This window comes from Engystomops pustulosus, chromosome 5 (genome assembly GCF_040894005.1).
Source record: "Engystomops pustulosus chromosome 5, aEngPut4.maternal, whole genome shotgun sequence".
NCBI classification, from domain to species: Eukaryota; Metazoa; Chordata; class Amphibia; order Anura; family Leptodactylidae; genus Engystomops; species Engystomops pustulosus.
Window position 1 is genome coordinate 32,835,666 of NC_092415.1, and position 135,765 is coordinate 32,971,430.

The following is a 135,765-nucleotide window of genomic DNA, read 5'->3' on the forward strand; positions in this document are numbered from 1 at the left end:
GAAGGGTTACCACCAACCTCAACACCGACCCACATCTTATCCTCCTGCCCTCCTACCTCTTGGGCCTAGAGAGTACGGAGTAACTCAGGCGTGGTTTTAGGCTCCCAAAACAAAACAAGTGGCCATAAAACAACGCAATTTGTAATGTGCCAAGGACTGCCCAGGGAAGCGTCTGGAAAATGTACCACATTTTTGGAAGAATGTTTATCCTCAGTGATTCATTCTTTCCATTCAGGATAGGGGGAGCCTGCCCGATGAGCAGAAATCTTTCTCCATGGCACTGAGTACTAGGATATAGTTAAAGGACATCTAACACCAGAATGAAGGACTGTAAACCATGCACACTGACATACTGGTGTGTGCCCCCTGTGGCAGAATCTGCTATTATTTTAGCTTCTTTTGGCCTGGTTTTAACAAAAAAAGTCTTGTATAATTATGCAAATGAACCTCAGGGGCTCCAGGCTCTGTAGGTGTTAATGGGGCTTGGAGCCCCTCCGACTCATTTGCATAATTTGTTAAAGCTTTTTTTCTTAAAAACAAGGGCTGAGAAGATAAAAGAAGATTGTGGGTTCTGCCAGAAGGGGCACACACCAGTATGTCAGAGTTATTGGTTTACAATTAGAGATGAGCGAACACTAAAATGCTCGGGTACTCGTTATTCGAGACGAACTTTTCCCGATGCTCGAGTGCTCGTCTCGAATAACGAACCCCATTGAAGTCAATGGGAGACTCGAGCATTTTTCAAGGGGACCAAGGCTCTGCACAGGGAAGCTTGGCCAAACACCTGGGAACCTCAGAAAAGGATGGAAACACCACGGAAATGGACAGGAAACAGCAGGGGCAGCATGCATGGATGCCTCTGAGGCTGCCTAATCGCACCATTATGCCAAAATTATGGGCAACAGCATGGCCATGACAGAGTGACAGAATGAAGCTAGATAGCATCTAAAACATCCAATAATTGACCCTGACACTATAGGGGACGGCATGCAGAGGCAGCGGCAGCAGCGGCAGGCTAGAGAGTGGCATGGCGACATACCCTAAATGGACTCAGGCTTCAAACCAATGGGTGGCAGAGAGGAACCAAAGGAGGTGAGCAAGAAGCGCTCAAATAATATCGGTACATGATAAAAGTTTGCCAGTATATTTTGTGGATTACACAGCAGGGTGGCGACAAAGTTAACATGGAAGCCATGAAAACAACCCAAAATTCTGCCTGACACAGCTCGTTTGATAAGGGGACCATGTATGGAGGCAGTGAACTAGTAGTAGATTAAAGGTGCTGCAGTTAAAACTATGTTAGTTGGATCCTGGCATGGAGCTGGCGCTCCGCTGCCAGGCGAGCTTTCGCCAATCCAAGCCCCTGTCTATAGGCTACTCCCCAAACAGCACTTCTAAGAACCTTTTGTATAAGATCAAGTGTAGTAGCGTTCTTATAAGTTTAGGATATGGCGGGTGAGGGGAATGTAAACAGATGCGCAAGAAGCGCTGAAATAATATCCCTAAATGGTAAAAGTTTGCAAGTATATTTTGTGGATTACACAGCAGGGTGGCGACAAAGTTAACAACTTTGATGTGGAATGCCCTGTAATAGCTCTTGGGCGGTGTGCCTTTTATCGCCTAGGCTCAGCAGTTTCAGCACCGCCTGCTGTCGCTTAGCGACGGCACTGCTGCTGTGCCTAGAGCTACCGACTGATGGCGCCATGCCCACGGATGGTAATTCGGAGGAGGAGGAGGTGGAGGAGGGGTGGGAGGAGGTATAGTAGGCCTTTGAGACCTGGACCGAGGTAGGCCCCGCAATTCTCTGCGTCGGCAGTATATGACCAGCCCCAGGGTCAGACTCGGTCCCAGCCTGCACCAAGTTAAGTGTAGTAGCGTTCTTATAAGTTTGGGATATGGCGGGTGAGGGGAATGTAAACAGATGCGCAAGAAGCGCATGATGCGCATGGAGCTGGCGTTCCGCTGCCAGGCGAGCTTTCGCCAATCCAAGCCCCTGTCTCTAGGCTACTCCCCAAACAGCACTTCTAAGAACCTTTTGTATAAGATCAAGTGTAGTAGCGTTCTTATAAGTTTAGGATATGCCGGGTGAGGGGAATGTAAACAGATGCGCAAGAAGCGCTGAAATAATATCCCTAAATGGTAAAAGTTTGCCAGTATATTTTGTGGATAACACAGCAGGGTGGCGACAAAGTTAACAACTTTGATGTGGAATCCATGAAAACAACCCAAATTTCTGCCTGACACACCTCGTTTGATAAAGGGACGATGTATGGAGGCAGCTATATGGACGACTTTTGGAGGTAGCAATGGAGACAACGTGTGGAGGCTGCTATGGAGACAATTTAATTTGGATAGTGCCTGTATGTGGCAGTCCCAAACATTTTTCAAACCAGAGGAGCAGGTAGGTGGCCCTCCAGTAAAATGGGATAGATTGAGTGCCTGTATGTGGCAGTCCCAAAAATGTTTCAAACCAGAGGAGCAGGTAGGTGGCCCTCCAGTAAAATGGAATAGATTGAGTGCCTGTATGTGGCAGTCCCAAAAATTCTTCAAACCAGAGGAGCAGGTAGGTGGCCCTGCAGTAAAATGGAATAGATTGAGTGCCTGTATGTGGCAGTCCCAAAAATTGTTCAAACCAGAGGAGCAGGTAGGTGGCCCTGCAGTAAAATGGAATAGATTGAGTGCCTGTATGTGGCAGTCCCAAAAATGTTTCAAACCAGAGGAGCAGGTAGGTGGCCCTCCAGTAAAATGGAATAGATTGAGTGCCTGTATGTGGCAGTCCCAAAAATTGTTCAAACCAGAGGAGCAGGTAGGTGGCCCTGCAGTAAAATGGAATAGATTGAGTGCCTGTATGTGGCAGTCCCAAAAATGTTTCAAACCAGAGGACCGGGTAGGTGGCCCTCCAGTAAAATGGAATAGATTGAGTGCCTGTATGTGGCAGTCCCAAAAATTGTTCAAACCAGAGGAGCAGGTAGGTGGCCCTGCAGTAAAATGGAATAGATTGAGTGCCTGTATGTGGCAGTCCCAAAAATGTTTCAAACCAGAGGAGCAGGTAGGTGGCCCTCCAGTAAAATGGAATAGATTGAGTGCCTGTATGTGGCAGTCCCAAAAATTGTTCAAACCAGAGGAGCAGGTAGGTGGCCCTCCAGTAAAATGGAATAGATTGAGTGCCTGTATGTGGCAGTCCCAAAAATTCTTCAAACCAGAGGAGCAGGTAGGTGGCCCTGCAGTAAAATGGAATAGATTGAGTGCCTGTATGTGGCAGTCCCAAAAATTGTTCAAACCAGAGGAGCAGGTAGGTGGCCCTGCAGTAAAATGGAATAGATTGAGTGCCTGTATGTGGCAGTCCCAAAAATTGTTCAAACCAGAGGAGCAGGTAGGTGGCCCTGCAGTAAAATGGAATAGATTGAGTGCCTGTATGTGGCAGTCCCAAAAATGTTTCAAACCAGAGGAGCAGGTAGGTGGCCCTCCAGTAAAATGGAATAGATTGAGTGCCTGTATGTGGCAGTCCCAAAAATTGTTCAAACCAGAGGAGCAGGTAGGTGGCCCTGCAGTAAAATGGAATAGATTGAGTGCCTGTATGTGGCAGTCCCAAAAATGTTTCAAACCAGAGGAGCAGGTAGGTGGCCCTCCAGTAAAATGGAATAGATTGAGTGCCTGTATGTGGCAGTCCCAAAAATTGTTCAAACCAGAGGAGCAGGTAGGTGGCCCTGCAGTAAAATGGAATAGATTGAGTGCCTGTATGTGGCAGTCCCAAAAATGTTTCAAACCAGAGGAGCAGGTAGGTGGCCCTCCAGTAAAATGGAATAGATTGAGTGCCTGTATGTGGCAGTCCCAAAAATTTTTTAAAACAGAGGACCGGGTAGGTGGCCCTCCAGAAAAATGGAATAGATTGAGTGCCTGTATGTGGCACTCACAAAAATTGTTTCAAACAGAGGACCGGGTAGGTGGCCCTCCAGAAAAATTAAATGCATGAAGTACTATAGCAAGAGCCAGTGGGCCCTGTCAAAAAATAGCCATTTTCCTCTGCTTTACTGTACAAAGAGGAGGAGAAGGAGGAAAATGAGGAGGAGGAGGAGGAGTGGATCAATTATTCAGGTTGAGCTTCCTTCACCTGGTGGAGATTGGAAATTCTGAGAAATCCAGCCTTTATTCATTTTAATAAGCGTCAGCCTGTCAGCGCTGTCAGTCGACAGGCGTGTACGCTTATCGGTGATGATGCCACCAGCTGCACTGAAAACCCGCTCGGACAAGACGCTAGCGGCAGGGCAGGCAAGAACCTCCAAGGCGTACAGCGCCAGTTCGTGCCACATGTCCAGCTTTGAAACCCAGTAGTTGTAGGGAGCTGTGTGATCATTTAGGACGATGGTATGGTCAGCTACGTACTCCCTCACCATCTTTCTGTAAAGATCAGCCCTACTCTGCCGAGACTGGGGACAGGTGACAGTGTCTTGCTGGGGTGACATAAAGCTGGCAAAAGCCTTGTAAAGCGTACCCTTGCCAGTGCTGGACAAGCTGCCTGCTCTACTTGTCCCGCAGAACTACGCACTCTGCCGCTAGCGCTGTCAGAAGGGAAATACTGTTTCAGCTTGTGCACCAGGGCCTGCTGGTATTCATGCATTCTCACACTCCTTTCCTCTCCAGGGATGAGAGTGGGAAGATTTTGCTTGTACCGTGGGTCCAGGAGAGTGAACACCCAGTAATCGGTGCTGGAATAAATTCTTTGAACGCGAGGGTCACGGGATAGGCAGCCTAGCATGAAATCTGCCATATGCGCCAGAGTACCAACGCGTAAGAATTCACTCCCCTCACTGGCCTGACTGTCCATTTCCTCCTCCTCCAACTCCTCCAACTCCTCTTCTTCTGCCCATACACGCTGAACAGTGAAGGACTCAACAATGGTCCCCTCTTGTGTCTCGCCAACATTCTCCTCCTCTTCCTCCTCATCCTCCTCCACCTCCACCTCCTCCGATATGCGCTGAGAAACAGACCTCAGGGTGCTTTGGCTATCAACAAGGGAATATTCTTCCCCCGTCTCTTGTGACGAGCGCAAAGCTTCCGACTTCATGCTGACCAGAGAGTTTTTCAACAGGCCAAGCAGCGGGATGGTGATGCTGATGATGGCGGCATCGCCACTGACCATCTGTGTTGACTCCTCAAAGTTACTCAGCACCTGACAGATATCAGACATCCACGTCCACTCCTCATTGTAGACTTGAGGAAGCTGACTGACCTGACTACCAGTTCTGGTGGAAGTTGACATCTGGCAGTCTACAATCGCTCTGCGCTGCTGGTAAACTCTGGATAACATGGTCAGTGTTGAATTCCACCTCGTGGGCACGTCGCACAACAGTCGGTGAGCGGGCAGTTGGAGGCGGCGCTGCGCTGCCCTGAGAGTGGCAGCATCTGGGCTGGACTTCCTGAAATGCGCACAGATGCGGCGCACCTTCGTGAGCAAATCAGACAGATTGGGGTATGTCTTGAGGAAACGCTGCACTATCAGATTTAACACATGGGCCAGGCATGGCACATGTGTCAGTCTGCCGAGTTGCAGAGCCGCCACCAGGTTACGGCCGTTGTCACACACAACCATTCCCGGCTTGAGGTTCAGCGGTGCCAGCCACAGATCAGTCTGCGCCGTGATGCCCTGTAATAGCTCTTGGGCGGTGTGCCTTTTGTCGCCTAGGCTCAGCAGTTTGAGCACCGCCTGCTGTCGCTTAGCGACGGCACTGCTGCTGTGCCTAGAGCTACCGACTGATGGCGCCGTGCCCACGGATGGTAGTTCGGAGGAGGAGGTGGAGGAGGGGTGGGAGGAGGAGGAGGCATAGTAGGCCTGAAACACCTGGACCGAGGTAGGCCCCGCAATCCTCGGCGTCGGCAGTATATGAGCAGCCCCAGGGTCAGACTCGGTCCCAGCCTCCACCAAGTTAACCCAATGTGCCGTCAGCGATATATAGTGGCCCTGCCCGGCAGCACTCGTCCACGTGTCCGTGGTCAGGTGGACCTTGTCAGAAACGGCGTTGGTCAGGGCACGGATGATGTTGTCTGACACGTGCTGGTGCAGGGCTGGGACGGCACATCGGGAAAAGTAGTGGCGGCTGGGGACCGAATACCGAGGGGCGGCCGCCGCCATGAGGTTGCGAAAGGCCTCGGTCTCTACTAGCCTATAGGGCAGCATCTCCAGGCTAAGCAATCTGGAGATGTGCACATTAAGGGCTTGGGCGTGCGGGTGGGTTGCACTATATTTGCGTTTCCGCTCCAGCGTCTGGGGTATGGAGAGCTGAACGCTGGTGGATGCTGTGGAGGATCGTGGAGGCGACGATGGGGTTTTTGTGCCAGGGTCCTGGGCAGGGGGCTGACTAGCAGCTGACACAGGGGAAGGAGCAGTGGTGTGCACGGCCGGAGGTGAACGGGCTTGTTGCCACTGAGTGGGGTGCTTAGCATTCATATGCCTGCGCATACTGGTGGTAGTTAAGCTAGTAGTGGTGGAACCCCTGCTGAGCCTGGTTTGGCAAATGTTGCACACCACAGTCCGTCGGTCATCCGGTGTTTCCTTAAAGAACCTCCACACTTCTGAAGATCTAGCCCTCGCCGCAAGAGCCCTCACCACGGGAGCTTCACTAGTTGACAGTGGCGCTGATGCACCAGCTCTGGCCCTGCCTCTCCGTCTGGCCCCACCACTGCCTCTTCCAACCTGTTCAGGTCGAGGACTCTCCTCCGTCTCAGAAGCACTGTGTTCACCCGGCCTCTCAACCCAGCTTGGGTCTGTCACCTCATCATCCTCCGATCCCTCAGTCTGCTCCCCCCTCGGACTTCCTGCCCTGACAACAACTTCCCCACTGTCTGACAACCGTGTCTCCTCATCGTCGGACACCTCTTTACACACTTCCACTACGTCAAGAAGGTCATCATCACCCACAGACTGTGACTGGTGGAAAACCTGGGCATCGGAAAATTGCTCAGCAGCAACCGGACAAGTGGTTTGTGACTGTGGGAAGGGTCCAGAAAACAGTTCCTCAGAGTATGCCGGTTCAAATGCCAAATTTTCCTGGGAGGGGGCAGACTGGGGGGGAGGAGGCTGAGGTGCAGGAGCTGGAGGAGTGGGGATTTCGGTGACATGGGTGGACTGCGTGGAAGACTGACTGGTGGTGGACAAATTGCTCGAAGCATTGTCAGCAATCCACGACATCACCTGTTCGCACTGTTCTGGCCTCAACAGTGCTCTACCACGAGTCCCAGTAACTTCAGACATGAACCTAGGGAGTGTAGCTCTGCGGCGTTCCCCTGCTCCCTCATCAGCAGGTGGTGTCTCACCCCGCCCAGGACCACGGCCTCTGACCCCTGCAGTAGTTGGACGCCCACGTCCCCGCCCTCGTCCTCTACCCCTAGCCCTCGGGTTAAACATTTTTAAAATGAGAGTTATAACTTTTTTTTTTTTTTTTACTTCTTTTTTTTTTTTTTTGTGTTTTTTTGTGTTTTTTTTTTTTTTTTGTGTTTTTTGTTTTTTTTTGAGTTTTTAAAACCAAACAATCCTATCCTATTGCTATGGCTATTTTCTAGCCAAGTATCAAAGGAAGCACACTACTATGCCAGATGAGATGACACTGAGTTATTGCCTAATAGAAATCCAACCCCTACTGAATTTTGCCACTTCGGCCTTTGCTATGGATATGTGCGCCACTAAGCGCAGAACACAGCGGTCGCAAGTCTCACTACAAATTGCTCAGAATTGGCAAGTACATGCACTGCAGAAACTACAGCCACCAGCAGATCAACCAGAAATCAAATATATAGAACGCTACTGTAGGCTTCAAGAAGCTGTTTGTATTCTCCTATGGCTATTTTCTAGCCAAGTATCAAAGGAAGCACACTACTATGCCAGATGAGATGACACTGAGTTATTGCCTAATAGAAATCCAACCCCTACTGAATTTTGCCACTTCGGCCTTTGCTATGGATATGTGCGCCACTAAGCGCAGAACACAGCGGTCGCAAGTCTCACTACAAATTGCTCAGAATTGGCAAGTACATGCACTGCAGAAACTACAGCCACCAGCAGATCAACCAGAAATCAAATATATAGAACGCTACTGTAGGCTTCAAGAAGCTGTTTGTATTCTCCTATGGCTATTTTCTAGCCAAGTATCAAAGGAAGCACACTACTATGCCAGATGAGATGACACTGAGTTATTGCCTAATAGAAATCCAACCCCTACTGAATTTTCCCACTTCGGTCTTTGCTATGGATATGTGTGCCACTAAGAGCTAAACACAACGGTAGCAAGTCCCCCTGCTAATTCCTCACAAAATGGTAAAAGATGCAAATTAAAATAAAAAAAGTAGAACGTTATTGTAGCCCTAAGAAGGGCTGTTGGGTTCTTTGAGAATCACTCCTGCCTAACAGTAAGCTAATAGAACACCCTAACGCTTTCCCTGACCAGCAGCAGCTCTCTCCCTAGCGGCATCCAGAGACAGAATGATCCGAGCAGCGCGGCCAGCGGCTAGTCTATCCCAGGGTCACCTGATCTGGCCAGCCAACCACTGCTATCGACGTGTAAGGGTACCACGTCATGCTGGGTGGAGTGCAGAGTCTCCTGGCTTGTGATTGGCTCTGTTTCTGGCCGCCAAAAAGCAAAACGGCGGGAGCTGCCATTTTCTCGAGCGGGCGAAGTATTCGTCCGAGTAACGAGCAGTTTCGAGTACCCTAATGCTCGACCGAGCATCAAGCTCGGACGAGCATGTTCGCTCATCTCTATTTACAATCCTTGATCCTGGTGATAGATGTGCTTTAAGATTGTACACCATAGATGAAAGCAGGGAGGAAAATACCCAGATATTTCATGAACCACTTGCACTACTTAAAAGGCAGGGTTTCCAACAAGTCGTCTACCATACGGTCAGGGAGATTGATGTTAAGTAAATTAGAAACCAAAGAATATAACTCTAGTACCCTCAAAACCGACAGCAGCCTATTCTCGGGATTTGTGACGTATAATAATAGATTATCGTCAAAAACCAAGATTTTTTGAGCAGAACCACACAAATCAAACCCTGCGACTCGCTGGCATTAGACAAGGATTCCTTGACCAGGATGTACAAACAACTTTGCCTATTATCTTTGTTACCTACACCCAGCAGTTTCTTTGCTATGCCCAGGAGTTCCCAGAAGAGCTGGCTAATCACTGACTCTCGATCCTGAGGCGGAATATCCTCAGACAACCCCTTGATAGGCAGATTATTTTATCTGGGACAGTTTTAAATGCCCTCCAAATGAGGTTGAATATCAAGAAGCTGGGAAATGTACCCTTGGAGCACTAGCTGGTGCTCATCCATATGGGCAGATGCAGATTCGGCAGTGTTCTCCATCATCCACCATGCCTATTATGTGTGCCACATCATGCCTCACATCCTCCAGTACCTTCCTATTATAGTCCTCGAAGCATTGCAGGAGACCGTGGGGATGGCTAGTAGATGCTCCTTTCAATCTGAGGCTAAATCCGCAGAAGCAGCACCAAGAAAGATTGGGCAGGCAGACAGCAAAGCATTGGTGGTGTAGACTTGCTGATGAGGCAGGTGGCAAGATCGGGCTCTGGCTGATGGAAGGAGATGCCATGGCAACACAATGATGCTCTGAAAGCTGGAGAGAGATGCAGCTTGGGAACTGCAGAGGAACATCTTGACACCGGAGGAATCGGGTTCCCGTTGTCTCTTTTTCTTGGTCTCATATAGTCAGATAAGCAGGTAGAGCGGAAAAACAGGCAGAAAGCCCTGCGGTTAATGCAAGAGTTCGTTTTGCGAGCGTCATACTACACCATACGCTGGCTACACCCCCATCTTCACTTTTTTTGAAAGATTTTAAATGTTTTTTTTGATAAATAAAAATATCTAAATAGTAATATTGTCAAAAACAACTAAAAACTGTCCATTGTGGTTCATAATACTTTTTCCAAACATTGGGCATGGTCTCCACCTTGCTCAAGAGAATGGTACATATTTTAATAAAAATCTAAGCCTCTCATAATAAGAGTAGATATCCCTGAGGTTTCATGCACATGCCCATATAAAGAGACCCGTGATCCAGCCACACAAACTGCGGACTGCTCACGGCCCCATAGCCTTCTATTGTGTGCATTCAATGTGTGGTGCACGCAATGTACCTAACTGCACCGCGAATGTGTGGACTGGCCGAACTCTCAATTAAGGAGAGGATTGGGGAGAGGATTGGGCAATGCTTACACCGCCCATGTGAACCGGGGCCATATGCCAGCAACAGAGAAAAAGTGAAGCATAGCCCTCATTAAAATTTCCTTATCCAATCTGGGTTTTATGTCACCGGTCACATGACTACAGGGGGCCTCTTTCAGTTATGTGACTATGCTTATATGAGACTGTGACTATTAAACTCCACATATACTCCACAATTCCTGGTAGTATGTCAGTACAGTCCCAGATTAATTCCCCATACTTCTAATATTATATATAGGGGGAGAAGGGTCACGACTTCTGTAGTCTCTATGACGGTTGGACGTAGAGGGGGCTGTGGTGGACCGTGGAGTGGGGCGGTGTGGGGTGCCTGAACCTTTAGCTCTGCCTATAGCCTGTTCCTGGGTCAGACCTGGTGTGGAAGTGTCCAGGCGGTTCAGTATCATAGTATCATAGTATCATAGTATATAAGGCTGGAAAAAGACACAAGTCCATCAAGTCCAACCTTTAAGAATTAAATAAATGTTTTATCCCCATAACCCTTGATATTTTTTCTCTCCAGAAAGGCATCCAGGCCTCTCTTGAATATGTACATAGAGTCCGCCATAACAACCTCCTGCGGCAGAGAGTTCCATAGTCTCACTGCTCGTACAGTAAAGAACCTTTGTCTATGGTGATGGTAGAATCGCCTCTCCTCTAGGCGTAGAGGATGCCCCCTTGTCCTGGTCACAGGCCTAGGTATAAAAAGATCTTTGGAGAGATCCTTGTACTGTCCGTTCAGGTATTTGTACATTGTAATGAGGTCTCCCCTCAGTCCTCTTTTTTTTAAACTGAATAATCCCAAATTTTGTAATCTGTCAGTGTATTCTAGTCCCCCCATTCCTCTAATAATCCTGGTTGCTCTCCTCTGCACCCGTTCCAGCTCTACTATATCCCTTTTATACACTGGTGCCCAAAACTGTACACAATATTCCATGTGTGGTCTGACCAGAGATTTGTATAAGGGCAAAACTATGTCTTTATCATGAGAATCTATTCCTCTCTTGATACATCAGATAATTTTATTTGCTTTAGCAGCAGCCGCCTGGCTCTGGTCACTAAAATTAAGTTTACCATCCACCAATACCCCCAAGTCCTTTTCAGCCTCAGTTTTACTAAGTAATTGACCGTTTAGAACATAATTATACTTTTTGTTTCCATGGCCCAAGTGCATAACTTTACATTTATCTACGTTAAACCTCATCAACCATTTCTCTGCCCACTCCTCAAGCTTACACAAATCCCTCTGTAATGCTAAACTATCGACCTCAGTATTTATTACTTTACACAGCTTAGTATCATCTGCAAATATTGAAACTTGACTGTGTAAACCCACTACAAGGTCATTAATAAAAATATTAAAAAGAAGTGGCCCCAATACTGACCCCTGTGGCATTCCACTAGTAACCTCAACCCAATCTGAGAATGTGCCATTAATGACGACCCTCTGTTTTCTATTACTAAGCCAATTACTTACCCAAATACACAGATTTTCTCCTATTCCCAGCAGTCTCATTTTATATACCATCCTTTTATGTGGTATAGCATTGCGGGATTTATCAGGAGGTTGCAGCCTCCTTATAGATCTGGGGCATGGGGACATAATCATACGATGGCACACTTAGTGCCAATGTATGTTAAACATGCCCCATAGAATATCCCTTAGCAGCAAAATATCCCAGGAAAGTCTTGTCTTCAAAAAATGACCACCCCTTGACACACTAGAGATGTCAATTCTAGAGAAAAGCTATGGAAGGACATATCTGTACTGCACAATTGGCTATAACTGGAAAGTAAAATAATGGAGAAGATCCTGAATCATTATAAAATATTTTATTAAAGCTAAAAACTTTTGTTTTAAATACGAATATTGCCACATTCAGCTTAAAATATTAAGTAAAAAAGAAAAAAACAAGTAAAAAGACTTACGATATAACAATATTCAGTATTTCATGTTCTTTGGAAAGTTCCAAGTGCAATTGCTGTAGGGTCCCACTAACTCAAACTAGTCAGAACGTTCCGTTGAAATTATACATTAAGCAAATTAACCAAATACTCAATTTCAGCGCTTTTATTCAAAAATGTTTCACTGAATGTATTCCCTGCCCTCCGGCTGTGGCCATGAGATGCTGTGTCCGCTCTGTGATCTGTCAGTTATGTATCAGGAATACTTTATGTCTACCCTAACCTATACATGGAAGTCTGAAAACTCAACGCCTACAGACGTGACTTTACCGGTTCATTACTGTTACCCATGAGTCTATGCCGTGTTCCAATATATTCCACCAAAAACCATTCTAAACTTATGTTAACTGTTTGGTGGCTGCAATGTCATCCTTTGCCTCCATGAATCACACAAGGAATGGACCCCGGCCATTGGAGGGACTCCCCTCTAATATTTAGTAGGTGACGACAGATGTTTTACATATTTGGTACATATAAATAAACAAATCCAACTTTCTTATGGAAATGGCTGAAGGCCGTTTTGCCTGTTGTCCTTTAGTTTTTGCACAATAATCCTGGCAAAATGTTCTCCTATTAACTCGCAGGTGTCAATAAGTTTCCTGACTCTTTCACTCCTCGTACACTGGGACCTTATCAGTTCATAATCTTCCTGTAAAATCATCAGGTTTGATATGAGAGCGTCCAGGCACTGGTTCAGACAGGCGTCCGTCATCTGTTTTACAATCTGGTCCCGCTTCCTCTGGACCCACATTAGTGTTGTAGAGGAGGACTCTTGTTCAGGATCTAGAAGGAACAAGGGAAATAGGCTAGGAACTAAGAGTGGAATGTACCATAACCCGCATTTCAATGCAGGGTATTTTGGCCTACACCGGCAGCAGAAAGTCTTGAAAGTTGTGACCTATTTGGTTATAAATTTGGAGACTTTTTGCAGATTTGTGGCACAAATTCCAAGTAAGCATGGTTAGTCAGTAACTTCAAAACATATAGAAGGAAAAAGTTGGCACTCACCACCTCTTGTAAAACTCTTTCCTTATTAGTCCATTAAAAACTTGGCGTACATAACAGGGGAGGGTGACTGGAAAAGATGCGTTCTAGTACAGGGACGAATCGTTTCGCGCTTAACCTAGGTTAAGCGCGAAACGATTCGTCCCTGTACTAGAACGCATCTTTTCCAGTCACCCTCCCCTGTTGTGTACGCCAAGTTTTTAATGGACTAATAAAGAAAGAGTTTTACGCTTCATCTTGCCTAGTCTAAGCGCGAAACGATTCGTCCCTGTACTAGAACGCATCTTTTCCAGTCACCCTCCCCTGTTGTGTACGCCAAGTTTTTAATGGACTAATAAAGAAAGAGTTTTACAAGAGGTGGGGAGTGCCAACTTTTTCCTTCTATATGTTTTGAAGTTATCGCATATGACTTGCTGCTATAGTTTTAGCACCACACTGAAGACCACAGACAATATAGTTACTGTCTCCTAAGGGCTTATACACTTTGCCCACTCCATACCAGCTGCACGAAAGACCCTTAATAGTGCCCCCCTGTACCCTTCCTTCCTCATTTCAATGGTTAGTCAGTAAGGCTCACTGACACGTGAATACAGGTATAGGGCAAAAGGGAAAAAGCAATGAGTGTCTATGTATAATTAAAACTTCACTTTTATTAGTTAAAAAATAAAAGTTATTACTGTGTTTACAAAGAACAAAAGTTCTGTCAGCACAAATTAACCCACTGACAGAACTTAGATGATGAGATACTGTAATAGCAGGGAGTCTGAGGAGGGGGTCCACCAATGAAATGTGCTGAGGCAAGAGGCTTTCCAGCCCTGGCAATGGAAGGAAAGGCTTAATTAAGTGACTCAATGCAGAAAAGTGCAGTAAATAGTAGGTTAACTGCTACCTGATGCCTGTAGCACACCACGCTGCCACCTGCACTCCACTCACATAAGCTGGGGAGGGAACGGGTGCAAGCACGTGGCTAAGGATAAGACTCACAGCTGATCTGAGCAGACAAAAAGAAGCCATAACTTCAAGACAGAGGCCGGCCCTGCATAGCTCTGACCCTGAGGGAACTTTGGAGGTCGCATTAATGCCTGTACAATCATCATAGAGGCTTGTACAGGCAGTTTTACTCCTCTTCATGTCCCTTCACTGCTGCAGCTCAATCCCCCGATAGAAATTCAAGTTCATCACATGAACTTCTACAATAGCTGGAGCTGCGGTGTTGAGGAGTTCTGCCCATCCCCATGGCACTGTGTGCTCCTGCATACAGTGCCATCGGCAGGATCAGGCTGTCAAACTGAGAATCCCGATCTGGTACTGGAACACATCATCATCCCTCTTTCACAGCAGCTCCCAAATACATAGTTCATTTACCAAAATCAATAAATCATAATATAATTTTAGTAAATACTTGATTTCCACATTTTAAAACATTTGTGTAGCATCTGCTCTTCTGACTCTGTTTTGACATTTCCACTAGCGTTTTATAAGTCACTTCACATCTTTGTTGCTGAGGTCTTACAACTTTTAACTTTGAAATAATATCCTTTCTTTAAACAATTAAGATGATTTGTTTTTAAATATAATTTGGCATCATTTAATATAACTTGACATCCACTTACATATGTAACTGTGAGTGCATCCTATTTCTTTTGCGACTTTACATTCCTCACTTTGTTCCCAGCTGACACTTTCTATATCTACAACATGAAAACAATGGAAAATAAGTTCATAAAAAAAATATTTGTTGCAATGTATTTTTCCTATAGATAGGTCTGCTTTGTCTGGATGTCAGTGAACTGGTCCTATCTTGTACATCTCATCTCATCATTTCCTGTGTTTGCTATAATTCTTCTTTGGTAATTCCTAGTATTTATCTTGATTTCTGTATTTTGGCTTTATTGACTCTTTGCCTGTATTCTGACTATCTGCTTTGCAGATCAATTCTCTACTGCATTGTCCTATTGGTTCTGACCCATATATATAGAATTATTCTTCTATGTTTGGAGACACTACAAGCTCTTAGTCTTACTTGCCAGTTTTTAAAGAATATACCACAATTTTATAACTAGAACAATCATCATAAAATACTACTATTTCACCCATATAAAAATATAATACTGTATATACTCAAGTATAAGCCGCAATGTACTGGGGAAAACTTATTGACTGGAGTATAAGCCTAGGGTGGAAAAAGCATTGGTCACACCATCCCAGTGTTATGATATGCCCAGTGCGGCCCTCTCTCAATAAAGAAATGCTCAACAGCTTCTCCCAACTAATGAAATACCAAGCAGCCTCCCCTCAATAACAAAATGCCCAGCAGCCTCCCTCACTAATTAAATGCCCAGCTGCCTCCCTCACTAATGAAATGTCAAGCAGCCTCCCTCACTAATGAAATGCCCAGCAGCCTTCCCTTAACAACAAAGGGGCAAATTTACTTACCCGGCCCATTCGCGATCCAGCGGCGCGTTCTCTGCTCTGGATTCGGGTCCGGCCGGGATTTAATAAGGTAGTTCCTCCGCCGTCCACCAGGTGGCGCTGCTGCGCTGAAAGTCATCTCATCGCGCCGGAATGCACCACCTCGGACCAGGTGAAGGTAAGCGCTCCCCAAGCGACACTTTTTCGGTTTTTAAATGCGGCGGTTTTTCCGAATACGTCGGGTTTTCGTTCGGCCACGCCCCCCGATTTCCGCCGCGCGCATGCCGGCGCCGATGCGCCACAATCCGATCGCGTGCGCCACAATCCCGGGGCAATTCAGGTACAATTGGCGCAAATCGGAAATATTCGGGTAACACGTCGGGAAAACGCGAATCGGGCCCTTAGTAAATGACCCCCAAAATGTCTTGTAGCCTCTGCTCATTAACAAATGCCCAGCAGCCTCCCTCACTAATTAAATGCCCAGCAGCCTGCCCTCAATAATGAAATGCCCAGCAGACTGCCCCAGTAATGACATGGCCCAAGTAGTAGCCCCCCATTTTTTGTGCTGAAAAACTTGGCTCATACATGGTACTTATCCCGGATATAACTAGTGCACAGTAAGGTAAAATCAGTGGCCTGAGAGGAAAATGTAGCTGCCCAGTCATATAAAAACATGGTGATCAAGATGTAAATTACAGATCATTTCATAAAAAGTATTTATCTATCACATACATACCATGTGGAGAATATGGTGGTAGGGAGACAATGCTAGGATAACCTGGGCAGGACGCCTAACACAAACAAAAGATTGAAGCAAAAATGTGTTATTAATGAAATACCAAAGTTCTATAGTTACAGTACATTACATTAAAATCTTCAAAAATTACAAAAAATTCTCTGTTTTGTGTATACTGAAATCCTTAATTTTCCAATCTGCAGGGTAATTCTTCATGGGACAAACTGACATTTTTACTCCTGCACATCATTTTCCATTAACGTTTATTCAAATTGTTATGGGTGGCAAAAAAAAATTGCACATTTTGGGTATCATTTCTGTCACCACCCTCAAATATTTTTATATTTTGATACATTAGACATTTTGGGATCTGGAAAAACCTAAAGAGGCGGGGATTCAAATTTTTTTTCATTTCCTTTTGCAATTTGTTTAGGCCTTATATGGTGTTTGACCCTTTTGGGGGTCTGATCTCTCACATAATATACTGCAATTCAGCTATATTACACTATATTGCCAATATAGCATTTGACTGTGACTAATCTGTATTAAACTGTGACCTTAGGAGACCCTGTTGCAGGAAGAAACCTCCATGCTTCCACTTCACAGGATTTTACACTGTGCAAGAGCACTTACCCCTCCCAATATCTGCCGAAACTTCCTCTACTGCAGTGAGATTACGACAGGCAGAGGGAGGGGGGAAGTTCTGAGGGAGCAGAAAGGGAGGTGGAGATGGTGAAACATCCTGTGAAGCTGCAGCATGGAGGGGTTCTCATTTTAATTTTAATGGCTGATATTGGAAGGAAGGAGGCCATGGATAACAAATATAATACTATTGTCAATCTATGGGTAAGTGCCCCTGGACTACCATGGTTATTTTGATGGTATATTTCCTTTAAAGCAGCTGATCAGTGGTAGTTCCGGCGGACCTGATTGGGGAAGTGACACATGCAGGATATCAGGCGTACGATCTTCATGAATCGCGGCAGAGTTCATCCTCGTCGGACAGACCGGATCGGGGATCGCACAGGGACGGGTAAGTAAATGTGCCCCATTGTCTCTGATGGTGTCCTTTTCGTTCCATCCACAGTGACGTACAGACATGTATGAAAAGTTGTTGCCTCTTCTTCACATTTTTTGTTTATACGTTGCCCAATCGTGACTATTATTAGATCTCTTAGTGTGATGCAACTCGGCATGACTGTTGTTGTGTAATTCTGAGTCACGACTTTCATGACAAATTTTAAAAAGTAAAACTTTTTTTTTGTGTTTCTGTGTCTATAGAGAATTCTTTGCAGGAAGTGATACAAAGTAGAAGTAACTCTGCTCTCTCCCTCTATGGAGATTACACAGTGAATATTCTAAATGGAACTGATCCAAAAGAATTCACGTTTTTTGGTTTTATGTGTTTCTTTTGGTTTATTTGTTTCTTTTGGTTTATGTGTGTTTCTTTTTTTTTTTTCCAAATATGTAATAACTCTCTTCACCTTTAATAAAAGTCACTGTTAGGATGCTTATAACCATTTTGTATCAGCCTGTTGAGTCTAAACTTATATAAGCTCTGTCTGTGCTGAAAGTTTGTTTAGTAGCAATCTCTCCCAACTCACTAATATACACAATTGGCAGCAGACAGTGGAATCTTAGATTTCCCTATCTTTTTTGCCCCTAAATATGAGAAATATAGGGGATGAAATATCCATTCTAGCATTCCTTATTTCACATTTTCCTCAGAGATCAATAAAACTTTATTGTATTATTTGAGTTACTAGGGGCTGTAAATTGAGCATCACTTTAGATGCCCACATAATTTTGGTATCATATTAAAAGTAAGAATTTCATCTTTAAAATCGCATCAAGCTTATTGTTCCGTGAGCTACAGAAGTTTAATATGATAGCATTATCATGGATCTAGGTACTACCGTGTTTCCCTGAAAATAAGACAATGGGCACATTTACTTACAGGGTCCCCGGAGTTCACTGTCTTCTGATAAGTTATCAGATGTATACAAACATCTGCAATCTATTCTTCACTGTTCCGCGCGTATATTATCTCCCGACAAGTTAGCAGATGTGAAGAACAGTGAAGAATAGAATAAAAACAGTGACCACAGGATCATTTAAGTGAAAAACACAGTGAAGAATAGATTGCAGATGTTCGGCACATCTGCTTACTTGTTGGGAGATTTGATGTCCCGGGATCCGCTGCTCTTCTTTCACTGAAGTCTCCCCGATCTCCGTTCGGCACCCCTATGTCTCCGTTCTGCTGCTCCCCGATGTCTCCGTTCTGCTGCTCCCCTATGTCTCCGTTCTGCTGCTCCCCGATGTCTCCGTTCTGCCGCCCCATGTCTCCGTTCTGCTGCTCCCCTATGTCTCCGTTCTGCTGCTCCCCCATGTCTCCGTTCTGCTGCTCCCCTATGTCTCCGTTCTGCTGCTCCCCGATGTCTCCGTTCTGCTGCTCCCCGATGTCTCCGTTCTGCTGCTCCCCTATGTCTCCGTTCTGCCGCCCCATGTCTCCGTTTTGCTGCTCCCCTATGTCTCCGTTCTGCTGCTCCCCTATGTCTCCGTTCTGCCGCCCCATGTCTCCGTTCTGCTGCTCCCCTATGCCTCCGTTCTGCTGCTCCCCGATGTCTCCGTTCTGCTGCTCCCCTATGTCTCCGTTCTGCTGCTCCCCGATGTCTCCGTTCTGCCGCCCCATGTCTCCGTTCTGCTGCTCCCCGATGTCTCCGTTCTGCTGCTCCCCGATGTCTCCGTTCTGCCGCCCCATGTCTCCGTTCTGCTGCTCCCCGATGTCTCCGTTCTGCTGCTCCCCTATGTCTCCGTTCTGCTGCTCCCCTATGTCTCCGTTCTGCTGCTCCCCTATGTCTCCGTTCTGCTGCTCCCCGATGTCTCCGTTCTGCCGCCCCATGTCTCCGTTCTGCTGCTCCCCGATGTCTCCGTTCTGCTGCTCCCCGATGTCTCCGTTCTGCCGCCCCATGTCTCCGTTCTGCTGCTCCCCGATGTCTCCGTTCTGCTGCTCCCCTATGTCTCCGTTCTGCTGCTCCCCGATGTCTCCGTTCTGCCGCCCCATGTCTCCGTTCTGCTGCTCCCCGATGTCTCCGTTCTGCTGCTCCCCGATGTCTCCGTTCTGCTGCTCCCCGATGTCTCCGTTCTGCTGCTCCCCGATGTCTCTGTGCTGCTCACCGTGTTCTTCAATGTGTTCTTCACACATATATATTGTTCTTCACATACTATTTTGTTTGCACCGTTCCGCGCGTATCTTCCGACAAGTAAGCAGATGTGCCGAACATCTGTAATCTATTCTTCACTGTGTTTTTCACAGTGTTTTCACTTAAATGATCCTGTGTTCACTGTGTTCACTGTTTTTATTCTATTCTTCATTGTTCTTCACTGTGTTTTTTTAATTAAATGCTCGATCTCGAGCAGGAGAAATACTCGTCCGAGCAACGAGCCGTTTCGAGTACCTTAATACTCGAACGAGCATCAAGCTCGGACGAGTATACTCGCTCATCTCTACTTGGGATACAATTTAAAAATTAAAAGAAACCTTCCATTTGATTTGATGCATTATGAAGCAAACATACCTTGAGAATGCTGTAGCTACACTGATGCAGGATCATATCTTGGTTAATCCCTGTGCTGAGTGGTTTTGCTGATAAAACAGATATAACATTATGATAATTAAGCTCTGTCACTTCTATGGCTCCTTCAGCGCTTCTCCTAGCTCGAGTTTTTCTCTGCAGGAGAGTATGATACAATCTCTGTTCTCCCTGCCAGACAAAATAATCAGTTGCTGCACCATGCCCCAGCTGCTGTGTATCAGTGATCCATCTCAGGTTGATTAGTCATGCTTCACTAACCTCCATTTGTAATTACAAGCTCAGTGTCTAATGTATTGATTGAGGCAGCCATGCTGACCCAGCTTTCCCAAGGTCCTGAATGTTATAATAGTTTTTTCAGCAAAACCACTCAGCTCAGGTATTAAAGAAGATATGATCCTGCATCAGTGTAGCTACAGCATTGTCAAGGTATGTTTGTTTCATAATGCATGAAATCAAATGGTAGGTTTCCTTTAAATACGGCGCTCAGTAGGAATCAGTCATTCCGTCTGGCGACACGCCCCCTAATTTGTTTCACATGGCCGCCTCAAAAAGGGTTGCATGCGCCACAATCCCTGTGCACACACTTCTTAAATACCTGCCCAAGGACAATCATTCCCTACTTTTGGGTTCTGGCAGTTTAGTGGTGTTAAATGTGGTGGCAGATTCCCTTTAATGACAGACATTGGGGCAGATTTATCAAGCTGCCTAAGAGTAAGAATGTGCTTAGTTGCCAATGGCAACCAATTACAGCTGCCCTTTAAAATATTCATGAGCACTGGTAAAATGAAAGCTGAGCCGTAATTGGTTGACATGGGCAGCTAAGCACATTCTTACTCTTAGGCGGCTTGATAAATCTGCGCCATTATGCGTTACTGATCAGTTTTCGCACGTTGAGAGTGATTTGTTACAAAGTAATGTCCATGTCTTCTGAAATGTTTAAGTTTTAAAAGTATAGTACATCTGTGAGAATCAGCACTATAGTGCTATGGGTCAGGCTGCAAACCTTCTCCAGCAAAGTAATAAAAGGGGCTGTGATATAATAGATAATTAATACGGTGTAATTTTTGGGAGTCCAACTGCTGAGAATCAGATAAACGGGGAACCGAAGAGTCCATTGAAGTGCCCCATACAGAATATAATGCAGGGGCACATACTCAACTTCATTTCATTTTTTTCATTTTTTGGGGGGCTTACAGGATGGGTTTCTTACACAGCGTGTTCCCACTTGATGTCAAAAAGAATTTTACCGTCACCGATTATATAATTTTGATTACATTATTGCTATCACTTACTGGGATAGTGCTCGGAGCAGGCACCAGTGGAGATATAGATTCCTGCATGGGCTGGCTTGGCGTTGAGATACAGGTGATATTGTTTCTTGCCTGGAAAAACAAGATAAATTAAACTTAGCGGCAAGTTTTTATAACTTGTAGGACATTTTATGTTAACTGATTATTTTGTAGCTATTGTTGATAGCATAAAATGATGAAGTAGTTTCTCAAATACCAGAATTTTAAGTATGAGACAAAAAGGGTTCAAGATGACCAGCAACTACAACTGTCCCTACTAAAGCAGGCCTTGCTTTTTTAACAACCCTGCTGATGCATAGGGTGGGTAGTTGTTGTTGCGAATAGCGCCCTCTCCATGTTACGAGCTGCCTAGGGAGACTGATGTTCACACTATGAGGTGGGAAAACTTTGTAATTGCACTGCTTTGGAGTGCAAACGTTAACATATCCATTGTCTATAACCAATGATATGCTGTGCTCTTATTGTAAGGCAAGCTGGGAGCTGATTGGAGAGTGCTGCCACCTCACAAGGGGAGTATAAAAAGCCCTGGTGGGTGGGAGCATAGGGTCTTGGCCCTGCAGAAGTCTAAGCAGAAGCAGAGGAGAGTGCAGCACTTGCCTGTGCTGCAGGAGCCAGTGTCACACTACCAGTAAGTAGAGGTGTCTCTGGCCAGCTGTCTGACACCTATAGCCAGTCAGGAGACTAAGCCACAGAGCAGAGGTCCACTGTCTAGACTCGGCTCCATCTTACCCAGCCCAGCCTGAAGTTACTACCAGGCTTTGAGCAACCCTTCCTGCGGACCAGATATCTCCTACCAGCTTTCCAGCCTGCTGCACCTGCTGTTGATGTTAGGCCGTTTCCTGCAATTTAAGTTACAATAAAGAACTGCGAGCTGATTTGCACAACGTGCCTCCGTGTGATCCCTGGATCAGGCTGCTTCACCACCACAGGCTCCCCATCCTTGATCATGCCCGAGGGAAAAAACTCTTTCATCAGCCTCTCCCTTCATATTTCTTGCACGCACCACCTGCTGGAGACAGGTCGCAGGCCCATTCTCCGATCCCAATACCAAGCACTGTGACCATAGTGTGCCCAAGAACACATTAGCCAGCCACTCCGGTATTCTGGGCTCCGGCTTTCTACAGCCACAGAAGAAAGGCCTGGCCACGGGGGGGGGGTACTTTGATTATGTCAAATTTTATCATTAGATCATTGGCCTCAGTAGTGAAGGGCTATCATTGTAAGCAGCATTACTGAGGACTGTGCATACAGGAGGGGATTTAATGCTGCATACGGAGGATTGATAATTTCCCTAATTTTTGCTGACAATCTTTTTAGAATTCTGGGTTACCTCTTTAATTTCACATAAACTATACATGGGTGAAGCAATGATCCACAATATCCAAAGCTGGAGTATACTTGTTACTAGAAGCTAGAAGGAGCTTGGCGCCAGATCTTAGCATCTGAAGGTCTAGTAAATAGGTACTAAATACTGTATATAGGGAACAGCATAAATATATACACTGACAGATGAGATATATGTCACGGCAGAACATCCTTACAACGCAGAAAGTGGTATCTTACCTTTTTTATTTCCAATATCCCTTCCAGCATTGAGATATCATCATATTTTCTAATCACCGGCTCTAGTTCTAATAGACATTCTGAAATGCAGGGCAACAAAAGTTTAAAAAAAATAGTAGTCAGAAAACACAAACACCTAAAAGTGGCCCATAGTGACTGCTCATACAGAAGACAGAGGCGTCTTATCAGTAGTGGATTATAATATAGGTGACTTGGGCGGCAGTCAGGGGCCCAAGTTTTGTAAGGGGCCCTTGGCCACCCTAACCACTCAGCAAATTTTGTACTGAGTAGAGCCTTCACAGGAGCCATTGCTGGCTTTTTAAAGGTTCTGAAAGGTCTGCATTAATAGAATGTCAGAAAGGACCCTTCATCAATCTCCAAGAATATGCATTCATCACATGGCAGTATTAATCCTCCCCTGCATCTAAAACAGTAACTAAATATATCATTCAAACAGCAGATCTGTTTTAATAAGGTCCACTTGTATATTAAAACAGTGGCCTTTGGTCATATTTCACAGACTCACCACCGTGTACTCACAGACTCACCACATCATAGTCACCTAAAATATTTTAAGTCACTCACTCACAGGGCCATATATAGTTATGATGCTGCCATAGGCAGTTACAGCTCTTACATCCCCTATTGGTGGCTTCAGGATAATGGGGCACATTTACTAAGGGCCTGAATCGGGTTTTTCCGCCAGGTCTTCCGAATTTTTCCTTTTTGGGTCGAATTGCCCCGGATTGTGTCGCATTGGTGCTGGCTTGCATGCAGCAAAAAAAGGGGTGGGGGGTGGGGAGGGGTCCGTTGGGAAACCCGACGGATTCTGAAAAATTGTGCTATTTAAAAAAAAAAGTGTCGCTTGACCCACACTTACATGCACCAGGAAGAGGATGGTGAACTCCGGTGGACTTCGGCGGACCTCGGCACAGCAGCGACACCTGGTGGATATCGGGCGCATGACCTTAGTGAATCGCCGGGAGACCCAAATCCTCGTTGGAGAACAAACCGCTGGATCGCGATTGGACTGGGTAAGTAAATGTGCCCCATTGCCTCTGCCCATAACCCCCAGAATTTTACTATAACAGAGAGAATCGCTGAACCTTACCTGTCCAATCATTTTCTTTTTCGTGCTTTCTAAAAGATTAACATTAGATGATAAAAAGGCCCAAACTTCCCCTTTTCTACTACCCCTGTAAAAGTGAGTAACATGCTATCCATTGATTATCAAGTATGGGGACAGCTGCATGCTGCTATTATTGGGCTGGTAAAGCCCAGAAACTGTGGGCTCTCTCACCCCCGTAATGCCAGGCTACTGCTGCTTTATTGTATCTGGCTGCTCATAGAAAAAAATTCAAATTCTTACAAATACAGTCAAAGTGGAAACACTGTGACTGTTGAAACTGATGTAAAAGTTATCTTCTTCCAATAGGACAGTCATTTAGTCATTTTACTCACTTAGAAAAGCAGGTCTGTCATTGGGATCACTGGCCCATCCGCTTTGCATTATGGACACAAATAAGTCCCTATGGGGGATATCGGAGGGCAGACTTTCCTCACTGGTGTCTGGTCTGTTGCCTTTTGCCACACTGAACATGATTTGCATTGGATTTGTGGCACCTGTGGAAATGGTCACATAAAATGCATTAATAACATCATGACATATCATTTATATTTCATGTAAATATTCCTAATGTAGGACACACAGAACACTGAAATAGTAATTATTTGATTTGGTTTCCCACCATACACATTTATCCCCTACTGACTTATGCGATAAGCAGGGCTGGATTAAGGGTGGTGGGGGCCCCTGGGCGCAAACTGGTGGGGGCCCTTCCAAATATGTTTTTGGAGGTATATAGCCTGCCAGCCCCCTGTAGTATGCAACCTGCCAGCCCCCTGTAGTATGCAGCCTGCCAGCCCCCTGTAGTATGCAGCCTGCCAGCCCCCTGTAGTATGCAGCCTGCCAGTCCCTGTAGTATGCAGCCTGCCAGCCCCCTGTAGTATGCAGCCTGTCAGCCCCCTGTAGTATACAGCCACCAGCCACCTGTAAACTTTAGCCGCCAGTCCTCTGTAGAAAATGGCGACTTTGGCGATCTCCCCCAGCGAAGGCAGCTGTGTCTCACTGACCCTAGACCCCTATGTGTTGCGGGTGGCCATGGGCCGCTGCGCATTGCACACAGAGACAGTCAGCGACAGTCCCTTAAAAAGTGAAAGTGGTGGGGGCCCTGGGGCTCGAGCCCCATGAGCCCCTCCTTTAATCTGGCCCTGGCGATAAGCATGTGTTTGCTGTGGGGCTGAGCGCTAGGACTCCCAGAAATCATGATAATGGGAACCTGTATATGTTCTTGGGTCATTATGATAATGTAAGTGTTGGTGGATATTCTTGACCGGGCTGTGAGTGAGGACCCTCCTAGGAATCCTATACAATTCCCATAGAAGTGAATGGATTGCTGAGCATGTGCCACAGAGCTTTATTCATGTGCATTACTTGGGGGAATGCGAGGGTTGCACACAGTCCTCCTGAACACAGTCCCCATATTTTGATTACAATAATTATTTCAGATTCCACTAAGTCAGGTTTGTTAGCGTGTATATATATCTACCTTAATAATGGTGATGACCAAAAGATTGTGCCCATTACTAAGCCCGGGGCTTATGTAAGCCGGTTAAGAGGGCAACACGAACCCCCTAACCATGACCCCAGTACCCCACCATCCATAGATGGAAAAACACTGGGGTGGCTGCAGGCTGGTATTATTGGGCTGTGGAAGTCCAAACACTGTGGGATCTCCCACCCCAGCAATGTCAGGCTGCTGTTACTTTATTGTATCTGGCCTAATATCTATAAATGAAGGACAATTTTGTACATATCCTCCAAACAAAGGATTTTAAGTTTTTCCTGTAATTCTAAAACATCTTCCTTCTATACTTCAACCTTACTTGGAATTCTATACATAAAACACTACATACATAAGTACATTAAACCAAAAGATTAGCACCAAATATTGAAAAGACATTTGTCCATATATTCTTTTGTACGAACCCACTCCATCTCTAACTAAGCAAAACCTTAAAGAACACATGAGTGATATCCGGTCCACATAAACTAGATTACGCCATTTAAAATTAAAAACTTCTTTTAATAATCAATATCATTTAAAAACATCAATGTAACAGTATGACTGCAGTATATTGTCCTCGGGATTCAACTATTGCATCCACGCAACACAAATCAGCAATTTAAGCACTATAAAACCAGGCATCTTAATGTATATAAATTGATGGAAAAATCTTATAAAGTGCCTGTGCAAAGGAAGTTATTAGTGATCCAACCTAACATGGAGTTGTAAAGTTATGGTAAAGTGCTAAGTGCTTATTCTAACAAGATGATGGCAGGATCGGCTTACCCATGCTGTGTGTGTCCCCGCCACACACAGCATGGGTAAGCCGATCCTGCCATCATCTTGTTAGAATAAGCACTTAGCACTTTACCATAACTTTACAACTCCATGTTAGGTTGGATCACTAATAACTTCCTTTGCACAGGCACTTTATAAGATTTTTCCATCAATTTATATACATTAAGATGCCTGGTTTTATAGTGCTTAAATTGCTGATTTGTGTTGCGTGGATGCAATAGTTGAATCCCGAGGACAATATACTGCAGTCATACTGTTACATTGATGTTTTTAAATGATATTGATTATTAAAAGAAGTTTTTAATTTTAAATGGCGTAATCTAGTTTATGTGGACCGGATATCACTCATGTGTTCTTTAAGGTTTTGCATACATAAGTACATACAGGCAGCTGTGCATTAGTATTACATACTACATAAAATGATCCACTCCTTACCTTCATATGGCTGTTTTCTTGAGAGAACTTCCCACATAATAATAGCATAACTAGAATAGAAAACAGGACAGATGTACAGAGGTTGTAACGTATAACCGACTGCACTGATCAGTCATTCTCTAAAACATGTTCTCTTTCCTGCATCTGGCAATCACATAAGATGTCTCATAGTTATTTCAGTATTTCAGTTATTTCCATATATCAATATTGTACATGAGTGGTAACACTATTTCTGGTCATAATGTAGTTATAAAACTTTTTATAGCAGCTGTCATCTTGACAGGTTCTGTCTATAAGTTGCAGTCCACTAGGTAGAGACCTAGCTGCTGTGACTCTCTACCCCTCTCCAATCTCTGTAGTATTTCTATGTAATCTGTCCCCTCATTGAGCTTCTGTGCCAGGTATTGGATTTCCACCATTAAGACATTAACAGTTGTCTAAGTTAAAGCCTATATTGTGAAAGTTATATCCCCAGTTATAAGGCTTAGCTATTGTTTTGGGTTCAGGTTGGTGTTCTCTCTGTGAGAAGCAGTTTACACCTGTCAATAAAGATGCTATGGTAGAATTATTTTCTGTCTTTATTTTTATATTCATTTCCTTATGTTTATGTCCTTCTATAGGATCTGTTCCTCTTTACTGTCCAGTATGAATAGTAATTGTATGAATCAAATATATAGCAATGTATATGTGTCCCACCCCCTAATGAAAGTATATAGACTCTTCCTCTATGATTCAGTTCATACCTGTACATATCATGCTTTACACTTCCTCTGCTGTTTTTTTCTGGATCATACAACTCCGGGGGCATATAAATAATTGTTCCTCCTGGTGGATTGTGGTCACTTAATGATTGGGATAACATTCGCCATTTGGAAAGACCAAAGTCAGCAATCTAAAATAAGAGAAAGAAAGAGCTTGGTTTGTGATATGTAAAAATCCTTTATTAATTTGACTATTATCTTAAAAATATCTTTAAAATAGAGCCACTATTTCCACTCCAATGTATCTAATAGGCCTTATTACAATATTCAAGCATTCAAGTATTCTGTACCTCCGGTATGGTGCTGGAAACCCATTTGTGTGCCTCCATGATAACAGCTTTCCATCAGCGTTCTCCACCTGTTCCACCCATGTTTGAACATTTGAAAAAGTATTTTTTTATACCACCAATTAACATGATTTTTTGTTTAGCTATCATTAATGAAAATGAAGCCATGCCCCTTTCCGGCAGGTTACACCTCTTGCTTAGCTCCTCCTTTCAGGTCAAAGTGAAAACTGTGTATAAAACACAGAACACATGTTTTGTGTGGGTTAATATAAGTAGCAGGTTCCCTCGAATATGTGCCAAATCCCATGTTGTGTAACCAACATGGGTTTTGGCACATATTCGAGGGAACCTGCCACTAAAATTAACCCACGCAAAATAAATACTTCTTAAAAAAAACTATGATTACAAAGCTTACCCCTAAATGTCTCCTCTCCATGGCAGAAATGTTAAAAAAAATCAGTTTGTAAACTTATATGCAACTCAATTGAGGTGATTCCAATGATATTAATGGTTTCCTGCATATTTAAGGAGTATTCCGGGAATATGAACGTCTGATACAAAAACCCATAATGCTATAAATAAATGAATATAACAAAACTTAATGGGGGTCATTTACTAAGGGCCCGATTCGCGTTTTCCCGACGTGTTACCCGAATATTTCCGATTTGTGCCGATTTCCCCTGAATTGCCCCGGGATTTTGGCGCACGCGATCGGATTGTGGCGCATTGGCGCCGGCATGCAAGCGACGGAAATCGGGGGGCGTGACCGAACAAAAACCCGACGGATTCGGAAAAACCACCGCATTTTTTAAAAAAATGTGTTGCGAAAATTGCACTTACCTTCACTCAGCCCGGCTCGGTGTGTTCCAGTGCATTCCGATGCTCTTCAGCCCAGCAGCGCCACCTGGTGGACGGCGGAGGAACTGCCTTAATAAATCTCGGCCGGACCCGAATCCAGTGCAGAGAACGCGCCGCTGGATTGCGAATGGGCCGGGTAAGTAAATCTGCCCCAATGTCTTTAGTCACAAAATGGAGCTTAAATAGTTTGATTTTATGGTTTACAAAATTTTATGGCCTCTCTAAAGTTATCACCAAGATGGCCGCCACTGTAAACTACAAGTCCCATGATCCTTTAGTTCTAAGTAACTCCTCCTCCCTCTTATGCTCTGCTCCCAGTGATGATCTAACAGGTTTTCTTGCTCTGTTACCATAGTAATGATGTGTAACTGCCATCACAACAACACTGGCCATACTGGATGCACTGCAACCAACCGACTACAGCCAAACCTAGTGGTGATCACATGACCTGCCCAGGCAGATGCAAGACATGTGATGTGGACATGTGACCAGCGGCCATCTTCTGTCCTGTGTATGCTCTGCAACGGACCGCGCGGAGGAAATTAACGGACTGATTAAAGGGCCAGTAGCATTTTAATTCTTCATTACAGTCTATGTCATCAGCATATTTCTGCTAAGGGGAGCAAAATTTTAATTAACAACTAATTACATATTAGCTTATATTTTAAGGAAACCATTTGTATATGAATTATGCTGATTGTTCCTGATTGACAGGTCTCACTGCTAGGACACGCTGCTCTGTAGCTAGTACCTTGGGACCATCTGCCAATATTCTACAATCATATACAGATCTGTTTACTTATTATTAGAGGTAGGGAAAGCTGTGTCAAATGTTTTAGATGGTGCCCTGCTGGAACGAGAGAGAGAGAGAGAGAGAGAGAGAGGATTACATTACAGTCAATAGGGATCAGAAGGTGAACAGAGACATCTGTTCTTACTTTCTGTTAGAGAGTGTGAGAGAAACCCCTACACAGGTGTGAACTGAGCCTAATTTGAGTGCCATACAATCCCATAAATTGGTGCAAATGCTTAGAAAAACTTTAAGCTTCACTAAAAAAAAAAAAAAATTGCAAATCACTACAAAATTCTGTCAGAAAGTCCATGATACATGCTTTGTTGTGTTCTAGGCATCCACTATTACATTATGTTCCATGTGAAACTATGAGTAATAGAGAAAATAAAATATGTAAAATCGGCACTAACTTTTTCTGAGAAAAAAAAATCTTTTTGGGATATAGGGAAGTAACATGTAGCAGCCACTCTCATTACCGGTTACACTTGTAGACCTTTAGGCTGTTCCTCAGATAGTGCAGTTTACGCTGAGATTTCTTTGTATATATAATTATATACACTCACCGGCCACTTTATTAGGTACACCATGCTAGTAACGGGTTGGACCCCCTTTTGCCTTCAGAACTGCCTCAATTCTTCGTGGCATAGCTTCAACAAGGTGCTGGAAGCATTCCTCAGAGATTTTGGTCCATATTGACATGATGGCATCACACAGTTGCCGCAGATTTGTCGGCTGCACATCCATGATGCGAATCTCCCGTTCCACCACATCCCAAAGATGCTCTATTGGATTGAGATCTGGTGACTGTGGAGGCCATTTGAGTCCAGTGACCTCATTGTCATGTTCAAGAAACCAGTCTGAGATGATTCCAGCTTTATGACATGGCGCATTATCCTGCTGAAAGTAGCCATCAGATGTTGGGTACATTGTGGTCATAAAGGGATGGACATGGTCAGCAACAATACTCAGGTAGGCTGTGGCATTGCAACGATGCTCAATTGGTACCAAGGGGCCCAAAGAGTGCCAAGAAAATATTCCCCTCACCATGACACCACCACCACCAGCCTGAACCGTTGATACAAGGCAGGATGGATCCATGCTTACATGTTGTTGACGACAAATTCTGACCCTACCATCCGAATGTCGCAGCAGAAATTGAGACTCATCAGGCCAGGCAACATTTTTCCAATTTTCTACTGTCCAATTTCGATGAGCTTGTGCAAATTGTAGCCTCAGTTTCCTGTTCTTAGCTGAAAGGAGTGGCACCCGGTGTGGTCTTCTGCTGCTGTAGCCAATCTGCCTCAAAGTTCGACGTACTGTGCATTCAGAGATGCTCTTCTGCCTACCTTGGTTGTAACGGGTGGCGATTTGAGTCACTGTTGCCTTTCTATCAGCTCGAACCAGTCTGCCCATTCTCCTCTGACCTATGGCATCAACAAGGCATTTCCGCCCACAGAACTGCCGCTCACTGGATGTTTTTTCTTTTTCGGACCATTCTCTGTAAACCCTAGAGATGGTTGTGTGTGAAAATCCCAGTAGATCAGCAGTTTCTGAAATACTCAGACCAGCCCTTCTGGCACCAACAACCATGCCACGTTCAAAGGCCACAAATCACCTTTCTTCCCCATACTGATGCTCGGTTTGAACTGCAGGAGATTGTCTTGACCATGTCTACATGCCTAAATGCACTGAGTTGCCGCCATGTGATTGGCTGATTAGAAATTAAGTGTTAACGAGCAGTTCGACAGGTGTACCTAATAAAGTGGCCGGTGAGGGGAGATTGTATGGTCCTCCTTCTACTTCTGTGGTTTTTTTGTATTTTTTACTTGCATTTGTTCTCACATTAATGTAATGTATGTGATCCCCTATAAATTATAATAATAAAAATATAAATTTATGATTACCATAAGGGTTTTGAAGGTCCTCATAAACTAATGAATTGTTAAAGGGATTGTCTGGGATCAGGACCTCTCTGGTGCTCCAGCTTCTATGTGGCACCTTGGTGACATTGGGGCTCATTTACTAAGGGTCCGAACGCTGCACTTTCATTGAGTTTCCCAAATATTTCCGATTTGCGCTGAATTGCGCCGGGATTTTGGCGCACGTGATCGGATTGTGTCGCATCGGTGCGGGCTTTCACGTGACAGAAATCGGGGGGCATGGTCGTCGGACAACCCGACTGATTCGGAAAAACTGCAGAATTTTAAAAAGAATTTGTGTCGCAAGATCAGCACTCACATGCACCGGGACGAAGAAGGTGAACTCCGGCAGACCTCGGCGCAGCAGCGACACCTATGGCCTCTAGCTGCTACTTTGTATGGGGTGCAGTTGGTCTGCATCACTTTTTAATTGGTTTTATATTTGTCCATGTGATGTTGCTTGTCTTTGTGTGTATATTTTTCATTAATAAAAATTAGATTTGGTTTTTGCTACATGACATGTGTTTTTTTGCTCATTTTTTCATGATTTTTTCATGTGTGTGGCGTTATTGTAATTTTTTGATGGGACAGGATTCCAATTTCTCCTTTTATATGCTACTATTAACCACGTGTCCCAGCTGAGTGACAAGTGACACATGTGACAGGCGGTGCCACTCTGATCAAGAGCGCTGCACACTGTGGAATATATCACATATGTTATTTTTAGACCCATCAGGCACTTTATTTAAAAACCCCTGATCCTGGAACCCCTTTAAGACAACTTTTCTCACTGTATAATTTGTATAATATAGTCACGGGTTCTCATCTGTGCCAGACATTTTAGTTCCACTCTTCTGTTATAGAAGAGCATAGCAGATGCAAAGTATGGAAGGCTCAGTCCCCATCCTTCTGCCATTCCCCACTTTTTCATTATTTCCATCATCATTCACTATTTAACCAATTACTGCATTTCAACATTCCTGAACGTCCTCATGCAGTATGGGGAGTATGAAGAACCCTCTTCATACTCACCAGGTGTTTGCTGCATATTCCAGCAAACACCTGTGCTGGAACTGATCGTGGGTGTTAACCATTTAAATTCTGCCAGCACATTTGAATGTCGGCGCCACATGGGCACTGCCATCTTCATTCTTATCGGCACAGGAATGAATAGGCCTGTCCTAAGGCAGCATAATAATAAGAATTATTTATATAGCGCCTACAAATTACGCAGCGCTGCACAAAGCCGAATTGGGCATTTGCAACAGTCTGTGGCTTACATACTGATACAAATGCACTGCAAAAATCCCTATCTACTATTGTAGTATATGGTGGGAGTGATCAGACACTCTAGGGTTCATGTACCCTAGGCTGTCTTAAAATACAGTAAAAAATTTTTTTTTCAAAAATTAGACGTTAAAATCAACCCCCCTTTCCCTACAACTGATAAAAAATAAATAAAAAAGTTAAATCATAAACACATTAGGCAGTGATACAAATGTTAGAATCGCCACTTTTTTGCTATTTTGCATCATATAACATTTTGAATAAAAAGTTATCAAAAAGTCGTAGAGTCTCCAGACTGGTGGCGATAAAAACAACATCAAAGTATGAAAAAGTTCTTAGCGTCAGAATTGGGCAGAATCAAGATTATTTTAGTTGTACAAAAGATTTTCATTTTTTAAAAATCTATTAAAACATAATCAAGAACTATATATTGTATACACTCGAGTATAAGCCGAGTTTTCCAGCCCAAAAAATGTACTGAAAAACCCTAACTCTGCTTATACTCGAGTCTATGAAAAAAAAAAACCTCTGTAAACACCTTTCCGACGCCCTCTTCATGGTGTATGCAACAGCGCCACGCAGGGAGCCGAAGACAGAGATGGAGCTGAAGATAGAAGAGGACCTGCGGGGTGTGGGAAAGGTGAGTACAGAGTTTTTGGGGTTCATTTATTCTGCATTTTCCCACAAGAAAATGCCCCAAAGTTCCTTTTAACCAACTTCACCAGCATTCCAGTGCAGTGAATGGAATAACAAATACTGTCACTAGGAAGGACAATTTGTTGCCTCGAAAAAAAAAGAAAACTAACGTGAAAGGTCAGCAGCGTTAAGGGGTTAAAGCAGAAAAAATTATGTGGAATTCCGCACTCTTTTTTCAGCTGTAAACAGAAGGACATAACGGAAGGTACTCAATGCTGAATTTCCTTTTTTTCTTTCACTTTGGAATTTGCCATTTTTAAATGAGACAAAGATTTATTATTTTTATGGTTTTTGGCCTTTCCCTCACACATGGCAGTTACTGTAAGTCTCAGCTCTACACAGGCCCAGAGTAGTGCTTCTTTTTGCGTGGAAGGTTATAGAGAGAGGGCAGAAAGCTCAAGTTTCAGAAACCTTTATTCCGCATGATATAGGGCGACCACTGTACAAAAGATGCATAATTAAAATTTGACAGAACCGGAAAATTTGAAGTTTCATTATTTTACTTTTTAAGCTTCATATTCATCCATTTTCCATTTCATTGACAAGGCAATTTTTTTAAAAAATTTTTACTTAATCAAATTGTTAGGATCAAGTGACAGAAGGGATTTTTGGCCTCCTTACGCATGAGGGTCCAGTTGTAACAGCTACATGTGACTCCAATGATAGGCTATACTGTGTGCAGCCTCGGCTGGGAAGCTGGAGCTTCTGCGCATGCGCAACGAGTGTACGCAGCTGCATGGGAACCACACTGGAGATGTAACTGTAGGCAGCATGGACTCAAGATACTGGGGCTTAGAGTAGCCTTTTCTCTCGTTCCATGGCGAGGTTACTCCACAGACCAGTAGCATCTGCTGCTAAATTGCATAATACTAAGATAAAGTTTTTAACAAATTTTACTGAATTAATTGATTATACAGATCTACTATAGAGAATAGGATTTGAGATTCAACCTACCATCAGATCTACTCTATTAGGTGGATACGTGATGGTAGGTTTCCTTATGAAGAAAAAAAAAAATTAAAACAGGCAAGAACAATCCAATTAATTGAGTATTGAATTTATTTACCTAAAAAGTGATAAAAAAGTGATAAATTGAACTTACCTTCGCATGGAATTCACTATCCAGCAATATATTTGGTGTCTTTAAATCATGGTGCAGCAGTGGAGGGGACATATTATGCAGAAAATTTACTCCTAATGCAATCTCGTAGAGTATGCGAATTCTTAAGGGCCACGAAATCTCTGGAAAGGGGTTGTCCTAAAACAACAACAATTATTCGCAATGAGGACTAAAAGACTAAACATAAACCGTCCCGACCAAGTATCCTCACATTTCCATCAACCCAACATTAAAAATGACCACAAGGCAATAATAGCAGTAGTGATCTGAGCCGCAGTTACCAAGACAAGTTGCACCTGACCAAAGCCACGGAACAGCGACTGCTGCAATAGCACTTTGTTATAATACCAATATGGGTACATACACAGAAGAATTGTGTGTCATCATATCTACAGTAAATGTAGTTCAGATCAAGATAGTATACAAGATTTTTCCTTAAAGGACATCTACCAACAGGATGAAGGATTGTAAACCAAGCATACTGACATACTGGTGTGCACCCCCTCTGGCAGGATCTACTCTTCTTGTAGCTTCATATGCCTTTGTTTTAAAGAAAAAGAGGTTTTAAAAATCATGCAGATGAGCCTTCGGGGCTCCAAGCTCAATTGACAGCTATAGAGCCTGGAGCCCCTGAGGCTCATTTGCATAATTTGTGAGACCTTTTTATTGCAAAAACAAGGTCCTAAGAAGCTAAAATTAAAGCAGAACCTACCAGAGGGGGTACTCACCAGTATGTCAGTGTAGTTGATTTACAATTCTTTATCCTGGTGGTAGATTTCCTTTAAAATGTGTTCTATAAGTTGTGTCTGTTATAGCAGCTCAGTCCTGTTTATTGGAATGTAGTAGACTCGCAATGCTAGAAATAGCACAGACAGGCCAGACCTGAAGTGGTCTGCTCTGATGACTTTGTTATTCTAGCTCTGAACTATAACATAAATCAGTTGCTCCCGAGCATTTTAGGTCTGTAGCTGTCTGTACAGTTCAGGCATCTGCTTGACTATTTCTTGGCATGCAGAGGAATGCTGCTGATGAGAGATGTAAATTATCTGTCCAGGGGTCATGTCTGGAGAGAAAATACTTCTTTATCCTATTACCCTTTGCCCCATTATGACAGCCTCTGGCCCCAGTCTCTGTTAGAGATAAGAAAGAAACCCATCCACACACCAGGCAACATGGTATTACAGTATAAGGTGTGTGAAAAATGATACATCATTGTGTAATGCATATACATATATGTGTAAAGGTAAATGTAGATGTAGAATAATGCTGCTATAAATGTCATCTATTGGTTGCCTGTGTGGAAGTTGAAAATCCACAGCATGAAAATCCTGCTTCAGATTATTTTATGTGGATATCAACCCTCATGTAATACATCCACATTCCCCAAGTACTTCATCTAGGTTTTGCTGGGGATACACATAGGATTTTACTTCTCCTATTGAGAGACATCCAGCAGATACAAAGAAGGAAAATGCCAAGCCACAGGACATGATATGCTCTTGCATGCACAGCAGAGGACCGCATTTGTATGTAGGGGTTGTTTGCACCTCAGATCACTTTTACTGCGCTTCTACACTCACCGGCCACTTTATTAGGTACACCTGTCCAACTGCTCGTTAACACTTAATTTCTAATCAGCCAATCACATGGCGGCAACTCCATGCATTTAGGCATGTAGACATGGTCAAGACAATCTCCTGCAGTTCAAACCGAGCATCAGTATGGGGAAGAAAGGTGATTTGAGCGGCTTTGAACGTGGCATGGTTGTTGGTGCCAGAAGGGCTGGTCTGAGTATTTCAGAAACTGCTGATCTACTGGGATTTTCACGCACAACCATCTCTAGGGTTTACAGAGAATGGTCCGAAAAAGAAAAAACATCCAGTGAGCTGCAGTTCTGTGGGCGGAAATGCCTTGTTGATGCCAGAGGTCAGAGGAGAATGGGCAGACTGGTTCGAGCTTGGTACCCCTTGGTACCAATTGAGCATCGTTGCAACGCCACAGCCTACCTGAGTATTGTTGCTGACCATGTCCATCCCTTTATGACCACAATGTACCCAACATCTGATGGCTACTTTCAGCAGGGTAATGCGCCATGTCATAAAGCTGGAATCATCTCAGACTGGTTTCTTGAACATGACAATGAGGTCACTGTACTCAAATGGCCTCCACAGTCACCAGATCTCAATCCAATAAAATATCTTTGGGATGTGGTGGAACGGGAGATTCGCATCATGGATGTGCAGCCGACAAATCTGCGGCAACTATGTGATGCCATCATGTCAATATGGACCAAAATCTCTGAGGAGCTTCCAGCACCTTGTTAAATCTATGCCACGAAGAATTGAGGCAGTTCTGAAGGCAAAAGGGGGTCCAACCCGTTACTAGCATGGTGTACCTAATAAAGTGGCCCTTGAGTGTATGTGCATGAAGAATAACAAGCCGCTGGTAACTAAGGACTCATTTGGGCCATATGTGCAGCTAGTTCTCCTTCATGCGCAGGGAAGCGATGTACAAGCTGCTGGTATTATGCCACCTCTTCCATATTGATACCAGCGGCTTGTTCTTCTTGATGCGCATTGAAGTTATAGTGATGGAGGTACCTAAGGACGCTTCACCTGATGCCACCAGCTTGTTCTTCATGCACATGGAAGCTTGGTACAAGCCACTAGTATCACGCGACCGCGTCCTTAGTGATACCAGCGGCTTGTTCTTCTCCATGGAAGCGCTGTACGAGTCAATGGAGTCATGGAAACATGTCCCTAGTGGTACCAGCAGAGGGTAAAGGTAAACCAACTTATAAGAATTGTCAACACTTGCCTACAGTCCTACTGCCTACTGTCAACAGTTGCCTACGTTCTAAAAGAAGTATCTGGAGTTATTATAAATTTATAAAATATACCAGATCCAACTTAAACCGGGGACTGCCTGTACTATGCTGTTTTGGTTGTACTGCACTGTTCTGACCTTACTGTGCTTTTATGTTTGCACTTTGAATTTTTGGTCATACTGTGTTGTTATGTTTGCTCTCTGCTGTTTTGGCCCTACTATGTTGTCACCTTTGCTTTGTTCCATACTGTGCTGTTACAGGAGCTGTGCAGGAACACCAAGGTGGGGGCTGAGAGCTGAGCAGCACAGACAAGTCACATGTTTTCTTTCTAATCCAAACCAAAACAAAACTGGGTCTCAGAAAAGGATTCTGTCAGGGTTCAAGGTAAGTTAAAAAACACTGTGCGTATGAATTATTTTGAAAGTGTATTTATACAAGATATATTGAACCTTTATTGTAAATTTGCTCTAAAATGTTTGTGTACCATCATGTGGATATCTGACCCCACTGAACCACCGCAAACGATGACGTAAGCCGACACCTGGGAGCGGATTCTAAGTGGCATCCGATTTTCACCAGAGCCCACTGCAAAGCGGGTTGCACTTGCTGCGGCAAGGTACCACCAGGTTGATCCACAGGCGCGTCTTTGCTCGCGGCGGTGGCCAAGGTGAGGTACAGAATCGAGTCACGGACAAAGCAGAAGGTCAGGGCTGGCAGCAGAGAATCAAAGTCAGGAACAGAATCAAGGTCACAACGGATAATCAGAATAACTTCAGGAATGCTTTTTCAGAGGCACGAGGCACAAATATCCGGTAGGGGACACTGGGAGGGGCCGGGAATTTAACAGGGAAGGTGGCTAATGATTGGTGCTGGCCCTTGAAATCTTAGAAAGGCAGAGCTCGTGCCCTAGGAGGTGGGGAAGCACATGCAAGAGCGATGGGATCGGCACTGGAGCCAGGAAAGGTAAGAGCAGGCGCTGTTGGCGTGGAGGGGCACAAGGAGGATCATGTGACCCGAGACATGGTTCGCAGGGGCACCCGTGACACGAAAATTGGTTCTAATTGTACAATAGATACAGTTAGACTACATATACACCTTTACTCTCTCTTGATAATAGTATGTTACAAACCCTCTTGCCTATTGCTACACTCTACCTGTCGGGATAGATATTAGATAACCAATCCTAACTGCAGTTTGGGGTAAATTATAGCAGGTGCCTAGTACATTTAAAATCAGTATAGTAGCCCCCAAACAAGTTTCAGTAATGATGTGACGTCATCAGGGGAGATTGGGGCCATAATTCACTTGGGCCTCAGGATTAATTTCCTTTATTAATGAACAAAAAATCCATTCCGGGTTAAAAATTCAGGAATCTCCCTCCCATGGTTGTAATTTCATCTTGGATAGGCTTGTACACATACTTGAAATGAAGACCACTATCAGCCCATAACAAAAAAAGGGCTGTGCGCCAGTTTTCTGTCAGACTTTGCACGTCCTTTAAGGGGAAAACTGCTTGCACAGGTATTTAAGAAGTGTCTGCACCACATTTGTGTCGCATGCGGCCCTTTTGTGGGGCAACTGCACCGTTCTTCATGGTACACATATTAGGGGGTGATCCGGTGATTAGTCGAACCGTGCACCAAATTTATCATGCAAAGTCTGACAGAAGTGTGTCGCACGCCCCATGTTAAAGGTGCACCAAAAGTTGGTGCACTCTGTCGGAGCAGTGCAGGGGGCGCAAGATTCAATTAGAATGCCAGAAATCCTGAATCCAGAGCAACCTGTACACTACACAGGCAACTGCATTTAGTAAATGTGGGGCTAATTCATTTATACGCATGCGCGGTGTGATGAAATATGATCAGTAATCTCTGTCAGCTTCATAGAGATGAATGGAGCAGAACGGACATACACGGCCCCCTGCTCGCGGTCTGCGGGGGTCCCATTACAGAGGCCCCCCCCCCGATCAGCAAGTTAGGCCCTATCCTGTAGATAGGACCTACCTGGTTTGGTGGGAATACCCCTTTAATCAAATGAATGTCTGTTAAATAAAGATTATGTGGGGGCCATATTTCATGCCATGGAGCAGAACTCCAAGAATCAAAGTTATTACAAGTTCCTCCATCCCTGTGGGACTACAATTCCATTTTGTAATGTTTTCTATAGAAAGTCACTTCTACAGTCCCTTCCGGACTGGTGATATTAAATAGATATAATACAGTATGAATGTCCTGAAAATATACACCTACCTCATGTAAGAGCTGGTTTAGTGAGCCATTCGGCATGTACTCGGTAACAATCCCAATGTTTTCTTCTTCATTACAAATTCCTAAGATTGGAAGTATATAGCTGAATCTGGCTTTGTGTAAAATTTCAGCTTCTTTTAGTATTTTATCTCTTTCTCTGCAGAAAAACAAAGAAACAAAAAAAATGAGGTTTCATTCACAGACAAGTGAAATGTTTCAGTATTATATCGGTTTTTATTCTGTGCTGTGTTCTGAGTTGTAATTTTGAATCCCTTTTCATATGTTACTATGTGACATATAGAGATGTAGGAAAAATAAGTCGGGATGCGCTGCTCGTTGGTTCAAATAATATGTTTTCAGATATAATTTATATTACTTATAACCAGCATCTTGAAACTGAAACATATCGAGACATGTTAAAGGAAATCTACCATTTATCATTATGAGAATGAGAATTGAGAATGCAGTAGCTACCCAGATGCAGAAACATATCTTGTTTAATCCCTGAGTTGAGTGGTTTTGCTGAAAAAACAATTATAAAATTATCATAATGAGGCTTTGTTACTCCTGTTGCTGCTCAGTGCTTCTACTCTTCCCTTAATTATGCACTGCTTCAGAGAATGCTGTATTTACTGTGTTGTCCCTGACAGGCAGAAGTAATCAATTGCTGATTAGTCCTGTCTGGACAGTTCAGGAAGCTCAGTGTAATGTAGGCAACCTGTATGTAACCCAGTTTTCCCAAGGTCCTGAATTTTATAATTGTTTTTTGAGGAAAACCACCCAGTTCAGGGATTAAACAAGACATGTTTCTGCATCAGTGTCACTACAGCATTCTCAAGGTATGTTTGGTTCACAATGTATGAAGACAAATCATAGATGATCTTTCATTTTTTCAAGTCGCTTTTATGGACGCCCGAAGTCTTAACGCAGTCATCCTAATTTGGACCTGAAGAAGAGAGCAGTACGCTCCCGGAAATGTCTTGTTCTTTGCATCATTTCTGAAAAGAAATTATTTGATGCAAGGAGAAGCGCATCCAAGTTTATTTTTCCTGCAACCCTATACGTCTTCATTCCAGTACTACTACCAGGTCCGGTAATTGGGTATTTTTGGCTTCAGCTCATGCTTCATATCCAGTAACAGCACCATGTTATATTGACCTTGTACGTTTTATATGTCATACATGTTTTTGTATTATCAATTTGTGCTGTGTAAATAATGGGGCACATTTACTTACCCGTCCAGTCACGATCACCGAGGTGCGTTATCCGACGAAGATTCGGAGCTGCCGTGATTCACTAAGATTGTGCGTCCAATTTCCTGCATGTGTCGCTTCCCATGCTGAGGTCCGCTCGATATCCACCAGGTGTCGCTGCTGCGCCGAGGTCTGCCGGATTTCACCTTCTTCTACCCGATGCATGTAAGTGCATGTCTTGCGACACAATTTGAATGTTAAATCCCGCGCTTAGTCCGAATCAGTCGAGTTGTCCGACGGCCACGTCCCCGATTTTTGCACCAAAATCCGACCACATGTGCCAAAAACTCCAGTTAAATGCGGCGCAAAACGGAAAAAAATTAGGAAACCCGGCAAAAATGTGGTACACGGACCTTTAGTAAATGTGCCCCATTATTTTTCTGAATTTATTACTTTTGCTATTTGAAACATTGTAAAAATATTGTTAAGCTCAGAAGTTCTACACTCGGACTGGTTAATCCAGAAAATACATGGAGTGTGCTTGTCCATCCAAATTCGCTCATGTACAACGGCTCAAGGCAGTGTCTGGTGCCTGCAGCATGATGTCTTTCCTTGCACAGAGAATGGGTTCCCATTAAGAGTAAAAGAAATGTTGCATGTAAACCTGTTTGGCAGTCTTTGTCATACATACGTTTCCATGGTATGTATGGAATGAGCCAACACACTGAGAACGTTCAGATTGTCATGAAACCTTTGTGTTGACCACAAAGAACCTTCTGCACACTAAGGATTATGTTTGACCTTCCGGCTGATTGTGCCACATCTCGTTGGTTCCTCCCCTATCATCAACCACAGTAGCTCATGCTTTTATCAAGAAACTGCTTACTGTACTCACGTATGTGATGACATCACGCAAAAAGACTTCATAGCTTACAGCGAGGGAAGATATCATATGACGGCAATGAATCACACTAAAAGCTAAAGGATTGTATGACATGATAGATAAGGTGACATATTTATCATCAATTTCCAAACGTGTTTTCCCGACGTGTTACCCGAATATTTCCGATTTGCGCCGATTTCCCCTGTATTGCCCCGGGATTTTGGCGCATCGGCGCCGGTATGTGCGCAAAGGAAATCGGGGGGGGCGTGGCCGAACGATAACCCGACGTATTCGGAAAAACCGCCGCATTTAAAAAGCGAAAATGTGTCGCTTGGGATGCGCTTACCTTCACTTGGTCCGGGTCGGTGAATTTCAGGGCATCCGGATGCTTTTCAGCGCAGCAGCGCCACCTGGTGGACGGCGGAGGAACTACCTTAGTGAATCCCGGCCGGACCCGAATCCACCGCAGAGAAGGCGCCGCTGGATCGCGAATGGGCCGGGTAAGTAAATCTGCCCCATTGGGTAGGTTTTGCAAGGGGAAGCTGCTGGAGTCTGCTTGAGGAGGCCATGCCCCCTCGACTCACTCTAGATCTGGCTATATGCAAGGCAAGATTACAAAGTGAATTTTATTGGGATGTGATGGAAACAATCTTTAGCTAAAATAAGAATGTCATTTAGTTAATAAGGCTCTATGGGAATCTGGCTGTATTTTTGAAAAATGTGATGACAGGTTCCCTTTAACAGTGCATCACCTCTGCGTATTGAAAAGTCATCAGTATAAGAAGTGACAATAACAAAAGTTGTGTTTAAGTGGGGGTCCAGTAATAGGGGCTTTATTAGTAGAAATGGCAACATAAAAGGGGCAAAAGTGTGAGGATTACAGAAAGGGTTAAAGTAAGTGGCTAAAGGAAGGAAGGAAGGGGGTACTAATTGTTGAGTCCCACTAGTGGGCATTATATAGTGTGGGGTGCACAGCAAGGGGTGTCACAGGAAGGGTTAAACAGAGGGGTATTATACAAGGGGGTGAGGTTAGGAGGTAAAAAATATTTAGGACATTAGTTTAGGACATTCCCTCGAGTGCGTGTGCTGTGCCACAACTTCTGTCCCTCTTTTAGCGCTCTCAGCTATTTTCTGTAGAATGTATGATGATATTCCAGGTGATTAGATGTAAGACACTACACAAACAATTAACCTATAACCGGAGGAGCTGGAATAACAGGCTCTTCCGGGCACAACTTCAGCTTAGTGTCAGTGTGTCTCTATTACATAACACCGTTATTAAAAAGATATTCTACATGTGAGGTAACCTCTGCAGTTCTACACTAAAGCTCTGTACACACTAATAAATAAACTCTGGTTTTTATTCATCTTCTATCTTAGAGAATTGAGGTGAATTGAGCTGTATATACTTTAAGCTTGGAGATTTATCAGTGTCTGAGGTAAAAATGTTCTGGAAACCAATCAGCGCTCAGCTTTAATTTTATAAACAGCTGTTGGAAAATGAAAGGCAAGCCCTGATTGGTTGCCATGAGCAACCAGAACATTTCTGTTGATAAATCTAGCTATTAGGCCGTGATACTGGAGTTTAGTTACTTGGATTTACCAAGAAAGACCACAACTGTCCAGTAGCAATATAATACAGTATAATTGGGAAGGCAGCTCCAGACCCAAGGTCTCTAGGGGTCCATGACAACCCAAACCACTCTCCAAGTTTGATACTGCCTGTAGAAGTCTGCCTGTAACCCTGAAATCCTCATACATGTATGCCGGCTATCAATATACATGTATAAAAGAGCTTGTCCAGGGCCTTTTAAGGTCCTCAAAATTATGATTGTCTACATTTTGACATGTTATACAATTTTCCAATAAAACTTCCTGCATACATTTGGGGTTTTCTAGATCTCTGCTTGCTGTCCTTCAACAGGATACTTCAAGCAGAGATCTAGAAAACCGTGTGGAATTGATACAGAAAGTATATTGGAAAATTGTAAAACTTTTCATTACACAAACAATATCAATTATTTGCTAAAAGTGAACAACCCCTGTTATGATAGGTGCCACGTGCACACATTTCTATGGATGTTTCCATTGAATAGCACACACAGTAATGCCATAACACTGCGGTAATGAAGAAAACAGATACATAACCAAGCCATATATCACTATTTCACTGCTCAAAACTTTTTATTGCTTTATTGTTGCGGCTTATAAGGTACCTATGTTTATTATATATATTGCGAGGTTTGTATAAGATGAATCTACGGAATGTGGTTTCTGGACTGGCGGGATGTGATAATGTATCATGACAGCAAGCAAGAGCAGGTTCTGAGCCCCTCCTTCTGTCTTTACAGGAGAAGGGGGACCCACTATCTGTAAAGACCTACCTAAACAGTGATGTGGGTAGGTGTGTAGGGGCCGAAGGCCGGCGACAACTTGAGGAGCCATATTTCTCCTGTGAGGACTCTTGTGGCCTGAGCAAAGTCAGTAAATCAGGAAAAGGTCCGGCTCTATAATTTCCAGCTTGGGCTGTCGGCTTCTGCCACATTATGGGTATGTGTATGAGCCCATAGAAATACATGGGAATATGTGTTAGCTATTCAAACAATGGGGGTCATTTACTATGGGCCTGATTCGCGTTTTCCCGACGTGTTACCCGAATATTTCCGATTTGTGACGATTTTCCCTGTATTGCCCCGGGATTTTGGCGCACGCGATCGGATTGTGGCACATCGGTGCTGACATGCACATGACGGAAATCAGGGGGCGTGGCCGAACGAAAACCCGACGGATTCGAAAAAAACGCCGCATTTTTTAAAAAAAAGGGTCGCAGCGCTTGCACTTACCTTCACTAGGAATAGGCCGGTGAACTTGAGTGTGTTCCGATGCTCTTCAGCGCAGCAGCGCCACCTGGTGGACGTCGGAGGAACTGCCTTAATGAATCCCAGCCGGACCCGAATCCACCGAAGAGAACGCGCCACTGGATCGCGAATGGACCGGGTAAGTAAATCTGCCCCATGTGTAAAGTGGTTGACCAAGAGTTACTACTGGCCTCAGGATAGCCCAGAAACACTGACAATGTCTAGCCAACAGCTCAAAATGATGTTTATGTGAATGTAGGCCTTAAAGGAAACCTATTGCCAGGATCCAGCATTGTAAACCAAGCACACATACATGCTGGTGTGTGCCCCCTCTGGATATGTTCTTCATTTAGCTTCTTATGCCCTTTTTTTTTTACAAAAAAAGGCTTTAAATATGCAAATGAGCCTGAGGGGCTCTGGGTTCCATTAACAGCTATGGCACCTGGAGCCCCTCTAATTTGCATAATTGTAAAGCCTTTTTTTTGTAACAAGGGCATCAGCTAAAAGAAGAACTTATCCTGCCAGAGGGGGTGCACACCAGTATATCAGTGTGCTTTTACAATGCTGGATCCTGGTGGTAGAAATCCTTTAATGTGTTGGACAACCATTGTGAGGAAACTGTGGAAACTGGACAACCCCTTTAACTAATTTAGCCTGACATTGTCTTTTTAATAAAAGGGGAAACACTTTAATACTCCGGTCACACTGTACAGTAGGTGTATACTGTGCAGATGTCTTTTAAAAGCTGTGGGCTCTGAATGTAGGACTGAGCACCTAATTGTGCCAACAAATAACAAAAGAGGGGGCACTGAAGGAGGTACACCTTGGCTCTGATAGTAATATGATTCTATTACATGTATAAAGTAGATAACAATAGAGGAAGTCAGTGATTGCTGAAAATAGAAGGCATCAAAACATGTAGTAAGTAATAGCATATCCTAGACTTTCCACTCTCCCTTAATCAATAACCTGATCACAAAGTGCTCTCTTATTAGGATCTCCAACAGTTCGCTGTGATCTGCAGAAAAAACGGGTGTTCAATTTTTCTACAGCGCCACCACAGGGAAAACTGAGCATTACAAAGTACTAAAAAAAAACCTGTGGAATGCTTGAATAAACAGAGCGGATTGTTTCACCAGCTTTATTGACAACTCCTGGCATTGTTCCATTAATTCTGCTTTTGGAATTTTTATAAAAACTCCTCAGCTTCCCTGAGTAATCAATGTCTCATTATTGTTTGATCTCTACTATCAGACTGTCTGCTCCAGCTCAGGACCCCCCCCATCTGAGGAATGTCTCATTAGCATATTCCCAGCGCCATATATGCTAAATAGGCCCCTCTGTTGTCGGATGGGTGGTCCTGGGCTGATTTGACATCTGACAGTAAACATCCAAAATAATGACAATGATAACTAAGGAAGAGTCAGGTCTAGAGAATCAATTCCAACTATGCCAGAATTGGGAAATTGGGATGCAAAGAGATGAAATATGATGATGGTGGAGAAGGCGGGGGCGTAACTTGAGGGGGTGCAGAGGTTGTGGTCTCACCAGGGCCCAAGCGGTTTAGGGGGCTCTTATGGTGTCACTTTCCCATATGCGAAGACTATTACTATAAACCATACATTATATTCGGGGGGCCTGGCACAGACTTTGCACTGGGGCCCATCAGCTTCTAGCTACACCACTGGTGAAGGGTCCTATTTAGCAGTTCAACATCTAAGATGCTAGTCAAAAAATTTAATAAACCTGCTAGGCTCATTTGCATAATTTTTAAAGCATTTTTTCCCGGTGAAAACAAGGGGGCACACACCTGCATGTAAGTGAGCTTGGTTTACAATCCTTGATCTTGGAGGTAGATTTATTATAATTAGTTATACAATAAAGGAATGCAACCTTGAAGGACACTTACCTGTCCACTAGATGGCGGTCTGATGGGAAGAACTTTACAGCTACACGTGTCCTCCAGTCAGAGTGTAAGGCGCTATGCACAGTCCCATAAGCTCCTTTGTTGATAAACCTGAGGTCCACCAGCTTGTGATATGGGATGACCTGTAAGTTACTGCTGATACAAGAAGTCCTGGGGTAGCCATTGTCTCTGGGGTACTGTGCGGGGCTTGATGAGCTATGCTCCCCACTGCTGCCAGTGCTGGCGCTGCTGCCACTCATCATCCTGGAAATCAGTGGTCTTACAATCCAGTGTGTCCGCAGCCTGCAGCTCTCATGGACTCAATTCTTCTTCCTGGAATGACTATAGAGGCACTAAGTTCCCTCCCTCTCGAGCCCTCACGCAATACAAGAGCCAACAAGGTGAAAGTGAAAGGAAGCCGGTAGTTCCTGTTGCAAACTTGTCACCCATCTAAAATGACTAAAACTACAGTATTATTCCACGTTACTGAAAGACCGCTGTGTCCATCCCGGAATCCAGGGGGTTAAGTGTATCATTACAGACATCAATAATAGTAATGATCAGTTTCATTGTCCTGTGTGGTATTCCCCTGTGACTCGTGCTCCAGAGGAGGCAAGCCCAAACCTAGGGGAAATTCCCACATCATGCAAATCTACTAAAATTAAGTATTTCAGTTATTCCCCCTAGTTCATGATGACGTAACCATAGTAAACAACTCGGAGAACATAGAAAGTTTATTTAATATCTATCTAATATATCTATTATCTATCTATCATCTATCTATATACTATATTTATGTATTTATCTTGTATAATTCTATGTATCATCTATCACAAATGTATACATCTATCGTCTATTTCTCTACTATACCGTATCCATCTCTATCCCATATTTATTTATTTATCTATCTATCCAAAATCGGAAAAAAGCAGCATAGCTATAAGAATGGTGGGTGCTATCGCAGGACACGATCCAGCAGGTCCCCTAGGTCTTACATGTCCCTGACTGACAGGGGCGTGAAGGGGGTGAGTCGGCCCCTCATGAATAAGGCCGACTGCTAGGGGACCTGTACGACGATCCGACCACTTATTTGGTAAGAGGTCGGATCGATTCAAACTAAGTTTGCACACACAAATTTTAATAAAAATTTAACATATTTGGTGGGGCTATTTTTCAGGGGTGATAGGTCCTCTTTAATAATAATAATTCCTTTATTTATATATCGCACACAGATTACACAGCGCTGCACAGAGCTTGCCAAATTGTCCCTGTCCCCAATGGGGCTCACAATCTAATCACCCTACCAGTATGTTTTGAAGTGTGGAAGGAAACCGGAGGACCCGGAAGAAACCCATGCAAACACGAAGAGAGCATACAAAAGATCTTAACCCTGGGACTTGAACCCAGAACCCCAGCGCTGCAATCTTTATCCCATGGCGATGTTTCAGTGAGGTATCACCTTTTTTCCCCAAGCATAAAGTGAATACCAACAAACCAGCTATTTAAAGGAAACCTACCACCAGAATGAAGGATTGTAAACCAAGCACATTGACATACTGGTGTGTGTCCCCTCTGACAGGAACCGCTTTTAGAATTATGCAAATGAACCTGAGGGGCTACAGGCTTCTTTGGTGTTAATAGAGCCTGGAGCCCCTTAGACTCATTTGCATAATTTGCATGCTTTTGCGTAAAGCCTTTTTTTCTTTTAAACAAGGCCATAAGAAGCTTAAAGAAGAGCAGATCCTGCCAGAGGGGGCACACACCAGTATGTCAGTGTGCTTGGTCCTACCTTCATCCAGGGGGTAGATTTGCTTTAAGGAACAATTCATTTTCCAATTGGTCAGAATAACATATGAAATTAAGCATGTGAAAAAATACATATATCTATATAGAGTGAAATGTGCAAATACATATTAATAACATACATTGGGCCAGATGTAACACAGTTGTGGTGCACTAGTTCCGTTTTTGTGCCTGAAATGATGACAAGCTACAACCCTCTGTGGTGAGTTGAGTTCATGTCTCTTATTAGTCACTTTTGAGTCTCAGCATGATTTTGTGACTTTTGTGACATTTTACTTTAGGTGCAATATAGGTGCAATCTTTGATTTGGGCAGTAACATATGCTCCACTCTGCTTCTTTCCTACACCCCAGCATGAATATGGTCCTCACAGCAGTGCCAAGGTGTGTGACCGGCTGCACCCAGTGATCTCCACAGCAATGGCTTCTTCTCCTGGAGGGGATCACCTAGTGCTGATCTTCTGCTGCCCCCCTGTAATTATGGCCAGTATTCCTCCTAAGACACAGCTACATGGGACACTTCTCTGTTACACTGGGACACTTCTCTGTCCAGTCTGGAGCTCCCACTCACTTCTCTTCTATCCTGCTCAGAGCTGCTGCTTTTGCAGATTATTTGTAAACAGAACCTCAAGAACTATAAACAGTGGCTGTATGTAGTGTAAACACTGGCTGAGTTCTGCTGCTGTAGTATACAGGTGTTACAAGAGCTTAGGGTCTTGCTGCTCAGTCTACACCACCTTTTGGCTGGGGTGTTTTTGCTCAAAAATTGTGCCTAAATCCAGCCTAGGTCCAACAAAACATCTGGACTGATGCGACAAAATTACTTTGACAAAATGAAAAGTTGCTAAGACAAAAAAACAAAACAAGTGATACATCTGGCCAATTGAGTAAAAAATAGTTTATACATATCTGTGTATGGTATAAGTGCCATACCCTCGCTTTTGATGCTACTAGTGAGTGTGCTGCCTCTTCATTGAATGTATCGCTCTACATGTATTGTACCTATCTGTGTATCTATCCATCTACTCAACTCTATGGGGGGAATGTATCATTAGGCCGGCTCCTTGCAATGGTTCTATGTCTGCCTTTGGAGGTCTGCTGCCCCTCAAATTTATTAACGTGGAGTTGGCCCTTTAATAAATCTCTCAGAAGTGTCTGGAAATAAAAAAACAAACGCAAAATAATCGCAGAATAATCTAATCTATCTATCTATCTATCTATCCAGATCTGCTGTATTTATTAGCTCTATCTATTTATATATACGCTATCTATCCAATCTATATACTTCAACATTGTCGTCTACTCTCCCTGAGGCCGCCTTTTGAGATAATATTATGTAATGTGTCATGTGCTGCAGCTGTCTACATTCTTACAAGTTATAGTTGTTACTATTTGTAACATTATAATCATTTATGTCAATGTAACAAAAGTGAACCCTGGGGGCAACTGAGGAAACAGAAAGACACCTGGGTGACTACATAGTGTTCTTGAGGTAGCAATCTGATGGTAAGTGTCTCAGCCCTGTGCCATCCATAACACCGGCTCCTTACATTCATTCATACACAGGTGGGGCGGGGGTATTTATCAGGGCTTCTACACGACGCCAGTGACACAGAAGCCCTGAAATAATAGCATATGCCAGTCAGGGGCGTAACTACAGTGGTAGCAGCCATAGCAGCTGCTATGGGACCCACAGTGTAAGGGGGCCCCGTCATCCAATCTAACACTAAAGAATGGAGGATGTGCACCATTATATACATATTGGGGCAGATTTACTTACCCGGTCCATTCGCGATCCAGCGGCGCGTTCTCTGTGCTGGATTCTGGTCCGTACGGGATTTATTAAGGTAGTTCCTCCGTCGTCCACCAGGTGGCGCTGAAGTTCCCCGCAACGCACTTGAATACACCGAAGCCGGCTGAGTGAAGGTAAGCGCAAGCTTCGCGACACATTTTTGCTTTTTAAATGCGGCGGTTTTTCCGAATCCGTCGGGTTTTCGTTCGGCCATGCCCCCCGATTTCCGTCGCGTGCATGCCAGCGCCGATGCGCCACAATCCGATCGCGTGCGCCAAAATCCCGGGGCAATACAGGGAGAATCGGCGCAAATCGGAAATATTCGGGTAACACGTCGGGAAAACGCGAATCGGGCCCTTAGTAAATGACCCCTATTTTGCTGGACATGTGAGCGTAATATGCATATTTTAAAGTGGGAAGGGGGGCCCCATGGCGAAGGCTCGGTGGGGTTATCGTACGCCGGCATATGATAAATAACCCTCATGGTCTCTATGCTATTTGATTTATCCTTATGAAGATTTACATAAACAAAAACATGGCTTTTCTCCCGCGAAATAGTGCCACACATGTCTATGGGGCTTATTTACTAAGGGTCGCGGATAGCACTTTAGTCGGACTGTGCACCATTTTCGGGATTTGCACGGCTTGGACAGGTATTTAACAGGTGTCTGTACTGAAATTTTGGCGTATACTATCCCGTTTTGGTGCAGCTGGGCTGGCTTCTGTCGGACAATCCGACTGATTCGGATTAACTTTCAAATTGTGTCGCAAGACAAGTGACACATGCAGCATATCGGGCGCACGATCTTAGTGAATCGCAGCACGGAGCATTATCGTCGGACAATGCACTTTCTGTGAACTTTGTTGGACGGGTAAGTAAATGTGCTTCTATGTGTTGTGTCTGGTACTGCAGTTCAGCTTTTTAGCAGTGAATGAGCTTGGACTTTTTTTTGTCTTTTTTTAGTTTTCTCATCCTGGGAAATTCCTGGGAAGCTGAGAAGTTTACTTTTGTGTTAATGCAGCGCCCTCTAGTGGCTGCTTACTGACACAGCGTTACTCACTCCTGTGCTGACCCATCTGGATGCTGAGGAATTATCTGTACCGATCTTTTTGCATTGCAACAAATTTGAATGCTTTCTATGCTTCTGTGAAGTGTTTGTTACAGTGAATTTCTAGTTCCTCTATGGTCATTGCTCTTGGTGATGCTATTAAAAGCGCCAGCCTATGATCAATGTGCCCCTTTGGCTACAATCACACCAACGTGTGATTTCTCCAGTCCCGTATTTCCGTGCTGTATAAGACCATATATATGTGATGTTTTTCATCCGTATGCGGTATGTATGTAACCTGTATTTATATGTCCCCATAGACTTCTATGGGCTGTACGGAACTGAGAAAACTGAGGTTGAAAAGAAGACATTGGGGGTCATTTACTAAGGGCCCGAATTGTTTTTGGCGCACCTGATCGGATTGTGGTGCATCGGCGCCGGCGAGCACGTGACGGAAATCAGGGGGTGTGGCCGTGAGAAAACCCGATGGATTCGGAAAAAAACGCCATATTTTTTTAAAAAATGTGTCGCTTGACACGCACTTACCTGCACCCAGGATAGCTTAGTGAACTTCAGTGAACACTGATGGACTTCAGCGCAGCAGCGACACCTGGTGGATATCAGGCGCACTACCTTAGTGAATCGCCGTAAGACCCGAATCAGCATCGGAGAACTCGCCGCTGGATCGCGAATGGACCAGGTAAGTAAATCTGCCCCATTCTCTATATTTTTATACGGCTAGTATACGGTACGGTGTTAACAACGGCAATATAAATGGTTGGACATTAGAATGAATGTGGCCAAATGTAACTCGTAAGAAAACGGTACGGTACAGGTAGCATATGGCCATTTTCATACGGTCGTGTGAATGCAGCCTTAGAGCCACAAAAAGCAAAACCTTCAAAGTTGTGGAGAATCATTTCAGCTTCAGACACTTTCCGCTGTGCACCCAATTATTAAAGGAGTATTTTCATTTCAGCAAAAAATCTAATTGTTTGTATAGTGAAAAGTTATACAATTTTCCAATATACTTTCTGTATCAATTCCTCACAGTTTTCAAGATCTCTGCTTGCTGTCCTTCTGTAGAAAGCTGCTATGTTATCTTCCAGTGGACAGAGATCTGACCATGGTCACACAGGTGCACGGCTCGTTATATCATAGAGAGTAATCAGAGCTGTGTGATATAATGAGCCGTACACCTATGTGACCATGGTCAGATTTCTGTCCACTGGGTGTAAACATAGAAGCTTTCTATAGAATGACAGCAAGCAGAGATCCAGAAAACTGTTAGGAATTGCAATCCAAGTATATTGGAGAATTGTATAACTTTACAACATTTATTTGCTAAAATGGGAACACCCCTTTAAGCCCTTGTTACACAATCTAAAATTGCAGTCTAATAAACCACACAATTTTTGCGCCAATAAAACAGACCGTACAACACAGATAATTCATGTGCACCGCTGTGCGCTAAGAGCCTTACATTGGTAACTGTAGACAGGAAGTGTTGTCATGGGAAAGTGTTCCGATTCATCTGGAAGTATAAACTGAGCTGGTGGAATTGGCTATGATGGAATCTGTAGGGGGTTGTAGTATGGTAAACATTACTCACCAGTAACAGAAATTTACTGGTCTTATAGCGACATCTAGTGGAATCTTTAAAGAATACAAGAGATATTTAAAACAAAAATATCTTAGTAGTAGTAAGATATTTATTAGTAGAAACGTAATTATAAGAGATGGGTGATTTTTTTGACAAAATTTGTTTCGATCCAAATAGAATCATGACGAATCACGAAAAAACAGGTATTTCCTGGCTGCAGAGAGCCTGTAGGGTGTTGTAGAACGTTGTGCCATGCTTAAATATGCATAGGGAACATGTGTCAGGGTCGCTAGGGAGAATGCTGGGACTTCTGGTTCTTCTGGTGGTGCCAGCAGCGTTCTCTGACCCCCGGCGCGTATCCACGCAAACTCCACCTCTCGTCCCGGGCAGCGGCTGCTAAGATCTCGCGCTGTCTAGGAGTTGTGTTCGGAACTGCTGGGACTTGTGGTACCTCTGCATGATGCCTGGTAGTTCTGCACCATGAGGGGTTAATTCCCAGAAGCTGTCCAGCTCCTATTAGGTATTGGAGGTGGAGTTCTGGCTGCATAAATTGCAGCTTCACTAGTCACCTGTGCCAGTGTTTGAAATCCCTTCACCACTCGCTTGCTGCACTAGGTTGTATTGCTCTGTATCTGTATTGGAATTGTTGTGACCTCGGCTCGTTTTTGACATTGACTCTTTGCTTACTGATTTTGCTCTTGACGTACCCTCTCGTTGTGACTCCGGCTAGTTTACCATTCTTTTGTGTTTTATGTTTGTCAGTCTGTTTGTGTTTCCCTTGCCACACTTATCCAGTGTATTTCGAGTCTTCAAGTAGTTGCCCCACGGTTTAGCGTGGGGGGGCTATAGGAAGGGACTGAGGTTGGGACAAGCTCAGGGCACACTATCCCCTGTCTTCTGTGTTACCCAACCCTAACAACATGGTTTAGTCTTCAGACAATGCTGTGTTTTAGTATGACACGCACATGACAGCCATGGCTCTTAGAATCGCTTCACTCTTCACTTCCATGTGCACTTACATAGGCCAACTTCCCCAAATAAGCGAAGCGGGAACGGAAACTGACAAGGTAACATCTGTGCCAGCTCGAAAGGACCCAGCTGAGGGCCAAGATCCCACTATAACATCAAAGAGTGCACTCTTTTTACACTGACATCAGAAGATTCCATAGATTACGACAGAACCTGTTCTGTTAAACGCAGATACATGTAGAAACCCCCCAAAAGAGAGGAGAGGGTGTTGGCAGTAATTCTGCATCGACGTCACTGATCATTTTGCCTCTCATTTCATCCGTCAGTGTGCGCTGAGTACAAGCAGGTAGACGCTGGGGAGAGGATTGCAAATGGCCGTCTGTTTTCATAGGGCTGTGACATTGTGACATCACATAAGAATGCCGGTCGCTGATTGGTTCGGGTTGGCCTTCCTTCTTCCCAGAGTTCTCTTCCCCATGAAACACGTTGTGCTCGCAGCTATTTTTCTAATAAAGGGGAAAAATAAAAATTTGTTCCCACGAATCACCCTAAACTTCGGATTCATGCAGAACCGAAGTTTTCCTGAAATTCTAAAGGAATTCCACTTACTTAGAATCAATTCCCCCATCTCTATTAATTATTATATCACTCATTATAAAGTTGGATACAGTTGGATACATATATTTAAATGTATATATTTAAATTTAAGCAAACTGATCATGGACAAGATGCAGACAGGTAATTATAGTTATTTTGATTGACCTTATGAAATTACAGATATTATTTTGTCTTCTGGTGGATAAACTATAGAACTTTCTTGTTTTAGCTACAAACTCACAGGCTGAACAGTGTCCACATCTGATAGAGCCTTGCAGTTTCCTGTACAGTCACTTGTCCCATGATTTCTCCAACGGCAGATAGCTGTGGACCAGAAAGTCTTTCAAATTCCTATTCCATCTATGTTTGCTTCTTTATCAGCAAGCACAATGTCCCAGTTATTAGGTATGATACATATCTCCCATCTTTTGGCTAGAGAAAGAGAGACTACCCGCAAGTATAGTATAATTTTGATCTTAATGGCCCCTCACAAAGTATTCCTGTGGCCAACCCCCCTATGGACCCATATACCTAATGCAACTCAGCAACATATAATACCTCCCTTAACATTTGGTTCCCTATTTTATTAATCTCCCCATACTCCCCATAAGGCAATTGCTTACTGTTATCCTACCCCATCTCCCTTCTACCCCTCATATTGTGGTTCCTGTCCTCCATTCCCCCTATAATTCCCTCCCTGTCCTCCATCTTCCTCATATTGTGGCCTTTTGTTCTCCATCCCCCCATATTGTGGCCTCCTGTCCTGCATCCTCTTATATTGTGGCCTCTTGTCTTCCATACCCTTATATTGTGGCCCATGTCCTCCATCCTCCTCATATTGTGGTCCCCTGTCCTCCATCCCCCTCATATTGTGGCCCCCAGTCCTCCGTCCTCTTTATATTGTGGCCCCCAGTCCTCCGTCCTCTTCATATTGTGTCCTCCTGTCCTCCACCCTCTTCATATTGTGTCCTCCTGTCCTCCACCCTCTTCATATTGTGTCCTTCTGTCCTCCACCCTCTTCATATTGTGTCCTCCTGTCCTCCACCCTCCTCATATTGTGTCATCCTGTCCTCCACCCTCCTCATATTGTGTCATCCTGTCCTCCACCCTCCTCATATTGTGTCATCCTGTCCTCCACCCTCCTCATATTGTGTCCTCCACCCTCCTCATATTGTGTCCTCCTGTCCTCCACCCTCCTCATATTGTGTCCTCCTGTCCTCCACCCTCCTCATATTGTGTCCTCCTGTCCTCCATTCTCCTCATATTGTGTCCTCCTGTCCTCCATTCTCCTCATATTATGCCCCTTGTCCTACATTCTTCTCATATTGTGTCCTCCATTCCCTTCATGTGTGGCCCCTCTCCTCCTCCTATTGCTGGTATTAAACGAAAAAAAAACTGTGTTCTTTACCTTACCTTACCTATGTGACCTCTGTCTTTCATCTTCCTTGTATTGTTCCCCCTGCCCTCCTTCATCTCTATTGTGGCCCCTGCTCTCCATCTTTCTCATATTGTGACCTCTGTCCTCCAACCTCCTAATATTGTGGCCCCCTGTCCTCCATCCTCCTCATATGGTATGTATTAAACAAAAAAAAAACTTTGTTCCTTACCTTTCCCTCGTTACTTTTTTCCCCTACTTCCTCTTCTGCCGGGTCTCTGAAATGACTTGGAGGAGAGGGGTGTGGCCAGCCCAGTGGATGAATCCCCATATACTGTCATACTGTAATATGGTAGGCTCAGACTAGGGTTAAAGGACCCTAGGGGGTCTGAAAAATAGTAAAAATAAATAAAAGTTACAAAATTTAATAAAAAAATAAATAAAAATTCAAATCACCCCCCTTTCCCTAGAACTCACATAAATATAAATAAAAATAAATAAACATGTCCGATGTATCAAAATATAATAACTGTTATTTCCAGCGTTTAACCCATAACGGAAAATAGCACCCAAAGTGCCATTTTGAAAAATATTAAAAAATTCACTAAACAGTGATCGCAAAGCCATACAGTCCTTAACCCCTTAAGGACGGAGGGTTTTCCGGCTCATTTCTCGCTCTCCAACTTCAAAAATCCATAACTTTTTCATTTTTCCGTGTACAGACCTGTGTGAGGGCTTATTTTGTGCGTAACAGATTTTACTTTCCCGTAATGTTATTTATTTTAACATGCCGTGTACTGCGTGTGGAAAAATTGAAAAAAACCCGCACGTCACGTCACGTTCTTGTGGGCTCAGTTTTTACGACTTTCACTCTTCGCTCCAAATAACATGCCTACTTTATTCTTTGGTTCGGTGCGATCGTGTTGATACCAAATTTATATAGGTTTTATTGTGTTTTAATACATTTTCAAAAATTAAACGAATGTGTACAAAAAAGAAAAAAAATTTTTTTCCATCTTCTGACGCTAATAACTTTTTCATACTTTGGCGCACGGAGATGTGTGAGGGGTCATTTTTTGCAAAATGAGACGACGTTTTCATTGCTACCATTTTGAGGTCTATGCGACATTTTGATCATTTTTTATTTCATTTTTTTATGTTATGTAAAAAGGTGTAAAAGTCGCATTTCGGACATTTGGGCGCCATTTCCCACCTCGGAGGTCACCACCGTCCGTAACCGTTTTTATATTTTGATAGATCGGGCATTTTGGGACGCGGCGATACCTAATATGTTTGTGATTTTTACTGTTTATTATGTTTTATATCCGTTCTAGGGAAAGGGGGGTGATTTGAACTTTTAATATTTTATTAATTTTTTTTATTTTTTAAACTTTTTTTTTTCTTTTTTTTTTCACTATCTTTTAGACTATCTAGGGTACATTAACCCTAGATGGTCAGATCGCTCCTACCATATACTGCAATACTTCTGTATTGCAATATATGGCATTTTTGCAGCACATTCATTACAATGAGCCACTGGCTCATTGTAACGAATCTGCAGCTGCCAGATAGCCTCGTGTCAAAAGAAGACACGAGGCTACCATGGCAACCGATCGCCGCCCCCCGATGACGTTCGGGGGCGTGGCGATCAAAAAAAAGATGGCGGCGCCCGCGCACCGCCGTCTTTTAAATGCCGCCGGTGACTTTGCTGGCGGCAACGGGGGGGGGGGGGGGTGTTAATAGCCCCGATCAGTGCAAGCACCGACCGCGGTGAGCCCTCTTCATACATCCCTTATACCTCTGCGCCGTAGAGCTACGGCGCAGAGCGTTAAGGGGTTAAAATGAAAGCATTGAAAACGCCATCAAAAGTTGCAAAAAGCGACACCACCCACAGCTACGTACACTGAAGTATGAAAAAGATATTAGCAACAGAAGACGGCAAAATGAAGAATTTTTCTTTTTGTACAGGAGGTTTTAATTTTTGTAAATGTATGAGAACATTATAAAACCTATATAAATTTGGTATCCGTGTGATCATACCGACCCAAAGAATAAAGTAAACATGTCCTTTGGGGTGCACAGTGAAAGCTGTAAAATCCAAGCCCACAAGAAAATGGCGTAAATGCGTTTTTTCACCAATTTCACTGCATTTGGAATTTTTTTCCCACTTTTTACCTACAAGGCATGGAATATTAAATACTGTCACTATGAAGTGCATTTTTCTATGCAGAAACAAGCCCTCACACAGGTCTTTACATGGAAAAATAAAAAAGTTATGGATTTTTGAAGGTGGGAAGTAAAAAATGGAAAAACAAAAAAGGGCCTCTGTGTTAAATGGTTAAAAAGTTATAATTGTTATATTCAAAACATTATACAGCAGACAACTGCTAATTACCGATTAGGAAGGATGAATTTAGACTGCCATGGGCTCTGGGCTATATGAATATTATAGCCCCTACAAGTCTGGAATTCACTTTACACATATGGTATTAGAATCAAGCTTCTTGGGGAATGAGGATGCGTCCATTTTGAGGACCTTTGGAGGACCTTCAAAAATCCTTGAATGGCTCTTGTGTACTTGTGTATTGAGAACAGGAGCCAAGGTAAAAGGATTTAATGGGTGAAGGCTCTTCTCAGTTTGGGCGGTTGCGGTGGTCCTGGGCCCATCATATGGTATTAGAATCAGGCTTCTTGGTGAATGGAGGATGTGTCCCTTTTGCCTGCTTTCAATCTGCAGTTTCAGGAACTTCAAAGGTCCTTAAAGGGAACCTACCACCACGATTCTACCTATAAAGGTTGATCGGGTGGTAGGTGGATGAATGGGACGTGAGGATAGCTCTTTTTTGGGCTAACCCTCACGTCCTGGCTATCTTTAAGAAAACTTTAATCGTGGATATGTAAATTTTTTTAAGCGGCTACTGGGGCGTGGAGTAGCCGTCATGAGGCTACACGTCGCGGCTACTCCACGCGTATCTGCGCATGCATAGATGCTGGGTACTCGGGGCAAAGATGCAATAGTAGGAGGAGAAAAGAGGCTACTGGGGCGTCGAGTAGCCGTGACGTGTAGCCTCATGTCCGGCTACTCCACGCCCCAGTAGCCGCTTAAAAAAATTTACACATCCACCGATTAAAGTTTTCTTAAGGATAGCCGGGACGTGAGGATTAGCCCAAAAAAGGGCTATCCTCACGTCCCATTCATCCACCTACCACCTGATCTACCTTTATAGGTAGAATCGTGGTGGTAGGTTCCCTTTAAATGGCTCTTGTGTAGATGTGTATTGAGAGAAGGAATGGATATATGTGGGGTTCATGGTTCAAGGCTCTTGGGTGGTTGGGGTGGCCTTAGGTCCTGGGCTACCGACCAAACTGCCTATATTTAAATCTACTACTGCCGATTATTTGCCATTGCAGTCGGGTGCCTCACAGAGGCTCCAGGTCCGTCTCTATGTACTTTCTATTACAGCCATATCTGTTTCCTGAGGACACCCAGTATTCTCTCTTACACTCCCTTCTCCATTAGTCTGTCTATGTTACGCTTTCTTCTGCCGGTTTCCCGTGTGAAGAACCAGTGTGAAGAATGGCCATGCAAATGTTAATGAATCTTGGCATAAGTGCACACAATCTTGGTTTAATTAGAGGAATGACAACTCATTTCGGAAAGTGCTGAACTCACGTACTTTGTAAGATTCATACCACCCCGTGGGCTCGCTTGTTATTTGCTCTTTGTTCACTCTCTCTCCTCTCAATGCTCTGAGGATACAGTCTATTCCTGAGTTAACCGTTCCTTTATCTTCGCTAGAAGACGGGGCGCTCGCCAGGATCGTCTTGAGAATCCTGATTAAACACAGAACATTTCAGTTCCATAATGGTCTCAGAACCGACCCATAAAAGTAAATGATCTCATTTGTTTGTTTGTATGGACTGACGTGGAAACTTTATCTTTCTCTGGATTACTAGTCAACAGTAAACTTTCCGTAACCTAATGATTTCAGCAGGGAACTGGCTTCATTTGCAGAGTTTATGTCCTGAACCGCCATTTGTTAGGCTATAGACATTGTAGAGTCCATAAAGCATTTGCCCCCAGTACAATGACCTTTCTATTGCTTATAGGTCTGAAGGCAATCTATACTCAGTGCAGAGAAGTTGCGCATAGTTTCTTCTTGAGTCTTTTGGAGGCAGATATAAATGAAAATGCACCAGAATTCTGATGCTATGGGCCTTGGGGGTGAAGGAGGACAAGGCTTTGTACAACCAGGACATTCTTAAGACGGGACATAGAAAGCCCAAACAATATCAATGAAGCTATCTCTGGGAGTACAGTCATATCAGCAGGCAATGTGTTATTTGGTTAGTTGGTCCTGATGGAACAGGCCTCGACGGGCACTACCAGTGCGTGCGGGAGAGGGGAGGCCCATGAAGTTAGCAGCCGCCAGGGATCACACGTGGAGACAATGGGGCAGATTTACTTACCCGGTCCATTCGCGATCCAGCGGCGCGTTCGGGTCCGGCCGGGATTCACTAAGGTAGTTCCTCCACCGTCCACCAGGTGGCGCTGCTGCGCTGAAGAGCATCGGAACGCACTGGAATACACCGAGCTGGGCTGAGTGAAGGTAAGCGCAATTTTTGCGACAAATTTTTTTAAAAAATGCGGCGGTTTTTCCGAATCCGTTGGGTTTTCGTTTGGCCAGGCCCCCCGATTTCCGTCGCGTGCATGCCAGCGCCGATGCGCCACAATTCGATCGCGTGCGCCAAAATCCCGGGGCAATACAGGGAAAATCGGCGCAAATCGGAAAAATTCGGGTAACACGTTGGGAAAACGCGAATCGGGCCCTTAGTAAATGACCCCCAATGTGAAGAACATTGAACCTGTCTCTATTCCAAGACTTCAACACAGTAACGCTAGTGCAGCTGAGGTAGAGGTCCTATCTGACAACAACCAGGGTAGCTGGTCGGATGCAGTCTGGTATGAAACTGCTACATATAGAAACTTGGGTCTTGAGTATATAGTAGCTACTCTAGCAGCAAGTTTATAAGTGTATAGGAAATCAGAGATGCAGGCTTGATGGAGGAAGGACAGGTGGAGACAGATGCTGCAGGCCATGTCTCTGGTCAGAACTCTTAGACAGAAGACTCTAAGATGGTTCTCTCTCAGAAGTTTGAGAGAACTTTATAAGTTAACTTCCACTCTGGGAAGCATCAACCAATAAGGAACCTCAGGGCAGAACATGATTAACAATCATAAAACATTAGTTATAATTGTTAAAAAATTAAACCCTCCTCTCAGGCAGATAGAAAATTACATCTGTATTACCAATACAATACATGGCGTCAATTGCCTCACAGAGGTGGTCAGACAATATGGGGCAACTTTTTTATATTTCTATGTACAGAGCTTCATAAGGGCTTGTTTTCTGCATAACTAATACTTGCTGGTGATGGTATTTAATATTCCATGCTTTGTACTCGGATGCTGGAAAAAAAATTTGGTGAAATTGACAAAAATTTGGTGTATGGAGCTGTGTGAGGTGTCATTTTGTTGCAGGATGAGATGACGTTTTAATTGCTACCATTATTAGGTCTGTATGACCCTTTCATCACTTTTTATTAAAATTTTTATGTGGTTCAAAAAAAGTGTCTATAAAGACTTTTAGTGGCTATTTTCTGTTATGGGTTCACCACCAGGAATAACTGTTTTATATTTTGATCGATCAGACATTTTGTGATGTGGTGATCCCTAACATGTTTATGATTTCATTTGTATATTTTAATATGTGTTCTAAGGAAAGAGGGATGATTTAAACTTTTAGTTTTATGATGAATCTTTACTTCTTTTTTTATTACATATTTCTATTGTATTTTTAGACCCCTTAGGGTACTTGAACCCTACTTGGTCTAACTGATCTGAACATATACTACAATACCACTGCATTAAAGTATATAGTGATTTTCTTAGTGATCTATAAACAGTGTGCCACAGTCCCATACATTGTGCTGAATGACATGCCGAGGAGTCTCACATAGACTCGCAGCTGTCACAGCAACGGATCGACATCCCTTGAGGATATCATTGCGCGGTGCCCATGCTTTACCTGGGGCATTTAAATGGTTAACTCCTGCGACAGGTGCCAGCACCATTCGTGGGTGTTAGTGGTGGGTGTTAACTACATTTTACAGCAAACACCCAATGGGGCAGATTTACTTACCCGGTCCATTCGCGATCCAGCGGTGCGTTCTCTGCGGTGGATTCAGGTCTTCCGGCGATTCACTAAGGTAGTTCCCCCGCCGTCCACCAGGTGTCGCTGCTGCGCTGACGTCCGCCGAGGCCCGCTGGAATGCCCTGAAATTCACTGGCCTATTCCTAGTGAAGGTAAGTGCAAGTTTCGCGACACATTTTTTTTAAAAAAATGCAGCGTTTTTTTCCGAATCCGTCGGGTTTTCGTTTGGCCACGCCCGGTTGTTGACCAAAATTTTGCGATACAATGACCCCAACCTTCCTCCCTTTAATACGGTACAGTCGTCCTGTCCCCAAAGTATGATGTATCCACTGTCCTTGCTTTACTGTTGTTATGGTGTTCTTGGGGTTATACCCATCCTTCTTCTTCCTCCAAACACGGTAAGTGGAGTTGATACCAGAAAGTTTAATTTTGTCCTCATCTGAACACATGAACCTTCTCCCATGCCTTTGGATCATCAGATGAACACTGCCAAACTTTAAGTGGGCCTGGACATGTATCGGCACACATGCACTGGCTGGCACAACATCGTAGTTGGTCCCTGCTGGCTTCATTTCATTGACCAGGTTCTCCTGGTCTGGGCTGATTCCTATCCCTTCTCAGAATTAGACAGATCTTTGGACTCGGCCATCTCAAACAATGAGATTTTCTGGATTTTGTTTTCCTCCAATAAAAATGACAGACCTCTCCATGCTTTGTAGGTGGGAAACTCGCACAATCAGCCTCAAATACTTATTCCCCCCACTGTAACTGCAGAATTCTGCATGTAGCTCCTTATTCTGCAGGATTCTTTCTCTTCCCTTCTTCATTGTGATTAATATTTCCTGCTGTGAAGTATATCACATTCTGTGTCATGCTATTTCCTTAATTGTTTTCTTAGCCTGGCCCACATTTGGAAGTAATTTTAAGAAAACATTTGTTTGGACTGGATGTAAAAAAAAATTACACTGTACGACTAATAACACAACTGTGACCGATTCCCTGTCATTACTACCTGCAGTCAGCAGGAAATCCTTCTATGCAGAATGTTTACAATGAATTACATTATGTATATTTGGAGCACCTTTTTTTGAAAATAGTTCCTATACAATGACATAGACATACAGCATCTCACCATGCGGGGATGTAACTACAGTGGTAGCCGCTGCCATGGGATCCACAGTGTGAGGGGGCACTGGCATCTGGTGTATGTGGTGTGTATTGTGTGTATGCTGTATGAGTGTGTGGTAAATAATGTGGTGTATATAATGCATATGTGTATATGGTATTGTATATATGTGTGTTTTTACCGTTTGGGAGTGTTTATGTGATATGTATATACTGTACACTCACCGGTCACTTTATTAGGTACACCATGCTAGTAACGGGTTGGACCCCCTTTTGCCTTCAGAACTGCCTCAATTCTTGGTGGCATAGATTCAACAAGGTGCTGGAAGCATTCCTCAGAGATTTTGGTCCATATTGACATGATGGCATCACACAGTTGCCGCAGATTTGTCGGCTGCACATCCATGATGCGAATCTCCCGTTCCACCACATCCCAAAGATGCTCTATTGGATTGAGATCTGGTGACTGCGGAGGCCATTTGAGTACAGTGACCTCATTGTCATGTTCAAGAAACCAGTCTGAGATGATTCCAGCTTTATGACATGGCGCATTATCCTGCTGAAAGTAGCCATCAGATGTTACAGGGTACATTGTGGTCATAAAGGGATGGACATGGTCAGCAACAATACTCAGGTAGGCTGTGGCGTTGCAACAATGCTCAATTGGTACCAAGGGGCCGAAAGAGTGCCAAGAAAATATTCCCCACACCATGACACCACCACCACCAGCCTGAACCGTTGATACAAGGCAGGATGGATCCATGCTTTCATGTTGTTGACGCCAAATTCTGACCCTACCATCCAAATGTCGCAGCAGAAATCGAGACTCATCAGACCAGGCAACAATTTTCCAATTTTCTACTGTCCAATTTCGATGAGCTTGTGCAAATTGTAGCCTCAGTAGCCTCAGTTTAAATGCCTCAAAGTTCGACATACTGTGCGTTCAGAGATGCTCTTCTGCCTACCTTGGTTGTAACGGGTGGCGATTTGAGTCACTGTTGCCTTTCTATCAGCTCGAACCAGTCTGCCCATTCTCCTCTGACCTCTGGCATCAACAAGGCATTTCCGCCCACAGAACTGCCGCTCACTGGATGTTTTTTCTTTTTCGGACTATTCTCTGTAAACCCTAGAGATGGTTGTACATTAAAAAAATCCCATTAGATCAGCAGTTTCTGAAATACTCAGACCAGCCCTTCTGGCACCAACAACCATGCCACGTTCAAAGGCACTCAAATCACCTTTCTTCCCCATACTGATGCTCGGTTTGAACTGCAGGAGATTGTCTTGACCATGTCTACATGCCTAAATGCACTGAGTTGCCGCCATGTGATTGGCTGATTAGAAATTAAGTGTTAACGAGCAGTTGGACAGGTGTACCTAATAAAGTGGCTGCTGAGTGTACATATGTGTATATGCTGTATGTCTGTATACGGTATTGTATGTATGTATGTATATGTGATGTGTATATGCTGTATGATAGTGTATATGCTGCATGGGTGTATATGGTACTGTATGTATTGTGTATGTTGTATGTTTGTAAATGTGGTGTGTGTACACTGTAAGTATATTTATGCTGTATGCGTGTATAAGGAGTGTATATTTTTTTAAGTCAGAAGGGGGGGCCAATTTATAAATCTGCAATGGGGCCCAGTTTCTCCAAGTTATGCCCCTGCATACATATGCTGTCACGTTGTAGGATTTTCTTCCTATACTTGTTTCTTCCTTCCTAAGTTTACATCACATCTGTAATGGGGACACTTGACTCCAATAGCCCTGCCTGCTTGCCTCTGTTGATCCTAGGTGATATGTGACAACCAAGAAGACAGTCCCTCCCTATCCCACAGTGCAGATACAGAACAAGGCAAAGAAACAGATAAACAACAGGTAAGAAAACTTGGTCACAACTGTTATATGTTATATATGGTACAGAATTGAATACACAAAAGGATAATCACAGACCAAGCCAAGAATAGGAGAGACTGAAAACAGAAATTTTAAATAATTGAAGTACATATAATAGCACTGGCAAAAATTACCTATAACCGGCAAATGTCAAGGCAAACAGACAATATTTATGTTAGTTAGTAACCCTGCTCTAAGTGCAAGGGGCAGTGCTCTGGCAGGCAGAGTGAGTTAATCCCCGTCAGTCCAGAACCAAACTGCAGAGAGCCAGGCATGATAGCTATTAGAGTTATCTATCTAACAAACAAAAGGTTTTTCAGCTGCACCAACCTATGCAGGTTCGGCCTCTCACCATGGAATTCTTTAAGTTCCTTCAATATAAACATCAAAATATGGTGGCACACCAAGGTATAGTAAAAAAAATGGATTACTTTATTCCCGGAGTGCTACATTTCAGCTCCACAATCAGGAGCCTTTCTCAAGCCATCTACCTAGCTATCTATTTGTGTTTATCTACCTATCTCGTATATCAATCTTTATCATATCTATTGAAAAGTCAAAAATGAGGCGGTACAAGGAGTAGGGACTTAAAGCCCAGGAGGGGAGTGGTCTTGACGCTGACCTCTAGTTGTCTGGTCATGGTCGCTCTCTCCTGGATGATGACGATCTTCCCACACCCTTTGGGGCTGACAGGGATGCTGTAAGACGTGCGGCCGCATGGCTTTAAGGATCCATAGGCAATGAGAGATGGTAATGGTCCTGGGGCGGCTCTTGATGGTAAAGGGGTCTAGCTCAATGACACAAATGGAGATAATAGAATCCAACTTCTTTATTCCAAAGCAGGAAACCGAAAACATTAGGAACAACAGTTCAATGTCGTCTCTGGTATTAGGCAGCTGGGGAAGGACTTGTTGTAGGCCAGATGTGGCTAAGGCCTAGATTAATCCTGTGATTTGGAGCTGTAGTACACAATATATTCTGTTAACTCTGGGACTGGAATAGGCTTCTGCAGCCCAGCAATAAAGGTTTGCATGCTGGCTTTCTCTGTCTCTGAAAAATCTCCACTCACACCGCTCACAGACCCCACTTAAAACTCTGCTACTCCTTAACATCTCCCATTGCCTGAACCAATGATGAATGCCTTTCATTATCTTAGGATTTTCCCTTCTGGAAGGTTCTAGGTCACCAGCCAATGAGGATGCCTGCATGCTACCATGTGATGGGATAGTAAATAACAATCATTCATAATAAAATATAATAATTAGATATAATATGAATAAAAAGTCAGTAGGTGACAGTGTTACTCTAAATTGCTCACTCAAATAGGGACTTAAAGGGAACCTGTCACCAGGGACCTCATTTTCTCTAAAGACAGAAGCCCATCAAACCAGCAGTGCAAAATGGCTCACTGCCTTTTATAAGCATTTGCATTGTAATATAATTTTGTGTTATAACTTACCTTGCATGCTGACAAAATTCTGGGGTAGTCACAGGGGTTGGGCTTTGGTTTGGATGCATTTAAAGAGGACCTGTCACCCATAAATTGGGCACTAGGAGTTGCTTACTAAAGGTAGGGGTCACACAACCAGAGTGGAGGCTGAAGGAAAGTATAAGTACTTTTTATAGAGTTAGGAGCTCCTGTTAATAGTAAAAATGATCCTGGACATCCCCTTTAAATCTGCAGTATTTCAATTGTTTCAATTTCTTTGGATTTTTTTCCTTGCAAAAGAATGTAAATCTCAAAACGTGTGAGAATATATGTACAAAAACAGTTTGTTCTTATATATACGCTACAATTACTCTTGTTGAATTATTAGCTTGTCATTTTACTGTTGACTCCAAGGGGGCACTGATGAACCATTGCAGGTGCAATAGGTTTTATTGTTTACAATCATAATGCAGATGAAATTCATTCTAGATCCAATTTATAAAGTATGAGAAATGGAATATGTGGCATAACAATGTTCACCATACAACAGCATATAGGCTACTGGTGACAAATGATAGAACCTGGAATTAATACAGTTATGATTTTTTTTTTTTAACAAGATCCATTGTAATAAGGAGATCATAAATGGGTTTTCAATAAGTAATACGTATAGCCCTGTCTTTTTGCTGAATGCAAAATGTGGCCATTCAGTGGAGTCCCTGCTGTAACATCAGTAGTATTAACAACTTTGTTTTAAAAAAGTTTTATTCATGCATGTAAGAATAAAGAATTATACAACAAAACAAGTAGGTGGCAACGATTAATTGTACATTTCGCAAAATGGCAAAAACAGCCAAACAGAAAAACAGCAGATGAATGAGAGCCAATATAGACTAAGGGTACATTCAGATCATTTTAGGCTATGGCTTTGGCGAGTATACAGCCACGAAGGAGAGAGAAGGAGTGAGCCCCCCCATAGAGAACGAGTGGCCGGTGACATAACACGTAGACAACATGTGCTTACCACACCGTGACCGGGCGCCATAGGCGTCATTATATAAATGAGCCCTAAGGCAATAGCCCCAGTGGGGACAGATAGCTGGATAGATTCAGCCATCTCTGTAGCGTTTGGTTTTTTAGGGTTCTTCTAAGACATTACTATAACCCTAAGACATTAGAAGATTAAATATATATCGTAATCGTAGTGCCCCTGAATCACCTCCCCGATGACACCCAACAAACATACCTGAGGGGAAAAAAGTCTGTGAAATTCAAAGTGAGAGTGCGCCCAGCCCATCCAAAACCGGTAGATAGGGATTGAATAGCCAGCTCCATTTCAGGTTGCAGTATAGGGGCATCTAAATCCACCACTTGAACAGGGACTGTACAGTTGGATCAATATAGATCAGCATAAAAGTCAGGAAAAACCACATAGATCTCAGCATAGACAGTAACCCCCCCTCATCATCAGCTATAACCAAGGGCATTGCAGCACATAGGTGTTCTGCTCAGGAGACATAGGTGATCAGTTTACCATTCTTGTTACCAAATTCAAAAATAGATACTTCAATGGAAAGTAATTTGTTTTTCCTTGTTTGCTCCTTTTCCGAATCTTAGAGGAACCCTCAGGATTAGCCAAATAAACACCCTCTGCTTCCTGAACCTCTCCCACTAATACTCTTGCTTTAGCAGTATGTACCTTCGAACAGCAACCCCGCGGAATGGTCAGAGATACCCTAGTAGTACCCAACAGAGGAAACCCAGAACAATAGGTCAGTAGAGACGAAGGCTAGGTCAATCCTAGAGAAGAACATTTGTGTCACCTCTCAGCACAGGACCACACCATCCAGACTATAGTAATATGCAATGTAAAACAATAGTGGAGGTGCTAACAGTAGTGTATAGGTGTCTGGCCTATACCAAAAAAAGAAAGGAAAACAGTTTTTGAATACAAATACCAAGCACTAACAACCACTAGACATAAAAGATTTTTTCAGATTTTTATAGTAAAATAGCAGAATCGTCAAATTTCCAGCCTGCACACAGCAATGGAGATAGTGGAATGGCAGAGTCTTCATATAACAGATGTTGCATTTTATTTGCTATCAGCAGGGAGAATATTTTTGAGCCACTGTTCCGGGAAAACCAAAGGATTGACACCCTCCGACTTCTCAGGAAGACCCACAATGCGGACTTAATTACGCCTAAGCCTTTTTTCAATGTCATAAGCACGGTCTAAGGTGGTTATTATTTGTCGCTGCAAGTCTGCAGTTTGTGTGGGTGTAGGGCACAGAGTATCCATAATATTTGATATTCTGTGCTTCGCCTCCTCTCTGACGATTTTGATATAATGGCGGGGAATCAGTCACAATTCGTCCACCTGTCAGTCTCAGCAGATACAAGAAAAGTGTGCAGGACGCCTTCAGTGCAATCCCAGGAACTACTAGTGCCTCAGGCCTACTGCCTGGCACACAGGACAAGTCTGGAGACTTAAGCCCAGAACTGCAGCTCTACCACTCAGACTCAGTTCCACCTGAACCAGCCCAGCCTGCATCTACTATAAGACTGCTTGTGCCTTTCTAGGGGACTGACTCTCCATGAGCATCCCAGCATCCAAGAATCTGCTGTGTTATCGCGTTTAGCCGTTGCCTGCTGTTCAATAAAGAACTGTAAGTTATTTTGCACAAAGTTGCCTCTGTCTGATCCCTGGATATGGCTGTTACCACCACGGGCTCCCCATCCATTACCCAGGGACCTACTGGAGACCTGCCAGGCTGTAGGTAAGCCCTTTGGTCACCATACCAAGCACTGTAACATCAGTACCCTAGGCCGCAATCTCTAGCCACTCTGGGCCCTGGCTGCCTCCAGAAAAAAGAAAAGGCGAGGCCCTGGTGGGGGATGTTGCATAACCATCATGGACTGACATTAATTAATTCCTCCAAGAAAAATTACAAAGTCCTCCGGCATCCCAAGATGATTAAATAAACTTTCTTTTATTACTCCATCAGAAAAAAACATTACATATGCACTAGAGTTCGAATCCAGTGTCAGATTATGAAAAAGGGATTTTACACATAAGTTCACAGCATTAAAAATCTGAAAAATCTAAGATCAAGCACTGAAATCAGATCAGCTGAATCTCATAGTGTATGCCAAGACTGCTCCACCCAGGAGAGATTCATGAGAAATGAAAAACATATGCCATGTAGCCAAAATTATATATCTTTATTAGTTACATATACCTAACCCATAGTATATACACCAGACAAACAAAAATATAAAAACAGTTAAAAAGGGAAATAAATTCCCAAACAAAAGACCATAAAGAGGATTTTTATACTCAATAATGTCCTTTCAAATAATCCTGCTACACAACCCTTTCCCATAGCTCGATATGTATATGATGTGGTCTAAGGCTAGATAAATCCTGGCTGAGATTGCTATGAGGATCAGCCTAGTACCTTGTGTCAATGATAGGTGTGAAACAATATATAATTATGAATGGCAGATCCAAGGCAAAAAATATAATAACTTGATATCACATATCACTCGCTGACACCACATCCGTAGAACAGCACATCATGAACAGCCAGGTATAGGTATGAAAAGTCAGATCAAATGCACGCCGACCACATATAATTACCACGTGCCGGGGATGGTGGGGAAAGGGCTGAAAAGAGCCCCACGTGTATAGTCACCAAACGTAACTTCCTTAGGACACTCCCCTGAGGTACTCTGTATCCACCCCTGCTTATACACTATGGGACACAATCCTCTTGACAAGGGCAGGGGGACTGGAGGTCCTTTTCCCCAACAGCGGCTGCTATTGTCTGATGTCTTTTCTCTTCTTTCTTCTCTTCAAGAATTTAGTCCTATTATAATGTTCCCTGGAGATTTCTCATTCCGCATTGTTCTTTAAATAGACCTTGCAGTGAATATCTCCCAGAAAATTCATGTCCTAATCTTCCATACTATAAAACATTTTGCAAAGTCAGATATTTCACTAATCACTTCAATGTCTATAAATCCCTAGGTGGCAGCAGCTGATAAAACATTGCTTTATACTTGGCACTTGTTATATACAGGAGAGATTTTACCTTTCCTGCCAAAGAACTTTTGGCCGAGCCCAAGTTAAAATAACTGCAAAGAAACAAAGTGCCCTGCTCCAAAGGACAGAGCTACATCTCCGCACTCCATCGTAGCATATTATTCCACCGTAACGCTTATATTCAGGGATTTTATTTTTCACAAAGCCAGCGCCTACACCGTGACATGGGTCGTCAAAAATAAATGACTAATCTGTTCAGAAAGAATTCAATTTTACCGAATTTGCAATGTCATGTGTCCTATATAAAACATGGTAGGTCTTTTATCTTTGGCATGGAATGAGAGTGTTTTATTTCTGCTGACACGTTTCGATGGAAAGTAAATGTTCCGGCGCTTGCTACATTGCCTTTTCTCTGAACAGCTCCATTGCAGAACAAGTGAATCATAGCACATATTGGTCTTCCAAGAGCTAAGGTTTCATATTAGAATTGGCTACGTCTTCCATTGCTTAATGAAGCTGAATAGTTTTTTTTTTGCTTTACACATATCTGTCTGTTTGCATTTGGTATGCTACATAAACTTGGGAAAGTAATTTCTGGATTTCTGCTTTAAAAAGTTCCTTTGGGCATTCGTGGATCACAAGACACCAAGGTATCTAAAGGTCACTGTAAAATAAAGAGGAAAGGAAAACTCAAAGCTATGATAGCGCATCAGGGGTTTAGCAGGGAGCTCTAGGACCGAGGTGGCCTAATACTGATCTGAGCCCCATGCCCCCCACATATGATATTAAGAAACAATTTAGAATTTTAATACATGAAGAAAATAAGAAAAAATTCATATCCCTACCACAAGCATAAAAACCTACATGTTTTGTATCTGAAGAATAAGTTAACATGGCTCGGCCCCAAGCTAACTCTTTACCAAGCCCCCCTCCTCCAACTAATATACCATATCTGCTGCCATGACTTGTAAGACCTGGACTAAACAGAACAGTCCTGGATTTTTGGATCTGTCTTACTAAAAAGTATATGTATATGTACGTGCTGGGGGGGGAGAGGGTTTACAAAAAAAGGAGCACCAAAAAGTTGGGGGCATATAGGTGGAGGTATTAAAATCGGTTCTACAGGAAGGAGGGGCGTTAATCTGGGTGGTAAAGAAAGGGAGGCATTATGAGTTCGGGGAGGGGTTAATACATGGAGGTTATATAATGGGGAGGGGATACAAAGGCATTACATCACATCTTAACCCTTCAGTAATTGGCATGATGTACTGCAAATGTCTATACATTATTCGGACAGCAAGGCGGTAGCAAAGGATAACTATTGGATAAACGTCAAACCGGGGGAATCTATGCCTTGAAGGGGAACAAAGTCTAAATTTAGCATGGGAGAGTTGGCCAAACCCTCTCCAGCCAACCAAAAGACTAACTGGAGCTAAATTTAGTGATGACCCATCCATGTGCACATTATTGCTTAACATGTTAAGCAGTTGTGATAACTTAGTCTGTAATGTAAGCGAACTGCCTATTTTCTGAGTAAACACACTTTCAGTTAACCAGTCCTACATCTATATGATACTGTATGGGCACACTAGAGGGTGAGGTTAGAAGCAAGGCAAGTGCAAAGAATGTGATCTGCAACTTTTGTCCATGTTTCAGCATCCCAAAAGTTGGAAGGTATTTACCCAGGAACCTTTTGATTCCTATGGATCTAGGTGTGACAGCGACTTTTAAAAACTTGCTGTAAGCCCTGCATTTTGCTCATATAGCATTACCCCCAACCCCTTAGTGTCCCCCTCCATCTTCCCCTCACATTGTTCCCCCTAAAGCTCCTCCACACATTGTGGGCCCTCATTTTGTGCCCTAACTCCCATCATATTGAGCCCCCCTACTCCCATAACATTGTGGCGCCCTCATACCTACCTCCTAAGTGTACCAGTTCCAGCAGGATAGTCTGGAATTTTGGGCTCTGACCCGGATGACCTGGAGTTCTGACCCAGGGCATCATCTATTGGGTCCTCTGGACACAGATAGAGTTGAATTGCAGAGATAATGCAGAGAGCCATCAGCTCTCAATGCTATGCGCTGTGATGATGCCACATAATCACAACTGTTGGCTTCAGAGTTGAAGAGTAGAGCTGCTGCAGAGGAATGGAGAGGGGTATATGATGGGTCCACAATGTTAGGGGGAGATGGTGTCAACAATATGAGGGGATGTTGGAAACACTATGAAGGGGCCACAATGTGAAGGGGCCAATATGTGTCAGGAAACTGTCGGGGGCATAACATAAGGGGGGTTGGGTGGCTCTAAGGGGAATTGTACTGTGTGGGGCGAAATAGAGGGTGGAGCAAAAGGTGGGGTTTACAGCCAAAAAGTTTTTATGGCGTGCCGCATTTTTTGTCCCTCTTTTTTACCACAAAAATTGGGAGGTATGTAACTATATTGTGCTTCTAAACCAATTACACATTCATGATGGGACATGCCTCCTGAAATAGAAGCAACAAAGAACAGATCCTATTAGCTTATTTTTTGAGAAAACCATCTTTTAAGATGATGCACATGACCCTTAGGGGCTTCTGTCTACATCACAGAAGCACATTCTGGCTCCGCCATCTGCTAATTATTCTCGCCCCCACTCTCTTTCTGGGGAGGTAGGAGGTGGAGCCAGAAGGTACCTTTGTGATTGTGCCAGGAGCCCCTGAGGCTCAATTTTCATAATTCCAAAAGATAGTTTTCTCAAAAACTAAGCTATTAGAAAAAAAAGAAAGAATGGATCCTGTTTCAGGAGGTACAACCCAGCATGTAAGTGTGATTGGTTTCAAAGCATCAAATCCATGCGGTAGATTTCCTATAAATTGCCAAAGCAATGCTTTCAGAGCTGTACTAGTCATCATTCGTATAGCTATAAATTAATAGTATTGTATAATAACACAGTTGTTCGTGGTGCACAGTTTGCCCCTTAAGGAGCTACTCACGGTATAAGACCGGTCCACACAGTCGATGAAAAAGTCCACAAAATAGAGAAAAGTATTTTCACTATGACCGGAGCTCCAAGGATTCTTCTTCTCCCTCTTATTTTATTTTAAAACTTCGATGAACAGCACCAATCTTCAATTTCTCCTGCTGAAAGTTTGTCACCATTCAGACTAGCACCATCGCACTCTCATTCTCCTCTTTTAATTGTATTGTAACTGGAAGAAAATATGTAGGCAGATGGTGTGGTACGTTCCAACAAGGTTAAAATTTATTCCCATTCATCATACTCACAAAAATCCATTAAAAATGCGCATATCACAAATTCACATAACGGGGCGCTAGCTTTCTATCTGCCCGACCCAGGGTTTCGCCGGCAAGGCTTCTTCCGGGGCGCCGGCAAGGCTTCTTCCGGGGCGTTGCAATGTTTCAAGGGCAGAAAGAAAAAAGGTACTGCAGTGTAGTATTTATGAGATAGATTATCACTTAAGTAGATGGTGGTGGACTTCTGTGCAGTTCTCCTCCTCAACCAGTGGTCATCCAGGGGACGGACATTGAAGTAGTGAAGTCCTATAAGTACTTGGGTGTCCTCCTCAACAATAAACTGAAGTGGGGAGAGAACATAAATGCACTTCACAGTAAGGGTCAGAGCAGACTATACCCGCTGAGGAGGATGAGGGCATTTGGAGTGCAGGGGGCACTTCTTAAGACCTTCTTCAACCCTGTAGTGGCATTAGCCATCTTCTTTGGTGTAGTCTGTTGGGGAAGCAGCATCTCAGCTAAGGAGAGGAGCAAACTGGAAAAACTGAAAGCCAGCTCTGTCCTGGGAGTCCTCTGGACACAGTGGAGGTGGTAGCTGCGAGGAGGACACTGTGTAAGGTGACATCTATTCTGGAGAATAGCTCCCATCCCATGCATGAGACTGTGATGGCTTTGGGTAGCGCCTTCAGTGACTGACTGCTTCACCACAAGTGTGAAAGGGAGCGTTATCAGAAGTCATTCCTCCCCGCTGCCATCAGGCTGTTCAACCAACAAGGCCCAAATAGAAGTAAGCTGTGACCCCCACCTAACAAGTCCTTGCAGGTCCTATCCACAGACTGAACAGACTGAATTTCCCCACAGGATTATCTTATCTTAGTCCGTGCCATGTCCCACGTTTTTGCATTGTACAATCCCAATCAGTTTAAATCTGGAAATTTGGAAGGTGACCTGTTATAGAAATGGAGACCCCCTGAAGAACATGAAGCATACCCATTACTTTGAACTGAACAACATCACAGCAGAGGAACAGCAGTGACACCAGGAAAGGCCCTATGAACTGTATCTTACCTCCCTGACAGGGAATGAGGAACGTGATGGATTTAGGGTACTGTACAACCAAATAGTGTGGCAATTGCCCACCACTGGTGTGTAATAGTCACATTATTCTGCAGGTTAGACTAAAGTATACCTCTATAAAGTATTAACCTCTACTTTGCTGGTGCAGACTGTCAGGATAAAACGTCATTGTCATCATCGCATAGCAATGTGGCGCATCAACTAAGCGGACACAACAGGATAATACTAGAGCAAGGAGCGGTGAGAAGAGCACTGACAGTCCTGATCATAACACTAGAACAAGAAATCAACTCATCTATTCTGTAAAATGTTATCGCCACAGAGCCATAGTGGTAGTGATGCATTTGAAGACTAGAGTTGATATGATTGAGATCTAATGTGCCTATTACGGATTTTTTCTTTGGTTTTGTCGAATTTTAAAGCCTAGTTAAAAGAATAAAAGTGAAGCGGAGAAGTTATTGTAGCGACAAAAAAATATAATCTGGAAAAGAAAACCCAATATAATTGTGTGGATAGTCCGTATCCTTGCGCCATTAGGAAGGGAATGATGATAGCATGCTATGTGCAATGAGCTGGCAGAAAAGGAGAAGCACCAACTAAGCACATAGTGACATATAACATTATCAGGAGAGATCAAAGAGAGGAAAAGTAGAAGGGTCACAACTGGATATTAAATTTGACAGAAGGGGTAATTGCTTATGGGACACCATCACTTTGTGGCATCCCACACCCATCCTCTACCGCCACTTTTCAGTAGTCTGACACAATAGTATTACCACCATACAATAAGTTATATTGACCATGTATCCAATCACCTCTGGCAATGAAGGGGCTTAGGAGGGAAAAGTTCCCTCTTGGCCAAAAAACTATACATTCCATATTCAGGGTTTATCTAGTGCAGTGGTGGCGAACCTATGGCACGGGTGCCAGAGGTGGCACTCGGAGCCCTTTCTGAGGGCACCCAGGCCTTCATCATAGCACAGAGTTTACCAGATATGAATCAAGGTTTTCTCCTGTGGTCCAATAAAGCCCAGGACGTACCATGCTCCACGCTATTTTAAAGCGACATCCTACAGGAGAAGCAGGAAGGTGTGGATAGAGATGGGTTGTCATTTGAGCTCCTGCTCTGGGTCCCTTGATTCTTCCATTTCAGGGGACCTAGGAGGGAAGCTACAATCCAAATTTCTCCATCTTTCTATTGTATTGGTAAATGCAGGACACCAATGTGATTAAAACCTCAGGGATCAATAAGTTACTGCTTAAATTGTCATTTTGGCACTTTGCGACATACAAGTGGGTTCTGATTGTATCTTGGGCACTCTGTTTCCAAAAGGTTCGCCATCACTGATCTAGTGGCATGACTGTAGTCAGCAGGAAGATTTCTGTGAAGTAAGTGCCATTGATGGGCATCAACAAAACGGAGTGTGGGGCATCCACATCATTTATTTCTCAGGGACCTTCAACAATCCTTCCTCTGGCTCACAGAAACGTAAAATCTTCTGTTCTGCTTAACTTTTACTGAAAACAAATGCATTGATGGTCTAAAATAGACAATTATTAAGAAATGTGGGCCCTTGTCTTCGAAGCTGACCCCCTCGCCTTATGAAATCAAAATCTTCGGGTCACCATTCACACTAATAGAGGTAGTTGCATGATTCAAAGTGGTGATATTTCATCTTGCAGCACTGAAGCAATGATAACCAGATAAAGTAGGGGAAGAGTACCTGCATAAAAGGTAACTTTTGTTAAAGGAAACCTACCACTTACAAGTGGTAGGTTTAGACACATATACATGGCACCAGCTCAGGGTGAGCTGGTGCCAGAGCATATTTTTGTTAGGGGAACAAAGCCCCTATCGCCCGTGCGTGCGCCGGATTCTAAAGTGCTGGAGAGCCGGTGACGTCAACGATCTCTCCGGCACACGCGCGCCTGCGCAACTTAGCACGGCCTGTTTCCCCATGCTAAGTTGCGCAGGCGCGCGTGTGCCGGAGAGCTCGGTGACGTCACCGGCTCTCCAGCACGTTAGAATCCGGCGCACGCACGGGCACGCACATGGTGCGCCGTGCCCAAGTGCGGTGCGCCGAGTTATAAGTTAATATAACTTATAAAACGGCGATAGGGGCTTTGTTCCCCTAACAAAAATATGCTCTGGCACCAGCTCACCCTGAGCTGGTGCCATGTATATGTGTCTAAACCTACCACTTTTAAGTGCTAAGTTTCCTTTAAATGTTATTTCATTTACTCTTTATTTGGATTTGTTAAAATAGAGTACCTATAGACTCGGGGGGGGGGGGGGTAATTTATCATACACCGGGACCTGTGTGTATGACAGGCCTGCCAAGCATCCGGCACAGCCGGATACATCAAGGGGCTCCGGCCTGTGCAGCATTTATTTCTATCTGGTGTAGAAATAAAGGCAGCTGGCGAATGTTCATGTATGAAAATTTGACAGCGGCAGAGATTTCGCAAATGCCCTGTGCAAGCCTACTCCCTGTTGACCATGCCCACCCCCTTGCTGACTGTGCCCACTTCACACCCCTGCAGGGCCCGGCTTCCAGATAAGATTGCGCAGCCCCAGGGCACTCATTAGACCATGGGGCTGCCATCAGAGGATCGGATCCTCATGATAAGAAGCCTGGGGGGTCTGATCCCCATCAAAAGCCCTTTACAATGGACCACAGTGTGAACGGGTTGAACACTAGCAATAGGAGGAATCTCCGACTTTGGGTGTTACAGGTGGGTGATAGCCAGTGCCAGAAGTTGGGTCGGCAAGTCACTTCCTCCTGTGCCATATTATTATGTGCTAAGGGAAGGGTTTAAGCAGCATTGCAAAAAGACTCGGCCAACCTCTTTTAGCCCCTGGGGCTATGGACTCCCAAATACAGTAGGTTATACTTCTTTAGGCTTAAGGTCTGAACGCTATGCTATCTGCATGTATTTACTTGTTCAGTGATTTGTATTCTGGGAAGCGTAAAATTTACACCAGACACTGATACAGAAATAACTTAGACACATTAGGAGTTTTATCCTCGTTCTTCATAACATCATAATTTATTAATATTCAATAAATAAAACATTCAATATCTCAATAGATGGAACAGTTACCCTCTAACAATAATACATAAAGGCACAATTCTGTTCTGCTTCCAACTGATAGTTTAATAATGAATTGAAGAACATAATGCCAAACACACACATATTTACAACTCTTACTGGTGGCATCAGTGGAGGATTCCTTCACTCAACAGCACTTTGTAGCAGGAATATGAAGGGTCCATATTTACTGGGGCAATGAACAAGGGTGCTTGTAGGATTAAGTGCTCACAACTTTAAAAAACTGCACTTCACTGGCTCCTTGTCAATACAGTAGATGCTCAGCTTTACCCAACTCCAAGGCTATGTTTCTTAGTGAAGGTCAGACTAAAGATGTGGTGAGGTAGCATTGCCTCCTTCCAGTTTGTGCTTTTGGGTTTACTTTAAAGGGGGTATTCCAGGAATCGGAATAATTCATATACAAATGGGTCATTAAAATATAAGCTAATATGTAACGAGTTGTTATTTAAAATGTTGCTCCCCTTAGCAGAAAATGCTGCTGACATAGACTGTAATGAAGAATTAAAATGCTACTGGCCCTATAATCAGGACAGAAGATGGCTGCTGGTCACATGTCCACATCACATGTCCTGCACCTGCCTGGGCAGGTCATGTGATCACCACTTTTTTGGCTGTAGTTGGTTGGTTGCAGTGCATCCATTATGGCCAGTGATGTGGTGCTGTGCAGGGATGGCAGTTACACATCATTACTATGGTAACAGAGCAGGACAGTCTGTTACATCATCAGTGGGGGCAGAACATAAGAGGGAGGAGGAGTTACTGAGAACTAAAGAATCATTGGACTCTCCAGTGCCGGCCATCTTAGTGATAACTCTGCATACTTTGGAGAGGCCATAAAATTTTGTGAATCATAAAATCAAACTATTTAAGCTCCATTTTGTGAATAATGACATTGAGTTTTGTTATAAATATAAATAAATATATAAATATATGTTATATATTTATAGCATAATGGTTTTTTGTATCAGACGTTCATATTCCCAGAATACCCCTTTAACCTTTTAATTACACAGCATTCTTAGAAAATTTGCGGACCGTTACTTTATTCTTTGATGCGCTACTATAAAAAAGTGCATGAATTCATTAATGTGCAATAGTCATTTTGATATACAATATATATAGCTTTGGGTAAACGGCAACTAGGAGAAAGTTTTGCGTAGTGTGGATAAGGGAATTTTTATTAGCTTATTGGTAAATATAATATGTATTTTTATATATCTGTATATATATATTATGTGTGTTTTATACTTTATATATTTTTATTGTGGAATATAATTGTGAACATTTTCGGCTGTTCCCCAACTTTTTTCAAACACATGCAGCCGCCGGTTGAAGAGAAGTCGTTAGACGGGCATTGTATGAAAGGCACAGGCGTGCCAAAGGAAGATGCCAGTTACAGTGGGTAACTGCCTGGGGGGTTGGCATATGTATTGTTCAGGGCTGTACTGGGCCTGACAATACCAAGTAGCTATGATTAACTTGATTGTGTACAACTAGCTGTAGTCCAGCAGTACATGACCCTGCACTTTCGTTGACCCATGAAAAACAAACCATTGCAGTGGCCGGACTCCCTTCTTTTCTGTGGAGAAGCATTGCTGAACCGTAGTCCTGATTACTAGCACATTGGAGCAAATTTACTTACCCCATCCTGTCGCGATCCCCGCTCAGGTCCGCCGGAGTTCACTTTCTTCTTCCCAGTGTATGTGAGTGCATGTCTTGCGACACAATTTAACTGTTAAATCCCGTAGTTTGTCCGAATCAGTCGGGTTGTCCGACGGCCAGGCTCCCAATTAGTGTCGCATGAAAGTCGGCGCGATTGCACCAAAATCCGATCGCATGCGCCAAAAACCCCAGTTAAATGCGGCGCAAAAAGTCGAGAGACCTGACGAAAATGCGGTTTGCGGACCCTTAGTGAATGTGTCCCATTGGCTTTTTTTTTTTTGATGGGCCAACCACGGTCACGTGCAGTCGACCCAAGGGTTCTGTTAGGAAAGGTCATCAATATCAGTCGTGGTTTATACCCCTGATACCCCACCAATCTGTCCAGTTTAGGGCAGTCTCCACAATCTATTTTTCTACACTTGCGCTGTCACCCATAATTTCATACAGAGATAAATCTGTTCATATATCAGTACAACTTTACTAAGTTTTCTCATATAACAAGGTTTCTTTTAACTTTTGAGGTTTTTTAACCGATTTTGTTAATTTCTTCCTTTTAGCATTTTCCTAGTGTTCCCAAAAACACTTTTAGTAAGTCTGTGCAGGGACCAATTTTGTCTTTTGGCCTAACACAGACTTCAGCAGATTAAGATCCCCGAGCAGAGCTGTCGTAAAAACCACTCAGCCTATAGCAACACTGCCATAGCGGCACATAGAATACAGCAACAATTACGAAGAAGCATCGCAAAGTTTCCAAAGAGTGATAAATGCCGGGAACTTGTCCATTTAGTAGAACTTAATCACTGGCAATCATGATTTGATTACCTCATAATGGCTTTCTACTTCCAGTTGCTATTTTTGAAGTGAAATAATCAAGAATGCAAACTAAGTATTTGCTCTCTTGAATGATTTACTGGTTCAGCACATTTATCCGGCGACAGCAATCAAACTTAAAGAAAGCCGATGTTACAGAATGAATTATCCTTATCAGATGGAATAAATGATGCCATTTAACTCCACTGACATTTCAGGAGAGAGGTAAAAAGTCTAAAAAAAACCTGCATCCACAGCGACACAAAAGTCATTTAGGAAACCTGAGAAAAATTGTAAAGCAACTCAGCCTGAAAATGTTAATTACTCATATTATTTCCTCATGGAAAAGGAAATCTTTGTTTCAAAATTACCCTGAACAATATGGATGGTTCCATAAATCACCCAAAATGTCAGCAATTTGCCGATGTGTTAGCTCTGGGGGCCGGATGCTTGTGGAGTCAATACTGGGAACTAATTTGTGTGTTCCTATGCAAATTCTTCTTGTGTTTCTATTGTATTTTCATTGGTTTTACATTTCATTTCATTTATGTAAAATATTTATTCATGATCAAAAGAAGAAATTAAATTCCATAGGAAAAAAATAATTATTAAAGTTTGGAATGTACATTTTGTTTTACGGTAAAATATCTCTGAGGCTTCATTTCGACCAACCCAATCTCTTAGGTTTCTTCACCAACACAAAGTCATTGCGGCCTTAAATTGTTGTTGTGCCACTAATTCTGGAACAGCTGAAACAATTTCTGTAGAACCCATTGTTTCTGAGTAGAGATAAGTGGACCTGATGTTCCATTCAGGTTTGGCCACATGTCCCAGACGTATTACTGAATTGGCGGCCCGACAGCCAATCCAGTAAATTGACGAACCTAGCAACTAGCCATTGCTATAATCGGCTAGGGGGCAATGATATTCATGGATAGTTACTAGGGGTGTCAATTTGCTGGACCTGCTGTCAGGCAATGCCTACGGGTCACCCGAATGGGAATGTCGGCTCCCCTCATCGTTATTCCTGAGTAATTACTGCCAATATTTTTGCTCTCTGCTTTTAGAAGGACTGGGTCAGGTTGTCTTCTCTAGCTCAGGACCACTCATCTGACAGTAAAGGACCTAAATAGCATGTTGGATGCTACAACTTTCTCGAGGCAAAATTAATTAGGCTCTTTATTGTAAGATAGGGTGTCCTGGGCTCGAGCACACAACTTGACTCCAACCATCTGACGGTGGAGAACCGATGGATCAATCCAAAATGAATCAACATTTTTAAATAAACAATTGTCTTAGGTGCAATTTTAATGTTTGGATGACAGTTACTCTTTGCAATGTATGTGTTATCAGTGGGGAAAAGGGAATCCATCATACTTGGTACTCCCCGCCCCCCCACGTACCTTCAGAGAAAAGGCAATATGACCAGTGGCGTAACTAGAAGCTGATGGGCCCCAGTGCAAAGTCTGTGCCAGACCCCCGACTATAATGTATGGTTCATAGTAATAGTCTTTTAATATGGGAAAGTGACACCATAAGGGCCCCCTAAACCTCTTGGGCCCAGGTGCGATCACAACCTCTGCACCCCCTAAAGTTATGCCCCTGAATATGACCCATGTACATTTTATAGTCACCCGTTTTGCCAGAATCAGTGGGTTTTGTCAACTCACATCTAATAAGCACAGACAACTTACTATATAAGTTAATATTATGACATTTGAGGTAACATAAATCCATCTATAATCATTCTCTTGGTTCAATATATCCCAAGATGACCTTGAAACATGATTTCCCAATACTTGAAGCTCAACTATGGCTTTGAAGTAAATTTGTTTTTATGCTGGAATTGCAGAAGATAATAGTTGTCATTTGCTGCATTGATATTACTGTATCCTTTTAATACTTCTTCTTTCTCCTGCAGTGGGTAGTGTATTTGAAATCCTGAACACAGCTTAGAAAGGAGGGTAACCTTTAATACTTTCCAAACATAGAAAATATTTTACTTGATGAGTCAACTCTCTAAATCTATCCAGTGTCTGTCAAGAGTTAAGTCATTAGATAGATGCTAGAGGCAATCAGGACACAAAGGTACAATTCTGCATATTTTTTTGGGCCTAGTTATAATACAATTCTGGGGAGAAATATAAAAAAAAACAAATATAATCACAAAAGTCTTATAGGGATAGGGATTAGTAGACTTCCAATTTTGAGCCTTAATTGGCCATATCCCCCGAAACAACTACATTATCATTAGCCAGATCTTGGAGATCCACTTTCCGTCCCTTAATCTCTGATTTTTATGCTACTGTGAATCACCACTGTCTATTGGGAAAAATATTTGCAAAGGTCTGGGACCCATGGATCAGGTTCTCAGTAAATGCAGCCTTTAAGGAAATCTACCATTTGTTTTCATGCATTGTGAACCAAACATATATTGAGAATGCTGTAGCTACACTGATGCAGAAACATATCTTATTTAACCCCTGAATTGAGAGGTTTTGCTGAAAAAACTGTTACAAAATTATGATACTACCATCAACATAGACAAAGGTTCTTTACTGTAAGAGCAGTGAGACTGTGGGACTCTCTGCCGCAGGAGGTTGTTATGGTCGACTCTATGTACATAATCAAGAGAGGCCTGGATGCCTTTCTGGAGAGAAAAAATATCACGGGTTATGGGGATAAAACATTTATTTAATTCTTAAAGGTTGGACTTGATGGACTTGAGTCTTTTACCAGCCTTATATACTATGATACTATGATAATGAGGCTCTGTTGCTCCTGTGGCTTCTCCTCTTACTCTAATTATGCACTGCTCCAGAGAATGCTGTAATCACAGTGTTGTCCATGACAGGCAGAAGTAATCAATCGCGGCACCATCCCCCTGCATGTAACCCAGCTTTCCAAAGGTCTGGAATTTTATAATTGTTTTTTGAGCAAAACCACTCAGTTCAAGGATTAAACAAGACATGTTGCTGCATCAGTGTAGCTACGGCATTCTCTAGGTATGTTTTTTTCCCAATGCATGAAAACAAATGGTAGATTTCTTTTAACCTCTATCATTTAGCCCTGAGTACTGGACTCATCCATCCTGTCCATATCATTTGATACTGGAACTTCCACACCTCTAATCCTATTTACTTCCTGCTAAATACCACATCCCTACCACATCATCTTTACTATTTGTTAGAGATTGTCACTTATGTTCTATACCAAACATGTCTTGCTTAATGTAAGCTAAATATTGTGAAAAAGAATCTTGTTTTTTTATGTCACTATCTTTTAGTAAGTGACCTTTTTTTACAGCAGGGCTTTATTTATCTCAGGTGTCTGATGGATCACACTGGAAATGGATGAATGACCCTAACGTTACACATCTTATCCTGCAGCTTTAGGATAACCATTTAATTGCAGAGTCTAACCTCTAAATGCCATTGTACAAAACAAACAGGAGAGAAAAAATCAGGTCCAATGTGTTTCTAAAATGTATCATATGCAGTGTTTAATTAAAATATGGAAAAAATAAACTATCGAACATGTTTCTGCCATCTGAGGCATTAAGTTGCATGACCCTTACTACTTTATGAAAAAATAATGTGAATAATCAATGTGATAAATATCAAAACACAACTATCCTCTGCCCATTTCCATTGCTTAGGAATATCCCGGTGGGAAAACCTCTTTACCTTTGATAAATTTCAAATTTCATATCTGTCAGGATTCAGGGGTAGAAGACCCGCTGTACCACCGCGGACGATGACGTAAGCCATCTGGGAACTGAGTCTAAGTGGTACCCGGTGTTCACTAGAGCCCGTCACAAAGCAGGTTGAACTTGCTGCAGTGGGATACACCAGGTCACTCCACAGGCACGACTTTGTCCGCGGTGGTGGCCAAGGTGGGGTAAAGAGTCATCAAGCAGAACCATGGTCGTGGACAGGCAGGAGATCGAGACAGGCAGCACAGGATCAAAGGTAAAGCAGGAGGTCAGGGAAGGCAGCAAAGGTGCGTAGTCAGGGACGGAACTGGGGTCACAGTGGAAATTCACAAGACGAGCACTAGGCATAAAGGACAAGCCTTCTCTGAGGCACGAGGCACAAAGATCCAGCAGGGAACACAGGAAGCGGCCGGGAATTTAACAGGAAAGGCGGCTGGCCAGCGCCAATTATCGGCAAGGGGACTGTCGCTGGAACGAGGGAAGGTGAGTGCTGCCGCGGAGCTCCAGGGGGGGGCGGAGATGTACACGGGTGCGCCTGCTTCCCGAAGCATGGGTCGCAGGAGCACTGGTGACAATATCGTGCCAGTATAAAACTTCTAACAAACAATGTAATCATAATGTTACAAAATAATAAAATAATCTTTGTAATATATCAGAGAAATAACCTTTTTCTTCACTTATTTTGGTCCCTATCCTCCTCCTTTTTCTGATTTTACATCCGCTGAATTCCTTCTTCCTAGAAAGAAGATCAGTCTCGTTTCTGCACCAAGCTGGAGCCTTCATGTTTTTCATGTCTCATGAAGGTTCTGGTTTGGAGCTGAAACATGTTGCAATCATTTTATAGCGCATGGTTTGTATCTGATCTGTGACTCTTTGAAACGCCTGTGCTCCTATATATCTTCCTATGGGTTTCCTCATTCTCATTGATACAAAGGTTTAGAATCAGTGGACAGGTGTGTAACTACAGGGGTAGCAGCCATAGCCGCGGCTATGGGGCCCAGCAGTGTCAGGGGTCCAGCATCCAAACCTGACATAAATCTAAAGAATGGAGGATGCGATGTGCAGCAGTGTATCCTGCACAGCACACAATTTATGCATCTATATGGTCATATAATGTACCATTTACATGTGTATAATAAAAATAATTCCTTTATTTATATAGCATGAACATATTCCACAGTGCTACACCGAATTCCATCAGTCTATTATTATTATGTATATGGCTGTATAATGTACCATAGGAGTGTATAAAGCTGTTTAATATACTGTATTTAAATAATTGGGTGTATAATGCACTGTATATGCCTATATGGGTGTTTAATTAACTTAATGTGTGTGTAATGTACTGTATGCATTTATACGGGTGTATAATGTACTGTATGAATTAATAAGGGTTTTTTGATGTACCTATGCGTGTAAATGTATAATGTATTATGAGTATAGAATGTACTTTATGTATGTATATGGGTTAATAATATAACATATGCATGGGTATGGGTGTGTAATGTACTGTTTATGTGGGTATGGGTGTATAATGTACTGTATTTGTGTAAATGTGTATAAAATGTACTGTGTAAGTGGTTATGGGTGTATAATGTTTTGTATTTGTGTATAAAATGCACAGTATGTGCAGTTATGTGTATATAATCATTCACACGTCCGTGGTCAGTCAGTGGCTGAGTTTCATGGACTGACCATTGTAAAGAGTACGAGATATATAAGGTATAGAGGCCCTGCTTCCCCAAATGATCACAGTTAGGAGTTTTTTCTGTGTGCTTCTCTTGCACCATATACCTGCGATCCATGCCTCTCCGTGGCGGTGCTGCAACCCCCGGCCCTCACTTACCTCTCCATGATCCTGCTCCCATCCCCACTCCCTAGGGCCGACACTTGGAGATTTAAAGGGTCAGCGCACCGCTGATTGGCGCTGGCCACTTCCGGGTTTCCATAAAGACCAGTGACTCCCATTATTCCCCCTCTGATCTTTGAGCTCATTGCCTTAGTGAAAGTCTCCCTGCGTTATTCCCTGCTCCTTGCTCCTGTTCCCATTCCTGCTCTGCTGTGACCTCGGATTTGACCTTAGGTCTCTGCATCTCTGCTTGCTGCCCTGACTGTCTACCTGTGTCTGACCACGAGCCTGGACTCTGATTCTGTACCGCGACCTTGGCTGCCACCACGGGCTAGTTGCACCTGTTGCACCTGTGGAACATCCCGCTTTCCTGCGGACTCTGGTGAAGACCAAGTGTTACTTAGACTCCGATCCCAGGTGTCGGCTAGTGCCATCTCCCGTGGTGGTCCAGGGGGTTCCCTGACTCCGTGTCCTGACAACATCACTATGATGCAAGTAGTCTTTATTAAAAGAATTTTAAAAGCCATAGAAATGGATGGATCTTGTTGACACGTTTCAGACAACAGTCCATAGTGAAAGCATCTTCTTAAAATCTTTTTTTCTTTATTTCCTCATGTTAAAAGCCATATAGACAAATTAATGAATCCTGTTTCGGACAACAGTCCTTAGTCATAACATGTAACATGAGAAAATAAAGAAAAAAAATAAAATAAAAGATTTAACCCTTTAACGACCAGGCACTTTTTTGTTTTTGCGTTTCCAGTTTTACAACTTTCACTATGCGCCCCAAATGACATGTCTACTGTATGCTTTGGGTCGGTGCGATCACGGAGATACCCTATTTATACAGGTTTTATAATGTTTTCATACAGTTACAAAAATTAAAACCTCCTGTCCAAAATGAAAATTCTTCATTTTGCCATTTTCTGGCGCTAATAACTTTTTCATACTTCAATGTCCGGATTTGTGGGTGGTATCCTCTTTTGCGACTTTTGATGACATTTTCAATGGTTTCATTTTAAGGATTGTACTTCCTTTTGATAATTTTTTTATTGAGTCTTTCATATTTTTCCAAATGGCAAAAAAGGGACAATTTCAACTTTGGACGCTATTTTCCATTACGTGATTAAACCCCAGGAATAATCGTTATTATTTTTAGACAGATTGGACATTTTGGGATGCGGCTATACCTAACATGTTTATGATTTTTACTGTTTATTCATATTAATATCAGTTCTAGGGAAAGGGGGAGGGATTTGAATTTTTAAGTTTTTAATTTTTTTTTTTTACTTTTTAATTAACTTTCACTTTAACTTTTTTACCATTTTTCATAACCCCCTAGGGGACTTTAACCCTAGGTTGTCTGATTGATCCTGCCAAATACTGCCATACTACAGTATGGGAATTTTGCACATCATATATTACAATGTGCAAATCACACATTGTAATAGATGGGATAAAACGAGCAACTTCGGGTTTTTGTAAGACCAAAGGCGGACATAGTAACCAATCTGTGAAGTTATCGGGGGTCGCCATCGAATCCAATATGGTGGCTCCTGTGTGCCGACCAGATTTTAATGCCTTTGGCAGCTTTGCATTTCTATGGTTAACACCCGTGATCGGTGCCAGCACCACCGAGGGTGTTTGCTGCAATATGCAGCCAACGCCCATCATATATGGAGAGGACTCAGCCCAGGAGCCATTTCCATATACGGTGAGCTGATTTGTGATGTACTGTTACGTGACATGTCAGTAAGGGGTGATCAGGAAGGGAAGTTCTCTACTGGTGCAGGACTTTTGCTTCTTTGTTTTACAATTTAGCTCTGAATTGATTTGTTGGCTTCGGCACGTCAGTGAGGACACATTTCCATCATAATATCTGGATAACGTGCAGTTACTGATGCATCATTAGGATATGTACATCTGGTGTGATATTCACTTTTTCCAATGCTTCGTTCCTTTTACCATTTGTTTAGTCCAGAAGGGTATCTTTTTATGTAAACGTGAGCCAAATATTGTCAGATAATTCTCTGACAGCGAGCCGCGCCGTCTGTTAGCGTGACTCAGATCCGTGTCCTTGTGTGTGAGGTAAACCAACAAATAAATGAGAGATGCGTCTCCGGATTCATCTCTCCGCAGTGCTCCTCACCACTTCAAAGCACATAAAAAGGAATGAGACTCAAGGAATATTGTTGTAATCTCGCACTTTCTATGAATCATTTACTTCACCTTTCATCCGAACTGAATCTCGAATCTGTAATCAGCCTCTGTTGAGCGCTCAGAGAGAAGTCTATAATGTAGGTTGTCCCAGACTAGGCTGCGGTTACTTTGTCAATGCTATATACTGTTACCAATCAAATAAAACAGTTACATATACAATGAAGAAAATAACATTGATGTGTTTGGGGCTTCTGCACAACCTCTCATGCCCAATCCCCCGATACCTTTTATCAGCAACACATAACCCAATGATGCAGCATTAACATTGGAACATAGCTATACAATAACCTTTATAAAATGGCAGCTCAGATACAGATGCTAAGCTAAAATATAGCATAGCGAGAGGTTACAGATAGATATATTACAGTACAATTACATAGAGTGATGTCTTGTCTACTTGTAGTGTTAAGAATGAATCAAATAACCGGTAACAGTCAGCACTTTCCCCCCTATAGATATGTGCTAGGAGAATATTGTAGTCCTTGTAGCTCCATTTTTCTCAATGTTCTCCATTAACTCATTGCTACTTTTGGCATTAAAAGGTTAAAGGGAACCTGTCACCAGGGACCTCATTTTCACTAAAGACAGATTGTAAAACCCCATGACACCTGCAGTGCAAAAATGCATTTCTGCCTTTTTTCAAGCATCTGCATTACAGTATAATTGTGTGTTATAACTTACTCTTGCATCCTGATAAAATCCTGGGGTAGTCACAGGGGTTGGGCCTTGGTTTGGATGCATTTCAAAAAAACAACATGTGACTTGTCTGAGCTGCAGGCTGCCTCCAACTTTGTGCTCCTGTACAGTTTGTCCCTCCCCCACTGATGTCAGGCTGACCAGGCTGTGACCTCTGAGAAGGAGCAAGAGGTGGAGCTGTACAGGAGCATAAGGATGGGGGCCGGGCATTTTTTTTAAATGCATCCAAACCAAAGTCCAGCCCCTGTGACTCCCCGAGGATTTTGTCAGGGTGCAAGAGTAAGTTATAATACACAATTATATTGTAATGCAAATGATTTGAAAAGGCCTAAAGGCATGTTTGCACTGCAGGCTTGATGGGCTTCTGCAACCTGTCTTTAGTGAAAATTTTTCAGTGGTGACAGGTTCCAAAAGGGCATGTAATGCTTAATATAAATCATGTTTTGGCCAGTCCTTACTTTTTTTTAACTTCTTTACAATCCTTCTGGTTATCTTACCTGACTCCCTGCTAGAAACCTGTGCTCGGGGAAAGGGGAGCAATTTAGATCTAAAAACTTTTTGGTAGGAGGAGGGAGGAGGAGAGGATATGGGAGGGACTAGTTCGAAGAGGAGTAAGAGATGCCTTCTGCATCCTCCAGAACCATAGAGCAGCGCAGACACATGGGTCTGGGATGTGCTGCTGCGCCGTACTGCTTGCCTCCGTGTCTATTGATAGTAATCTGGTGGATGGGTGATCTAGTGGGTGATTCGGGCACTTGCCACAGCTGTTTTGTCACCTACTTCAGGGCTCTGTATCTCTTTTCATCCCGCCTCATGGCAGATGCGGCCCTGGTCTGACGTCTCCCACTAGAGTTGGTCTCTATCTGCAATACCGCTATGCTGGATAGGATTTGGGTTTTGAATTATAAGAAGATATAACTGTACTTATCTTCAATAGCAAGGTAATTTCAGGCTAGCACTGTGTGAAACCTGTCATCATATTTCAAGAAACCTCCAATTCTTCTACTCAATTATGTCGAATGTTCGCAAATTCATGGGGTCCTGACTTTTAGAATATGGAGGATCTTGCCTATGTCATAACCTTAACCTGTTTCCTTAGGAACTTTTTGACTTTGCAAGCTCAAGTGTGATCCCTTTAAAGGAAACAACAACCCCTCACAAACCACACTCAGTACCTTTAAGAGGACTTTATACATGTTTCACTGATGCATCTATCCATTTTAGAGCCACCATTCTTCTCAAAAACACTTTTATTGATGTCTTCTGTTAAAAAATATCCAGTCTCGGAGGTGGGATAGCTTAATGATACAGTCAAACTACCCCACCTACTAACTGACACTTCTAACCTGGTCCCCTCCTCAGGAATGGGGACATGTGACTCTCTGAAGAGAATTCCTGAGGGAGGGGTGAATGAGGAGGTTGGTTTCTCTTCACACAGCCAGTGTCTCTTTCAATCCCCTCATTCCTGAGGGAGTGATTAATGATGTAGCAGAACCTAGTCACTCACAGCCACTGTCTCCTCATCCCTCCCTTAGGAATTATCTTCAGCAGGATTAGCAGTGACAGTGTCAATAAGGAGGCAGGGTACCTTGACTGTATGCCGGAGCTCCCCACCAACATTACTGGAACAGAGAACATCAATAAAATAATTTTTTTGACAAATGATGTCTCTAATCCCCTGGATAGGTGCAACAGTGAATCATGTATGAAGACAACTAAAAGGTACTGCATGGGTTTTTTTAGGGAAGGGGGTCCTGACAAATGATCTCTTAAAAAAAAGAGGAAGTAGAAATCTGGCAGCCTATGTTTCAAAAATCTCAATACAGAGTAAATAACGAAAGGTTTTACTATACTTACATTCCCATTCATTCAAGGGGTTTGCCCATGAAAGAAAATCTTCAAATTTTAATCCCCTAGTCATGTTTACACAGTAAAGATAATTTTTGATAGATTAATTTGCAATTTTATTAAGTTGTATTGCTGATTTAGGTCCTATCACTCATTGATGGTCAGTGTAAGATTCCAGAGTGTGGATAGGGATTCTCTAAGCAGACACTTCATGATCATGAGACGCTGTGTGCTGACAAAGTACTTAGATGATCAGGGTACAGGGTTATTTACAAAAACGGCAGCTAATCCACGACCCCCATTGAGGTCTTTTGTGCAAGTTCACCGTGCGGTTAGGCCACTGTTTAATCTCCACTACTTGTCAATGTCCAGCCGGAACAAAACGGGGTGCAAACAGGAGATCACTGTTTCCCCTGTTTGTGGCCCATAAGGCACACATGGTCGTGTGCATGTAACCTTAAATGAAACAGAAAACCCTGATGGAGATTGAGAAAGCAATTTCCAAAATGGCTTCTTCCCATTTTGAGATCAAGATACGTCTAAGCAATTTTGTTTCCGAAATCAGTTCTTCCTTAACAGTCTCCAAAAGTTAGATGGCTGGAGTAATTTACTCACCGTCCTTAAAACTGCATGTACGGAGATAATCTGCAGCCATTAAATCTCTAGCATTACCCAAGGGTTTAAGTATGTGAACTTTGAATATTAATGCATCGCTGGCTTAAGTCTCTGTAAAGATGTTGCACTGTATGCTTTGCCTAAAGCTTAAATTATTCAGAAGGTTCTTGGGATGCATTGCTAATATACACTGTGATGCTTGCTGGGGCTATATATTATGTTGCTATGTACCACATATTGCAGTCTCAGTAATAGTTTAAGCTCTATATATTTAGTTTAGAAATAAATTGACAAACACTGGTTTACAATGATGTGACTATATTCCCAATTTATTATATCCCCCAGATACATTTCTGTAATGATAAACTAAGTTGGATGCACTTAATTGCCGCTGTTGGAGGAATATGTAAAGTAGGGTTCATATTCCGTACATGCTCCAGTCTTTTCAGTTATTATGGGGCATTTTACATCCAGGGGAAGAAGAAGGAGAAGCGATTTCGTGAAATTTGCGGTGAATGATCTGCTGCCGCTGACCCCAGCGAACTTCATCGTTAGCTTCCCGGTGGATTATTGTGTGCTGTAATTTTGCATTTCGGGTTCATAGTCAGTGTTATAAAATATATACAGTATTAAGCTTTTTTTTTAGTATGCGGGGAAAATATACTTCAAAGTAAGAATTCTCTGAAACATTATGTATTCGTAATAAGTATTCGGTTTGTGAATGAATAAAATGTAATGTAAATGAACTAAATAGAAAGTTTAATTCAATATTTGCTGTGACCATCCCTACCTTCATATCATCATTAGTTCTTCTAGGGACATAATGGAAGAGATTTATCGGAAGTATCTCAGAGCAAAAATGTTCTAGCTGCTCATAGCAACCAATCAGAGCTCAGATTGCAAATGAAAGCTGAGCTCTGATTGGTTGCCATGTTCAACTAGAACAGTTTTGCTCTCATTAACTTCTGATAAACCTCAATATAATAGTTTTCATAGGACCTCAGCAGGGAGGTTGTTCTAAACATTGTAGAGAATTAAGCATGTATGTTCTGTAGATGTAGGTTTATTCAAATCCTTCATCTAAGCTCTGTGGGAACCATATCATCTCTTTCAGACGGGAGTCTATTAACACTGCCATGGGCCCAGCGTGTAAGCCCCCCAGAAGTCTTTCTTTTCAACAGTTTGACATTTTGGGTCATATTAATCTTAAGTTTGCTCTAAGTGCGCTTGCATATGATGCTGCCCCCACCAACACTTGTTGAATCTATCAGGAGGCTCCACCCCTGAAAACCCTTGGCTGGCATTGCGCCTCTGACTAGCTGTGGCATATCTACGCCAGGTCTGACCTGGTTCAGGCACATGCTATGGGCAGTGCCCCCTCCACACCCAACTAGAATAGAGGGGGAGAAGTCACAATTGCCCTCTGAGCTCCGAGCTTTACCAAAGCCATTCTTCTGGAACAAGAGAGGTCGTCCCCATTGTCCACTTACAATTTTGCATTTTAAGGAGGACCTACAAATGTCCTGGATGGTCTCTTGTACACATGGTTGTCAACAACCGATATAAATGCTTGAAGAGTTCAGGGTTTAAGATTCCACTTTATGTTATCTGTATAGGGAGTATCAAACCACCCTCGTAATGTGCTTCCAGTGGTTTTAGTTCTTCTTCCCATTAGTCTTCTTGCCTCAAACTATTGATGACCTAATAGGTGAGATGTTGGACTGTGACACCCAGCAGCCCACGATGAGCTCTTTCACACTACAATAGGCGACAGACAGCTTGATCTGTAGTACAACAGCCTTATAGTAAACTGCAAGATAAATAACTCTTCTGTTTTAAAAATGAACATATGAAGCATTATTTGTCTACCTGACCCAAAACTTTTGCACAGTTTCCAACTTTAAAGATTTGATGATAGCCTTAAAGAGAGTCTACAACCTCTCCAAGCATTTTAACCTGTCGGAAACATTCAATATAGAAATGCACTATGATTCCAAATGTACCTTTATCATCTCAGGCCATTACGATATTTCTGGGAAATTCCCATTTTAATTGTTATGCTAATGAGGCAGTTGCTGCACCTAGGGCTGTTATTCCTGCCTAGATCTCTTCCCCCTGTCAGATTAGCAAGGGATGTGTCCTGTGATAAGCTTGTGGTGAAATTGATTTAGCAGGGAATGGCAGTGACCTTATTAGTCACAAGACATGACCTTTGTGCAACAGCTGCCTCATTAGCATATGGATTAAAATGGGAATTTCTCAGAAACAGCAGAGTGGTCCAAAATTATAAATGTATTTTCCGGAAATCTCAGTATATTCCTCTACAACATGCTGCCAGAAGAATAATGCTTTGTGGAGATGTTAGACCACCCTTATATCCTTGGATGGGCTTCCTATGGATTCCCATTGTTTCCCTTTCCCTCTCTCTTAGGAGTCTTGCCAGGAGTTACATTGCATTTTACTCACCTTCAGTCATATCCAGCTGGAAATCACATGATATCGCTTTTCTTCACGTTGAAAAAAAACACATACATAAAACTCCTGACTCATAAATGAAATAATAGTTGTTTATATATAATATTTGAGTGCAGATTCCTCAATATGTGTACTGATCCCTCCCTGTTTTGGGCCCAATTCCCCTTTAAAAAAAAAAAAAGGTTTCATATTCGTATTTAAGATTAGAAGAGCTGATATGTTTTTCTAAGGAAAATAAAATTCCAGATGGTCAATGATGAAAATAATTAATAAATTTGGAAGTTTATTGAGTTGTGGAACCATCTGTCGGCTCAGTATTTGTTCATAGAGGATTTCAACAAATAAACAATTTCCGGCAAATATTTAAAAATAAAATTGAAATAAAACTTCAATATAATTGGATTATCGCACTGATACAGTGTATTAATCGGATTATAGGCAGACGTGGTGCTCGGCAGCCGTATAATTACACTGATGTAACAATTCTCTGCTATGTCATTATATACATTGGATACATTAGTGCAGTATATAAATGTCTCTGATGGTTGATAGACACAGCAGCCAGATGTTAAATTATTTATCCAATTTGTTTCATCAAATAGGGTGTTTACACGTCTACTGAAATGACATCTGTGCTCCAGATACTACAAGTGCCAAATGTATATTCCATCTTTGAAAAAGGCAAAAACACTTTGGAGGAATAGGCAGGCAGCCATAAATATTGGCAGGAGAAGGTCTCACATTCCTGTAAACAGAGATTAAAGGGAAGCACTTTATTGAGAGATGATCCAAGAGAAGTTAAGTAGTCACCGCTCTCTTGATATTGTAAAGTAAATTATCCTATGTCATATATTTAACTACAGTATATTACTGTCATAATTGGAAGTGCTGGAAGCATCATTCACTGCTGGAGGGAAAAATCCAAAAGATTATCTATCTGTCTATTTATATATCTATCTATCTATCTATATTCTATCTATCTATCTCCTATCTATCTATCTATCTATCTATCTATCTATCTATCTATCTATCTATCCATCTATATTCTATCTATCTTCTATCTATCTATCTATCTATCTATCTATCCATCTATATTCTATCTATCTATCTATCTATCTATCTATCTATCTATCTATCTATCTATCTATCCATCTATCTATCTGTCTCGAGCTCTCTCATATCTACCTCTCTCATATCTATATTATATATATCTCTCTCTCTTTCCTATCTACCTCTCTTCTATCTATCTATCTATCTATCTATCTCATATCTATCTCATATCTATCTCTCTCATATCTATCTATGTATCTATCTATATATCTATCTTTCTCATGTCTCTCGCTCTCATATCTACCTCACTTATATCTACCTCTCTTATCATATCTACCCCTCTTATATCTATCTATCTATCTATCTATCTATCTATCTATCTATCTATCTATCTATCTATCTATCTATCTAATTTGAGAAAGAGGCAGCACTCCGTAGGTAGTGTCAAAAAACAAAGTGGGTGTCTTTATTCCATAAGCGACGTTTCAGCTCCTTACGAGCCTTTATCAAGCATGGTGAATGTGGCCAGCACACAAACATATAAAGGCCAACAATGCATTTCATTGGTTAATACAGATTGTGAAAAAAGTGTCTAACAATTGATAATTAAACATGTGTCAATCCATAATATATATACATTTGCAATACAGAAACTGATATATTATGCATACAGTAAAAATGCCTAGTGAACAGTGCAAAATATGCGTGTGTATCAAAAGAATAAAAACAATGGTCCACCAATCAGCTTACGGATCCTCCCACATCTCGGCACTTTCATTCATAAAATTCGGTGTAATGATGTCTCCTGCTGTGCTCAGGCGCGAAGTTTGTCGCTCCTACAGGAAACTCTTAGTGTTCGGTGTTTGTAGTTCCGCACTGCACGGAAGTCACATGAGTGCTGTGCTAATACCGTCCTCGGGAAGTCAGCGCATGCGCTCAAGAATTATGTGGACCGGCGGCCATCTTAGTTAAGGGCAGTGTTACTCCAGACCATGTTCGATGCCAGCGACATATATATGGACATCCGGGATGCCACGGGAACCATGGCAACAGAGGTAAGTGGCGTATCACCTCTCCGGGATCCAGGTATGTCGGAGAGCCTGGGTGGTGTTTACACCACCCGGACTCCGTGTACGGACTCACAAGCCCTGTGTTGGCGCAGTCTGTAGGACTGTCACCCACAAGGCTCGGTGTCCTACCGATCCATCTGGAGAACTGGCTTCGCCAGGTTAGACCTCCGCCCGTCCTGCGTCTGGGTCATCTCATGTGGTACTATGAAATCGGAGTTAACACATAAAAGAAGGGAAAAAAAGGGGGGAACTACATATACTGCATCAACAAGAGTGTGGACATTATATCGTCAAACTGTGCACGAGACCTGTGGGAATTCGGATCCTAGGCCGATGGGGTTTATATTTCTTTTAACTGATCTAGAGAAAAAACACAAGAAAAAATTTCTTTTAGTAAACTTACAATGTAGAACATATTAAAATGACTTGCCACAGGAGTATTCTCTCCTTACCAGCATCACTCTATTGTTTGGATTAATAGGTAGGTTATGCAGAAAAATACAGAATTTAACCATTATTGAGCCTATATAATGCTCCCAAGATTATATTCAATATTGAGACCCTTGGGTTGAAGTGTCCCTAGTGTCTGTATCCATCGTAATTCTTTTTTGCGTAAGATCATTTCTCTGTTTCCTCCTCTTCTGAGGGGGGGGATGTGATCGATTATTCTGAATTTCAAATCTCTTTCTTTGTGTCCTGCCTCGGTGAAATGCCTACTTACTGGTAGGTCATTCCTTCTTTTGCGGATAGTGTATCTATGCTGTGTGAATCTTGTTCTGAAATCTAGCGTTGTTTCCCCAATGTATTTGAGATCACATGGACATGTGAGAAGATAAATAACGAAGTCGCTGTTGCAGTCTAAATAGTGCCGGATCTTATATTGTTTCCCATTGTGTGTGAAGGTATCTCCTTTAATGGCATAGGAGCAGTTGACACAAGTTCGGCATGGATAACTGCCTTTCCGTGTTGGTCCACAGATGCCCCTCTGTGTGAGTGTTTTAGATGGGCCTATGTCGGTCTTAACCAGCCGATCCCTAATGTTTCTGGCTCTCTTATAAGAGAAAATAGGGGGATTACAAAATTCTGGTACCCCCGCTGGATCACTCGTAAGTATGTGCCAGTGTTTTTTGATTATCTTAGAAATTTCGTTACTCTTATCACTATATGTGGAGATGAATGGGATTCTTTGTTGTTGGTTAGACCGAGGTTTGGGGATTAGTAATTCCTCCCTGTTCCTTGTGTCCAGAATTCGTTTATTGTTGGTCAGGACTCTTTGTGGATAACCTCTTTGTTTAAATTTTCTTAACATTTGGTTCGTGTTTCTCTCTAATTTAATATGGTCACTAGATATGCGTTTGACCCTATACAATTGGCTCAATGGAAGCGAATTTAGCATTGGGCGCGGGTGACTACTGTTAAAATGTAGTATGGTGTTTCTATCAGTGGCTTTAATGAAGACATCTGTAGAGATTCCCGCTGGTGTATTTTCGACCAGTACATCAAGAAATTGTAGGGAGTTTTGTGAATGTACCATGGTGAATTTGATGTCACTGTCTATGGTATTAAGATATGTGTGGAAGTCTGTCAATTGTTCAAGACTGCCAGTCCACAGGAGGAAGACATCGTCTATGTATCGCCACCACCTCATGACTTTAGAGAAGTGGTGGGACACATAGACGAAGTCCTCCTCCAGCGTGGTCATGACAATGTTGGCATATGTGGGGGCCATATTGGCCCCCATTGCCACTCCCTTTAGTTGTATAAAAAAATCATTTCCGAACAAAAAGTAGTTGTTATGTAAAACTAACTCTAGAAGCTCAAGAATGAACGTTGATTCTTGCGTCGTGAAATTAGAGTTTTGTAGTTGTTTCTTGACACATTGAAGACCCATCTGATGATTGATGGAGGTATAGAGTGAAACCACGTCGAATGAAACTAATGTCACTTGGGAGGTGTCTGGGAAATGAATCTGGCGTAATTTGCACAAGAAGTCAGTCGTGTCACGTATATGTGATTGTCCCCTGGTGGAAAGTTCTCTAAGGGCCTGGTCTAAAAAGATGGCTATGTTAGATGTGATCGAGCCCCTGCCCGACACAATTGGTCTCCCCGGTGGGTTTTCCAAATTTTTGTGTATTTTGGGCAGCGTGTACAAAATAGGTGTACGTGGGTTCAGGACTGTAAGATATTTGTGCATGCTGTCACTGATAGTGCCTCTTGCTTTTGCTGAATCCAGAATACTTGAGATACGGCGTTGTAATTCAAATTTTGGATCACAGACAACATGTTTATAAACAGTGGCGTCGTGCAGTTGGCGTTTATTTCAGTAATGTAGGTTGATGTGTCCATAACGACAACCGCACCGCCCTTATCTGCAGGGCGTATGGTGAGGCTGTCGTCACGGGCAAGCCGACCGAGTGCAGTAATCTCATCAGAGCTAAGGTTAGCGTGGGTTAATGTGTTCCCACTCTGTTGTTTCTATGCCTCGATGTTTGACAGCATTCATAAAGGCCAAAATGGCCGGACATTCAATATTTGGGCAGAAATTACTCTTGTTCGTTAAATTAAATTGTTTTGGATCGAGATTTTCATATGTCTTGGGTGTGGTCGGGTTATTATGAAACCAATATTTTAAACCAACATTACGATAAAGTTTACATAAATCAACATCAAGTTCAAACCAATCGGTACTTGAACACGGGCAGTACGATAAACCTTTTTGTAAAACAGATAATTCATTGTTAGTCAATTCTTTAGAGGAAATATTTACCACAACTATGTCGTCTTTTTCTTGTTGTTGTTTGCCGATCGTGTCAGCAGAGTCCTGTTCTTTACCATTTTGTTTTTTTCTTTCTCGGAAGTGGCGCACTCCGCCCCTCCTGGTTCGTCTCCGTCTTTTGCTGTCCCCTAAAAAAGAGGCCTGTGATGTTTCTCTCATGGATGTTGTATCAGTGGCATTCTCCTGTGTTCTTTTAGGAAGGTTGCGTTTTTTTCTCTTGTTGGGTGATTCTCTGGTAGCAGATCCGGCTGTGACTGTATGCGTTCCTTGCCAGTTGTAGATTCTGCCGACTTTATAGTCCGACATACCTGGATCCCGGAGAGGTGATACGCCACTTACCTCTGTTGCCATGGTTCCCGTGGCATCCCGGATGTCCATATATATGTCGCTGGCATCGAACATGGTCTGGAGTAACACTGCCCTTAACTAAGATGGCCGCCGGTCCACATAATTCTTGAGCGCATGCGCTGACTTCCCGAGGACGGTATTAGCACAGCACTCATGTGACTTCCGTGCAGTGCGGAACTACAAACACCGAACACTAAGAGTTTCCTGTAGGAGCGACAAACTTCGCGCCTGAGCACAGCAGGAGACATCATTACACCGAATTTTATGAATGAAAGTGCCGAGATGTGGGAGGATCCGTAAGCTGATTGGTGGACCATTGTTTTTATTCTTTTGATACACATGCATATTTTGCACTGTTCACTAGGCATTTTTACTGTATGCATAATATATCAGTTTCTGTATTGCACATGTATATATATTATGGATTGACACATGTATAATTATCAATTGTTAGACACTTTTTTCACAATCTGTATTAACCAATGAAATGCATTGTTGGCCTTTATATGTTTGTGTGCTGGCCACATTCACCATGCTTGATAAAGGCTCGTAAGGAGCTGAAACGTCGCTTATGGAATAAAGACACCCACTTTGTTTTTTGACACTACCTACGGAGTGCTGCCTCTTTCTCAAATTATATTACAGTCCCTTGGCCTGGGGACTTACGGTCTGTGCACCCACCAAAATTGCTGTGCTGCTCTGGACTTTCCTTTATCTATCTATCTATCTATCTATCTATCTATCTATCTATACAAAGGATAAAAGGGCAGCATAACAGATGTAGTGAAAAATACCTTGTAGTGGATTTATTCCATGTGAAAGAGCAACGTTCCGGCTTCAAACAGTGAGCCTTTCTCAAGCTATCTAACTACCATCTTTCTATCTATCTATCTCATATCTATCTATCTATCTATCTATCTATCTATCTATCTATCTATCTATCATCTCTATATCTCTCTATCTCTCTATCTATCTAAAAATACTTCAGGAAAAAGGCAGCACTCCAAAATTCAACATTGCAAAGTTTCGGTGGTACAGCACCTTTTTCAAGCAAAGTGTTACATGATCAACAATCAAACATATATAGGCCAACCTTCCATTTCATTGGTCCATGGTTGGGGTGTGTCCAAATATATTCAAAACATAGACATATTCAGCAATGTGTCACATCAGTCCATGGGCCACATTTATCACTTTTGTGCGCCTAATTGTAGTAGTTGCGCCTAAATTCTGCCGCACTGTTTTGCCAGAATTATCACAAGCTACAACCATCTGTGATAAGTATATTTTCTGCCTCTTATTAATCACTTTACTTTAGGCGCAATTTTGGTGCAGTTTAGGCGCAATGTTAGATTCAGGCACTTACATGTGATCCTGGTACAAGCTCCTCTCTGCTTCTCCCACATCCCAGAATGAGAATAACACTCACAGCAGCACCCAGGTCTGTGACACCCTGCACCCAGTGACCTCCTCAGCAGGGGCTTCTCCTGGAGGGGATCCCCCAGTGCTGGTCTCCTGCTGCACCCCTGTAATTCTGCACAGTATCCCCCTCGGATACACTGGTGATACTGTGCAGAATTACATGGGGGACACTTGTATGTCGTATCTGCAACATTCTGCAAGCTTCTGCAAACTTGTGCAAAGTTCTCTTCTCTCTTGCTTTGAGCTCAGGAGTTTGCAGAATGTTTTGTAAATAGAAGGTGATGAACTGTAAATAGAGTCTGCAGCTCCTGTCTGCAGAGTATCTAATGTATCTATTATATGTTCCAGTGTCTGGCTGAGCTTTGCTGCTAGAAATGAGCTGTTCTGCAAAGGGGCTCAGTGCTTTTTTCTCAGATAACGCCACCTTCGGGCTGGAGTATTTTTGCGCCCGTTTTTGCGCCTAAATGAAAACGTTGCAAGTGATGAATATCATTAGGCGGCTAGTTTGGAGTTTAATCGCAAAAATGGCGCAAAAACAGCAGAAAAAACAAGTGATACATGTGGCCCCATGTTTTTTTGTTTTCATAATGGTGCATCATATAGGATTCTGTGTATATTATACATATTGTGCAAAAAAAATCCCATCTACAACCCTCCTATTGGAGTATAGGCCACACCCCTGTCTATACATCTCATTCATAAAATCAAGGAAATTACAACAAAACCTAAAGTTGCCTGTTTGTATTCCCCAGTGTCTGTGTTGTTTTCTCGGCTGTATTGTTTTACATCCGGGATTGAGTTCCAAGTTCGGCTTTCCGTAGTGGCTCCGATCAGCTGACTGAGAGAGTGGGTGCAAGCATACTAGATTTTTTACATTATCCGACATTATTTTGGAATGGGGCATAGCAACCCCTAGTGAATCCAGTATGGTACCAAATGTACAAGCCCATTAAATTAAAGCCGGATGAATACTGGTGCCACATTGCACAGGGCTCCCTGGTAATCCACATAGTCAACCTTCCTGGGGTACTTGGGACACCTACCATCTATGTATATGAAATATAAGGAGCGCTTATAACCCCTATGCCAGACGGTTAGGGTGGCCTGTACATATTGTTAGAGTAAAATAATATTAGGTAATAATAAGGTGCTCATGTTCAGGTATAAGACAAAAGAAAAAACTGTTGCATATATCTCTAGACGTATGTGGGGGTTAGGTCCATCTGATGACGGATTCATTTTCATGATTTACATCAAATTACAACAAATTCACTGTTGCAGTCCAAGTAGAACCGTATCTTGTATGGTTGTCCATTTCCCCTCTTATCGTGTGGGAGCAATTGATACAGCATCGACAAGGGAAACAACCTGTACGTGCCAAGCCATAGTTACCCCTTTGTGTGACTGTTTTGAGTGGTCCTACATCCGATTTTGCCACCCAAACTGTTATGTTCCTAGCTCATCTGTATGAAAATATAGGAGGATTTTCAAATTCCAGAACCTCTGTTGGTTTGCATACTAAAACTCTCCAATGTCTCTTCACTATGGAAGCTATTTCCCTACTTGTATCCCCATATGTGGATATAAATGGAATTTTGAATTTTAACTTGTCTCACTGTTTAGGGACCAATAGTTCTTCCTTATTTTTTATGTCAACTGTTTGTGTTTTAATAAAACCCTTTTTGGATAACCTCTTTGTTGGAATTTGCACAATTTCGTTTCATCACCGGAGATTCTTTTGATCCTGTAGAATTGACTTAAAGGTTGACTATGGGACTTGGATGACAACTGTCAAATCAAAGGATATTTTTTTTATCAGTTGATTTAGTATAAAGGTCCGTGGTTAACTCTTGTGTGGTGTACTCAACCTGTACATCCAAAAATTGTATCCGGTCAACAGAATGAACCATTGTAAATTTAATGCCCGTATCAATTGTATTTGAATAGTCATGGGAATTTACTAAGGAAATCATGGTGTCCTGTATGTAGGATTCTCCTATTGAAAATTTAAGTAAAGCCTGGTTTAAAAAAATTGCAATGCGGATCAATATTTATCCCCACCCAGATACTATTGGTCTCCCAGGTGGATATTCCAAATTCTTGTGTATCTTTGGGAGTATGTACAGCACCGGAGTGCTCGGGTTAGTCACAGATTTAAATTTGTGCATACTTTCACTGATTGTACCCATTGACATTACCCATTTTCCTACTTCAAATTTAGGGCTAACTGACACTTGTTTATATACTCTTGGATCATCCAATTGGCTTTTAATTTCTGCAACATAAACCGACGTGTCCATGGTGACCACCGCTCCGCCTTTGTCGGCGGGTTTGATGCTGAGTTCGCTGTCATGGGCAAGTCAGTCTAGGGCAGAAACTTCATCCCCGGTTAAATTCACATGTTAGAGAATATTATTTCTCCTTTGTTATAATGCATCAATATCCCGTTTAACCGTTTTATTATTATTGTGTCACCCCCTTCCTCCTCATAAACTGTAAGCTCTTGTGTCACCCCCTCATCCTCATAGATTGTAAGCTCTTGTTTCAACCCCTCATCCTAATAGACTGTAAGCTCTTGTGTCACCCCTTCATCCTCATAGACTGTAAGCTCTTGTGTCACCCCCTCATCCTCATAGACTGTAAGCTCTTGTGTCACTCCCTCATCCTCATAGACTGTAAGCTCTTGTGTCACTCCCTCATCCTCATAGACTGTAAGCTTTTGTGTCACCGCCTCATCCTCATAGACTGTAAGCTCTTGTGTCACCCCATCATTCTCATAGACTGTAAACTCTTGTGTCACCCCCTTCCTCCTCATAAACTGTAAGCTCTTGTGTCAACCCCTCATCCTCATAGATTGTAAGCTCTTGTGTCACCCCCTTCATCCTCATAGACTGTAAACTCTTGTGTCCCCCTTCATCCCCATAGACTTTAAGCTCTTGTGTCACCACCTCATCCTCATAGACTGTAAGCTCTTGTGTCACTCCCTCACCCTCATAGACTGTAAGCTCTTGTGTCACTCCCTCATCCTCACAGACTGTAAGCTCTTGTGTCACCCCCTCATCCTCATAGACTGTAAGCTCTTGTGTCACCTCCTCATCCTCATAGACTGTAAGCTCTTGTGTCACCCCCTCATCCTCATAGACTGTAAGCTCTTGTGTCACTCCCTCATCCTCATAGACTGTAATCTCTTGTGTCACCCCCTTATCCTCATAGACTGTAATCTCTTGTGTCACCACCTCATCCTCATAGATTGTAAGCTCTTGTGAGCAGGGCTCTCACTTCTATTTTTGCATATTACTGTTTGTACCCTTTAATGTTTTATTTTATTTGTATATGTCCCCTATGATTTGTAAAGTGCTACGGAATATGATGATGCTATACAAATAAAGACTATTATTATATATTATTATTACACTTTCTGACTTTGATGGGGCAGTGTCAGGGAAGAACACACATCCTTTCCTCTATTTCAGCACCTCCTCTCTGACAGTGGAGGAAATTATAATGGTCAGATACCAGGACTAATATCTCATGAACTTTGGGGGCTTGAAAGAAAAATCTAAGTGCACCTGAATCTATGTAGCAGCTACTATGTGTCTGTTCATCAGCACATATGTGAGGTGGTGAAACGTCCTCTTTAAATAGATTGTTACCGGAAATATTTTTTTTATTTATAAACCAGTCTGCTTGAGGAAATAGCAGCTGTATTTGACTTTATCCAGGTAATTCCCAAAAGCAAGGGCAGGTGGGAAGCCACCAGAATACAAAATTCAAAACCTAAAGCCGACCATACACATTAATGATTGTTTGATGCATCCTCTGAATTCTGCAGGATTGGCCCAACATTTATTGGGTATGAAGTTCTCCGAAATATCCCACCATAGATAAGGGTCAAACTATGGGATTGTTTTGATTGTGGGAAGTCATCCCAAAGTCCCCCAAGGTTCCCCTTCAGATCTTATACATGGTTGAGCAAGAAGTCAGGTAGCTGTTGGCCAAATGAGCCTTCAGCTAAGGGCTACAATATCTAAGATAAGGTATAGTCACTTTACAATTGGGAAAAATACAAATCCTTCAACCATAGTGAAAGCTCACAGAATGGGAACATAGGGACACATTGGGGCACATTTACTTACCCGGCCCATTCGCGATCCAGCGGCGCGTTCTCTGCACAGGATTCGGGTCCGGCTGGGATTTAAGATGGTAGTTCCTCCGCCGTCCACCAGGTGGCGCTGCAGCGCCGAAAATAATCTTAACGCCCCGGAATGCACCATCCCATAGAAGGTGAAGGTGAGCGCTCCCCAAGCGACACATTTCGGTTTTTAAATGCGGCGGTTTTTCCGAATACGCCGGGTTTTCGTTCGGCCACGCCCCCCGATTTCTGTCGCGCGCATGCCGGCCCCGATGCGCCACAATCCGATCGCGTGCGCCAAAAACCCGGGGCAATTCATGTACAAGCGGCGCAAATCGGAAATATTCGGGTAACACGTCGGGAAAACGCGAATCGGGCCCTTAGTAAATGACCCCCATTTACTTACATTCCCGCTGGAGTTCACCGAAAGTGCATTGTCCGACGATAATACACTCTGCCGCAATTCACTAAGATCGTGTGCCCGATATCATGAATGTGTCACATCCCCATTCACGTCCGACTGAGTTCACCATCTTTTTAGTGGTGCATGTACGTGCTTGGGCTTGCAACACAATTTGAAAGTTAAATCCCGCGCTCAGTCCGAATCCGTTGGATCGTCCGACGGCACGCCCCCCTGGATGGCACGTGTCCCATGGAAGCCAGCACTGCTGTGCCAAAAAGGGTCACGTGTGCCAAAATTCCAGCACAGACACTTCTCAAATACCTGTAAAAGCTCTGTAATCCCTGAAAAAGGTGATCAGTCCAACAAAAGTGAGCAGCGCGACCCTAAGTAAAAAAATTGATAATACAAACCCTTTAAATCTGGCATATTAAATGGACAAGGCATCTAGTTAAAACTGCTTCCCTCTGCCTAATCCAAAATCCTGGGATAGGCCATAAAAATTTGATTGGTGTTGGCCGACAATCGGTGGTGGCTGACCGATTAGCTGTCCAGGCCAGATCATGGGTAGTTGGGGGAAACTATCAGTATCTCAGAGCAGAACTGTTCTATTTGCCCAGGGTAACCAATCAGAGCTCAGATTTAATTTTATAGTCAGTTTTTGGAAAGTTTAAGCTGAACTGTGATTGGTTTTCAGGGGCAATTAGAACAGTTCTGCCCTCAGTCACTTTTGATAAATCTACCCCTATGCTCTGTGGTCACTGTGGGCCATACCTGTAGGTCTGGATCCCATATGTGTGAGCCAGGTCACTACCCATAATCCCCTGCTTCCAGTTCCAAGAACTGAAGTTTTGTACCCATTGTTACTGTGGCCCCCAAGCAGGTATATTAATGGTGGTGGTAGTTGGGGTTTGTGACAACAGGAATCAGCTATTTACTAAAGATAAATTATGGGCAACCACTTTTAGTAACAATGGGTAATTAGTAACAATAGTAATTAATTTGCCAACTATATCTGCAAGAAAAAGAAACAAATCCAATGTTTACAAAAAATTGGTCATCATCACATGATCACATGACAGATATGACTGATATTTTGGTGATCTTTTTGTGCAGATTTGATGTTTAGATGTAGATATGTTCATATAAATGGATGAAGGGCTCCACGGATTTGATCTTATTCATTATCGTTTCCATGAAATTGCCATGGGAATAGAAATTAATCAGATGAATTTAATTCAATACAAATCAGATTTCCTTTTTGCTCTTCAAACTTCTTTGGCTGACAGTAAGCTTTTGCTTGTTTTACAGACTGACTGTAGCCGGGGAAGGAATATCAATGACGTCATGATGTAAAGCAACTTCTACAGCATATTTTAGCAATAGTGGTTCCCAATGTCATCTGCCAACCAATCAGAGAAGTGAATGCTAGACAATGGGGCAGATTTACTTACCTGGCTCATTCGCGATCCAGCTGCGCGTTCTCTGCGGTGGATTCGGGTCTTCCGGCGATTCACTAAGGCAGTTCCTCCGAAATCCACCAGGTGTCGCTGCTGCGCTGAAGAGCATTGGATCGCACTGGAGTTCACCGAGCCGGGCTGAGTGAAGTTAAGCGCGTGTTCCGTGAGGTTTCTCAGAATCCGTCGGGCTATCGTTCGGTCACGCCCCCCGATTTCCGCCGCGTGCATGCCGGCGCCGATGCGCCACAATCCGATCGCGTGCACCAAAAACCCAGGGCAATACAAGGAAAATCGCCGCAAATCAGAAATATTCGGGTAACACGTCAGGAAAACGCGAATCGGGCCCTTAGTAAATGACCCCCAATGATCTTGGACCATCCAAGGACCCATGCATTCCATAGATCCTGGTTGTATGTAATACCATGTACATTGAATGGATCATGATTTTTCTCTGTGTGTCCTACAAATAGAAGTTAACTAAAGGCTTACTTAAAGAGAACCTGTCAGATACAATTCAATAGAATACAACTTTATTGATCCCCTGGTGGAGAAATTAATTTGTGCATAGTGCTCAGGTCTATCGTTGCAAACAGTTATGGATAAGTTACAAACAGACAATACAATTACAGTCAAAAACAGTACAAATAGATAAACAATATTTTATGGTTGCTTGCTTAGAGTTGCTAGTTACATGGATAAATACATACAAACACAAATACAAACTGGTACTGCACAATTCTAGTACTTGTACTTAGCTTAGTGGTCTTGCAGTGGGATTAGGCTGCAGGCTTCACACACAGTAGGGGACGTTGCGGGCATGCACCGGCTTCACATGCTCCAGAACCAGCTGCTGCTGGCCACCTCCGATCTCCAAGTCCCTAGCTTTCTCGTCGGATGGCAGGGTGAGTGGGGTCATGCAGACCCGCATGATCAGATGACTGCACCATTGATGCTGCGCCCCCTGGCAAGTGGCTCAACTTGCCTCATGCATGGTGCACCCCTGAGTAGGAGAGTGTGTAAGGACACACACCCAAATAGTAACACCTTATTCTCAAAATTTCTAGATTGATAGGAACAACCCCTAATCTACTGGCAGCTAATATATTGGAAGTTGTTGCATATTCTATATTTTTAGCAAATTCTGCTTATATTATGGGACACATACCTTATATACTCGAGCTCAAAAAATGTGCTAAAAACACCTACTTAGCTTATACTCAAGTCTATGGAAAAAAAACCCTCTGTACTCGCCTTTCCGGTGCCCCCCGCAAGTCGTCTCCTGTCTTCTGAAGCTCTGGCGCTGTCTTTGGGTTCCTGCACGCTTTGTCGCACACACCATGACTTGCTTGTGACAGCAGCACGCAGGTTTTGGAGCCGGAGCCACTGAGTACAGAGTTTTTTTTTATAGGTTGGGCATAGGGGGCTGCTGGCTATATACTAGGGGGCAGGCACTAGCTATATACATGGGGGCTACTGGCTATATACTAGAGGGCTGCTGGCTATATACTAGGGGGCTGTTGGCTATATACTAGGGGGATGCTGTCTATAAACTAGGGCGCAGGGGGCTGGCTATATAATATGGGGCTGCTGGCTATATACTGGGGACATGGGTTGCTGGCTATATACTAGAGGGCTGCTGGCTATAAGAAGGGTCTGCGGGCTATATACTAGGGGGCAGGCTATATACTAGGGGGCTGCTGGCTATATACTGGAGGACATGGGTTGCTAGCTACATACTAGAGGGCTGCTGGCTATATACTAGGGGGCTGGCTATAAACTAGGGCGCAGGGGACTGGCTATATAATATGGGGCTGCTGGCTATATACTGGGGACATGGGTTGCTGGCTATATACTAGAGGGCTGCTGGCTATATAAGAGGGGTCTGTGGGCTATATACTAGGGGGCAGGCTATATACTAGGGGGCTGCTGGCTATATACTGGAGGACATGGGTTGCTAGCTACATACTAAAGGGCTGATGGCTATATACTAGGGGGCTGACTATATACTTGGGGTCAGGGGCTGGATATATACGAAGGGGCTGCTTGCTATATACTGGAGGGTATGTGTTGGATGGCTATATACTGGGTGTAGGTTGTGAATGCATTTTCCACCCTAGGCCTGTACTTGAGTCAATAGGTTTCCCCAGTTTTTTTGTGTTAAATTAGGAACCTCGGCTTATATTCGGGTCAGCTTATACTTGAGTAGATACGGTAGTTCAAAATCTGTAAAAAAAATTGTAAATCTGAAGTTACGGATTTTGATGCAGAATAGCCTGCACCAGGGACTGTATAGTGTGGCCTGTTATCAACCCCGCCCTACACTGTTAATGCCCCACCTTTAGAGAATACCAAGAGAATACTTTGTTCAGAGTACATATCATAATAAGATTTTTCTAAACATAACACAACCCGGTATCACTAATATCCCTGCGTGCTGTGAAGCTGCTACAAAGGTTTAAACAATTATACAGAATTTGGATGTTAACGGAGAAAATTAGTAGTTTATTCTTTCCCTCATTATTTCATTGTTTTAGCAAAAAAAAACATTTGAAGACAGTAACAATATATTATTACTGAAGTCATGACCCCTTCAGAGGCAGTTTTGGCAGCTTTGGCAGCAAATTAGCAGCCTGGTCTTTTATGATATGCGTGGGCTTGTACCATACAGAACATTGCGATTCAAATCCGGTTAACAATGTAACCTGAGTAATTACGGATCTTAAAGGGCAGATAACGGTTTAGACCAAAGGCTTACAATGGAAATAAATGAGAGATTATTCCAGCTCCCCGCTGGGGAACATATCCGCTGAGGTTACAGACCTTGCCCACATGTGATTGCACATAGGACGGATTGTCCTGTGAGTGTTCCCAGTAATTTCCAGCAGATGTAACTCCCAGATTCACTGTTTTGTCTTTGAAGATGTTTCAGATGTTTCACTTTTAAAGTCTGATCTATAGTAACATCCCTAGAAATCTAATATTATAGTAACCTTTCTAAAATTCAGAAATTCGTTCATGCTGAGGGAATTTACGTTACAATATACAACCCAAACTCGGCTTATACTCGAGTCAAAAAAATAAATAAATCAAAACTCGCCTTTCTGGCGGCACCCGTAGGTCCGTATATAGCTGGCAGGCTATATACACTGGGGCAGGGGCTGGCAGGCTATATACACTGGGGCAGGGGCTGGCAGGCTATATACACTGGGGCAGGGGCTGGCAGGCTATATACACTGGGGCAGGGGCTGGCAGCTGTATACACTGGGGCAGGGGCTGGCTGGCTATATACACTGGGGCAGGGGCTGGCAGGCTATATACACTGGGGCAGGGGCTGGCAGGCTATATACACTGGGGCAGGGGCTGGCAGGCTATATACACTGGGGCAGGGGCTGGCAGGCTATATACACTGGGGCAGGGGCTGGCAGGCTATATACACTGGGGCAGGGGCTGGCAGGCTATATACACTGGGGCAGGGGCTGGCTACATACTGGAGAGGCTGTGACCAATGCATTTCCCACCCTCGGCTTATACTCGAGTCAAAAGGTTTTCACAGTTTTTTGTGGTAAAATTAGGGGCCTCGGCTTATACTCGGGTCGGCTTATACTCGAGTATATACGATAATGCAGAAACAAAAAAGTAAGTAAAGTAGTTTACTTTTTTTTACCCTTTTCTTTTTAAGGAAAACTTTATACGGTAAAAACCATACAACCTTCTGCTGCCTGAGGCAAACTATATAATGGTGGCCCCTTTGCCCCATCCATTAGTAATATAACAGATTTTTTATTTTTTAAATTTTTTAAAGTTTTTAAATTTATTTCCATGTTCTGCTGATGCAGCCACACATCTTGCTGGGGGTGGTGCTGCCTGAGGCAAGAGGCTCAACTTGTATGTGCACCTCTAATAGAGGCAAAAGTGATGGTTGCAAATGTGCACTAAAAATCTTGATAGTTGCAGGTCAGACCTACTAAGTGGTCACCTCTAATGGGCCTGAAGACCCCCCAACACTCAACATCAGATGATTTTATTTCCTTCACAAGAGACGCACAGCTTTGTTGCAAATATGATGGTTGCAGGGGAAAGCTGTTGGTAAAATAGCATTGAATGTTACAAAATGTCACTGCTTTTCAAACTTACAAGTGGTCCTCTATTCGGCATGAGGAACAGCCAACACCCAGCAAGTCAATTAAAGGAAATCTACCTTCAAAATCAAGCTGTGACTGTGATAATCTTCATATATTTGTTTTCCATAGCCTCCCTCCTTCTAAAATCAACTTTTAAAATTATGCTAATGAGACAGAAGGGCTCACAGGCTAGCTTCACAGGTTGTTACAATGTGCAGGAACTCTTCCCCTCTAACCTACCCAATGCCAATGTAAGCTATATACGTAGCCTTTTTAAATCCTATAATATATCTAATAGTTAAAAATATAATGTCTTATTGGTTTCCCTTTACGCACAGATCAAAAATCTTAAAAATGGTAGAAAATTCTAAAAAAAAGATCAAGGGGACCACATTCAGTTCTTTCTGCACTCTACAACAAGAAAGTAAGTTAGCAGATCCGATTCCATAGCCGTAACTATTGTTGGAAATGGACAGCGTAAGACATGACCTTGGAGAAGAATAATCATGCCTGGTGTGAACGTGACTGACAACTTGTATATCAGCGGCAGCTTGTTGGGAAAAAAATGTATCAGGCAATTTCAAAAAAGGCAAAGTGATAAGATCCGGCACGGAGAAGGGTATCGGAAGACAAACACTAAATTAATCATGTTGACACAAAGGAGATTCATTGTGGACCACTAACAATAATAGGAATTCAATTAGCATTGAGCTTTTTAAAAGGTATAAAAAATATACATATATTGAAATATAAATATTCAAACTCAGTCAACAAAACCATCATACAGGAAATTTAACACAACTGATCCTTCCTTTCCCATTAAGCCTATCGGCAATGCAGGGTTAAAGCTATGAGGGTCGTAGTTAAACCCAACAACCCAATCACAACATTTTGATCTACTTCGAAGTCTGCCAAGGTAAATATAGATCTTTCGGGGGGGGGGGGGATCCATCACCATCCTCCACCAATCAGGAGATCATTAACCATTTCATGTCCAATGTAGTAGGTCAATGACTTTGCATGTTCTTTCATGTGCAAACTGCTTGCGCTAGTATTTAAAAAGTGTCGCATGTGCCCCTTTTGTGTCAAAGCTGCACTATTCTTCAAGCAACGCAAATTGAGTCACTGAAGGGGGTGTTCCGGTGCTAAGTCGGACAATGTGCCATTTATTATACAAAGTCCAACAGAAGTGTGTCGCATTTCAAAGGTGTGACATATAAACGTGGTGCACTCTGTCTGAGCAGTGCAGGGAGCGCCACATTCATGAAGAACGGGCACCAGAATTCATGAATCTGATGCCGTCTGCACTGTTTCTGAGAAATGTGCCCCATTGAGAGATATAGAAGACTTTACTTCATTCCCAGTTAGGAATTATAGTCAGGATAGAGATTGCTGGACATAACTGGATTGAATTATATTTCACCTCTCTTTGTTGTGCTTAGGTGTGGAGCAGGCAGAGGGAGGGTAGGGGCGTGAATGCCCAAAACCGCCTGAATTGCTATTAGATATGCTGGAAAATCTCAGATGCAGGTCTGGACTTCCTGTATGTACTGAGAGCCTGAGGCTCTTAGTGAATAGGGGCTCTGAAGCGCCAGCTGGGGGAACTTTAAATGGGTATTCCCACAAAGACAAGATTCTTAAAAATACTCAGGATAACAAAATAATACATTCTCTAATTCACTGTTATGAGCAAATATACAGCATTTCACATATATAATTAGTCTCTCTATCAGTACTGGTGTATACAATTTTGGATGCTCCTGGATATGACCATAAATTTTCTTCTGTTTATGGCCCGGGCAGAGCAGATTCTTCTCATGAAAATCTCCTTTCTGCTGGCTGCAGTCTTTCTCTGCACTCCGCCCCCCTCCCTGCATTCCACGATGAGCTCACACACAAACACTTCCTGCCTGCAAGAAACACATTGGTGAGGAGACTAAATCTACAAGCTACAGGCAATATAAGTAAGATCTTTATTGCAGGGGACTGTGTGTTTTATAGCTCAGATGTAGCAGAGATGTAGCAGAGCTTCAGTGTGTCGTTGTGTGTAATATGCATCTCATGGATCTCATCATCTCTCGTCTCTGATCCATCTCATCTCTCTTTTTCTATGTGTCAGATACTAGTAGAATGGTCAGAAGATAAATGAAAGTGTATATCAACCCTATACTCTGATAATCTAAGCACATTGTCAGCACAAACCATCTAATAGCACAGAGGGATCATAAAGCGTATGCTTAGATAGTCCCCAGCAATAAAACTGAGTTAAAATGTAAAATAAGGCGTTAAAAATCATCTTTATTAGTTAAACATTACTAGGGGATTCAAATTTGAGAGCTTTCTTTAATGGAAAAAACCCTTTATGATTGGCATTCAAGACGCTAGTCTTAATGAATTCCCCCTCTGTGTCTGCTCCTGTGATGCTTTTTATACAAGTACATATTTAGGGATTGTCCCATAAAATACAACTGAAATGAAGTGGGGCTTATACAAATATACCGCAAAGTGGATATTTTTGTGGTCACTACTTAGTGTATTCTAATAATCTCCTAATAATGGGGATATTGTGAAATATATGTATGTTAATGTATTACTTTGTAAAATATAAGCCTTTATTTAGAATGACAAAGCATTTTAGTTATAAGTCAGAAATGAAAGCAAGTAAATGTTGCTGATTCACTCCTAGACATGGCATACAAAGCTGAGACAGGGAAATCTACATTTCTGCAGAAAAAAAGATGAATGCACTAAAAGCTTCAGTGCAAGGTAAATTATATTAAAGTGCTGTGTGCCAGCTTCATTTGCAAAGTGGTTTCTAATATAAAAAAGAATTCTCTTTTTGGCCGTGTCATTCAGTAAATGAGATTAATGCAGCAGATACATTGAGGATTCAACAAAACTTATATCTTCAATTTTGGAACAGGAAATTTTGTGCAAAGGCAAAAATTCTAAGAAGACTTTGTGTTGTTGTCCTTAGCCAATCTATGTCATGTTTGTGGAGAACATCACCCTCATCAAATCCCTTCCCTTCCTTGGTTGAACTGGATGGACATGTGTCTTTTTTCGACCGTATAAACTATGAAACTAAGTCTTGCCACCCTTGCTAGTCCAAAATTTTGGCTCCGTCTTAGAACAGGTGGTTATATATACAAGGTGTAGATTGAGGAGGGACCCAACGGCAGCAGGGAGACATCGGGCAGCACGGGGGAGACATCGGGCAGCACGGGGGAGACATCGGGCAGCACGGGGGAGACATCGGGCAGCACGGGGGAGACATCGGGCAGCACGGGGGAGACATCTCGCAGCACGGGGGAGACATCGGGCAGCACGGGGGAGACATCGGGCAGCACGGGGAGACATCGGGCAGCACGGGGGAGACATCGGGCAGCACGGGGAGACATCGGGCAGCACGGGGAGACTTCAGTGGAAGAAGAGGAGCGATCCCGGGACAGCGTATCACCCCGACAAGTAAGCAGATGTGCCGAACATCTGTAATCTATTCTTCACTGTGTTTTTCACTGCGTTTTTCACTTAAATGATCCTGTGTTCACTGTTTTCATTCTATTCTTCACTGTTCTTCACATCTGATAACTTGTCGGGAGATAATATACGCGCGGAACAGTGAAGAATAGATTGCAGATGTTTGCATACATCTGCTAACTTATCAGAAGACATTCTTTTTCAATTAAATAACACATTTTATTCCTGAGCCATGGTCCCTTTGAAAAATGCTCGGGTCTCCCATTGACTTCAATGGGGCTCGTTATTCGAGACGAGCACTCGAGCATCTGGAAAAGTTCGTCTCGAATAACGAGCACCCGAGCATTTTAGTGCTCGCTCATCTCTAATAAAGACCTCTTCCGGCATCTATGTTACCAAGAAACTAACTACAAAGTCCTATCACAATGATAACATAAAAATACCACTTACTTCATTCCCATTAGGTCAGAAGAATCTTCTTCCACATCTTCTGGAAGTGCTCATACATGACACTTTTTGGACAGAAATGAGAGAGACTTCCTTCTTGATTATGGACCAGGAAATTCCTGGATAACCTACCTCTGTTCCATTTACATCGTTTTCAGATTGTCCTAAGCAAATCCAGAAAACGGTTGCTTAGATAGCTGCTCAATGCCACAAAGATGGAAGTTGGAAATAATATGAGGCGCCTACAGAGCTTCAATGATTTGGGAAAGTTACTGACATCAAGAGAAGTTCCAGCTTTGTTCTTAAGGCCTCAAACACATAAAAGTGCATTTTGAGGGCCACAAAAAATGGCACACAGCCACTCAATCCGCCGATGTCCATAGGAAGTGACTGCCCTATCTTTTGCAGTGTGCGGAGTGGGAACTAACCAGGTATGTGCAATCATTGTGCCCAATAGAAGTCATTGGGATCTTGCGTCTTACAACCAAAGCTCACAAGGCCATAGAAAGTCCTGGCCACCCACAGTGCACCAACCTAAATATGGACAAAAAGTATTGTCTTTTCCATATTATGTAGTTTTTTTCTCTTTTGTCTCAATAATTGCACTCTATCTGTTATTTCTTTTTCCTTCTCTAGTCATTCTTCCCATTCAATTTCCATTTCCTTTCGTTTCAACTCAAATTTTCTATTAAGACAACTTACCTATGTGATCCTGGTTGGTCGGAGGTTCATGGGTGTCTACTGGAAATGCATTCCTCTAGCCTCCCATTGTTCAAAGAAGTGGTTGTAATTACAAACCAAGGAATCCTGTATGGTGAATGTTCGCGCAGAACTCTAACTATCTTACAGATGTTGAGTATTTGTGCTCTTAATGCTTTGTTCTTCCCGTTTCCTAATCACAGATTATAGTCGAGACAAAAGGCCCCCGGAACAATGTAACAATGGCACGTCGTTCTTTATTTGCTCTACATTTTTGCTACTGAAGATGTGACAGATTAACACAACCTACTAATTATGTCAGCTATTAAATGCTGCATTTGTTGTACATGACTCATTCTCGGATTCATTGCTAGTCGGACAGGCAGAACATGACGCAGCTGTAAATCCTCCCACGGCTTCCATGCCTCAGTATGTGACCGATACAGCCTCAGGATCCCGGACAATGGCTTTCATGCCATTTTTCGGCCCAGTATACAAGGTTTTCTTCTGTCAGGTTTCACGCTCTTTCATACTAAGGGAAAAACATTGTACTTATATATACCTTATATACTCGAGTATAAGCCTAGTTTTTCAGCACAAAAAATGTGCTGAAAAACCCAAACTCGGCTTATACTCGAGTCAAAAAAATAAATATATCTAAACTCACCTTTCCGGTGACCCCTGTATATCTTCTGTGCGATCTGTCCAGCAGCGGCGGCAGGCTATATACACTGGGGCAGGGTCTGGCAGGCTATATACACTGGGGCAGGGTCTGGCAGGCTATATACACTGGGGCAGGGTCTGGCAGGCTATATACACTGGGGCAGGGTCTGGCAGGCTATATACACTGGGGCAGGGGCTGGCAGGCTATATACACTGGGGCAGGGTCTGGCAGGCTATATACACTGGGGCAGGGGCTGGCTGGCTATATACACTGGGGCAGAGCCTGGCTGGCTATATACTGGGGAAGCTGTGACCAATGCATTTCCCACCCTCGGCTTATACTCAAGTCAATAGGTTTTCCCAGTATTTTGTGGTAAAATTAGGGGCCTCGGCTTATACTCGGGTCGGCTTATACTCGAGTATATACGGTATATATTATACAGAAAGATGAATTTCTCAGATGCAAGAGACCCGGTCAGCAGCTGCTCTCTCAGATTGGCACAAAGATTTTGGCTATTTTCCTGTCCAAATTGAAAGTCAAAAATATGTGACATTGGGCAGAGCAAGTGTTTCTTTTGTCCAGCCTACCCAAAATTAATACACAACCTGTAGAAAAACCCAGGCAAAATGTATTTGTAAAAATACATCACTTACAGTACTGTGTCTATCAATAAAAAAACACAGAAAAGACACAAATTCTTGAAACAATGGTCACACTCCATTGGGTGACACGAGCTGCATATGTTTGCCGATGGGCATTGATAAATCTATTGTTTTACAGAGTCCTGTAGAAGAGGAATGGGACATATAATTATTGTCTTGAAGGGACATTTAGGTATGTGTATTTATATTGATTTTCTTTTTCTAAGGATAGGTCATCAATATCAGATTAGTTTGCATCTGGGATGAATATATAAGATAAGATAATCCTTTATTAGTCCCACAGTGGGGAAATTCACAGCGTTACAGCAGCAGAGAGGGTACAGAGAGTGAAGTACAAACTATGACAACTATAATATTAGGGATAAATGAACAAAAATAAAAGGGGGATAAAAAGACATAAAAGAGACAAGCAATGATCGGCAGTTTGATGTTTAGTCTGTGGATGGGACCTGCAGGGACTGGTTAGGTGGGGGGGCGCAGGTTACTTCTGTTTGGGCCTTGTTTGTTGAACAGCCTGATGGCAGCGGGGAGGAATGACTTACGATAACGCTCCCTCTCACATTTGGGGTGAAGCAGTCGGTCACTGAAGGTGCTCCCCAATGCCACCACAGTCTCATGCATGGGATGGGAGCTATTCTCCAGAATAGACTTCAACTTACCCAGTGTCCTCCTCTCAGCTACCACCTGCACTGTGTCAAGAGGACTCCCCAGGACAGAACTGGCTTTCCTAATCAGTTTGTCCAGTCTGCTCCTTTCCCTAGCTGAGATGCTGCTTCCCCAACAGACTATAGAATATATAGAATATATATATATATATATATATATATATATATATATATATAGAAATATATAGTAACCCCTCTCCTCTCCATAGCGATGTATGGTGCATGGCGCGGTAACACGGGGAAAGATAGGACATGTTCTATCTTTTTCCCCGTGTAGGGAGCGGTACGGTGTTGCACCATTTCCGTCTATGGGGGACGGCAAGCTTGCGGTCGTATATATATTTAACTTTCATTTGATTGCTTAGACTTGTTGTACTCCGTTTGTAATCTTCCCTCTGTCAACTGTACATATATTACCTTGTGAGCAATTGTCTAATGTGCTATTAAAGCAATTAAATATATAAATGTAACCTGCTTTTATGTTGATCCACAAATCCCCACGTCCGTTTCTCAGTTATATACACGCTACCTGGGTTGCCTTCTGGCCCAATATAATCCCATTACTCCTAACAAAAGCTGGCAGCAGACTTCTGTGCTTTATAGGGCTCTGTCTCACTGAAGCGAGTGATAGGGGACTTTCAGATGTTCAGGGCTGTAGGTATTGTGCCATACTATCTCACTACAAATTGACCTTGAATACCCTTAACCCCTTAAGGACCAGGCCCTTTTTCGTTTTTGCGTCTTTATTTTTCACACCCCACCTTCAAAAATCTATAACTTTTTTATTTTTCCATGTAGAGAGCTGTGTGATGGCTTGTTTTCTGCGTAACAAATTGCACTTCATAGTGATGGCATTTAATTGTCTATGCCATATACTGGGAAGCGGGAAAAAAATTCTGAATGCAGTGAAAATGGTGAAAAAACGCATTTGCGCCGTTTTCTTGTGGCCGTGGATTTTACGTCTTTCACTGTGCGCTCCAAATGACATGTCTAATTTCTTCATTGGGTCAATACAATCACATGGATACCAAATTTGTATAGGTTTTATGATGTTTTCATACATTTACAAAAATTAAAACCTCCTGTACAAAAAACTTTTTCATACTTTGTATGGAGCTGTGGGTGGTGCCATTTTTTGCGACTTTTGATGACGTTTTCAATGCTTTTATTTTTAGAATTGTACGACCTTTTGATCACTTTTTATTGAATTTTTTATATTTTTCAAAATGGCAAAAAAATGCCATTTGCGACTTTGGGCACTATATTCCGTTACGGGGTTAAACGCAGTAAAAAAAACATTCTTATATTTTGATAGATCGGGCATTTTCGGACGCGGCGATACCTGATGTGTTTATGATTTTTACTGTTTATTTATATTTATATCAGTTCTAGGGAAAGGGGGGTGATTTGAATTTTTAGGTTTTTTTAATATAATTTTTTATTTTTTTTTATTAAAATTTTTTACTATTTTTCAGACTCCCTAGGGTACTTTAACCCTAGGTTGTCTGATTGATACTACCATATACTGCCATACTACAGTATGGCAGTATATGGGGATTTTGCACACCATCTATTACAATGTGCAGATCGCACATTGTAATAGATGGCCTAAAACATGATAGCCTCGGATCATTGTGTGATCCGAGGCTGTCATGGCAACGGATCGCCGCTCCCCGATGACGTCACGGGGAGCGGCGATCGGAGCCAAGATGGCGGCGCCCACGCGCCACCGGCTTGTTAATGCCGCCGGCAGCTTTGCCGACGGCAATGAAAGGGTTAACACCCGCGATCGGTACAAGCACCGATCGCGGGTGTTAGCGACGGGTGCTTGCTTCATTGTGAAGCAAGCACCCGGGGTGTATGAAGAGGGCTCAGCCCGTGAACCCTCTTCATACTACCCCATGCGCAATAAAACGTACAGGTACGTCTTATTGCGCTATGGGGTTAAGGGATCCGAAATGTCACAGGGTCTGACATCAGAATAGCCTTTGATTCCCTTATTAAAGGGACTGTACCCTCCAAAACTTTCTTTTGGTTAGTTTGACAAACCTGTTATTCCGCTGGGGCCCACAAGGAGCAGATTTGCAGCTTACTTTAGCTATAAATACTAGGTATATTATTTAGGTATAAAATTATATCTACTGTAAGTGTTTAAATTCACCACATTTACTTTGGTCATCATTATTAGTTGATTGGAGCAAGCATAGACAATACATGGGGTTTCTTCTTTAATGCTGACCATAATGAGTTAAAATGTTTTATAGCTCTATTTTTTTTATTTGATTTTGCAGCATCTTCTGAACGCAATACTTCAGTTTTTGGTAATTGTTTGGGGAATTTCTTGAATATTACATTTTTTTTTAAATGCTGAGAACATCTGCTTCTCTTATTGTGCTGATAACATTGAAAGGAAACATTGGGCTTCTATGAGTCAGGCTTCATTCATAGGATTGGATTCGTATGGCTTAGTTGCTCTGTATTTAGCAATGTTTTGTACAATATATGAAGTGAATACACAGGGCCTTAATTTTATTAGATTTTTTTTACAGGTGAAAAATATTGAAGACATAATAATTAAATTCATAATAATCTGAAATTAATATAGCGCCATCATATTCCGTAGTGCATTACAAATCAACATATTCTAATAGGTCATAAATATCAGATTAGAGACACCCAATATCCCCAAAGAGATCAGTTTTAAGTTTAGTGGCTGAACTGAGTCACTGCAGCTTAGCTCATATTGAAATGAACAGAAGCTTATGTAATGTCCTAGAATTGGGCCAACACTAAATTAACATGGCATAAATGCAATTGGACCCAGATGGGATTGATCACCCCACTGGTCCCAGCAAACTCAGATGTCTTCTTGTTGGCTCAAACACAATCAGAAAAATAACTACACCTTTAATCTAATAGGCGAGCAGCATTACAACACTACAAATTACAATACTGTTCTCTATTAATACATGTGTGCTTTCCTAAACTCTGTAAGGGTTAAAACACTTTGTGATAACAAAAAGTCTGCACAAACATGTTACATTTACAAAATGCATGGTCATCATTGGCTGGTTCCCCCTGAATGTATCCACAGTCCAAGGGTATATGAGTTAAAGGGAACCTACCACCACGATTCTAGCTATAAAGGTAGATTGGTGGATGCATGGGACGTGAGGATAGAGCTAATCCTCACGTCCCGGCTATCTTTTGGAAAACTTTACAAGGCTAATATGTAAATTTTGTTAAGTGGCTACTGGGGGATGGAGTAGATGGATATGAGGCTACACGTTGAGGCTATTCTAAGCCCCAGTAGCCTCTTTTCTCCTACTAACCTTACATCTTTCGGCGCGCAGGCATTCTGTGCATTAGCTACGAGGAGCTGCGCGTCAAAGATGTAAGGGTAGGAGGAGAAAAGAGGCTACTGGGGCTTGGAATAGCCTCGACGTGTAGCCTCGACGTGTAGCCGTGGTGGTAGGTTCCCTTTAAGCCCTGTTTGTAATTCTGGGTCTTTCATTGCTGCCCCGTTAGGAGAGTTATCCAAGTAGTGTTTTAGTTTTTCTCTGAGCTCCTCTCTCACCACCTGTCAGGAGAGAGGTTGTATTCTTTCCTTCAAGCTTTTACCAGAGGACCATTGCCTAACCACCTTTGAAGTATTTGCATCACCACCTGTCAGGCCCTGCTTAGTGTCCAGATGATTATCCCTGGCAACCAAGAGCTTTCATCAAATCCAGCTGTCCATGCAGCAGAGCTCATCCAGCACCTCTACCCAAAATCACATTGATTCCAGCCACAGAAAGACCACTGCTCTTAAAGGGGTGTTCCATTTCAGCAAATAAATGTTATTTTTTGAATAATAAAAAGTCATATAATTTCCCAATATAATTTCTGAATCAATTCCTCACAGTTTTCTGGATCTCTTCTTGATGTCCTTCTACAGAAAGCTGCTATGTTTACTTCCAGTGGACAGAAATCTGACCATAGGTGCACTGCTCGTTATATCACAGAGAGTGACAAGAGCTGTGTGTTTAATGGTTTGTGAGTTTATAGCTCTTTGTGACAAAAATTCTGTTTGACGCCCAAAACGTTTATAAATACTGTACTATTTTTATTATTTCATAAAAAATGTTCAAATGCATAGTAAAAAAAACTTTAAAACATATTAACCTCAATTTTTTTTTATGTTAATATGTTTTAAAGTGTTTTTACTAAAGGACCTCTCCGTTTCTTCATATGCTTATGGTCAGCCCCTTTATGGCTGAGGAACATTTCCAGTCAATCATACCCGACCCCAGTTTTCACACAATTTTGGGAACTCTACAAACTTTTGGTAGTAGGGATTCATACATTTGGCTGCTCTTTTTTTTCTGTTACGGCCATCACTATATGTGATTAGTATTTTTATATTTTGATATATTGGACATTTCGAGAATTAGCCATACCTAACATTTTTTATGATTTTGATTGTTAGTTGTAATGAGTGTTCTAGGGAGAAGGGGAAGATTTGGAAGTTTATTTTATTTTTTAGGCCACTTAGGGTGTGTTAGGGCTGGGTTCACATGCAGTGTTTGTGTTGCTTTTTGAAATGTAACGACAGCGTGGGCGGTACTTGGCTCGATCATAGATGTGTTTCCCCTAAAACCTTTGTAAATCGGGAATGAGGACCATATGTTTTGCATTGTTTATATGCAAAATGTGTGGTTCTTGTTACCGATTGCAAGTATTTCAGAGGAAATACATCTGTAAAGAGTTTGTATGTTCGTTCCCTGTTTGCTTGGGTTTCCTCCGGGTCCTCTGGTTTCCTCACACACTGCAAAACATACTGGTAGGTTGATTGGATTGTGAGCCCCATGGGGACAGGGACTGATTGGCATGCTTGGCGCAGCGCTGCGTAATCTGTGTGCACTATATAAATAAAGGAATTATTATTATTATATCTGTGATTGGGTCAAACTCCTCCGCCACTGTTTGAATTGATTTTCAAAGCGCAACACAAATTCTGCATGTGAAGCCTCAATAAGTATATTGGTGGTAGTCATGATATTAGATCCCCATTAATTAACTATCCTATGGATGGGTCATCAGATTCTTAACCCAATACACACACATTAGGGGTCATTTACTAAGGGCCCGATTCGCGTTTTCCTGACGTGTTACCCGAATATTTCCGATTTGCGCCGATTTCTCCTGAATTGCCCCGGGATTTTGGTGCACGCAATCGGATTGTGGCGCATTGGCGCTGGCATGCACGCGACGGAAATCGGGGGGCGTCGCTGAACGAAAACCCTACGGATTCGGAAAAACCGCCACATTTTAAAAAAAAAAGGGTCGCGGAGCTAGGAATAGGCCGGTGAACTTGAGTGCATTCTGGCGGGCCTCGGGGAACTTCAGCGCAGCAGCGCCACCTGGTGGACGTCGGAGGAACTACCTTAGTGAATCCCGGGCAGACCCGAATCCGCCGCAGAGAATGCACTGCTGGATCGCGAATGGACCGGGTAAGTAAATCTGCCCTATTGCCTCTCGTCTAGTGGTAACGCATTCGGGCCCACTTTTAATTATATGTTTGTTCTTTGCAATGAATCCTTTTAGCAATGAATTTTGTGCACATATGTCGCTGACATTTGCCCTCTTGAATGAGATTTTAGCCAGCAGGCGGCTCTTAACATTACATCTTGGCTACATTTGTAAATGAATTACAATTAGCAGACCATTTTTATGTTGCAGCAGACATCTTCTCCTAATACTGCTTAGTCATTATAAATCCCCAGCCAGAAAACACAGTAAATATTGATTAAAGGTTAGAGACAATTAAAATAATGGCTTAAATGATGAAAACCCAGAGTTTTGGCATAACTAGCACTAACACCAACTTTATTTAATGAAGGTTCTGCATATATTCTGACAGCTTTAATGAAAAGCATTATTTCCTGGAAAAAAGTCGGTATGGTCCAATTATACATCGACTGCAAAAATCCTCAAAAAACCTTTTATAAGATTAGAAATACTGGTACAGGCAGTCCCCGGGTTATGTACAGGATAGGTTCTGTAGATTTGTTCTTAAGTTGAATTTGTATGTAAGTCGGAACTGTATATTTTATAATTGTAACCCCTGGCAAATTTTTTTGGTCTCTGTGACAATTGGATTTTAAAAATGTTGGATTGTTGTAGGAACCAGGATTACCAATAAAGCTTCATTAAAGACACCGGTGATAACTGTTATAGCGGTTTATTGTAGTCCAAGGCTAAAGTACAGTAAATTACCAACATCCAGAGGGCCATTTGTAACTATAGGCTGTCTGTAAGTCGGGTCTTCTTAAGTAGGGGACCGCCTGTATTAGACCCTTTTTTATAAGTCTATTGTTGTACAACTGTAACTTCCATTACCCTGAACCCAAAGTTCAGCAACCTCCTGTATCACCTAAAAATGGCCACCAAAGGCCAAAGTCTATGGGCCATCTGATGACCGTAGTCCGTGTCCCTGGGGAATTTTTTAGTTTGGAAAGAATAACAAACACACATACTCTTCTTCACAGTCTTAATACACTGTCATACAGCCAGAAAATTGTACACATTAAATTTACAGACTCAATGATTAATTAGAATTTCTGTCTAAGGCAAACACATCACATCATCCATGTGAAAGAAAATAAGACAGCACCCTAAGGATACGTTCTTCAGTAGCATTGCTAGGTCAATAAATCCTGGGCAAAGGTCTCAGATCTTTTGCCTGGGGCCTGGATGTTCTCCAGATTCAATTCCTCCAGAAGCAGATAGAGTTTAGTATGGTGGTGTTCACTTCCCTGCTCCATTACAGGGCCCATATCATTGCAATGAGTGGCTGAGAGGCCTGCAGCTTGGCAGAGGGCAATAGTCATAATGTAGAGACATCATTGCTACTCCTTCAGGCCGATAAGATGCGTCAGGAATCTCTGGCCATACTTATAATAGTTACAGATTTGGGTGCCACAATTAGGGGACATTTTTAGGTGTGTAGTCACAATAAGGGGTGTATTATTAAGTGTTGGGCCGGAATAAGGAGTGCATAATAAAGTGTGTGTTGGGGGTACATTGGGCAATATACTGTGAAGGGAACAGATGGAATAAGGGACACCTAACAGTGTCCAAAAGACGCCAATGAGCTTCTCAAAGTGAACTTTGATCCCTAAATTAAAAATAACATCAACTGAAAATGTGCTATTACTTATACTGATGTGTCAACATGGTAATAAAGAAAAATTACTGTATTAACACTGGACTCAGGGACAACACTAGGTGATACGGGACAACCATGAAGACGTTTCTTCCCTGAGCCAAAGTGTGAACACATAACAAGACAGACAAACAAATAACACAAATGGGTGGTTGACAATCCAGGTCAAAGCAGAGATAGCTAATCAGACACAAAATCACAGATACAATGGACAGTCAGGTACAAGAGCCAAATATTAGAAACCAGAAATGCAGAAGTAGCAAAACGGCAAAGGGGTTAGCACACACAGGTATTTATCGGAATATTATATATGCTCCAGAAAAGCTCTCAGAGTGTGAACATATTAACCCTTGCTGGTTTAGAGCAAAGATTGTAGAGAGCCGAGTGAGGTAGTTTTAATCAGCTATTGAGCCAATAGAGCACTGTTCAGACTGCCGACTGAAATTAACCTGATGAAATTCCACATTTTCGGAGCCTTGTAGAATGGACTGAGAAAGACCCTAACACAGATCTAACAGTCCCTTACATTTTGTTATTTTGCTAGAATATGAAGGAAAAAGTGATGGAACAAACATGACTGTATATAGAGTTTGTTGCTCTTTCTAGGACCCGTAGAAACAAAACTAGACTTCATGCAAAGTGGCTTCATTTACAAAACATTGAAAGCATAAAAAAATAGGTTGTGAGTGTGGATAAAGCCTTTCAAACTCCCAGACTCTTACTTTTATGGTTTATTTGTGGGCAAATCGGAACAGCAAGTTACAGAAAACATAGTAAAGTCTTCCAAGCAGTTGGAATTAATGAATGGGTTTTGCTTTCAAGTCATTTTGTAAAGTAATTTAAAAGTAGAGAGATAAAAACCCCAAAGGCAAAACAGATACATTACAGTATGAGAAGCAGGCTGTTCTACATGAGGTGTACACTTCTCTTCTTCGTGTTGTTCATTCTAATGAGTTCTCCAGGGATTACCGAGAAAGCCGGGCACTCTATTAACATTGCCTTTTGTAAAACCTTCATTACACGTACTAGAGGTTTCTAGGACAAACGTAATTTGGAACATTAGGAATGAGAAATATCTCACTTTATTTTCACTTCATAATATTTAGAAGCGTTTTGTCGGGAGTCCAATGAATATTTATGATGATGGAGTAGATGCAAGAAGGTAAATCAGTTCACAGACATACAAGGCACTGCTGTTTTATTCTGGTTCAAGGAGACCTTCTTCTTCGTACAAGAGTTGGGCAGATTTATTATCACAGAAATATTCTGTGGATCAAAGGTTTTAGACAATTTTGTGAGTGCTACGACAAATGGTGGCGTTACCTCAATAAATGGGGGTGGGGAGGGGGAGCTATTAAGTTTCTCCAAAAATGTGCTGAAATGTGGCCTATTTAGTCTGCATAGAGTGAGCCAACCAAAGGGAGGTGCAGGGTATGACTGTGCCAGATTTATCATCCAGCATCAGACACTTTGATAATTATGGTGCAGTATAATACTCTCTGGTCTTACTTTAAAGGACATTGATTACCAGATTACTGGCGGTAGAGTGTCCTAATTAGACTGCTCATTTGGGGGGACTGTTTTTTAGACATTTTTATGGAACTTTATTAACGAAACATAACCTTTGTAAAAGGGACCGGAGGTGCTCAGGCTGACAGCGCCTGAGAGCCTCCAGGGTTACTCAGTTTTTAATTGATGCACGCCCCCGCTGCAAGCCGCCTCCTGCCGCTGGCTGGGGAACAACGAAAGAGCACATGTCTCGCTCTCTTCATGCCCTGGCTCTGACAATGGATCCTAACTCCCCGACCTGTCATCAGCCTAAGCGCCACGCAGCACTTTTATAAAGTTAATATTTTGTTAACAAAGTTCCATAAAACATCTAAAAAACAGTCCCCCATCCCCTAGACTAAATGAGCAGTCTAATTAGGACACTCTATCATCAATCTGGTGATAGAAGTCCTTTAAGACATTTTTGCTACCCCACCCCCCTTGGTTTTGGTCCAAACCTATTCAACTTACCAGAAACTGGTGATAAAGTTGGTTTGAAGTGATCACTAGTTTTGAGTTTTATAAGCATCACATATTATATGTTAGGAAAGGTAAAAAACTATTAAAAAAGGCTATCGTAAAAACTTGCAGTACAATAGTTATAACTGATATAGGGTTCAACAGCTCTACTTGGATAATGGGATTAGCTGAGGATATTTCAGTGGGCCCCATATATTTTTTGTGGCAGTACTTTTTTGTTTTTCCTATATTATGATATAATTTGTCGTTGCTGCATGCGCCATAATGGGGCTTATTTACTAAAGGTCCGTGGATCGCATTTCCATCGGACTTTCCAATGTTATTGGGATTTGCGCCACTGGGACAGGTATTTAGAAGTGTATTGTGTAGCACAGGAACGGATTTTGTCGCAGCCACGAAATAGGGCGGCGTGGCCGTCGGACGATCTGACTGATTTGGACTGAGTGTGGGAATTTAACATTTAAATAGTGTTGCAAGAACAAGCACTCACATACACCGGGAAGAAGATCGCGGCACAGTGCATTCTAGTCGGACAATGCACATAGAGGAATGTGCCAGGGATGGGTAAGTAAATTTATGTTTTTCTCTGTTCTGTGATGTCACAGTACACCTGATGACCTTTTATGTATGATTTATTCCTGTTCTGTTGTTTAGGGACACATTTTTGCTCTTCTATGACATCACTGGGGCATATTTACTTACCCGGCCCATTCACGATCCAGCGGCGCGCTCTCTGCGGTGGATTCGGCTCTTCCGGCGATTCACTAAGGCAGTTCCTCCGACGTCCACCAGGTGTCGCTGCTGCGCTGAAGTCCGCCGTGGCCCGCCGGAGTTCACGATCCTATACTTGGTGAAGGTAAGCGCGTGTCCAGCGACACTTTTCTTTTTTAAAATGCGGCGGTTTCTCCGAATCCGTTGGGTTTTCGTTCGGCCACGCCCCCCGATTTTCGTCGCGTGTATGCCGGTGCCGATGCGCCACAATCCGATCGTGTGCGCCAAAAACCCGGGGCAATTTAGGGGAAATCGGCGCAAATCAGAAATATTCCGGTAACACGTCGGGAAAACGCGAATCGGGCCCTTAGTAAATGACCCCCATTGTGTTAATTGTTCTTGTACTATGACATCACTGTGTTAGTTGATCCTGAACTATGACATCACTGTTAGCAATGTTACTGTAGTGTTACAGCAATGGGTTTAATATCCCTGTACTGTGTCACCACTGCACTCACCATCTCTACAGTGTACACACTCTTCATTTGTTTTCTGTAGCATGACATTACAGTGTGCATTGGTTGTGTAATGTGACATTACTGGGCTTATCATCTTTGTACTGTGACATCACTGTGAGTAATATCTCTGTACTGTGTGTGTATTATCCCTATACTGTGACATCACTGTGTGTTCACCATGACTAAGTCCTACGGGACAAAACACATAGGTTTTTCGATGTCCTTGTTTGTGATGTGATGCCTGAAGTGATATTTTACTATTTACAAATGGAATAAACTATATATTTTTTTTACTGGATTCCTGTAGACTTGCTACAGTACTTTCCTCTTTGTTGAGTCGTGTTGAGTCGTGAGGCTTCCAAATTTATTTCTCCGTGCACCTAGGGAACCTAAGACTGAATGGGTGAGCTGGACAATTTTCTTGTTTAAATGTTTACTATGTGTCAATTGTTCCATGACAATGGGTTAGTTGTTTACCTATATTTATGTTTTGCTAATCACATGACCAGAAAATGTGCACCGGCTTTAAAATTATTCACAAAATTACACATATAAAACACACATACTTACACATAAAACCCATGTGTACACTCATTACATGTTGAAAACATATATGTACATGTCAAACACTAACACACACACAAGTATACACTCACTGGCCACTTTATTAGGTACACCATGCTAGTAACGTGTTGGACCCCCTTTTGCCTTCAGAACTGCCTCAATTCTTCGTGGCATAGATACAACAAGGTGCTGGAAGCATTCCTCAGAGATTTTGGTCCATACGGACATGATGGCATCACACAGTTGCCGCAGATTTGTCGGCTGCACCTCCATGATGCGAATCTCCCGTTCCACCACATCCCAAAGATGCTCTATTGGACTGAGATCTGGTGACTGTGGAGGCCATTTGAGTACAGTGACCTCATTGTCATGTTCAAGAAACCAGTCTGAGATGATTCCAGCTTTATGACATGGCGCATTATCCTGCTGAAAGTAGCCATCAGATGTTACAGGGTACATTGTGGTCATAAAGGGATGGACATGGTCAGCAACAATACTCAGGTAGGCTGTGGCGTTGCAACGATGCTCAATTGGTACCAAGGGGCCCAAAGAGTGCCAAGAAAATATTCCCCACACCATGACACCACCACCACCAGCCTGAACCGTTGATACAAGGCAGGATGGATCCATGCTTTCATGTTGTTGACGCCAAATTCTGACCCTACCATCCGAATGTTGCAGCAGATATCAAGACTCATCAGACCAGGCAACGTTTTTCCAATCTTCTACTGTCCAAATTCGATGAGCTTGTGCAAATTGTAGCCTCAGTTTCCTGTTCTTAGCTGAAAGGAGTGGCACCCGGTGTGGTCTTCTGCTGCTGTAGCCCATCTGCCTCAAAGTTCGACTTACTGTGCATTCAGAGATGCTCTTCTGCCTACCTTGGTTGTAACGGGTGACGATTTGAGTCACTGTTGCCTTTCTATCAGCTGGAACCAGTCTGCCCATTCTCCTCTGACCTCTGGCATCAACAAGGCATTTCCGCCCACAGAACTGCCGCTCACTGGATGTTTTTTCTTTTTTGGACCATTCTCTGTAAACCCTAGAGATGGTTGTGCGTGAAAATCCCAGTAGATCAGCAGTTTCTGAAATACTCAGACCAGCCCTTCTGGCACCAACAACCATGCCACGTTCAAAGGCACTCAAATCACCTTTCTTCCCCATACTGATGCTCGATTTGAACTGCAGGAGATTATCTTGACCATGTCTACATGCCTAAATGCACTGAGTTGCCGCCATGTGATTGGCTGATATGAAATTAAGTGTTAACGAGCAGTTGGACAAGTGTACCTAATAAAGTGGCCGGTGAGTGTATGTATGTTATGTACAAACTACACATCCCCGTACCTGACATGAAATAGCTTTAGACCATTATGGAACATCATAAGAAAAAACAGCCTGAGAGGTGAGCACAGAACAGTTGCCTGAATGCTTCTTCTCCTGCTCCATACAGGATGTGTAGCCCATCTAATGCTCTCTGGACCAACTGCTACAGGAAACAGGAAGCGGTAAGCTCCAGGTCCTGGGCTGGTGGGCGGAGCTTCATTTCCTGGTCCTGTCTGTGCTGTCCCTATGAAGGTGAAATGACATTCATGCTGGGTGCTGCTGTGCTACGATCCAATACACTGAGGGTTGGTGTTAGCACTGTATATGAATTGATTTGTACAACTCCCACCCCAAGTCCAGGTAGTGCCCTGGGCATTTGCCTACCTCTGGCTACCCCTCATCCCAGCTTTGCTCCAAGTAATACAAAAACATTGGGGAATTTATGTTGAATAAATCCTCAATATTACATTTTGTTTTCTTGGTCCCCATCCTTAAAATACCATTGCGCAGGAACTTGCAACAAAATATTCCTTATCAGGTTGCGTTACTTTTACATATCATCAGATCCATCACTTTTTAAGTTCAAGACTTTGGAATGTAATGGGGGAGACTTCATTTTAGGATGATTAGGGGCACCATATAGCATTGGTAACATATCCCTACTATATTTACAAGTTAAAAAATTATACATTAAAAGGCGTATTACAACTGATGTGTCAAGGATGGACCACTCTCAGGACTATATGAAGGGATATTGAAAGTATGGCCACAGATTCGAAAGTTTGTACTAATAGAGGGAAACCTAATGCAGAATAGTCCATCATGCCAATAATGGCTTTAACCTACCCAGAACCGCACCACAGCCTGACAGACTGTTTGCAGGCCCTATATGCAAGGAACTATTAACCGATCTTTGGCATGGACTGTGCCACTGTGAATATATCCAGAACTTCTGGGATTTAGTTAGGGACCACATCTCCATTCACCGGAGGGTGGAGTTGACCCTCTTTTGTGAATTTCCTATGTAAAAGATGGAGATGATAATTCCATTCTCTTGACAATATGTTCACCCCTACATGAAGGGGCGTAATTTGAGGGGGTGCAGAGGTTGCGTTCACACCCGGGGCAAATAGGTTTAGGGGGCCCTTATGGTGTCACTTTCCCATATGAGAAGACTAGTACTATAAACCATACATTATAGTCAGGAGCCTGGCACAGACTTTGAACTTCAGCTTCTAGTTACGCCACTGCCCACATGCATTTTACTGGTAGTTAAATGGTGTATCATGAAAGATTTTCCATCCTAGGCTATCCTGACAAGTATAATTGCATATGTACTATTTGATCAGACTAAACAGATTGGAAACAATAAGACACAAAGAGAAACAGACCAAAACTTTCAGACAGGGCCGAGATAATCGAGTTGGTGACACCATTCTGTCTTTCACAATGGTAAAACACTGATAATTATAAAATGCTCCTTGGGAGCTATTAAATAAGTCACGTCTTAAGATTTGAAGCTGCTCTTAGAAGATCTCCCCAACATATAACACGTACCTATTGGCCCCTCCTATTATCAGACCGAGCCCAACTATAGGGCTAACCTTCCGCTCCCATGCATCCCCCTACGAGTACATCAATTGGTGCAATGCAACATAGAAATAATCATTATTGTGACATGTGATGACCATCCTGTTCCGATGCCACTCAAGGTGCTTTATTTAATAATAATAACAATTCCTTTATTTATATAGCGCACACAGATTACACAGCGCTGCACAGAGCTTGCCAAATCGCTCCCTGTCCCCATGGGGTTCACAATCTAATCAACCTACCAGTATGTTTTGGAATGTGGGCAGAAACCGGAGGACCCGGGGGTAACCCACGCAAGCACGGGGAGAACATACAAACTCTTTGCAGATGTTTGATTGTTTGCTTTATGAACGTTATGACTGGAATGTTTGGAAAACCAAATAAAATTCTTAATCCTGAGCCTATCATTGAACCACAACTCCAAAGTACAGTCATATAGAAGCCTTTCTATCTTTATCTGTGACCATATTGAATAGGTTTCTAATACCTTCCTCCCGTGGTGCCTGGTGTCACGCCTGCTTTGTCCTCTGTCTCGGTGACTCTACAGGGGCTCCCGTAATTTCCTGTTCCTCTCTATCTATTACCCCACACAAGTCATTACATCCAGCTGCACTTCTGTTTTAATATTTTAAACATTTTCCTGCTAACAAGATATTTGCAGCAAATATGGCCTCTAGCATATTCATATATCACTTAAAATCAACATTCCAGATGGGAGGTCTCGATTGAGCAATGGGAAATGTTTTTTCCAGCCCTTTAATAATTTGGCTGCTGGGTAAGGTTATAAAGCAGAATGCAAATCTATGTTATCAGCAGATTTAGACTGGGAAAGATTCCCTGCAGTGCACTTCAATAACTGTAGGAGATCTATTGCACAAAGTAGCCAAAAGTTTCTAAGTCTTTTTAATATAAAAACTTTACTATATTTATGTATACAAGGCATTCCCTGGGTTACTTACAAGATAAGTTCTGTAGGTTTGTTCTTAAGTTGAATTTGTATGTAAGCCGGAACTGTATATTTTATAATTGTAACCCCAGCCAAATTTTTTTTGGTCTTTGTGAAAACTGGATTTTAAAAATGTTGGATTATCATAAGAAACAGAATTTACAATAAAGCTTCATTGCAGACACTTTTAATAACTATTATAGCTCTTTATTGCAGTCTAAGGCCCCTTCCACACTAGCGTTGCATTTCACGTCAGGGTGCAATGCGTGAAAAACTGACGTTTTTGGCTGCGTTTTTGTTCCATTTTTCCTTGGAGTCATTAGCTTTTTTGCGTTTTTCACAGGCGTGTGGTTCGAGTTTTTTTGCGTTTTCGGTGCGTTTTTCACGCGCGTTTTTTAAGTCAATGGGACTTTTTCAAAGGGACCATGGTTCGGGAATAAAATGTTTTATTTAATTGAAAAAGAATGTCTTCTGATAGGTTAGCAGATGTATGCAAACATCTACAATCTATTCTTCACTGTTCCGCGCGTATATTATCTCCCGACGAGTTAGCAGATGTGAAGAACAGTGAAGAATAGAATAAAAACAGTGAACACGGTGAACACAGGATCATTTAAGTGAAAAACACAGTAAAGAACACAGTGCAGAATAGATTACAGATGTTCGGCACATCTGCTTACTTGTCGGGAGATACGCGCGGAACGGTGCGAACAAAATAGCATTTAAAGAACAATATATATGTGTGAAGAAGACATTGCAGATGTATGGAAATATATGCAATGTGTTCTTCACACATATATATTGTTCTTCACATGCTATTTTGGGCGCACCGTTCCGCGCGTATCTCCCGACAAGTAAGCAAATGTGCCAACATCTGTAATCTATTCTTCACTGTGTTCTTTACTGTGTTTTTCACTTAAATGATCCTGTGTTCACTGTTTTTATTCTATTCTTCACTGTTCTTCACTGTGTTTTTTTAATTAAATGCTCGATCTCGAGCAGGGGAATTATTCATGTCACCTAGCAACCCATTAATTTAAAATGTATTGCATTCGCATTGCACTTGCAATGCTTGCGAGTGCAATGCATTTTTGATGCGTCTCCATAGACTTGAATGGGGCGGGAAAAACGCGCGTGAAACGCAAAAGTAGAGCATGCTGCGATTTTGACGCGCGTTAAAGCAAACGCAAGCATGCACGTGAAAAACAACTCAAATGAGGAAATACCCATTGGAAACAATGGGACAGAGTGCAATGCAAGTTCTGCGCGTCAAAAGCACGCACAGAACTCGCGCATGAAAAATGCTAGTGTGGAAGGGGCCAAAGGCTAAAGAACAGTAAATTACCAACATCCAGAGGTCCTTTTGTAACTAGGGGTCGTCTGTAAGTCAGGTGTTCTTAAGTAGGGGACCGCCTGTATATACATATATATAATACCCAACAGCTGGGTACATATATGACATACCTATACACAGGTGGGTTCACCTGGAAAAGAAACAGCAAGGAACGTAGGAACAAGATGTCTGGCACTCCAGGATGCTAATTATGCAGGACCTTGCCACACCCCTCTCCCATGCATGAATTACACCTCTCACATGGTGTCACCTAGTATCAAGATTAGCGACAAACAGCGCTGGGATCAAGATTGAATAGAAGTGGAGGTGAGTAGTAATAGTGTTTTTTTCTTGTTTTTGAGATGGTTGTTAGTTATAAGTTCTTGGGAAAACTTCTTTTTAGGAGTTGGAAACTTTTGTAATTGAGGAGGGCAGGATAATAGGTAATTAACCAATATTGCACCACTTTATCGATATGTAAAGTAAAGCCTCCTAAATCAAAAATGTATTTTCCCTCATCAGCTGCTATTACTCTCTATAAAATAGCCACAGATTGAGAGTCATGTGATCTCTGACCATTGTGCCTTCCAGGAATGTATTCATTCATAAGATCCCATGGCCCTTCATCTCCAACCATTTTATGGAATGGCAGCTGAGGAGGTAAAAGACATTTCTAAATCTAATAGCCTGCCTCTCACACATTACCACATGAAGTAAAGTGGCCAACCCTTCCAAAGAGGAATATAAGGTGGGCACTCTTTTTTAAATTAGGGTCACAATAAGGGCATATCCCTTAGAAAAACCTAATAATAACATCTGAATAATAAACTGAATGTACCAAAGAATTGTGCCAATGGAAAATACAACCCTTTCGGCAAAAAGTCCAGTTATTGACAGTTTTTTACACACCACTGGACTTCTACTTACAGGTAGAGCTCAACTTTAGGCCTCATGCTGTATCCTGGGTGAGAATACAGCTGAGTGCAGGAAGGAGGAGGGACGAGCGCTCCTCACTCCTCCCCTCTTCATTGAAAGCCGCCACCACCACCTGACTTGGTCACAGTGCGGTGAGACACTGGAGCACATTTACTTACCCGTCCGGAGGAGTTCACCGAAAGTGCATTGTCAAACGATGTGTCGCAATTCGTGCGTCCGATATCCTGCATGTGTCGCTTTCCCACTCACGTCCTACAGAGTTCACCTTATTCTTCCTGGTGCATGTAAGTGCACTGGATTGCGATACAATTTGAATGTTAAATTCCGCGCTCAGTCCGAATCAGTCGGATTATCCGACGGCCCTGCCCCGATTTCTGTTGCATGAAAGCCAGTGCAGCTGCACCAAAATCTGATCGCGTGCGACACAATTCCCTCCTAAATACTTGTCACAACCGTGCAATTCCCGAAAATTTCAGGAAATGGCATCACGACCTGGTGCTATAGACCTCTATGGTATCAGTGACCAGACCTCAAATCACGGGCATGTGCATGTGGCCTTAGAGTTGGGAATGACAAAAAAAAATATTTTAACCTTTTTCCACAAAACTAAATATAAATCTGTTCAGCTCTTTTTGATTATGCCTGCAGATTGAACTGCATTTTTAACATATTTACATTTATTTTTAATACATTTATATCAAATTTAGTGACGAGTGGACCCGATAAAATTCGGAATTAGCCAAGTTCGGCCAAACCTGAATTTTAAAATCCTGTTCAGGTCTGAACACATACCCCAACCAGTGACACCCCTGAATGCTTCTGGCACTGTTTGCGGATATCAATTGCTTTAGTTGGCGGCAGCATTTAAACTATTGTTGGCACGCACACATGCTGTATTTTGCTGATGGAAACTGCTCCCGATAATGTCATCAGGAGCATTGATCCTACCCAAAATAACCTGACCGCAGCCATTTAAATGCCGTTAGGTTGACTACAGGTTGAACTTGAGTTGAACACGAAGAGGTTTACGGTTTATGTCCACTCAACACTCACATTCCTATAAAATATAAAATATATTTGAACTTTAAAGAGCAACAAAACCAATAATTAAGCAACACTCCAAATCCAAGATGAGTTTAATTTTGCTCTAGATTTTTGGTGGAATTAAACTCATTGGGGCACATTTACTTACCCGTCCCGTTGACGTCGCCGATCCCGTATGTCCGCCGAGGATTCGGAGCTGCCATGATTCACTAAGATAGTGCGTCCAATTTCCTGCATGTGTCGCTTCCCTGCTCAGGTCCGCTGAAACATGAGATCTTCGAGGTAAGACTTGTAGATGTTATACATGTTATAAGGTTTGATTGATCCGGGTGACCCCAACAACCCCCAACAGGTATTACAGGATAAGATCCAAATCAATAAATCTTAAGGAATCAGTGCACATACAAATTATACATTTTCCCTACTTTTTTAACCTTTTCTTTCATTTTTATCCACTATTTTGGAACCAAAAGTTGCATGGCTACATATGTATATGTGGGCACAGCCTTGAGTTCCTTGGATAAGTAAAACATTCTCAGAGACCAGATGATCAGACAGAACAAAATCAATGAATTGAACATTTCATTTATCACATTGTAAACGCTGTCAATGAGACAAAATTCTCTAA

General features: G+C 42.7%; 1 protein-coding gene across 3 annotated transcripts; it reads right to left on the reverse strand.

The window, feature by feature from the left end:
• Window positions 1-12,057: 12,057 nt before the first annotated feature.
• RIPK2 (receptor interacting serine/threonine kinase 2) lies at window positions 12,058-46,878 on the reverse strand. Of its 3 annotated transcripts, none has more exons than XM_072151576.1 (11): window positions 46,324-46,878; window positions 39,484-39,637; window positions 34,390-34,545; window positions 27,430-27,578; window positions 26,687-26,736; window positions 24,288-24,449; window positions 22,827-22,906; window positions 21,246-21,335; window positions 16,358-16,412; window positions 14,823-14,900; window positions 12,058-12,987 (listed from the first exon to the last, which is right to left on the reverse strand). In XM_072151576.1, exons 1-11 carry the CDS (start codon window positions 46,581-46,583, stop codon window positions 12,701-12,703), a joined length of 1,521 nt encoding a protein of 506 aa, XP_072007677.1. In that variant the 5' UTR covers window positions 46,584-46,878; the 3' UTR covers window positions 12,058-12,700. The 3 variants fall into 3 exon arrangements, with proteins under 3 accessions (XP_072007677.1, XP_072007680.1, XP_072007678.1); XM_072151579.1 differs by lacking the exon at window positions 46,324-46,878 and adding an exon at window positions 42,966-42,998; XM_072151577.1 differs by lacking the exon at window positions 46,324-46,878 and adding an exon at window positions 41,903-42,447.
• Window positions 46,879-135,765: the final 88,887 nt, after the last annotated feature.

Excerpts from the sequence above, each read along its gene's own strand:
- RIPK2 (XM_072151576.1), bottom strand. The coding sequence starts at position 46,583 with ATGATGAGTGGCAGCAGCGCCAGCACTGGCAGCAGTGGGGAGCATAGC. Across the intron at positions 34,546-39,483 it reads TAAACCAGCTCTTACATGAG|GACAACCCCTTTCCAGAGAT; the intron begins GTAGGTGTATAT and ends TTGTTGTTTTAG. Across the intron at positions 22,907-24,287 it reads TGACAGACCTGCTTTTCTAA|AATGTCTATTAGAACTAGAG; the intron begins GTGAGTAAAATG and ends CCTGCATTTCAG.